Source organism: Sinohyriopsis cumingii, chromosome 15 (genome assembly GCF_028554795.1).
Source record: "Sinohyriopsis cumingii isolate HCF-2022 chromosome 15, ASM2855479v2, whole genome shotgun sequence".
NCBI lineage: Eukaryota > Metazoa > Mollusca > Bivalvia > Unionida > Unionidae > Sinohyriopsis > Sinohyriopsis cumingii.
This window is the reverse complement of record NC_142975.1, coordinates 102,196,653-102,340,831: the sequence shown is the minus strand read 5'-3', so window position 1 is coordinate 102,340,831 and position 144,179 is coordinate 102,196,653. Positions and strand designations below refer to the sequence as shown.

Sequence of the window (144,179 nt, the reverse complement as noted above, 5' to 3'; positions counted from 1 at the left end):
AGCATCAGTTGTTACCGCTAGCCAACTCAACAACGATTTTCCCCCCTGTTCCATAAATGATAACAATCGTGCTTCCGTGGTAACTGATGGAGTCAGCACCGGCATCCACAATGCCATTTTAGTTAAAACGACTTTACCGGCAGCAACGCCAGCAGCACGCCATATTGCATTGTTATCATCGCCCCTTCGCGTTAGCGCGATTGTATGCTTAGCCCCATAGATAACTTTTCTGACATTTCTGCAGAATCCAAATATGTGATGGAGTGGAATCGCGCATGAAAACTTTCGGCGTGGTCTTTGCAACATCTCTACTCGTGCTGCGAATCCCATATTGTAATTATCGTTAAGACTTTTTATAACAGTGAAATCAGCGCCTGGTTTTGCTCTGCGATCTGGATTGGCTGCTTCAGCCTGGTCAGCTGCGGTATTTTCCTTCGTCAGCACGTTAACGTACTGAAGATGATCAGCGTTATCGGTGGAGTCCTTTGCGAAAATCATAGATGGGCCCGCCGATCTTGTATAATCATCCGAGTATCTCGCTAACCCAATTATCGTTGTTGCAACATCAACCTCGCGTTCTATTGATTCAATTTCTCGCCCGTCAATAAGATATCTGGCACTCTCAAATAACGCCATGATACCGTTGTTGACGAAACCAACTCGAACACGATTGTCATCTGCGTATGGTGCATTATCGGCAGCATTTGTCACGAGTTCTCCCTCAATTTCGATAAACGCTTCACACGGCAAAAAATATTTACTGGTATCTTGGACTTGAAGTTCAATTCGCGATCGTAGGTCGGCTTGTGGTGGTTGATAGGAATAAAATTGATAATCGCGGACAGAATCGTCCCTGCGCACTGGGGCATCTATATCAAACGCGGGATCAGCGGTTCGCGCAAACATTTTATTATTTATCATGTTGATGTTTTCAATTGCGATTTTTTCGTCGTAAATTCTTTGAATTCTGTTTAAGACCACTCCCCCGCTATTGTGTTCAATGGCGCGTTGGTGGATGACTGAGCCGCCAACGACTCTAGTTTTTCTTCCACGGCGTTATTTATTACTTTACTGACATTTGCAGGCATCACCGTCGTTGATGGCATCTGTTTTCTTTTTGAAAATCCCCTGGATTTCACCAACGACATTAGTTTGTCCCGCGCGGCTGAAAGCGCCTTTCCGGCAACATCTCCAATAGCGCTGATTCCCTTATCACGAATAACATCAATAGCCTTCATTCCTAATTGTTTGGCTAACGGCGTTACTTTTGGAGCCATTCTTGTAAATAACCCCGCAATGGTGCTACCGAGACCATCTCCATAGTACGCACGGTAAACAGGCAATCGCGAGTTTACCACGTAGACGAGTACTGGTTTATCGTGGTTGTAGTGTATGATCATCTTTATTATAAAAACACCGGTTTTTCAATTAGTGATTGACCCCCCCCCCTTTCCCACCGCGGTGTGGAAAACCGGAATAAATTTTGTCAAAATTTCCTTGGGTTTTTGCCCTCGATAAAAATCCTGTTTTTTTCTGGTTTTTTCTTGATTTTTGGTCATTTTTGGTCGTTTTTTGTTGCCTATAGTCGTTTTTTTCGATTTTTTCAGCAAAAACATCGATTTTCTCTAAATGATTTCCTGGGGTTTTCACCCGTAAAAACCGACCAAAAACGACCAAAAACGACAAAAAACGACCAAAAACGACCAAAAATTAACAAAAACGACAATTTTATAATTTTTTTAATCATCCACTAACTCGTCCATGAGCGTTCGATACGCACTAATGTCCATGATACCGCCCGTAAATAACCGCTTGCAAATATCAGCGGCCTCATTGATTATTTCCGGAGAGTTATTTCCGGCTCGTTTTCCTCCGATTAGTACCTCTAGCCGTGATATATCACTGAGAACACTTTTAGGACAGGTAACGCCGTAGGATTCTTTACCAACAGAGTATCCTTTTCCTTTTTTTAGTTTTATCCTTTTTTCAACTTCCTTGTGGAATGCGTCGTAATCGGGATTACCACGATGTGGTAATGCATTCTCGTGTTTACTCGCTAAATACACTATTCTTGTCCAATCCTTTAACGTCTTTATATTTTTCTCGTAACCGCTATTGATATGCTCCTTATCTCGTATGCTCTTAGCAAAATTAGAGGCAGTAAAATCAACTAATTCTTCCCTGCTGCTGAAGCCTCTAATTTGATCTATTGTGCTCTTCTTGAGTACATTACGGGGTATATTCCCCCTTTTCTCTTTTTCTTCCAGTATTTCTTCTTCTGGTTCTCTTGCGGTAGCACCTAGTTCTTCTTCGTCGGCCATTGTAACATAAGGTTCTTGTGGGTCCATTATAGCGAGTGGTGGTTGCCTCAAAGACCTTTTTGTTTGTTCGGTCTGAGCCGCTATCTTTTCAAGTACGCCAAGCAGTGACGCCTTTTTCTTTCTTTCTTCGTCGGGAATATCCCCGTATATCGCTGTTTTCACGTCTTTGGTTGCACTCGTTATCGGAGCGAAGAGTTGTTCGCTTCCAACGGTAAAATCAGTTTGTAGTTGCTGCCGCGTTTGAAGTTGTTCTCGAACCCTGTCTCGTAACGGTATGAACTTTTTAAGCGCCGCTAGCCGCTCTCTGGCTAGCCGAGTAGTAAGTGATTCGCCTACCATTATTGCAAATTGCTCCACAATTTCTAATTTCCCGCCGAGTGTACCATCGGGGGCTCCACGGAGTTTTCGTCTATAATCCTTCTAATGTTTTTGATCTTACTAGCAATCTCCCGGCGTCGTTCATAAACACGTCCGAGTTTTTTTCGTATTATTTCAACGGCAGTGAATAGTCCAATGAATGCATTTGCGTCATTGTGGTACAAGTTTTCATTAATCGTATGTTGTAATCGTTTTATAAAAAAGTACTCGCGGGCCAGGGTAAAACGCCCCCGTTTCGATTGTTCGTTAATAATCTCATAATCGGATAATATTTTTTCGCTGTCAAGACCATCAGATAATTCAATTCCTTGATTTTTTAATTTTGAAATCTCGGCTAATATATTATTGATGTCTTCGATATTCATTATTCTTATAAAACATCTTGTTTTTAAATATAAAAAAAAATTATTTTACAAAATGAACCCGCGCGGTGTGTTATTTATTACTATTGATAGTATTTAAACATAAAAGAGGTATTACAGACAATTCGTCAGCGCCATAGGCGCCGGTGGCCTTATTTACATATGAAAATCGAATTTTGCGTCCGGTCTTTTTTGAGATCGCTGAATTCTGTATTCCTTCTGCAACAAATCGTATTGAGGCGATACAAATGTCAAAATATTTTCCTGCCTCATTCATCGACTGAAATATTTTTTCCTCGTGAGTTGTTGTATCAAATGACTTTATGGGTTTTGCTTTCTTTGGGTATTTACCAGTTTCGCCTTTTTTGGTATTCTGACTTTGCGAGATAGCTTGCAAGTTTATAAGAGAATTATCAGTCTTATTATTATTAATATGATCAATCACAAGTCCATTCTCGATTAATCCGTTGAATACCTCAAATACCGCCCTATGAACATAGTACTTCTTCTTTCCGGCACCAAACATCAAATACCCCTGATTATTTACGGTACCAACCGGCTTCTTCAGTCTGCGGTTTCTGACAATGCCGTCGCGAGATGCCTCGTAATTAGCGAGCACAGGGTGAGGTCTGAACTCTTGGTCCATTTATATAATAATACTACTTGTCTAATTTATTATTTGGTTTAATTATAAATCTTTCAACGTAGTCTTGGGGGGTTTTGATGACGGAGTCAGCGGTGGGGTCAATGACAGCGTTTTTAATTCGCTTGTCATAATAGCGTTTTAGTTCCCTGTATCGCTTTCCGCCACAATTAATACACAACTGCGATTTTCCTCTTACGCCGACGTGGCAAACCAAGCACGGGAGGGGGCCAAGAGAACCATTACGAACGCTTTGTAAATGATACCCGCAGAATTCACCTCTACATGATTTATTGCACGGGGTTGTCGACCCAATCATCAACCATTTGCATTTATTCATTATACTATATTCTTTCATTTAAATACTTGTTTTAATTATATGGATGAGTTCGAGAGATTAGCAGCAATTAAGCCCTGGAAAAATATTAAGTTCAATCTCGATAGAGTCCTCAAGGACGCACCAAAAGCGTTAATAAACGATAGAACCCTGTTGAGTAAAATACGCGATTGTATCAATGAATTCAAGCGTGATGGTGCATCTCATAGTTGGTCAACATTTCGAATTGATGGCGTTGTTGATGCTACCATGAACGACAACCGCGCAGCAACGATAATATCACAACTTGGCTCCAGCGAGTATTTCTTCAGAGTAAAATTCATTGTCCGGGTGGAATCAGGTGATTGGATCATACGTGATAAATTTGAACCAGTTCTCAGCGACAAGAAAACAGTCATTGTTAGCCGCGACTCCAAGCCGGGGTTGTTAACCGGAATTGACAAACCATACTATGAACGAGCGTATCCTGAAACAGCAGTTGTTTATGGAATATACCCGTTAAATAAGAAACCTGATATCCGAAAACTGAAACCAATGAAACAGTCAACGGGGATAAATTGTGTAGCAGAACGAATAATAGAGCATTTTACAAATGCATGTCGAGGAAACAAATTGACTGATTTACGACGTAGCAAAATCAACCAGTGGGAACTAACCGTAAAAGAGCGTGGAGCAACCGTCAGCGACATAGCGAGATTAGAAACGTCGTTGAGATTTCCAATAACCGTTACAACGATAACCGGTGAAGTATTATACGAATCAAAGTACAAATCAAATGGGGCCCCAATCAAAATTATTGATCATAACGAACACGCATGGACGCCCGCGATCACAATATTTCCACGGGATAGAACAGTAAAGTATATACCCGAAGAATTTATACAGGATAGTTTTCTCGCGGAGAGGAAACTATTTGATGCTATTGCTTGTTTGTGTAAAAACGACCCTGTATCAGTGTGGTTACTTCGCAGCGCTGATACCTTTGATCAGTTTGTAAGACCAAACGGTGAATTATATCGCACTGAAGCGTTTCACAACAAGATGAAAAAAACCGCCATGGAATTTGAGGAGCATGATGAACAACTGCTAACAAATTGTTTTACGATTCCATCGGTTGCGGCTCATGTTGCAGCAAGGAAAAATGCGTGGAGTCCAACACGCAAGGAATTTCTACCGGATGTACAATCCAGTTGTTTGGAATGCTATCACGGTGGACTATGGAACACTGAATACAACCGCGACGCTATGATTTCCGTTGATATGGGTGCCTGTTATCCAGCGAGTTTTCTCGGGTATGGATCCGCCGCTGAGTATTTCAAACGATTTGGACACCCCAGACATGAAATGACTCGTGTTGCTATTAATGGACCACTGCCTGATTTTGATTTAACCGGATTCGCTCGCATAGTATCATTTGAGTTCGCGGCAGGACTTCATCGCTGTTGCTATATTTGGATCGGTAGACACATGGCTGAAAAGAAGTGGCTGCCAATAGCGCTGCTACGGTATATGATTGATTGTAAAATGCTAGTTTCGTTGATTGTCAGTGACGCGATTATATCATACCGAGCGCAGACTGAAGTCTGGTTACCAGAACCGGAGCGTCTAGATAGCATAATTGACGAATCCAGAAAACACATCGATGCCGACGAGGAATATATCGTCGAATGGTCCAGTAGGATATTCAACCAACGAAACCGCGAGGCAAAAGATCTCGGTAGAAGAATAATTGGTAAGTTTACACAAGGTGGAAAAAACTGCGACTACAAACGATATTGCTCACGGCTGATTATAGATGACGCAGAATATGATTTCGTAATCAAGGACGCAGTGGCAAAAAATAGATACGTGAACTGCGAAACAGCTTTCTTGTCCAATGGAACAAGGTTGGGTACAGTTGTTACCTACAGCGATGGAGACAGCCCAGCATACCCGCATTTGAGGGCGTCTATGCTGGGTTACGCCGCTATCAATTTATTCTCGATGATAAATAGATTTCCCGACACCGCGGTTAGAGTAGCCGTTGATTCATTTTATATTGACGTAAAGTACAAGGAAAACGTAGCCGGGTTTACTAGTCCGGACGAGAGTTGGGGTACATGGAGAATTAAAAATGAAATACGACGCGATTATTCCCCGTCAGCAGATGTCACCGTTGAAAACAATTACCTACGCGGTGATAAATTGTCAGAATGGTCTAATGCACCAACGTGTTCTGATCCAATTTGTAGACACAAAACAGTTTATTTAAGCGGCTGTGGCGGGTCAGGAAAGACGACCCGGGCAATTGAATTATTTCGAACGCGGGCAAGTATAATCGTGCTTACACCGACCCATAGACTAGCGCGAGAGATAAAACACCAAAATGTTGACGCCATTACTTATCACAGCTTTTTTCGATACAGCGGCGGTGAGTGGACTCCTGATCGAATGGGGGAAAAATTTATTCCTGAGGTTATCATCTGGGATGAAATATGTACTGTTTCGTTAGATGTTTTACAAATGTTTCTTGATTGGTTGCTGCTCGCGAATACAGCGGTGATCATGTGTGGCGACCATGGTCAACCACCACCATTTGTCGACGAGGGCCCACATGATTGGTTAAAGGGTTTTGTGGACTATTATGAAGAAACCGATACTGATTACCGAGCACTTGATGAACAACTGCGCGAGGTTAAAAAATTAATCAGATTACAGCCGGATAGAATTCAGTGTGAAATAATCCGCGAGGTGATTCCGGAAACGCCGTTAAATGAATTCTGGGAAACATGGAGACCAAACGATTTGATTGTAGCGAGTAGAAAGATAGTCAGAGACACACTTCAGCGGAAGTTGTTTACGTTGCATAAGGAAAAGTTTCCAACGCGTCCAGTGCCGTTATGTTATAGACCCGCGGATACACGGCGGCAGAACATTGAAGTTGAAATTCCAGGCCCGACAGAAAAACAAATTCTCGTGCTGAATGATATTGTGCTCGTTGATATCAGCGTCGTCGAGGACGCGCTACGTGCTGATAAATCCCCGTGGACGCTAGGATACGCAACAACAATACATTCCTCGCAGGGACTAACCATCACGGACACAATTGTTTGGATGGTTGATAATCGCATCGAATGGTCGAATCTAGTCTATCTTGCAGTGTCCCGAGTACGGAGGATAAATCAGCTTCGAAGAATTGTTATTGACGGAGTCAGTGACGGAGTCACCAACGACAACGACATCATCGATGCAAGCGTCATTGATAGAAAACTCTCGGGTTACCGCCAACAGGATTAAAAAAACAGCGGCGTTTTGATATTGATGCCGAATTAATAATCTCGCTACGACAACAACAGAATAATCACTGCGCGAGTTGCAATTGTATAATGAGTTGGCGTTATTCGGATAAAGACGCCCGCCAATTTACCGTGGACAGGATCGATAACAGTCTTGGTCATGTCAAAAACAATGTGAGATTGACCTGTCTTGAGTGCAATAGACGCAACGGCGCTAGTTAAGACCACGCGGGGGTAATTGAGTATCGTCAGGTATCACTTGTAGTTGCTCGCGTGTAAACCCTCGCTGTGGGGCAGTTGAATCCAGTCTATAGATCGGTGGTCTACCAGTTGATCGTGTTATCGTTGATATGTTATGTGTGGTAACACTCCAGATAGGATCAGTAGCTCTTTTTTTACCGCCTTCAAGCTCTCCTGGTTCATATAGATATCTCACGGTAACATCGCCGAGAATCGGCTTGGAAACGCTATCTATTTTTGATCGTCCGGGTATATACTCGTATTTAATCGCGTCGCTGGGCTTCATGTTGATTGCTTGGGTAATCTCGTTATTTAACGCTGCAATTACGCCTGGCAACCTTTTGACCCATTCACGAGATCGTTTTTCTTGGATGAATTCCTTCGCGTATTGATATCCAAATAACCGTTCAGCAAGAGTCCGATTGAATCGTTCAACAATTGCCTGATCACGATGTAGCGCAGTATGACCTCGTCGTACCGCGACGCTATGATGTTTCAGCGTTGATAAAACAGCTCCGCGAAATTCACTACCAGGATCAACTTGTAATAGATTTGGCCAGCGCAGAGGACCTCTTCGATAAATCCGCTCAAACGCATCGGCTACTTCAGTTGCTGACTTTGTTTTTAACGGCTCCGCTTGTTTGTATCGACTCGCAACATCAACTACGGTTAGCGCGTATTTGTAACCGTTGTCATGCGGCAGAAATAGTATATCAGCCTGATGAACTTCATTAGGTACGCTGACATCAAAGCGCGAGAAGTTGATTTGTTTAGGCGGTGGTAGATAAATTTGTCATATAGCCTGTTTGGATAACCAATTAGCCGCAGTGGCCTTTGTTACTTTTGCAGCGCTTGCAAGCTTACCAATTGCGGCCTTCCCTTTCCAGTATCCTCTCGGAGAATAATAGATGGATTCCATGTTGTTATTATAAACGCTAGCGTTTTCAATTACCAGCGCGAGAAGCTCCGCTTCCAATCATTAATTTACCTTTCATAGCCGATTTTACCAACCATGAGGCCAATTTTTCTTTGACGGATTTATCAGGAATAGCATTTAACGCGTGAATTAATTTTACGTCCGCGATATGACGCTGTTGCAAATCGCTACTTTTGTAAGCAACATCATGAGCATGACACGCCTTATCGATAGCGTTTATTGGATACTCACCGGGTTTGGGCTGATTTTGATCATCGAGTCTGATATCTAATCGTGTTCCGGGGCCACAGTAGCTATATCCTGGGAGGTGCTTTTCTCCTGGATACTTTGCCCACGGGGTTCCGGGGAGTTTTGATAACTTGGCTGCAATATCACCTCCTCGCTTTTTTTTAAAACATCTCCGGGTCTAATAGAAATAAATCTAAATTTCTTTATACCGCATTGTACACACCTACCAGTAAGCGCCGATCTATTATTTCTTGTTGCAACGGTTGTCATATCATTTGTGCCAGTACGCACTCTACACTTCACACAATATAGATCCATAATTTATGTATAGAGACATGAATATAGTTGACTTTTCAGCGACTAAAACAAGAGAACCAGTTAAGCATGTTGCAGCGTTACCAAACTCGATCCGGATGATTATCATCGGACCATCTGGATCCGGCAAGACGCAATTGTTACTCAATTTAATAATGAGATGGATGAAGTGGAATAAGTTGTATTTAATCGCCCCTAGCGTAGATGATCAACGATGCTACGAGGTGTTAAAAGATTTCAACGAGAATGCATCAGCGATCGCTAAAAAAAATGTCATCGAGTTTATTACAGATATCAATGATGCACCAGGTATCGATGATATTGATGGCGACGTTAACAATCTAGTCGTGTACGATGATGTTATGTTAGACAATCAAAAGAACCCAGCTAGGATATTTTCCAGAGGCAGGCATAAAAACACCGACGTGATATATGTCACTCAACGATATACTCAGATTCCAAAAGTAATCAGAGACAACTGTAATATTCTTGCTGTATTCAACGGCGTTGATACACACACGCTACGAAATATTTGGCAGACATGGTGCGGCGGTGACATGGACTTTAACGTTTTTCGAAACTTTTTTAGTCATGCTCAGTCGACCCCACATGGATTTGTAACGATAAATTTACATGACCCTCGGACACGATATCGTATCGGACTTGACCAAATATTCGGTTAAATTGCAAGTAGCCACTTAGCAGCAGGGGGGGCGATGACATCGACGCGGTCGTCGATGTGTTTACCGGACGCTGACGACGCTGGGGATCGGCGCGCAGAAGGTATTAATTAAACCAAATGACGTTTGGACGATCTCCCCGACGACGACGTCGTTTTTTTTTTTGTTTACCGGGCGCTGACGACACCGGATCCGCTGAGTGCAGAAAGTAACAATTAAGCCAAATGACGTTTGGACAAAATGTCGGATTCGCCCCCCCCCCCCCCTGCTGCTTGACCAACCGGAATGAAGGGAAGGTCAGGTTCCGTTAGGATCTTCAATCTTTCATTGCTGACGTTATGATGGCTGATTAGCTCGACATTCTTGGCGACTTCAATGAAAGTGTAGGCTGTGATCACGTTGCCTCATATGGAGTGGCAGGAAAGTAAGGAGTGGGTCACTGTAACATAAACGGTCTCCTTTTGCTCCAGACTTGCGCAGAGCATGAACTGCTGTTCACCAATTCAATCTTCCGCCTCCTTACCCGACGTCGTGGATGCTTACTCGTTCTAAGCACTGGCATATCATTGTCAGGAATAAGGATATGTAGTATGTGCGTTTGACCAAGTCATTACGCAGCGCCGATGCTGGACAGACCACCTCCTCATCACCACCAAGCTCAAAATCTTCATTCACCCCAAAAGACACCTGCTGGGAACGAAGGCTCCTAAACGAGTAAGCATCAACGACTAAACAAAATGATTAAAGCTGACACGTACCAGTACCAAACAGTCTCTCGCGGATGGTCTGGAAGAACATCTAAAATCCACCCCTCTGGTCAATAAGAATGTGAAGACTGAATAGTCGACATTCACAGAGCTGGTCTACATCACAGCTTCGGAAATCCTAGGACCCTCAGGCAGAAAGCACCAATACTGGTTTGATGCGAACTGCAACATGATCAAGCAGTTGCTGCATAATAAACACAGCCTCCACCAAACCTACCTCAACAACATCAGATCCATATCCAGGAACGATGCGTACAACAATATACTCAGAACTGTATATCAGAACCTCCGTCAGATGCGAGACACATGGATGAGAAACAAATCTTTTGAGATCCAGTGCTACGCAGACATTCATGATGTGAATAACTTCAGCAACGCCCTGAAATGAGTGTATGGACCTACATCCTCTCGATCCCCCCCCCCCGCCTTCTCTGCGAAGACTGTATCACCTTAATTTCTGACGAAGAGAAGATTCTTCAACGTTGGGCTGAACACAAAGGAAACCGCCGTAACTGCGACAACCATCGAGGTACGTCCTTGCTCTCAATCGCAGGAAAGATACTCACCAGAATCCTACTGTACCGCCTCACTACACACGTTGAGCAGTGCCTCCTGCCAGAAAGCCAGTGTGGATTCCGAAAAAAACTGGGACCATCGACATGGATTTTGCTGTAAGGCAGCTTCAAGAGAAATGTCAATATAAAAACACCGACCTCTTTTCCATCTACGTCGACTTTGATACTGTCAGCAGAGAAGGCTTGTGGAAGGTAACGTCCATTTACGGATACCCGAGAACATTTATATCCATGGTGCATCATTTCCATGCAAGCACGAGGCAAGAACAATGGAGAGACATCTGAGCTATTCCCAGTAAACAATGGCATCAAGTAGAGTTGTGTTCTGGCACCGATACTGTTCAGTCTATTGTTCTTCGCCATGTTGACTAAAGCTTTCAGTGCCAGAGATGTTGAGGTCGGCATCAGGCACAGTACAGATGGAAAACTTTTCTACCAATGAGGCTTCAAGCGAAAACCAATGTATGTTATGACAGACACCTTCATGGAATTTTTGTTTGCTGATGACTGCACCCTCAACGCTGGCTCCGAAGCCGACCTGCAACGCAGCATTGACAAGTTATCCAGCTCTGCCACAAGCTTGGGTCTAACAATCAGTACTAAGACGACTGGAGTCCTGCATCAGCCGGCCCATGGAAAGCCCTATGTTGAGCCCAAAATCACCATCAACGGCCAAAACTCAATGTAGTAAACCGCTTCACCTACCTTGGCAGCACACTATCTCAGAGCGTCACTATTGACGACGAAGTGAACCTCAGCATTGCCAGAGCCAGCACAGCTTTCGGCAGACTGTATGCTAACGTTTGGAATAGAAGACACATCAGCATACATACCAAGCTAACGATCTACAGGGCAGATGTACTCTTCACACTACTTTACGCATGCTAAACATAGACGGTGTCCTAACGCAACGCCAGAAAGCGTAATCACTTTCACACATCAAGTCTCGGGAAAATCCTCAACATCAAGTGGCTGAACTAGGTTTCAGACAGTGAACTACTCGTCCAAGCAGGTGTACCCAGCATCCACACCATTCTGATGCAGTCCAAGTTATCCTGGGTGGGAATGTTGTACGCATGCCAGACCACGGCTGCTTAAGAGACTCTTCTAGGGCGAGCTACAGAAATGAAGCGATCCCACGGAGGTCAGAAGAAACGCTTCAAAAACAATATGAAAGCTGTATTGAATGCGTCCAATACAAGCCCTTATTCCTGGCAGCAAAGAGCAAACGATCGAATCACTTTGCGTTCCTCCGTGAGCAAAGGCTCCAAGTTGTGCTAATCTAGCAGGACAGCGGGCAGCTGAAGAGCGGAAGAGGCAGGCCAGAATAGCCACTCATCCTTTGTCCCTTATGCAAACAAACATTCCGTGCAAGGATTGACCTCATCAGCCACCTGCCAACGGTTTTGCTAGATAATAATGGTTTGACAAAACCCGGTCCCATTTCGAGTGTTGTCACAGTCTCAAAGTCAATGTCATGACATTCCTTTTCTGCTATTCTCACCATGCACGCACTTAAAGTTCGGGTGTCAAGTATTCTTTCTCACAAGGGTTAGTTTGCTGATAAGCAATGAGGCCACAAACTCTGATGTCTTGAGCATTTCAATCAGTTATTTGTGGCAATATTGCAACTTAAATGTATAATGTAGACGAAGATATAGTATCTGTCGTTAAATATTTTGTATGCAAAATAATCATAAAAAATCAATTATTTTGTTTAAAACATTGAATAATGCATTGAGTTTTACGACGGTTTATGATCATGTGTTATGTTTATTTAATCTGTATTGTGTTTTGGATTTTGTCCATAATTATATATTATACATATATATTTAATTTGTACTGTGTGATCGACCTTTATATATAATTGAGGGTACGAATTGGGCCTACATGTCTAATGTAATTTAGGGTACACATGTTTACTAGGTTTGAGTTCTATATACATCCTTGATTCCGCCCGTAACATTTTTCTATAAACTAATTTTGTTAACTTTTTGGTGGAAATTTCCGTTACGATGACATCATCATGGTCTTCAAATTGTGTCTTATGTTTTCATATTAAGGTTCATTACATCAGAAATACCCATTCCATATCTTGACGTCAGTCTTGATGGAATCATTTTTTGTTTTGTTCAGCTGAGAGGATTTAATTTATTGACTTAAATTATTCATTGAAATGACTTAGTCACTACGTTCGTATTATTATGAATTTGTTCAAGTCCATTTTATATCATATCATTGTGATACATCCATACTGATTGCACATCAACACTGTTTCAGGCTAATAGTACATCAGCACTTTCAAAATTGGGATTCATTCGGAACACAGCTAGAATTTATTCCAAACGCTCCTTACCTTTGCACTTGTCATAGAACATTTTGGACTACATGGTATTTGCTTCACAATGGTGAAGGTTCTTTGTAAATTTTCATTTTGTTGTCTAGGTTGGGGTGGAGTACATGCTTGATCTTCATTCTGGACAAACTCTTTCCCATCAAATCAAACGTCTAACGTCTACAAAATTACCAGAATCGTTTATAACGTCTAGAAAAATACTAGATTGATTTACGATTAAAATAATTTCAGTTACAAAGAGATTAATGTCATATGTGCAAAATGGGGCCAACTGCAAGAACATTTTTATAAATGCAATAAAAGCTTTTATAATTGAATAGTAATGCAATTACCTTTCAGAGGCAGTTGAAAGAAAATTACAAAATTCATTGTAATGATTTTAATATTTTCTTCAAGAATGAAACTTTCTTCAGCAAGCAACTTAAAATTACTAATGACCTTGTTACTAGTATCCTTATTACGTACCGGAAAAACAATAGTAAACAATTGAATGCATTTCTATCAAGTATTGTTATCATGCTAAAATACAGAGATTAAATGACCTTTAACCCTAATAATCTGTTTCAATATGTTGATGGAAAAACAAAGATTAATATTTCCTCCATAAAACAGACATATTGCAACAAACAAGAGGTCTAACAACATCTGCATACCATGTGGAAAACGCAATATCGATCACTTGCATGAGTCTGTTTAGAAGTAGATGTTTCCTCTATTGACAAGGATCTAAAAACAGTAATCGCTGTCAACTATCAGGTTCTTAGGTGCGCCAATGCCACAATTAATTTTTCTCTGATCAACTAATGAGAACAAATTAACGAAAATATTTCAAATTTCTGTGACTTGCTTGCTTCATATTCATTTATCAAATACGCTTTTCCAAACCGGATGTAGGCACCTTTTGCTACCCAGTACGTGTTATGTGTATCTATACTCAATGTTTATCTTTTGGTCCAGGGGCCCCGAGTGGCCAAGTGGTCTAAAGCGCTCTCCGTTACGGATCATTGCCATCTCACCTCTGTATGCGTGGGTTCGAGTCTCGAATTCGGCCAATGTGGGTATGTACGAAAGCCTGGCCAGTAGCTTATCGTGGGTCGGTGGTTCCTTCCGGGACTTTTCCTAGGTTATTCCTCCACCATTAATACTGGCCGCCATGTATAGCCTATCGTGTGCTGACAAATGGCGTTAAACCCCACAACAACAACAACCTTTTTGTCCATGACTGTAGAATAATTTTTTAGATAGGGCCATATATAAATTATTTCATAATGTTAAAATTAGCCTTAAAATTAACCTGTTTACTGATTGGGGTCATTTTCATAACATGAGTATTTGCGATATGTGTCACGTGTGGCTGTATTGTGAGATATCTCTCATGGGGATGAATTATGAAATATGTCACGAAGGAATGAATTGCGACATAGACTCGTAATAGAGTCTGAACTACAAGGTGTTCATATGACGGTTTTGACGAAGCAACATTTTATGATTATTGTGAATTCTTTCAGAGAATCTATGGACAATATTAATGTGATACGTTAAAATTGCTGGCACATCAACACAATAAAGACTTTTGGTACTACAACACATTAAAGACTGATGGCATTTCATCATATTCAGAGACTTTGGTACATCAGCACATTCAGGACATGGAATTGATTCGGAACACTATTATTTTGGGCTTGTGATAGCACTTGTTTAGGATTATTTTAGGTATGGTTTACAATACTATAAGTGTCTCTTAAATTGTCACTATATAACTTAGACAATTAAGTTATTCGTAATGTTTTACAAAACGTGTTTGTTTTTCTTATTTCTGTTACTTAGTTTTAGACCATAAAGTTGTAGAATACGAAACATGACTCAAACACTTAATACACAGAAGTACACATACATCAAATGGTGAACACCTACGCGTGAAAATATCTGACAATTCATTCCATTAAAAAGTTATGGATGGTGCAGTGTGTGAAACTAATCCACGATATAGGTAAGTCTCCTGAATACTGGACATTAAACCATTTGATCCAAGTCATTGTCAATTTACTGGATTTGAGTATTTTCTTCCCAATACCAACTCTCTATTATCGAGTAAACAATCAACCCAATAACAAAAATGTAAAATGAAGATGCAAAACCAAAGAATACATGTTCTGCTTTTGTTACGATATGTCTATGCATACCTTTCTAAAATACTGCGTATAAAGGTCGTGAAATACACATATAAACACCTATTTAATTAAGCGGTGTACCACAAGGATATATGTTTGGGCCCTATTATGTTCGCTTTTTTGTGATGACCTACTGCTTGATTTAGAATTTCTTTTAAACAAAATGTGTCAATGATCTTTTTGTTTATGATACTGCTGGCCCCGACTTCGATGTGATCAAAGAAACTTTGGATAAATTCCTAATCGTAACATATAATTGGTGCAAAATAACAGATATTGTGACTAATCGCTAATCTCTAGTTACATGGATAACAATTAACTATATACATAGTCCTGCGATAAGCAGAGATTTACACTTACTGAGTGGCGACTAACCTGTTAATAATTATACAATATCAAAAACACTTGCACGGTAAAAGGAAAATAAGAAAACTAAAACAACTTGCAGTGAAATTGTCGCATAGTGCATCTATGTTTAAATCTTTCTCTTTGATTTAATCTCCAAGTGTATTTAGAATTTCAAAACTGTTAGTTCAATAGCCACATTCTGTCACGTTTAGATGATGGATCGGACGAATATGGAAAACAAACCCTCTTATACGTGATGGTTGGATCATAATCAATGCTACGTTTAATATTTCCCTGAAACTGTGTTTCAAGACGTAACCTGGCTGAATATCGGACAAAGAATTAAATACAAAACTGTGTTTGCTATATGCATCAATAATCTGACTCCTGAGTTTTCTTCTAAATTTCATCTCTGACACAAATTACCTTAATCTAACCGTTTAAAATTATTATAGTGTTCAGAATACTGCATGTTGTAATATTGCTTTTAAAATTAATTATTTTGTTAAATGAGTATGGTTGTGAGAGAAACAGTTAAATGTCATCTACTGTAATAGCATGTCGGTTAATTTGTCTGTAAATAACATGATAACTACACACACATATATATATATATATATATATATATATATATATATATATATATATATATATATATATATATATATATATATATGTGTGTGTGTAGAGAGAGAGAGAGGAATATATATATATATATATATATATATATATATATATATATATATATATATATATATATATATATATATATATATACCAAACAGTACGTTTAGTGCTATCCCTGGATTCTATAGGAGAATGCTTGATAATAGAAGCATTGATAATACACAAATCATTTCCCACCTAGTCGCATTATCCTGTCACAAGGCGACCAGTCCTAGCACTAACCTCTTAATGCTGAGCGCCAAGCGATGCAACTGCTAGTACCATATGTATAAGTCTTTAGCATGATTCGGCCGTGGTTTCGAACCCGCGAAACCTCGCATACGAGGCGGACGCTCTAACCACGTAGGTCACCGGAGCAGTCTCTACTTTAACAAGAGGAACTGACATAATAAATTTATTCAAAAGCAATACAATGTATCATTATTAGTATTTACATGCAAACACAAGGCATATATACACACGAAAACGTTATATATTCTTTTATTTCACTTCTGCACAATACATACATTTTTTAGCTATATTTGTATTATATTTTGCATAAATGTGCAAATACAATGTGTCAATAGCCAAACTCTCAAATTAAGTGCACGCACATTCATAATACATAACCTTTACTTAATTCTTTTTAAAAATTTAGATGAAAATTTATATAGCATAAGCAGGCACTACAAATAGAATGTTTTCGTCAATAATAATCCACACATGCTCTTTATTAAGATTGCTTAATGTAAATTAATATTTTATACACTGTCTATATGAAAGTATAGTGGGTGGAAACATCCCACATGTGGACCGAACCGTCCGGGCTGACATAGTGGACCGAAACATCCAAACCGAATCATCCAGACCGAAACATCCAGACCGAATCATCCAGACCGAAACATCCAGACCGAATCATCCAGACCGAAACATCCAGACCGAAACATCCAGACCGAATCATCCTAGGCCAAACTGGAATGGGGCCGTCTTGACCTGTAATCCATATTGGGACCTAATTGCAAGGTGATTCAAACTAAATTGCTGACTAGTTCAGACATATGTCAATCTGATTTAGACTATGAGAATTATTAGACCATGAGAAAAATTAGCATGGGAATTATTAGACCATGTTAATTATTAGACCATGTCAACTATTAGACCATGACAACTATTTGACCATGATAAGTATTAGACCATGATCAGTACTAGACCATGGGAATTATTAGACTATGAGAATTATTAGACCTTGAGAATTATTATCAGAGAAACAATTGAGCTTAGATACCTGAGTTACTTTAATAGTTATTATCTTTTTATCAAACATAGTGAGGTAATATAAAGGTTGATGTTAAGCTCTTAAATTTAGTTCTTCGTACTAATAATAATAAGGACTTTGTATAGCTAATCTTTAGACGCTCTAAGCCCTTTACAACATTAGACAACACCTATAACATAAAAATCCATATATAATGATATGATTACAAAAACAAACACCATACAATTAGACAACATCAACAACATGCTCAAAATATTTAAGGTAGGAAACATTATTAGGTCTTTAAGTTTGTTCTTGAAGTCGAAATACGTGAGTTTTAAGAGCACTCTTGAATGGGGTCACAGTGTCTTTGTGTTTTAGTTCAGTGGGCAATTCATTCCCTGTTGCTGGGTCCCGTTATGCAAAAGAACGCTGTCCATATGACTTTGTTTTCATAGGGGGAATAATGAGTATACGATTGTCAGAAGAGGAGCGTAAGTATCTTGCTGGTGTGTACACATTGGTGAGGTCGGATAGGTATGTTGGACTGGAGTCCGTCAGTGATACGTAACACAGAGAACAGATTTTGTGTTTGATTCTTAATCGAATGAATAGCCAGTGTAGGGTACAGAGCAGCGGGGAGGTGTGCTCTGATCGTGGTACTCTAAGTATGATCCAAACAGCTGTGCTTTGAACATTTTGAAGTTTCTGGAGTAGATATTGAAATGAACCAGACAGAACTGAGTTACAATAGTTCAGTCTTGAAAGTACTAATAATGAACACACAAGTGCTTAGTGACATCAACTGAAAGATATTTGCGACTGGAGTTGATGCGTCTCAGCTCAAGATATGCAGCCTTGCATATGTTCATGACGTGTTGGTGCAATGTGAGAGTACCGTCCAGAGTAACACCTAGGTTTCGTACTGATTGGGTGAATTTAATGTTGGTGTTGCTGATATATATTGTTTGAGGTAAAGGATGTGAATGAGAAAGTCTTTGCGTTGTGATCAGAATGGTGTCAGTTATATCATCATTCCTCTGCAGCTTGTTTCATGTCATCCATGATTTCATATCAGAAATGCACCTCTGTACACCTATAGCTGAAATTAAAACAAAAAGGTATATAGGTTGTGTTTATCAATATTAATAGATATTACAATATACAGGATAAATTTAAATTCTTCATAATTCAAACAGAAGCATTAATAGACTCAGACTAGTATATACAGACATATTATTTAACTACATAGGCCCTGTTTTCACCATTTTCAGTTTTGGTAAGTATCATATTTCTCAAGGAAATAATGTTTGTCTGTTTTCATTTTCAAAACAAGACTAATGACCTGCTTTGAAAATATTTTTCTATTAAATTGGCAATGCAACTTAAACAGTGTTTCATCGCTTCATTTGTTTTTTTGTTTTTTTTTGTTTTTTTTATGTGTATAAAGAGCAGTGCCATTATCTATGTAAAATCGGGTTTTGGTTCCTTAAAGGTAGTTTTGATCTGCTCAACCTATAGGGCAGGAAAATAGATCCTTGGATTTTCTTGAACACCAGGATATTTGGGTTTTGTTTAATTATTTAATTTTTTATTTTTTTTAATCTGATGGATTTCGTTTGTTACATCAAGATTCTTAGTTGTTTGTTTTTTGTTTGGTAAATATAATGCTAAAAGTATATCCCAGGTCTGCCTGCCCCCTTTCGATCTCAAATAACAATGGTTTCAGACATTTCAGCATGCTGACATCAGCACTGTTAGTCTTTTAGACCAACATCTCAAACGTGGTTCCAAATATTTACAAAGTTTGAATGTGGCAAATATTGTATTTAAAAAATTCTCTGCAAATAAATTAATAAACTTATATTTGATATTTAAAATAAATGTTTGCATGGGAGCAAATACAGTGGTCAACATATCTTGTAAAACATGACCTGCAAACATATATCAATAATTGTGTACAAATATTTTGATCTTTAGTAAGCCAATACACATAATTTATGCTAGACTGTAACTGTACATTGTTTCTAATGATATTTATATTTATCATCTTGTTTCAGTTATAAATGAGACATTATTCCTTAAATTTCTAAGATATTTGTGTCTGGGTTAATGGGGTATTTTTTAAACGTAATATGCTGAAATGTATTTGCATATTTGTGCAAGGGATGACTCTACATAACCCAGCATTGGATGCTTGAAAATTGTTATCATGGGTTACTTTCCATCATTTTTGTTTATCCAGAAAACAAAATATATACTACAAGGAAATTTGAAGGTAGTCTTAAAACAAAACATAGCTTCATCGACACTTCTTTTGCAAACGATTTCGACGCTTCTAGTCGCATCAAACACTTAATGTTGGCAGTAGTGAAGGGGGCCACTCTACGGACAATGGGAATTAGCATTAAAAACACCCCTGGGCCACTTTACGGACAATGGAAATTTAACAAGGCGAAAAATCGTGGGCCACTTTACGGACAAGGGGAATTTAACATGGCAATAAATCGTGGGCCACTCTACGGACAAGGGGAATTTAACATGGGATTTTTTTTAAAAAAAAAATTTTTTAAAAAAGGGGTAGGCAATGGAAAGGCTATCTCTTTTCGAGAAATATGGCTGGCCCTGAAAAGGGCCTTTGGGTTTTCTTCTAATTTCTTCTTTTCCTCCACCAACTTCTTATTTTATCTCCAACACTCTTTCTCTTCTTTTTTTTCTCCTTCTCTTCTTTCTTCTCTTCCTCCTCTTCTTCTTTCTTTCTCTTCTCATTTTCCTCTTCTTTTTCAATTTTTTCGTTCCATGTTCTTATTCTTATCTTTTCCTCTTCATCCTCCTTCTCCTCCTTGATCTCTTTCATGACACCACTAATCTTGTCCTTTGCTTTCCTTAAATTGTTAATTTCCATCTTTACACGATGGGGACTATAGGAATAATGGTCTTCAACGAGTCTTATTAGCATCTGTTCCATTATTCCTAAGTTGTCTCAAACGTCTTGCAAGGTTTGTAATTTGTCCATTTGGTTTGACGCCATCTTCTTTTTATTCTTTGCAGAATGGTTTGAACGACGAATACTGTGGGTTCTTATACGAAAAGCGCGTACGTGAAGGAAAACATCCCCCTAAAACATAAAATGGATCTTACCTAGATGATGACCAAACATCGCGCGGACGTGAAGGAAAACATCCCCTACTTTCTCATTTCATATAATATAACCCTAACTATACTCTCCACATTTGCTAAGAAACCCATAATCTACTATTCACACAAACATACCTGAGCTCTTACAAACACACAAACACATACACTTCCACTATTAATAAAGAGTTAGTGTTTATTTTCACACTACTCTACCTACACACATTGGCAAATTAATAGTTATTTCTTTTCTAGAGTATTGGGTAGCCCTGAAAAGGGCTGTTTTTTTGAACTCCTGATGCACCTATCTAATGGTTGCACCTTCCTGGCCTGGCGCCGCACACGCATCTTCTTCCCCAGTCTTCTTTCACCTTTCTTCTGGGGAGTGCAGAGGGAGGATGATTCGCTTCAGCATCCCAATCCTCTGTCTCGGGAATATTAAACGACATCATCTCTTCTCTTTTCTTTTCCTCCTCTTCCCTCTGTCTTCTCTCCTCTTCTTCCTTCTTTATTCTTGCTTCTTCTACGATAGCCTCCGCTGATAGTTCGTTTACTATGCGCCTGGCATATTCCAGGTGCATCTGGAGTTCTAACAGTTTCACTATTCTGCTAGTCATTCTTCTGGCTGTGTTGATCAATCAACAAGGGTAGCTGGACTGACGAACGAGTTTCAATTTATACTGAAAGCGCGGACGTGAAGGAAAACATCCCCCTAAAAACATAAAATTCATCTTACCTAGATCATGACCAAGAAACAACAACAACGCGCGGACCTAAAAGAAACACTCGCTCACTTTTTATGCTACCCATCACTATTGTAAAATTTTTATGAATCACTTCAATTGACTATCCACATACGCAAAGCAATCCAATCTAACCTAAAATATATACCTCTAACAGCCAAAAAAAAAAACAAACATCATTTTAATCTACTATCCACATCAACATACTTTATCACTTACAAACACAATCACACAAACACATACCCTCACATTTTTTTAAGAAAGAGTTAGTGTTTATTTTCACACTACTCTACCTACACACTGGCAAATCGATCGTTATTTCTTTTCTAGAGTATTGGGTAGCCCTGAAAAGGGCTGTTTTTCTTTTTGTTTTTTGCTATGGCATTCTTTTTTAGTTTCTAAGAATGCGATGTCCTCTGAGGATAGACTTTCTGGCGATAGGTCTGCTTCTTCGGAAAGAGAAGAAGAACTCTTTGGTGTCGATACGGCAATCGACAAAGCCTCTGTCAGCTTCAGGTTGCTGCTGCTGTTGTTGCTGCTGTTGCTGCTGTCTCTGAAGTCTGTACTTCTCTGTCCATTCTTCTTTCTCCCTGTTCATTTCTTCTCTGAAGAGCTCTTCTATCAGGTCTTCAGTGATTTTTAACATTCTCACATTCTCTATTTCTTCTGGCTTCGGTATCAGACTGTGTCTGACCCTATGCAAATTCACGTAGGCTTCGTTGAGCTTAGCTAGTTTGGAGCACATCTTCTTAGGAGGATGAGTCGACAATGGATGGCTAGACTGGGAACAACTCGGTTCTTAAAGTTAAAGCGCGGACGTGAAGGAAAACATCCCCACACGGTTTTCGAGCCGCAACGTTCATGAGAGGGATAGTAAGAAATGAAAGAGCATCAATCCAACATTCTTATAGTTAAACAAACCACAAAGTCATTTTTTTTCAAAACACAACATTTTTTATTCAAAAATCACTTAACACTAAACAACAACTCTAACATTTTTAACAATAATCCAACACTATAACATCAAACATTTTTTTCTTCAATTACTAACTACTTTAAACAGGGCTGACAACGTTGTGAATGAAATTGTGATTTCCACTGTTGGAAATCATTAGGCCATTGATGGACACTACGTTTCCTAGCTTGAGACAAAAGATAAGCATAAAGGTCACAAAACCATCGATCTACTTTCACATCGTTTCTAGCAGAAGAACGAGGATCAAAATGAGTCACTAAATGTTCTAAGGAATAGCCCAGGCTGCGATGATGCAGAAAATACACACAGTACTGTCCACACACCAAGGAATCTGTGCCTTGTAATTTCACATTATTGAATCGGGTGGTTTGAGCATTTCTTCTCATAAAGTCGATGATATCGTCTTCCAAAGGGGGCAATCCGTACGAATCGAAATATTCCACACAGCCTTCTTGAGGAAAGTAGACGGCTACCCAGTGGGTTCCTGGGAGATGACTGTCGTCCGTGTTGATCACGTAAGCTTGATGGTCTTTAGGTTTGCGATGAGGGAGTTCATCTTTAGCACAGACGACAGGATTCCAAGAAGACGTATACGAACTGTGGTTCAAAAGGTAATAAAGTTCCCAGGTATCCATTGATTTGTGTTTGTTTTCTTCTTCACAGGTAATAATAAGTCGTCAATTCGATCCTGACTTTTTGCTTGAAAATGTCTGACGAATAAACGGTTATTCGTTCTGTTTCCTCACTCTGATTCAGGAGAGCTTCGATACGATGGATCTCTTGAGTGGTTAATGCTGGACAAGAATGTTCACGCAAGTCTTTATACCACTGGTGCAACACGTCTTTGTTCGAGATGAGACTCCAAGCTTCGTCCAGATACTCGTCCAATTTTTCTTCTTGACTCAACATCAGGCATTTATCGTGTTGAATTTGACTGGGATGATCGTTTTGACATCCATAGCAATTTTTCTTGATCAATTCTGTCATTTTGTCGACCAAGTGTTTGGCAAAACAGGAGACTAAATGGGCTTCTTGTTCTGGCCATCTCGACTTCATCATGATATCTTCTTCGTCTTTGTCTTGAGATTCTTCTTTTTCCACGGTCTCCTCACATTCCATCTCCAAAGTTTCTCCACTAGGTAAAGAGGGATAACAGTCTTCCATGGCTTTCTAATAATCTAGAATGACTTCTCTCAAACTGTTGATTTCTATGGTATTGTCGAATTCTGCATACAGGATGACGTTCACTGTCACTGGTAGTTCTTTTGCAAACTGAAGTTCCACACGAATCTGGCCAGATTTTATAGGGTGGAAATGTCCTTCGTCGCTGCCTTGGTCTGGAGTGAAATCAAAACCCCACAAAGCATAGCCTCCTGCATATTCATCGTAATCAATGCCGTGACTGGTGTTGGTTCCTAACTGGCCGGTGGCTTCGTACAGGGACAAGTACGATCTCAAGTAATTTATGTTTGGGGGCTCAAAGCTAGGTTCGAAAGGTCGGGTACACAAGGTCTTGCCATCACGACTGACTTCGATTTTCTTTACGTTGAAGTGTTGAAAATAGAAAGGATTTTCAGCGAAGGCTCCGTTGAAGGCTGCATTCGAGACCATACCAAGGATCAAACGTTTGGGTAACTGTCCTTGAAACAGATGATCTTCGATCATGGAATGCTGTCCAGCAGAAATGGTGAACGTTTTCACTTCCACACGTCGTATGGGATACTTGGCGGTCGTTCTGCTCAACGTCTGACTGATTTCGTTTGCCACTTTAGGTAACACTTCTACGCGCCGTACGTAGAGTCTGGCTTGTAGGATTGTGCTTTTAGGATTGCCACCCTTAAGAGCAGTTTCATCAGCCAACAAATGGAAAGCGGCACTGCTGCGATTCAGTCTCAGGCGCACATTGACCCCGTTCAGCAAATATTTCTCTTGCAACCACATGTCCAAATGCAAACGATCCATCAGTTCTAAACTCTTTTTGCCTGTGATTCTGTCTCGTCTTGCCGCAAAGCCGTCATTGTCACCTGCGTCAGCTATCTTAAACTTGCCCGCTTCGTCATCTACCCACAGCACACAGGCATTGAGATGACTTGTCTTGGCATCAGGTTCGTACGTCAAGAGATTTTCCAGGTAGGCACGGTAAGGGTAAGTATCCATGCTGCTGCTGACCAGTTTGTTGTTCAAGTACAAGTCCACTGAGCTGAACAAGGAATGCATGAAATTGTTGACGGGAGCTATAATCTCAGTGTCTTCTACTCCACCATCATCCTTATCTAGAACTTGGACTTTCAAGTACAAGTAACTGCTATTCAGATCGATGTAATCTTCGGGCTGTCCTTTGATTTCAAACTCGATGGGAACTGAGGCTGTCAATGAGGAGACGGGATGAAATTCCACCCATTGGGATTCTTGCATCGTCATCATGGTGGGGGGCATGGCAAACAGATCCAGTTCCGTCTTGGAACAGGCGCAAGACTCTCGGTGCATCATTTTTTGTTGTTGCTGTGTCTCAATAATCGAAAACGTCTAAGTCTCGAACGGTTCTTCTTTTTTTGGCCTTTCTCGCTTGAAGTCTGGTGAAAGGGTGTTTTCTTCTTCGTCGTCTCTTTCTGCCTTGTCCTTGCTGAATGCTTGACTCGGTAGCGTGCAGGGCATTTATAGGTGTGTCTCGTCGGCCTAAAATGTCTTTGCCCGTTTGCAGCAAGACATTTTTGCCAGCCCTCATGAAGGCTTCTTTAGGGTTTTGTTTGTCGATGATGACATTTTGGAGAAATTCTTTGCCTTGTGTCAGTGCCGCATCTTTCAAGGCGTGCAATCCTCGTGTCACCATCGGTTTCAAGACTGGAGCCACCGAACGAAAGGCCGATTTTAACATGTCTCCTAAACCGTGTCCTCGCTGTCGAGCAACCCCTCGGTACACTGGATACATGACTTACTTACTTACGAGTCGTGAGAGAACCGTTTTCGAAAATGGAGTTTCACCGTGACTTTTCCTTTGGTGAATGGAATATCTTGTCCCAAATCTCCTTTTATAGTAATGTTGACCGTGTCCAAATACGACTTGCTGACGGGCAAATAGTGAGGATGGACAAATTCGCGGTGGACGTGGTAAGTGTTTCCACCTTCCTCGTCAGCGATTGTGGCAGAATCCACTTTGAAAGGAATGACACGCAGTAACGGCACGGAGGTGTGTCCCACCACGTTGTATTCCACCACATCGGAATACACAAAGATCAAATTCAGTACTTGGTTCAGTTCTACCGGGGCCTGAAAATACTGGCCAAAAGACTCGTTGCTGTAAATGATGGTTTTTTGTTTTAGTGTATGTTCTACTTTCTTCCTCATCTTTACGTTACCACCCAACATGTCAAACAATTCATCATTAAAATAGAAACCCAAGATTTTTTCCCCCTCAGGAAATTTCATCAGGAAGCGACGAGCTATTTTGTGGTATTCCAGGGTGACAGCTTTGGACTTGAAAGTCTTAAAAGCTTCCCCAAACACACCATTAAACTTGGAGGCTATGGCGCTGACCAAATGTTGACCACTAAAATAATAGTCCGAGGGAATGAACAACTCATAGTCCATCCAATTTGGATTGACTTTGTTTTTTGTTTTATGGGGATATTTGTTATTCTCATTCATCCACTTTTGCAATGGTTCGTCATAAACTTCCACCGTAAATTTACTTTGATTGTTAATGACATTGAAGACTTGGGTTGGGTGAATTATTTCTACCAAAGCCACTTCCCAATGGGCTTCGTGATCTAAGGGGATGGCTTGAGGTAATTTGGCCGTGTAACAGCACAGCGTGTTGTTGGGAAACACCTCCATGGAACTGTCACTGGGTAAGGTTAAGTAAAATTGGTTTTGGTGACTCATAATTCCAGAGTTCTGTGGCTGTCCGAGGGGTTAGTGGATGTCAGAGGCGTGTCTCCGCCCAAAATGGGGTTTTGGTTGTGGTTGGAGTGGTGACTGGCACTGACACTGGCACTGGACACAACGTTCCCGTTCGAGGTGAATTTCAGGGAGGGATTGGAAAGTAGGTAACCGATGCAACTGCTCAATAAAATGGTCCACAATTGTTTGTCTCCTTGTTGCAAACTCAAATTGGCGATGGCTGCCCCGATGACACAATACACCACGAAGATTTGGCAGAAAAAGACGATTTGCGTTTTAGGCACACGTTCTCCACACCACACCCACAAGGGTTGTTTTGTAAATCTTGCACAGAAGAACTAGGGGAAGAAGGAGTGGTCGAGGTAGCTGCGTCTGTTGTGTGAAAGGGCATGATGGTCACTTCTTTTTATAGTCGATGACTTGCGAAGCGTCGATCCAAGAATCAAAACTGGGCGGATATCCTTTCCAACGTACTTTGACTTCTTTGACACGTCGTTTGCCCACTTTACGGGTTCTGCGTTCGAGAATGCTTTCGATGTCGTACACGTCGTCTTCTTTTTTGGTGACACGTTGTAACTCGGGCAAATAAAACGTTCCTTTGAGCACTTCTCCGTTCATGTCTTCCAATTTATAGACGGCAGGATGACGGCCATGTACTCGTCCAGTGACGCGAAACAGTTCGGTCGTCCAGTTAGGTAAGTAACCTTTGTCGAAAGTGCGTTTGGTTTTGCCAATGCGCACCCAATCTCCTACGGTCAACTCTCCACTTTTCTTGGGGACAGCCCTCGTCGGGGACGTACCGAACAGGCGCTCAAACACCAGCACTTCGTTGTCGGGAGTCACGTCTTGCGGGGCACGTCCGATGCTTCGATGGTAAGATTGGTTGTACGCTTGCACCAGGTGCGGTAAGATGTCGATGTACTTCAGAGTGTGGTGATGCGTAAAATATTTCCACATGCGTTCTTTCAAAGTGCGTTGAAAACGTTCCACGATGCTGGCTTTGGTTTCGGGATTCTCGGTGGTAAAAAAATGAATGTCACGTTTCTTTAATTCTTTTTGGAAAGCTTGGTTCAGAAATTCGGTGCCTTTGTCCGTTTGCCATCGAAGAGGGTGACGACCGCTTTGTTTCAACACCCGTTGCAGGGCTCGCACTAACTCGCTGCTCGATTTGGAAGTCAAAGGCACGACCCAGGCAAATTTGGAAAAGACGTCGATGACACAAAACAAATATTTGTAACCACGATTGTAGCTGGCCAAATGAGAGACATCGGCTAAATCGGCTTGCCATTGATGATCGATGCCTTCCACTCGGGTGCGACTTCTGGCAAACTTGCGTCGAATGGGTTTGTGTAAAGTGTAGGTAGCTTGTTCTTGTAACCATCGTTGCACTTGAGGTAAACGGAGACTTTTCAGTCGCGTTTTGGCAGCAAGATACAATTTTTGAACTCCTGCGTAACCTGCAGGATGCGAGGGATCGTAGTAAATGCTGGCTAAGACTTTTTCCATTTTTGTGTTGGTGTGTTAATAAGTCACCCACTCTTCGGTGATGCTACTTTGGGTGGGTCGAAAGGGTGGTTTGGAAACAGATTTACGTGTCCGATGGGCTACGGGAGTAGAAGTCGAAGGTAGTGGTGGAGGTGGCAATGGAATGGCTTTGGTTTTCTTTTCTTTTTTCGCTTCTGGTTTCCCTTCTTTCTTTTTCACTTCTGTCGAAGGAGGCGTGGACATCATCTTTTTAACCCAAGCTTTCATTTCTTCTCGTTGGGGTGTGGGGGACGGGGTCAATAAGGATGCTGCAATCTTACTCGAAATGGGAGCTGCTGACGGTGTTTGAAACACTTCGCGCGTCTCTTCTTCCTCAGGTCTTTGTGGGGTAGCATCTCTGGTGACGGTTGGGGATGACAGTAGTGGTGGTGGTGGTGGTGGTAATGATGATGATGGTGCTGGACTTTTCATCAAGGTCTTAAAATCTTTCAGAGTGGGTAAAGCTGTTTCGTCTAAAGCTTTCTGGTGAAAGAGTTGCAGTCTTTGCAAGAGTTGACCGTACTTTTGCGATTTTTCTGTTTCGGACAAATCTTGGCGATCCATCAAGGATTGCAATTCGTGTTGTAACTGGGACATCTCGCTCAAATTGGGATTGGGAGGTAAATGCGGGGTGCGTTGTTCTTGCCACCGATGGTATTCCATCCATCGTTTGTAAGGCACTAAAGCTAGTTTTCGTCCTTCCATGGGGTTGTCAGGGGTGAATTCTGAGATCTTGGGACTTCCGAAGGCCTTTTTATCTTGCTCCCATCAGTCCTCCCAACATGGTTCCCAAGACTCCTTTCAGTATGGGGCCTAACAAGAGAGGTAAAATGCCTCCACGTTGGACCAACATCTTCTTTTTTTGACGAATGGGAATTTTCTTTGAACCATTTTCCGAAGAACGTGACGATGTTTGCCTAAGCATTGTTTCTGGTGTTTGGACAAAGGGATCGTGCCTTTCAAAACGTTCAAACATCATTCGCACACGGTATCGATGACCTCTTTGGAGGCCGTTTGAATGAGTTTTTTTCGTAGGGGTGGAGAAGCTTTGGACAGGACAGATAACAGGTCCCCATGTTTGGCTAAACGTGGTGGCAGTCCTTTCCTTTTCTTTCCTTGGGGTTTTCTGGAGGGTGACATCTTTGAGTCTTTAGGAGCACCTAAAAACACTGATACCCTACTCGGTCACAGGCCTTTTTTATACTGGAACGCGTCGCCACTGATTGTCTTTACGGCGTATTAGTTTGAGGACAGGCATGACACGTCGTGCAGGGGTACGTAACGGACTAAATCGAGCCAGTTCTTGTTTGGACATATCCAGTAAACTTTGTAACATGCCCGATCTTTCTTGGACTTTGATTTTGGGAGAAGGTACTTTGTGAGCAGCAGCCACTGCCGCTAAATTGGAAGGTCCTGCCACTGGGGAAGTTCTTTTGGGGGTCATCAACGGAGAAGTTCTTGGTGTGATCAACGTCTCCAAGTACTCTTCAGTTCCTGGTGACATCAACGGAGAAGTGGACAAACGTGAGGCTGCTGGAGACGCAGTCACCGCTGTGGCAGGTCGTGGTTTGCGAGTGTAAGGTTGCGTCCTGGCCGAAGTGCCTCTCTTGCGACTAGTTTTCTTCTTCTGTGGACTTTTCTTTTTCTGAGGACTTTTTCTCTGTTTCTTTTTCTGGGGGCTTCTTTTCTTTTTCCGGGGTGATGGTGGTGGTGTCTGGTAAGAGGAGGGTCCTGCCACTGGAGAAGTTATTCTTCTTGGGGACTTGGTCTTTTTCTTTTTCTTCTTGGGGCTTCGTTGGACTTTTGTCTTGGGGATAACTTTGGGGGCATTAGGATCCCATCTTAAGAGTGAGCGAATGATGACCCCTCCTAGAGTACCGCTCCCTCCAGGTTTCAAAATGATTTGTTTTTTGGTTTGAGTGTCGATGCGGGGATCGGCCAGTTGGACCAAAGCGACTTTGTTTCGATCGAAAAAGCGTTGGGTTTGATGAGGAATCTGAATGATTCCTTGGAGTAATTGACGTGCCGTCACCGTGAACCATCGTAAGACTTCTTTGAGACTAGCTTCTAAGACACGGGCTCGTGTTTGTGGATCTTTTTCTCGACTGATGCCATACAAGGCACGAATCAATTTGACGGGAAGATGCGACTGAAGGGACGTCATGTTCACACTGTGTGAGACAGACGAAAAAGGGTCTGAGGTTTTTATAGATTTTTTTCATGGGGAGTGAAATGAAGTCGAGGACGGAGACGTGTACAGGACAGGCCCTCCGTCTTGGCACCAGTGGTGAAACAAGTGGGTACGAAATCGCAAATCCTCGGGAGTCGTAGGTTTCAAATCGACGAGTAAATAGGCGTGTGGCGTTTGAGTGGCATCGTCGTACGCCTGAGTCAGCCAAGGCGTTCCTAACTGTTTGGCTAAGACTTGCACTTGCGATTTATCTCGAGGGCTTTTAAACAAGACCACGTAATGCGCATTGAGACTGATGGTGCGATGGGCTTTACTTTGTTGAAACAAATTTTGGGTGATGTAAATGACACTGGCATTACGGTGATGCCCTTTGCGCGTGAACCACAATTTAATTTCTTCTTCGTCTTCTCCTAACATGTCGTCGAAAATGACCAAATGGGTTTGACGGGAGTCAGAGACGATGCCGTCGTCTTCTTTAGGAATGCCTTCCACAAACACGATGGAATCGCCTTGACTTTCTCGCAAGAGGCTGTACGCCGATTGCCACTCTTTGTAACACCACACGATCCGTTGAGGGGGCCGATCGATCAAATGATGTTTATGTTCGATCAAACGTTTGACGAATTCGGTTTTGCCTGAACCGCTAGGTCCAGCAATGAGCATGTTAAATGGATGGCGAAGATACAAAGCCTCCCAACTGGCACGATCTAAGTGTTCGTCGATGACTTTGACAGTAGAGGAAGAGGGAGCAGAGACAGCAGAGGTAGCCATGGTATGAGAAATGTCACTTGTGACACGAAAAACAAACAAGACAAGAGTTTATATACTTTTTTCAGAACACGTTTATTGAATGTTTCAAATATGAACACGAAAGACAAAAATACATACAACCCAAATAGTGATGTACAGGAATATAAAACACAGCAAAGCGATCAAAGTGGAATATAAACAAGTGTCTGTACAACATGTTTTGGTTAACCAAGATGTCCTAGGGACAGTGTGTAATGTTCTTACAGTCTCTACATCAGGTATTGTCACACAAGTGTCCTCCCGGAATGACCTTTCAGGCATGTCCATGACAGTCCTGTCCTGAAGCGAGTGGTTGTTCTCGGTGACGGGTTCTTCTGGCACCGTCACTAACACAGGTTGAAAAGTAACTTTTTTCCTTGAACAACTCTTGTGCATACTGGGCCACTTCTTGGGTCCAAGCCTCAAAACCCCCCTTTTTCCAGTCACGAACATCTGTCCAATGGGGATGTAAGTCACAAGCTACACACACATCGTCATACACGTCTTGGGTAGCTAAAAGTTGACGAATCTTTTTTTCCTGTTGAGGTCGAGAAGTATCCAGATGAAATCGCAAGGCTTTGAGCAAAAGGAGTTTTTCGTGACCATTTAAGGCCATGGAGGTGGTAAGTACTGATCGTAAAGAGTCCACAAAGAATCGGCTGGTAAACGAAATCCCAGAAAACAAGTCACTAAGACACACACCACTTGTCGTCCCAAATTGAATGGATAAAGTTCTTGTAATAATCGATGGTAATGATCCACGGTTTGAATATGGTCATTGAGTTCCTTCCACGGAATCTGTTGGATGACATACGACATAAGTCGTGGCATAACTGCCTGTTTTTATAGTCTCTTTGTTTCGAAAAGAATACACGTACTTTCTAGCCAGTGATCTTCGTTCTCCAGTTGGGAATGTAAATCTTGCATACTGTAACCGAAACGTCAGAGTTCGATTAGAAGTTTCCTCTTCCGCTAAGTAGATTCCACGTAAAATATGTTGGTAATCCTTTACCTCGTCTTCCTCAATGGGTTGCTCTAGGTGAATCTCGAAGTAACCAAAATGATCAACACGTGAATCATCGGGGGCCTGGAAGTATTGAACAAGGTCTGACCACTGAAACAATTTCTGACGAATCAGTTCTCTTATACCCTTCAGGTACCAGTGGTTAAAGATCTGGTGACGTAACGGATGCAATTGTTCTTTACGTTTCACTTGTATTTTCACCAGCTCTCGGTAAATGCGTTCTCTCAACTCCACAGGCAAAGCACGAATGTTCTCTTGTAAAGTATCCATGAATAGGTCATACTAAATCCTCTTTGGTCTGACACAAGAAATGTACTCTTTGCACAAACATGGTTTCACTTCAGTGTCGAATTTAAATCGTTGAGTCACTAATCTACACATTACAATTCGTTCAGAAGTTTCCTCTTTCACCAAGTTGACATTGTGTTCAAGATGTTGGTAATTCGTTAACTCTTCCTCTGGAATTCGATGCAGTACGTTTACAATGATGTAACTACAATCGTCCATACCAAACCAATCCTTTTTAAAACTAGAGGATCGTTGATCAATGTCTGTCCAATGGAACACTTTCAATTGAATCAGTCCTTGTATAGCCTTCAGGTACCAGTGGTTCAAACACCGGTGACGTATCGGATGCAATTGTTCTTTACGTTTCACTTGTATTTTGACCAGTTCTCGATAAATGCGTTCTCTCAACTCCACAGGCAAAGCACGAATGTTCTCTTGTAAAGTATCCATGAACAGATTATTATGGTAAGAAGTTACTTCAATGTCTCGGTCCCACTAAAGGTAAGTAATGACAATTCGGTGACCATCGAGCATGTTCTACGTAGGCCGAATCTTGCGGTTCCCAGTGGTGAAGTGACACACCGCAACTGAAGCACTTGACTTTATCTCCTTCGCCCAAGTAGAAAAATCCGGCTCTGGCTAATTCTTCGGGGGTCGGTCCTCCCAGATACTTTGGCCATTTTCCTTTGAACGATTGAAGACGATTTTCAAAGTCGCAGTATTCCGACAAACGCACAGGAAACGAATATTCGTTTTTCACAGGTTCATTTCGATGAGGGTTGAGTGAAATGGGCAGGAGTTTGCTCAGGGCTGGATGACATCCGTAGGGAGGTAAACGTGAAGGTCGACATTCCCCTTTAAAACGAAACCCAGTAAAATGTCCAAGAGGACGAGCAGCATCGCTTTCGCATCCCACAGGTTTGACACGCACAGCATCACTTTCCATGATAGGGGTAGGGGCACTAAAGTCCCCATGATGCTTTACGGCATCGCTCAGGTCACAAGGTACAGCATCGTATCCATCGCAAGGCTCACAATCGCATTCCACTTCCGAAGCCTCACACTTGAATTGTGCCCTTCTAAACAACTTGTTCTGTGTTTCTCTGAAAGTATTCATCTTGTTCGCTCGGTCTTGGTAGTCACAATGAACTATCGATCTTGACCATAGCCCCTTTTTATACTAGTCGCAATGCAGTCTCCAGCTTGTACATCTTTCCTTTTTTACGTTTTTTATGTCCTGTTCTGGAAGGTACCGTCTCTAAGGTACCGTCAACATTGTACCGTAGTGTGATGGGTGGAAAGGCCATAGAAAGGTAAGGGCAGTGCGGAGACCATCGAGTATGTTCCAGAATAGCTGATTCTTTATAGATACATAGATCCATTCGTAACTTCAGTCCGCAAGCGAAACACTGTACCTCGTATCCCAATCCTGACTCAGGTCCCAAGTAGACAAATCCTGTTCTAGCTAAAACATGCGAAGAAGGTAATCCTTCCCTATCCGTAGGCCATTTCTGAAACGTGTCCAATCGACGGGCACAATCACAATAGTCAGGTAAGAAGACTGGAAAATGGTAGGGTTTGAACTTGGAGTTCTCATCGGGTTTCTCACTCGATTCTTGCTGTGGCGAAGTCATCTTTCTGGTGGGGTAACTATCCTCTTACAACCAATGTTTTATACCAACGTGTCCATACGGTAAGGTGAAATGATTGGGAAGTCGAACTCGCTTCTGGTACACGATTTGATAAACTTTTTCCAAAGGTCGACTGACGATGTGGTGAGTGGGTAAACGTACAATCTTGTTCGGTTGGTGAGTGGTCACTTTAAAGTTTCCATCCTCTCCCGATTGCAAGGCTTCTTTCAATACCCCAAAGTTGACCACTCGACTGGTACGATAATTCAGAGTCAGTCCTTTCACTTTGCACGTCGTGTGTACTTCTCCTTGTTTGTCACGGTATTCGTAGCCGTAATTTTTGGGACCGCCACTGACGAAACTTAGAATCTTGTCGTCGGGATGCTCGTCTGTCCAGGCTCCTAAACGGTCACCTTCGATGCTAGGGTGATGTTGAATCGGGTGATGGATGTAAATGCAACTGTCCGTGTCAAAGTACAGGACGCGTTCTTCTAACAGTTCTAAAGCTTCGTACAATTTTAAGCGAGCATGGGCTGTCACGTAAGCCGCAATGATGACATTTCCAAAAGGGTCGTCTTGTACAAAGTCCAGATCTTCTTCGTAATTGACCGAGATCAAATTCTCTCGAACGACGTCCACGTGTTTCATGTATTTGGTTTTGTCGTGAATCATCTGGAAGTAGCGGGAAGGTTCTGTCAAATATTCCGTCTTGGGTAAACACGGTCGTTGTGCCATTTTACCCCACAAGCAATTTAACATCACTTTGGCAAACGATCGCCTGCCTTCGTTTTTCTCGATGTGGTCTAAAGTGATGCCTTCTTGTTCGTAGTATTTCTCTTTGAATTGTATTTGGTCTTCGGGAGTGTGACACCAGGAAGGATAGCCGCTGGCTTCTTGCTTCAGTTTCAAAAAGGCATCCACGTAGTCGGCGAAAATGCCTTTCTGCCTGGGGTCACCCTTGCGGTATTGTTGTGTCTTGGGAAAGTGGCAAATTTCGTACACTTCTAACAGTTGGTATCCCATGTCCAGAGCTTTGAACAATTCCACGCTGACCCAGGTTCCCGTCAAGGCCCGTTCTTCCTGGCTGTGCTGACAAGGTTGATCTTGGTTGCACGTTTCGGCACAAGTACGGCACAAGGGAAACATCAGTTTGCCTTGACAATGGTGAGGTAAGACGGGATGGTATAGGTTCGTGGGAGGCAAAACTTTGCACTTGATCAAGCCTTCGTATTGTCGAATGTTTTTCAGGTCGATGTGTTCCGTCAGCAATTGCGGGTGCCCTACAGGAAAGCGACAATATTTACACACGTAGGGATACAGCGAACACACATCCAAGTATTTGATTTCTTCTCCTTTCTTTTCGTCGGCTTGGTACAGCAAACAGGTGGCATTGGTCCTTCCTCCGTACAAACTATCCCTCGGGTTCAGCCGGTCCATGAACTGGTAACTTTCCACGAGGCGTTTAAACTCGGGATCGGTTTTCATACGGTGATCGTACTCGTGTTCCCACATTTCCACCACTTGGTATCCTTCCTGTTCCAACTTTAGGCGTCGCTGACAAGTGTCCTGGTACAAGTCTTCCATGGTTCGTTGTAAAAACTGATTTTTAGTGCTACGATCAGGGTAACAGACGGGACATCCGTGAAATAAGCAACCGTTAAACTCGTACACGATCTTGGGGTTTTCTAAGTCCCAGCCATCGACCGAATACGTTCCGATGGTCTTTTCGCCTCCTCCGTTGCGGGCATGCTGAATCCACTTGTCTTCCTTGTCGCACAAGTAATGTAACCAGCGTAGGGCTTTGACCGAGTATTGACGTTTGACAAAGTGGGTCGTTTGAGGACTGATGACAGCCACGGTCTTTTCAGGCATGAATCGTTGTCGATACACTAAGGAACACGCTTTGGCAATGGTGCAAGCTTCTTTCAAAGGATCGACCCCTCCGTGTTCCATGAACAGTTCTCGAAATTTTCCACAGCAACGCCGTAAAATGTCCACGTCGGAACGACAATACTTTAGCATTTCTTCCTGAAAGTCGAAAGGGTCCGAGGCGTGAATCTGGTACCAAGCGTAGAAAGCTTCTCGTTGTTCGGTACGCATGTTGTCGGGGTCGTAATAGTGAGCCTCTGGTAAATGGGCTAGAACGACATGTTGATTGGCTTCCGTATTGAAAAAGTGTGGAAAGTACCCTTTAGCCATTTCTGTCATTCCAAACGTTTTAGGCATTCGACTCAAAGGCATGGCCAAATAGCTCATCGAATCTTTAAACTGTACTTGTCCCACTTGCATGAAAATGATTTTGGCTCCGTTCAAAGTCACTTTAGGACGCTCGGTGCCTTGTTCCGTATAGTATCTGAGAAGAAACTGTCCATCGTATCCGGAGAAATTGTGAGCCATCACTGTGGCATGGCGATGACAATCTCGGTAACGTTCGATGTCCTCTTGGCTCCATGTCTTGTCGACGGGGTCTAAGACCCATTGGGCAAAATCGGCTAACGTGTTTGGTCCCCGAAAGATTTTTTCACGCCCTCCGGGAATCTTGCTGCAGTGAGGGCAATGACTGAAGATAGGTTCTTGAATGCACTTCTCGCACGCTCGATGAGCCACGCAGAAATTAGGAATGTGAATGCCGGTTTCTTGCATGCATTCGAAATCGAAAAAGATGAAATTGCCTTTCTTCTTGTGACCGTCCTCTTTCTCTGGTGGGGGTTGGTATTTTTGCACGTAACATTGGTGTTCCAAGTCCACGATGTGGTGACAAATGTGACATTTTTTCTTTCCTGAACATACGTGTGCCTTGGTATTATTGGTACGTATGACTTGTTCACACGTAGAGCACAATCTCAGCAGTTGACAAGCGCATTTCTTCTGTGAACCTTGCGTTTTCAGATGTTGTTGGTAACAGGTAGGGCTGACAAACGTGCGCAGACAAGTGGAACAAGGCACTGGTTCTTCGCTCAGACAGGGTGAAGAGGCCAAACATCCTGAGCATTTCCATCCACAATGTTTGTGTTGCTCTCGATTATTATAACCATGGTCACATTTCTCACAGTAATATCTGTATACCAGGAATCCAGTGATACTGGTAATGGTATCGAAATGGTCATCGTGATGATAAAGGTGAATGTATTTTCCGTCCTTAAAGTCTTGGCCTCGAAACAATAGAGGCCCGCGCATTTCTTGAGGGTGCACTTTCAAGGTGTAGCGTGGAGCTAGGACATCTTGCAATTTTTGCATCTCGGGAATGCCACAGGGTGTGTCTTTGGGCAATCCGGCTTGTTGTAACAGGAGTTCTGCTTCGTTTCGTTGTTTGGATCGGTCGGAACGTTGAATAGTGTCCCAGGTTCTTTTCCATTCTACCGTGTCGTTCTTGTTGGCATAGGTTCGTCCCACCACGATGGCACGGGCTAAACACATCTGGTCATGAGGGTTGTTAATTCGAACGAGACTCTTTTTGGTGTTGCGAAGGTCGTCCACCAATAACATCTTTTTGCGTCCTGTCCCTTGAGGAGGAGAGACGTGGGTCATGTCCAGTGTGGCTTTACCATCGGTGATGTCAAACTGATCATTAGATTGTTGTACGTGTTGAATCTTGTCCATGACTTTGGAAGCAGTCAATTCTGCAAGGGTGCTAAACTCGATCCAAACAGGGGATTTCAAACCGTCGTGTTGTATGGAAAGTCTCAAGCGATCGTCTTCTTTGGGTTGACATTGTCGCTTGAGTGCAGTGAGCAAAGAATCCCACACCTCGGTGATGAACACTTCTGCTTTCTCTAACGGCACTTCAGCCTTGAAATCTTTAAACTTCACCGTGTATTTGTAAGCCGTGGTTCTAAATTTTCTAGAGGAGCGCTTTTCCGTCTCTCGAATGGAATAGTACTTTTCAGGGTTGACTAAGGGTGGTGAACTTGGTTTAGAGGGTTCGGATTCTGGTTCACTCATGTCCTCTTCAAAATCACTGGCATGAATTTGTGCCAAGATTTCAGCCCTGGTACGAGGCGATAAATCACGTTTCTGCCTTTTACTTTCTTCTTCTTTCTTCTCGAATGAATGGGATCGTTTCATCTTGAAAGCAAAAAGTCAAATGACTTAAGTTCAAACACCATAAACTACTTTATAGTCATAGCAGACCAGCGTATATAAAAGGGTGTGTGTCTTGTCTTTTTACTATTCATTTCACTCTCAAGCCGAGCACAACGATGGAAGAGACTAACCAGATGGAACGTTTCGTCAGAGCTTTGCGAGGGGTCATTAGAAAATTCTCTTCAGACCAGCCTACGGACTACTCTCCTTCCTTTAGAGATAAAAGTCAAGATACTTGCTATATCTGTCAGAAGAAAGGGCATTGGTCTTCAGAGTGTCCAGACCGTCAAAAAAGAAAAAAAAACAGGGGATAAAAAAGACAAAAGTCAAGATACCTGTTATTATTGTAAAGAAAAAGGACATTGGTCTCCAGATTGCCCAAAAAAGAAACAAGAGGAGTCAGAAGAAAAGAGGAATTCTTCAGAAGAAGAGAGGGATTCTTCGGAGGAAGAGAGGGATTCTTCTGAGGAAGAAAGAAGACAGGTGAAGAAAAAGAAACAGGAGAAAAAAAGAAGAAGGGAAGAAAGCGAGGAGGAAGAAGAAGAGGAAAAGAGTGTGACGGTGAAGAAATTCAAAAAACAGAGAGACTAAACAAGGAGAAAAGAAGAAATCAATGAACTTTTGATTAAAGTGTTGTGATGTGAATTGTGAATTGGATTGTAAAAAATGGAGAAAAGAATAAATGAATGATATAAAGTAAGAGTCTTTGAGTTTTGATTTTAAAATAAGAAGCTACACTCACGCACTCATACACAGACACGTACTATAAGGGTAAAATGGGTGAGTTATTTTTTTTTTTTTTGAGTTATTGGCAAATTGAAATTGTATTTCTTTTCGAGAAATGTGGGTGGCCCTGAAAAGGGCCTTTTTTCTTTATGGTGTAGGAGTGAGTTTAAGCAATCAATTTTAACTGCCTTAAGCCTTTGCCACGGCCAAGGCCTACTTCTGGACTGCGTAATGATGATGATAATGATTGGGTTGAAATCACTAAGGGTGGTACGGTAGGCTTAGTCACAGGGTTGACGTGTTTAGCACGGGAAGGTCGTATTCTCTTCGGTCGTGATAAAGAAGTCTGATACATTTGTTTCAGACTTCTTAACTCCGCTAAAATGTCCAACAGTACCGTGACCGTTTGATTTTCACCCTCTTGTTTCTTTGCTGCTACTTCTTCTTGCTGTTGTTTTTTTCTTACCTCTTCTTCTTGTTGCTGTTGCTGTAGGAGAAAAGCCTGTTCCGCTTCCTTTTGTCGTTGTATAAATTTCTCCAATTCTTCTTTCTGTCTCTGTCTAAAATTCTCCACTTGCGGTAATGAAGAAGGTAACGAAGGTTCCGGAACAAATTCTTGCGAGGTAAGAAAATCCACAAAATCCCAATTCACCTCTTCTGAAAGTAAGTCCGGGTTCCCTTGGGCGGTCTCCCCTGCTGGTGCACCCCACTGGATCGTTTTCTGAGTTTCCGTCATGTTGAATCACTGTCGCATAGATTGACTGCACACAAGCGCTAGCGAATCTATATTGACTACGTGACGTCACAGACTGCTCTCTTCGGATTGGATGTGGGCTGACTGAATTCTGTAACGCGTGTTCGGATTGGTGAATGAACTCAATCCGTTTCAATCCTTTCTGTCCCTATAAATAAGCGCAGTTCACTGCATTGATTCACCTATTCTCGGAGCCTCAACATGTGGACCGACGTTGAATCTTCAACCCTTGTGTCAACAATGATGTTCAGGACGGACATGCTCATGTATGTCCGATCCAAGTGGACCGTTGTCCACAGGACCAACAGCAGCCTGTGGATAAGAAGAGTCTATATAGAGAGACAAGGTTGCCTCAAGAGGACTCTGATGTATGGCCCTGCTGTAAGACGAAGTTTGAGGAAAAGAAGATGTCGCAAATGCCCTTTATGCTAAGGGCATATTAACATAAACCAAAGGCCCTTTTCAGGGCCAGCCATATTTCTCGAAAAGAGATAGCCTTTCCATTGCCTTCCCCTTTTTTTAAAAAAAATTTTTTTAAAAAAAAATCCCATGTTAAATTCCCCTTGTCCGTAGAGTGGCCCACGATTTATTGCCATGTTAAATTCCCCTTGTCCGTAAAGTGGCCCACGATTTTTCGCCATGTTAAATTTCCATTGTCCGTAAAGTGGCCCAGGGGTGTTTTTAATGCTAATTCCCATTGTCCGTAGAGTGGCCCCCTTCACTACTGTTGGCGCATAAACCATAATTAAAGTTTTGTTTGTTACTTCTACCGGTCACATAAGCTGATGGTATGGGAAATCTGTTTTTCTTTGATTTAATGACATTTCTCAGCTCAAGATATGTTATACATAGGGGCCAGTATAGCGGAGGAAGCACCCAGAAAAACATCGGTAAGAACCATCAACCTTAGGAGCTCGCAACTGACGCACTTTCCAACATACACAAACTTGCCAAGCCCGAGACTCTAACCCAGATTAGATGGCAGTGATCGTTAAAATGGGCACTTTCGACCACTTGGTCAACCGAGGCCACCAAGACTCAGTCTACTAGGGCCGCAATTAATCATAGATAGCTATATATGGATTCAATGTATTATAGCCCAAGAGGATATTGGAAGGGTAGAGCAGCGTTTAGTATACTTGCTGCTGCTGGAGGTATCGCACGTTCTGTTGCTGCAGATTAGTTAGCACGACTTTCAATATGGCAAATGTATCTACCACCACCTGAACGAATTCAGTACTCGCATTTTGGAATTTAACAACACTTACAATTTCCAGCGTGGTAAGATTCACAGGTAGACCTGCAATCTACAAGCTAGATTCATCTGCTGCTCAACGTGGATTTCTACGTGAACAATTACAAGTAATTCCTTCACACTTGTAAAGGCTCACTTTTGTGAAGGGTGATTTGTTTGCGATAAGGCACTGGCTCGTCGACGTTTATTACACTCAAGACAGGTCAGCATCATATTTTCACGTGTGTTGCCGAGACTACTATTAATTATATTAACGGTATATTGTCGTGTGTCATTAGGAGAATACTGCCACAAAATTACTTTATTACAGTAAATACAGTGATGATTTTGCTGTTGTTTCAGCGTTATGATAAATTCAATATCAAGATCAAAGTCGCGTTCATTTTTTGTCACATTGCTCATAACCAGCTAATTTTCCATACTACATCGTTTTACAATGAAGTACTGATTTCCTGAGTTTGATTATTATTTATTGCGCAGTCTATGATAACCATCCGTAGCTGAGACATTCTTTTGACTCGAGCTACTGCTAGATAAACTAAATTTGACCATTCGATTCGATCATCAACAATCCAAATATTAGTATCCGAAATAGTTAGTCCCTGTGATGAATGAATAGTTATAGCATACCCTAGGGTCCGTGGATATTTATTCATCGTTAACGCGCTCTCAACAACATCCACAGGAACAACAACAATATCATTAAGAACGAACTTTTGTTTCTTCCTCGACTCTATCAAGGGTCCTGGAATTTCAATATCAATATTTTGTGTACGTGCATCTGCTGAGCGATAACACAATGATACGGGTAGAGCTGAGAACCTTTCTTTATGTAACAGAAATAATTGTTGCTGAAGTGAATCACGAACTATTTCCCTGGATACGACAATCAGATCTTCAGGTCTCCACAAATTCCAAAAATCACTCATCGCAGTCTCTGTAATCATTTCACGCATTATGAAGCACTGGTTGCTATCCGGCTGCAGTCTGATTAACTTTTTTAACTCTTCAGCGTGTCCTCAATAGTTCTATGATCATCGAGTATTTCCTAGCAATAATCTATGAATTCATTTAACTAGCGATGAAGCCATTCACCGACAAAAGGTGGTGGTTGACAATGATCACCACACATGATAATAGCAGTATTCCGAGTCAATAACCAATCAAGAAACATATTTAACACGCACACGGATAGTGTGCATATATATGAACTTTGGAATATATTATATTTAGGTGTACAGGCATTTTCCTTCCACCTAAAGAAACCGTGATACGTATGAGATTTGACACCTCTTTCTTTCATCTCTCTTGTAAGCCGGTGAGTCTGAGTTAGTCTACCACATCTTAACCTCTGAACAGATTTATCACGCGCGTTGTTTTATCAGAACCGTCAGGTCCGTTGTGGTAAAAGGTTTTATATCTGGCCAGGCTCATATACCCATAATGCTGATGATATTGTGCAATGTGCCTACTTTTGTAATATATCTCTCCAGATCCATCTAGGGGTTTATAATCAAGAGATTCAGAAAAACTAAGTATCTTTTCTTTTTTACTCTCCACTCGCCCCATGGTGCATCAACGCCGATCTATAATTCATTTAGCAATCCTGCATTTTTTACTGATCTAAAATGAATATGTTGCGACTCTAACAGCTTCCTTAGGAAATATTTTCAACATAAATAGTATGTTTATCGAAACATATACAAACATCGACGATCTTAAATGAGTAAACTGTGGTGAGTCAACATAAATGTAGCTCACAATTGTGCCAGGTTTGGTTCCGTCTGATAGGTCAACATTGTTTCGATCTACAATAATATTTTTCTCTGTTGTATTAGCATTTTTCAAAGAGAGATCAACATCGTCGTGATTAACTTTGTGCAATACTCTTTATGATCATATGATGCTCCTTGTGTAAATGTCCCAGTTATTTTTCTGCCCAGCTCTTTTGCAAGTGCAACTTCATTGACGCTGTCAAGGGCCACGCTCTCGCTTCCATTAGGAGGTTTTGGTAGCCAAACTTGTTTTTGTTTTTGTACGCGTTAAGATAATTATGCTTTCACTCACCCTTAACGATATCAATATCGTTGCATCAAGCATGAATCGCAATAACACTATTGGAGCCCAACCACGTTTTCCACCATCATCATCCCCGGATTTATTGAAATGACGACCAAACCAAACAGCAACGCAAAATCAAATGACTCAATACGTGCGAATTCAATTAAGTCGAAATCTGGCAAAGGGTTCATTTATCGCAACCCAAGTCATTTCGTGTGTTGGATATACAAATCGTTTAAATTACTTAACACACGCCCCCATTCCGAGAAAGCGTCCGGGTTAACATGTAGCTATATCAACTGAGATAACATCTCTACAATATTATGCATTACTCCACAATCCGCCATGTCTGTATTTTATATAAACGCTATGTATATCTTCATGAAAATCTAACCGTGCTGGCTTCTATGAATTGTCCTCATGAGCAAAGTGAGCAGCAACTGATGCAACGGTGAAGCAATTACAGAATAATCGTTCAATAACGTCAGTATCGTTCGTGTATTTCAACGCAACCTCTGGCATCTCTGAATGAAGAGATTCAGTGCGATAATGATCGTCATTAGGCCGCACAAACTGATCATAATAGCTTTACTCGGAACTTCGAAACAGCCACAAGGACACAGGGTCGCGCTTGCTGATATATACGATAAAATCGAACATATTACCGTCATAAAATTTAACAGTTCGAGTTCGTGGAAATAATGTTACGTCCGACGTCCACGCGTGCTCGTTATGATCAATGATCTCTATGGAAACTCCCTTTTACTTATATTTTGATTCATATAAATCTCGCCGGTTAGTGTCTTCACCCTTATTGAAAATTTTAATTTCTTTTCCAATTCAGCAACGTCTCTGATCGTAGCTCCATTTTCTCTAACACGCACATCCCCCTCATTTTTGTTTTCACATCTCAGATCTGTTAGGCCATTCACCCGTAACGCGTTTGTAAAATGTTCTGTGACTCTTTCGGCAACACGATTCAGACGATCGCTAGCGATCGAAACTCTCATCTGTCTAAGATCATCAACGCCTGGATTATCATTCAGCGATTATATCGCATAAACAACTGCCGTCACAGGGTAAACTTGCTCATAGTATGATTTTTCGATATCCATAAGCATTCCTGGTTTGGAATAAGTACCTAACGTGATGACATTCCCAGCGTAGTGTGATTCTCTAACAGGGACACCTTTGTCACAGATACTCCAGGTAAGGAGTCTCCGATAAAAGATGATGGAGGCTATCTCGCAATATTTTCGTGCTAGCTGAATATGCGCGAATATTTATTCTAGTAATAAAATAATAATTTAGGCAAGTTATATATACTATATAAATGGAGCAATGAAAAAGCATTGATGAATTTGTAACGCATCCTATCATTAAAACTTATGAGGCATTATGTGCTGGTATCATCAAAAACCGTCGACTAAAAACACCGGTCGTTTCTGTTAGTAAAATATTATACCTAGAATTCACAGTTGTGAAAAAAGTTATGACTCAGATATATTTGCTTATGAATGTTTAAATGGCCTATCGAAAACAATCTTGTGATTGATCACATTAATGACCTAAACCTTGACACTTCTTTGAATAATCTTCAGTCTATAATACAGAGACAGAATTATGCATGAGAAAATACTGGAAAAGATGATAATCATCCAAGACCAGTTAAATCTGTAAATACAGAGACAGGCGAAGAAATACTATTTCCATCGACATATGCAGTTGCCAAACATTTCGATATTTGCCGGGCTTCGGTACAACGTATCGCAGGTAATATAACCAACTCAGCATTTTCAAAGAAATACGAACAAAACAAAATAGTTCAGTATATCACTACATGTGAAGGGAAATAACTCAGGCAGACTTGCCTACATTTTAAACAGTAACCTTGCTTGTATCTGTCATGGAGGTTTATGGGTTTCCCCTTTTGCCCTGGACAAGAAATACTATTATGTGAGGGCCTCCACTTGTGGAGGCTGTTGTTTTGGTTCCTGTGTTTCAAAATTCGTTGTCACCTGGTGTGTTACACCAGGACTTTGTCCTTGTCAAGGGACAAGGGGCAAGCTTTGACAAAGACAAAAAAGAAAAAAAAAAATAGCCCACTCCCCTGGAAGCTATTTTTTGATTTCCAGGTGTTGGTCACTTCATAATAATTTTTGAAACAGTAAAATGGCTCCGTGGCCGAGTGGTTAGTACTCCGGATTTTCACTCTCAAAGTTTGGAAACTGCGTTCCAATCCCTTGACTTACAAATGTGTTGACGGTTGCAATAAATCTCATTTAATAATTTGTTCACCAGCGCAACAGTAAAATGTAATGATAACTAATAATTTGTGTACACATCCCCACCATGTTAAATGACGTGGTGGGAATTGCTTTTGCTTTCCCAGGTGTTGATTTGGGGTGGGGGAAACTTATGCAAAATTTTTATTGTTATTAATATAAATCTGTTGAAGGTATAAATTGCTTGGCACGAGCTTTCCACCATGATGTGGAAAAACGGGAGCCCCTCCCCCACCTCATGATAGTGGTGTAAATAGCTTGAATTTGTATATAATAATGCTGTAAATATCGTAATACTATAAATATGCCTCTAGATGTAAGATTGAAGTATGTGTATTGTGCCGTCCATGCATTCCGACAAAAATTAAGGAATATTATAATTAAGTATGAGTATTGTGCCGTTCATGCATTAAGACAAAACTTAAGGAATGTTAGAATTAAGTATATGTATTGTGCCGTTCAAACATTCCGACAAAATCTAGGAATGGTTAAGTTAAGATAGAATTAAGTGTGTGAATTGTGCAATCCATGCATTCAGACAAATATTAGGAATGATTAGGTTAAGATAGAATTAGATATGTGCATTAAGCAATTTTGTTTATATTTTACACAAATATTTATTATATAATGAATTCTGAAAATATTAATACGATTAAATCAGCGATTAAAATATTACATGACCATGTATAACTTTCTGATCAACATGATCCTGAAAAAATTGGAAATGATTTTGAAATATTACAAGAACGAAAATCTGAAGGAAGATACGCACCAGCAGCCGATTGCAGGTTTAACATATTACTCCAAATTGCAATAACAAAATCGCTAGATTATGTACGTGATGATACAAAAGCTGAGCAATTCTTTCCGCTTGGACAGACATTTGGGAAAATTATATCAGGATTTTCTCAAGAATATGAAACAAAATATCGTGGATGTGCATGCTAGACAGCTAATACAATTATGTATGATCGTAAACAATCAATTTGTGAACGTGAAAGTTGTAACACTGAATAATAGCGCGCGTTCGACTCAATCTCAGTGACGTTGTCAGCAGTGAATTTGTTGTCAGCGTCTGCCGCTGGGTATAGCAAAAACTTTTTGCTGCGCAAAACACACTAAAAGGTCTCACGATCTCACAAACAAACTTATCGTCAAAGATTCCTCTCTTAAATCAAGGTGTTCGCGCCGGTCAGTAAGTTTGAAATTTATCCATGACAACAGCGGACATCTCAGATAAACCGGATTAACAGGTACTAACACAATCAAATATCCAAATATCCAAGTAGAGCTTGAGGAGTAAATGAGCATAGAATATATCCTTGCTGTGCCTGCCTGGATCTTTCAAGATCTGCATGGTATCTACAACCGATAGCATGACACACCAAATTGACTGCGATCTTTTTTTTGTGATATTGACAAAACCTGGTGAAACATAACAACCACCATCGTTTGGATCATTGTTATGTTGGAGAATACTCAGATGAGGTGATATCACTTTCTATGCATTAACGATCCGGAGATAGTACTCATTGATGATGTCACTGGCTTTTTTCGTCAGCTCGTCGGTGTTAAATCCGGGAATTTTAAATATTGGCATATCTGCCTCATTGAACGAATAGTTGCTGATGAACAAATGTTTATGTCTGTATCCGGTGCCATTCGTATCATATTCACTACTTTCTTCCATCACCGTCTGCAAAATATTTGATAAGAAGTCTCGAGATCCGATGCAACGTGTTTCAGGTGCTCTACTTACTTGATGATTTCATCCCTCAAATAAACAAGGGGATACTTATATAGCGGGTGAATGACTGGCGTAGTTTGTCGCTCAGTCGTTTGTGTTCATGATTAATTTCATTGAATAATACTTTGATGTAATCTTCAGTGTTAAGTAGACTCCAGTTGTACGTGTTGTTATGTTCCCATATCATTTCACGGGGGAAAATTTAGCCATCCGGAGTGACTCCAATTTCAGTAACAGTGAATTTATCATTATTGCTGGAGACAGCTTATATTATTCACGACATAAAAGAGCTACGATAATCTGGAGTTCTTCCCCAGTACGCTTGTCTGCTACATAATCAGTTCGTTGAGGTTGCAGTGGTGCTGGTGGCTGTACTTCTGGCCAATCTAACAGAGTTCAGATCGACTACTGATATATAATGACCCTGTAGCCAGACTTTAGTATTTCAAAGGCGGGTGATAACGTTGGCTAGTGAGCCGTGATAGCAATCTTCGATTCTTTTATTGTAACAGATTTGATTCTGCGCTGAAACTCGTTGTTGATCTGATCGATTTTGATATCAGCCCATAGGCATGCTCACAATATACCAGTCTGGTGTTCTGTCACACTTATTTTTATACGCAAATACCAGTGAATTATTTGGTTGCATCCGAACGAATGACTATCATCTAATATGTGGCCAGCTCTGGCTGGAATTGCCGTTGGATAGCTAACTTCAAACCCAGGCTTGGTTGATGTTCCTGATATTTGATATTGTTTTTTGGTGATGCGGTGTTGTATTAGCAACGATATTTTATAGCAATAGCAGTGTTTGTTCTTGCGACATTATTATTATTTAAATCAGGAAACTAAATAATTGTTTTTTGTCGAAGATCCTGACTTTGTCGGGGGGATTCTACCTTGACAGAGTCAATGGGGTGGTTTCCAGTCGCATCATGGTAAACCTTAATCATTTCTGCGAATTCCTGATCTGATATCAATCTATGGTTTAGACATGATGATATCTGCGATGACAATTTGGCGTCTGCTTTTGTTGCCGCTGATAGGATCATTGTATATTCGTGTAATTTATCATCCGCGAGTGTAGATGGCTACATGTCAATAATTTTTCAGTTGGGTATGCAGCAAACACGCTTGCTCGAATCAAAAACGTTGAACTTGAATTTGGATTACCGAAGATTGGTTCATTATGTAGACTAATGACACTTTAAGTAGGTGGCATGTTGGCGACAAATTCAATACACCAATAGTACAACACGCCGAAGCATTTTTATTTAGGTTCCACCACAAATATTTCGTCGCTTTCATCCTATATCACTAACACAGATCCAGAAGTTCCGTAACGCCCGAGTACTGAGAACCGGTACACACCGGTAACTTTATGTTTAATGGATTTATTGAGTGGTGTCCATAATGCTGATCCAGACGCTACGATATATATCCTACACCATCGGTAATCTTTTTGAAGTCAGATGTATTCAACCAAAAAAATGGTTTCATTTGTGTTTCTACGAAAATTTGTAAACGTGGTTACACGATTAGTATATTCCGATCGTAACATGGTGAATTCGTTATTGATTGTCATTAAAGAGGTCATCATCAGGATCTTGCTGTTGTCCAGGCATTTCTTCGTTGCAGCCTTATCGCCTGATTCTGGTTATCTCAAACTAGCAATGCAATTGCCGCTCATGTTAGGATCGTCAGTCATTGCATCACCGGCTTTGGCAACACATTCAAAAGTCTCAATTATGTTCATGGCGTCATTGCTTTGACTCAACATCGAGTACAGCAATTACTTCCCGACCGCATATTGGTGGATCTGTTAATGTCTGTGCTGATAGTGTTGAATACCAGATTGGTTTCAGCAATGCCAGATTGGTATTCACCGGCTAAGCCACTATATCGTAAAAAGTCACTCGGTGGTGCCAGTCCATACGAAATTAAATAAACAACTCGACGTGGATCAACCGAATCTACAACCCAGTGAGTGCCTGGACCAGAACTTCCATCGAGATAAATGATGCCGATTTCAACACGGTTTGGGTTTCCAGTAATTGATCAAGCATAAAAACACCACTGAAGTTTTTATGTTTAATGTTTTAGCACCATCAAGTAAATCAAATTGGGACACGGGTAGTCACAGACCTGGCAGACTTAGACCCCGCTCTTTTGTTTTTAGTCTTTAGTAAATGGCCTGTTGCTTTCTTTTATGCTATCCCATCAGCAGTTTCAACAGCACCAAGTGCAGCTGATTTTGCAACAGCTGGGGGCTGCAGTGGCTATCAACGCTGATCTAGACGGAAGAAGTGGAAATATACCACCGCATTGACCATGTCTTTAATGGCACCCGCAGAAAGATCAAGTCTAACACCAGTCAATAATCGATTGGCTTCAATGAGCTGACGTTCTGTCATTGATAGTTTATTTGGACCTCACAACACTGCTGATTTCAGCGATAATTTTATTCCAGAATTATATTTTAATGCTCATTGTAGCTTTTAAATCTGATCAGGGGTTAGCGTAACATTAACGTGATGATATGACATTATATATTAGGCATTTTAATTACTGATCGTGCAATCGATTACGTTTTCCACTGGGGCATCAATGACTCTCATTCGTCCACCAACACCTTCAAGTAGCATTGTTTTGTCTGAGAGTATAACCTTGATTATTTAATGATCAGTAACACCGGCTGGCAGTGCACTTACTCGAGCTCAAAAATGTATGTCAACGACTGACTGTCTAAACAATGTGTGTTTCAGCGAGTAGTAGTATACCAGATGCAACGTCGAGAAATACCGCTGATATTTGCAAACTAGAATCCACATTCTGATCACGCTCCATGCATGTTATCAAGCGATGGTAAGCAAATGCAATGAGATTATTTTCAATCATGATAGCGTTGATTTGCCGCCACTGTTCATAAAAGAGAGCAGCCGTTGTTCTTCATTCAGTGATGGTGACATTGTTGCCATCAACAACGAAAGCTTTGTCAGTATCACATTTCCATGAAGTGTCATGGTTGCAGCTGGATCAACTCCTTCAGCGTGACAGACAGCATCGTCTTCCGTGGCGTTTCAAATGAGAGCAACTGTGTGTTTGGCCTCAAAGATAACCTTTCTAACATTTATGCAGAAACCAAAGATATGTGATAGTGGTACTGCACAGCTAAATCGCCACTCAGAATAAATTTGATTTTTACGTGCTGAGAATCCAGATTAAGATTCGCATTTATAAAGAATAAGCCATCAACATCGGCGTCAGCAGTCATAGCATTAACTTTTTTTAGGCATCGAACGGCATAAGATCGGCTCTGAATGAGATCAACAGTATTTTTTGCAAACATCATCGATGCATCAGCTGACCTTGTATAATCATCGCTGTATCGGAATAGCCCCACTATTGTCGTAGCAACATCAGCATCATCTAGGCATGCTTCGATTTCTTTGCCATCAGTAATATATCGTGTATTGCTGAATAATGTAATGATTCTATTAACAAATCCACCTTGTGCATCACCATAAGGATTACCATCGGTTTTTTACAAATCTACTCTGAATTTCAATGAATGCCTCAGCGGATAGGAAATAACCTGATTTATCTTGGACTTGTAGTTTGATTCGTTCTGTTGGTTTGGTTTTCATGATTCGTAAGAATAATACTGATAATCACGCACATATTCATCCTTAAGTTATGGTGCATCCATGTAAAATGCCTGATCAGATATTCATCTGAATAGTATTTATATATATTACTGTCTGAAATGATGCACCATTGACATTTTACATAGCCGACTGGATAACCCACTACCTACAGTTATTTGCAGTTATATTCTGAGATTCTTCACCAGCTAATTATTTCAACCATTCAATTGCAGCTTGGTTTATTATTTTACTAACATTTACAGGAATAACTTCGGTGCTGGGCAATTTTACAGAGATTTTCTTTGTATTAATCGTGCTAGTCTATCCTTGATTGCTTTACTAGCAACATCACCAGCAGCACCAATACCTTATCAAGAACAATGTCAATAGCTTTAATGTAGCTGCTTGCAATTGGTATTGCTTTTGGGGCCATCCTTCTAAATAGAACTTGAACAACATCACCAAGCCCATCCACGTAGATCGCTTTATATGTTGGCAATCACAAATGTATCACCCTGACCATTACAAGTCCACGTTGAGCGTTATGAATGATCATCTTATTTTCTTGTCACTGATCTGATTGCATCAATCACTGCGGTAATCATCACCAATTTCATCAATAAAGGACCGATAAAAATTAATGTCCATGATAACGCATTTGAATACTATGGTTATGATACTCTTTTAACTTCTTGGATTGTTTCATAAAATTAGCAAAATCATCCCTATATTTATCAGTGATTCTAGATACTGCACGCGATTTTCGAAAAGCAAAAGAAACCCAATTTTCTTTTTTCTGAAACACTGGTTGTGTTCGGATGTAATAATTTATCATGATTTGAATATCTTGTTGTGGCAACCACTATAGTTTTGATATTCGTTTGTTACAACAAGTGTTTAAAATTAGCTGCCATGATACACATATTTGTACGTCGTCTTGGTACCTGATAAAGTTTCTAGTTGGGTAATTTTGACTTAAAATTGTATTTGCAATATTATTTTGCAATTTGCACATGATACAGAAATAGAAGGGACTATAACGTGAGTTTTGTATAAGTGTAGAAAGTGATTTTGTATAAGTATAAATGGTTTGTCTGTACACTATTTCTAAACAACGCAAAAGGTATTCATCAATAACAAGATCAATAAAAAAGTCAATTGAAATAATTTCTTCTTAGCTTTCAATCGGTTACTAAAATATTCAATTCCATATCCTAAGAATAGATAAACAAGACTTCTTCTAAGATAGCAATGTTCTTAAATGAATTCATCTTTGTCATTCATAAAAGGTAACGAGTTTCCAATTAGTTCTTGTGGTAGACATACTGGGTGTCATCGTGGCTCCTTTTTTATTTAGAACCAACAAGCCATCAAGCGGCAGAGAGGGTGAACAGACCACTTTTTAGAACAGTTCATCCATGAAACTTGACCCTCCTACGAAAATAACACACAAGCGTCAATAACAATAAAGTGATGATGCTTAGGCCTCTACAGGGTTGGCATTTTTTTTAATAAATTTTTGATATCTTGACACTTGCGTGTCAAATTTGTATGCCTCCTCATTTCCCAACCTGGGATATTATTCACTGTTGGTTGCCACTCTCTCTGCTGCTGTAGCATAGTGGTTAGGTGGTGTAATTAAATCATTATTATATAAATAACAATGAGCAATTCTACGCTAGCCATTAAATCTCGTAAAGTTAAACTAGCTCAACAGCAACTTGAGGCAATTAAGAAACATCTCCTCATCCGTGATTCTGTCTAGCAACAACTAAAAGCACACGATGAAGCTCGAGTGGAATTTGCAGAGGATGGAGCAGAATTGTTTAAACCGGTTACAAGGGCTACCGAAGGTCTTCTTCTCACATGTGAGCAAATGCTAAAGCAACTAGGAAAATAGCAGGTAGAACTAAACAAACAAAAACAGATTTTATCAGAACTTCCAGCTGAAATAGCTGCTGCTCAATCACAATTACAAGAAGGAATGCAACAAATAAGAGAGGGTATTAACACAATTCATGAGGAGGTCAGTGATGTGAAGGATACTGTTGCAAGACCAAAACCGAAACCAGCCCGATTTACCGAATAAAGTCGTTAACTAATTAGAGAGAGAACTTGCTTCATTTACAAGGAACAAATAATCTTATCCTGGAAGTTTTTTTCAGGCAGTAGAGCAGCAGTAGCTTTGATGATGTTTGTATTACCAGGATATGGAATTATATATTTGAGGATCGGATCGAGATTTAAGAATAAACTATAAGAATTAACACTTTCTACTCTAAGCAATATTGTGGAAAACCTTTGGGATTGTTTAGAGAAAGTCCACATATAAATCACTTGTACCAGATGACTTATAGGCTAGTACAATGTTCACTTCTATAGTGTTCTACCGTTCTACTATATTTATATAAATTGCATAACATTTCACGCATTCTGCTCTATAACTGTTTTATTAAACTATTTTAATGTGTCTTAGGTCAAGTGAAATTAGTATATAAGGATAAGGCAAACAAATATAGTCATTCCTGTTTTAAGTTTAGTCTATCAAATCATTAACTGTCATGGACAGATATAATATGAAAAAAATGATTTATTAACATGATCCATTGAAATTACAAAGTGCTCATTGAAATTTTAGAATAAAACATTATCTTGGGATTAATGTCAGATCATTCAGTCATTCTGGATTATATAATTTTGATACATCAATACTGTTGTTATATTAACCCATCCAAGACTATATGTCCATCAACACATTCAATATTGGAATGCATTGAAATATTCTATACATTTTGGCTTGTGATAGTACAATTAGGATTATTTGGAATTTAATTCACAACACTCCAGGTTTCTCTTAAATTTTCACACTTAGAGAAATAATTTCTTAGTCTTAATAAATAGACACAGGAGAGAGAGGACCAATAAAAATGACAAAATCAAGAAAATAATGGAGCTGAGGGAACCTTTTGGAGTCTATCTTTTGCATTTCAGTCAGTGAGTAGTGTGATTGTAGGATGCACCACTAGTGAAACAAGTCTGTATCCTAGAGTAAACAGTGTACTTAAAAAAGTACTGATGTCCCTGGACACTTCATGTGTGCATGTGTCTCTCTCTATGTCTGCATTTGGCCTGATACACAAGCATGTGTGTTTTTGACTCGTTCACATGCATGCATGTATATACATTCTTCTTATACATGAATTCCATATTGATGAACATGGAAAAATAAATTGGTCATTATTCAAACAAGAAATTTATCAGATTTTCCTGTTTGATGATTCATTCTAACAGTAATATGAAAGTGTTGTACATCTTTTCAAGGTTTTATTCTATGTTCACCTGATTACTTGTAGACAAAGGTTATCATGTTGACTTGAAACTAAATGCAATATGACTTTGTTTATTTTAATTACAAGTGTTTGGGAATACAAATTTGAAATTTCATAAAGACGTAATGCTATGGTGTTTATCTGGGTTTCTATAATGGACCATCCTTAATGCCAATGTTATTTAATATAAAATTTAAAAACGGGGAAAATAAATACAATAATATGGTATGATTTTCTCCGAAAATGAAATATATAACCAATGTTTGGTTATAATAACCACTTAATACACAGGAATTTAAGGAGTACCTACCATGTATATAAAAAAAAAATCAATAAAAAATTTAAGAGATGTTTAGGTCTAATTGGTTAAGCCACAGTAATGATATTGATAAGATCGTGAAAGATTATAAAATGTCTGTATAAAACTGATAGAAATATATCAAATTTTTGATGAACTGTCATCCTAAGGAAAATGTTTTAGGAATTATTAATGTAACATAAACTAAGCTCCCCCCCCCCCGCACTGATTTATGCATAAACACAACAGTTTTATCACAGATGTTTAGAACATTTTGAATTCTTCTCTATACCCAGTTTCAATATTCCACAATTATTAATGTACAAAGTGTATGTAATACATTTTTGTGAAAAACCGATCAACAAATAGATAAATTACCTTCTCTGGGGGATTATAACAAGAATATGATAGAACATTAGCGCTAAACAGATACATGTGTGAAACATTTTATACGAAAATGAAAACAGGTGTCTGGGGTAATCAACAGAACTTTATGGAAATATACACCATTTTTACACTGCTTCAAAACATGGATCAGGTTTTATGTCTTATCATTGACTTTTAGGCAGATTACATACAAATTGACTATTTCTGAATATCATTTTTTTCATAACATGTGTGATAGGAGCCTATTTATCATTGATATCTTGGCAGATTACATAGAAATGTACTGTTTTTTTACATATAGCTTTTTGTAATAATGTGTGATAGAAGCCTTGTACACAAAACATCACAAATCCATGAATACAGGCACCACAACAGAGAAAAAAGAGAAGAAAACCATACTGTTAATTTCCTTTATTAAAATCAGTCCTGGATAAAAATCAAATACATACTTAAGGAAGTATGTGAGGCATCTTTGTCTGTATCAGATTCATAGGGATCTAATCATGGAACAAAACTGACTCTTATCGTACCTATTCCCTTTATGAAAAATCAAGCATATGAAAATTAAACAACAATTAGGTGGCTAAACAAAATTCTTGTCGAAACAAGTTCATCAAGCAATGTAATTACGGGGTAGAACATCTTTTAGATCATGTTTTAATATCTGATATCTACTATTTTGTGATGTGTGATAGGAGCCTATTTATCATTGATATCTTGGCAGATTACATACAAATTTCCTATTTCTGATATCTAGTATTTTGTGATGTGTGATAGGAGCCTATTTATCATTGATTTCTTGGCAGATTACGTACAAATTTACTATTTGTTTTACATATAGCTTTTTGGAATAATGTGTGATAGGAGCTTTTTAGCCATAACATCTCAAATCCATGAATACTGGCACCACAACAGAAAAGAAAACCATTCTGTTAATTTCCTTTAATAAAGGCATTTCTGGATAAAAATCAAATACATATTTAAGGAAGCATGTGAGGCATCTTTTGTCTATATAAGACTCATATGGATCTAATCATGGAACAAAATTGATTCTTATCGTACCTATTCCCTTTAGAAAAATTAAGCATATGAAAATTAAACAACAGTTAGGTGGCTAAACAAAATTCTGTTGATACAAGTTCATCAAGCAATGTAATTATAGGGTAGAACATCTTTTATATTATGATTTAAATTATTTTTTAAAAAATCACTCGTTTATTCATGCATCAAAGTGAAACAATAATTAAGCAATTAGAAATATCTTCATTCAGTGTGATAAACAGTTTAGTAATACATTAGAAATTTTGAACACAACACAAACTGAGTAAAATTTTCAATATTGCAACATCATCGTCAATGAATATCCATTAGTTTCATCATTGTCTTCATACTTGAAACACCATCTACAAGTTTTTATACAAAACAGATGTTCCAACAGCAATGATTAGGACATAAACTTGAAACAATGTCTTCTGTCAGTTTCTCCTAAATTTTATTAGGACTCAGTGGTTGTGTCAGTCAGACTGTTTCATCCGTGTATTTTCATATTTTGCTTCGGAATCTGTAAATAAGAGAAAATGTATACAACTCCAGTACTAAATAATAAAATGTCAGCGAATAAAAATTTATGATAAAATAATCTTGTTTATAGCAAAACGAAAAACATGTTACATATGAAATAACTAAGTTTTGTTAGTAATTATCATCAAACAATAAATCATGATAGACCTTATAAAAATGAAATAAAGAGACACATAAATATATTTAGTCAATTTTTTCAAGTGATGTGAACCTAATATTAAATTTGTGTCTGTGTAAATAAAAGAAATAAATTCTATATAACATTCAAATAAAAACCTGATGTCCCAATAACAAGCTCAATAAGAATTTAAAATTGATGATTGCTGTATTGACATTTATAAACCACTAAGGTATGAATGTGACATTGATGATTGCTGTATTGACATTTATAAACCACTAAGGTATTAATTTGACATTGATGATTGCTGTATTGACATTTATAAACCACTAAGGTATGAATGTGACAATTATGATTACTTCATGTAGCATTAGAAACCACTAAGGTATGTGATATGACAATTATGATTACTTCATGTAGCATTAGAAACCACTAAGGTATGAATGTGACAATTATGACTACTTCATGAAGCATTAGAAACCACTAAGGTATGAATGTGACAATTATAACTACTTCATGTAGCATTAGAAACCACTAAGGTATGAATGTGACAATTATGATTACTTCATGTAGCATTAGAAACCACTAAGGTATGAATGTGACAATTATGGTTACTTCGTGTAGCATTAGAAACCACTAAGGTATGAATGTGACAATTATGATTACTCCATGTAGCATTAGAAACCACTAAGGTATGATACTTCATGTAGCATTAGAAACCACTAAGGTATGAATGTGACAATTATGATTACTTCATGTAGCATTAGAGACCACTAAGGTATGAATGTGACAATTATGATTACTTCATGTAGCATTAGAAACCACTAAGGTATGAATTTGACAATTATGGTTACTTCGTGTAGCATTAGAAACCACTAAGGTATGAATGTGACAATTATGACTACTTCGTGTAGCATTAGAAACCACTAAGGTATGAATGTGACAATTATGATTACTCCATGTAGCATTAGAAACCACTAAGGTATGATACTTCATGTAGCATTAGAAACCACTAAGGTATGAATGTGACAATTATGATTACTTCGTGTAGCATTAGAAACCACTAAGGTATGAATGTGACAATTATGATTACTCCATGTAGCATTAGAAACCACTAAGGTATGCATCTGACAATTATGACTACTTCATGTAGCATTAGAAACCACTAAGGTATGAATGTGACAATTATGACTACTTCGTGTAGCATTAGAAACCACTAAGGTATGAATGTGACAATTATGATTACTTCATGTAGCATTAGAAACCACTAAGGTATGATACTTCATGTAGCATTAGAAACCACTAAGGTATGAATGTGACAATTATGATTACTTCGTGTAGCATTAGAAACCACTAAGGTATGAATGTGACAATTATGATTACTCCATGTAGCATTAGAAACCACTAAGGTATGAATGTGACAATTATGATTACTTCGTGTAGCATTAGAAACCACTAAGGTATGAATGTGACAATTATCACTACTCCATGTAGCATTAGAAACCACTAAGGTATGAATGTGACAATTATGACTACTTCATGAAGCATTAGAAACCACTAAGGTATGAATGTGACAATTATGACTACTTCATGTAGCATTAGAAACCACTAAGGTATGAATGTGACAATTACGACTACTTCATGAAGCATTAGAAACCACAAAGGTATGAATGTGACAATTATGACTACTTCATGTAGCATTAGAAACCACTAAGGTATGAATGTGACAATTACGACTACTTCATGAAGCATTAGAAACCACAAAGGTATGAATGTGACAATTATGACTACTTCATGTAGCATTAGAAACCACTAAGGTATGAATGTGACAATTATGACTAGTTCATGTAGCATTAGAAAAAACTTAGGTATGAATTTGACAATTATGACTACTTCATGTAGCATTAGAAACCACTAAGGTATGAATCTGACAATTATGATTACTGCATGTAGCATTAGAAACCACTAAGGTATGAAACTGACAATTATGATTACTTTGTAAAGCATTAGAAACCACTAAGGTATGAATGTGACAATTATGATTACTTCATGTAGCATTAGAAACCACTTAGGTATGAAACTGACAATTATGATTATTTCATGTAGCATTAGCAACCACTAAGGTATGAATGTGACAATTATGATTACTTCATGTAGCATTAGAAACCACTAAGGTATGAATCTGACAATTATGATTACTTCATGTAGCATTAGAAACCACTAAGGTATGAATCTGACAATTATGATTAATTAATGTAGCATTAGAAACCACTAAGGTATGAATCTGACAATTATGATTACTTCATGTAGCATTAGAAACCACTAAGGTATGAATCTGACAATTATGATTACTTAATGTAGCATTAGAAACCACTAAGTCATGAATGTGACAATTATGACTACTTCATGTAGCATCAGAAACCACTAAGGTATGAATGTGACAATTATGATTAATTCATGTAGCATTAGAAACCACTAAGGCATGAATGTGACAATTATGACTACTTCATGTTGCATTAGAAACCACTAAGGTATGAATGTGACAATTATGACTACTTCATGAAGCATTAGAAACCACTAAGGTATGAATGTGACAATTATGACTACTTCATGTAGCATTAGAAACCACTAAGGTATGAATGTGACAATTATGATTACTTCATGTAGCATTAGAAACCACTAAGGTATGAATGTGACAATTATGACTACTTCATGTAGCATTAGAAACCACTAAGGTATGAATGTGACAATTATGATTACTTCATGTAGCATTAGAAACCACTAAGATATGAATTTGACTTCGTGTAGCATTAGAAACCACTAAGGTATGAATGTGACAATTATGACTACTTCATGAAGCATTAGAAACCACTAAGGTATGAATGTGACAATTATGATTACTTCATGTAGCATTAGAAACCACTAAGGTATGAATGTGACAATTATGACTACTTCATGAAGCATTAGAAACCACTAAGGTATGAATGTGACAATTATAACTACTTCATGTAGCATTAGAAACCACTAAGGTATGAATGTGACAATTATGATTACTTCATGTAGCATTAGAAACCACTAAGGTATGAATGTGACAATTATGACTACTTCATGAAGCATTAGAAACCACTAAGGTATGAATGTGACAATTATGATTACTTCATGTAGCATTAGAAACCACTAAGGTATGAATGTGACAATTATGACTACTTCATGTAGCATTAGAAACCACTAAGGTATGAATGTGACAATTATGATTACTTCATGTAGCATTAGAAACCACTAAGGTATGAATTTGACTTCGTGTAGCATTAGAAACCACTAAGGTATGAATGTGACAATTATGACTACTTCATGAAGCATTAGAAACCACTAAGGTATGAATATGACAATTATGATTACTTCATGTAGCATTAGAAACCACTAAGGTATGAATGTGACAATTATAACTACTTCATGTAGCATTAGAAACCACTAAGGTATGAATGTGACAATTATGATTACTTCATGTAGCATTAGAAACCACTAAGGTATGAATGTGACAATTATGACTACTTCATGAAGCATTAGAAACCACTAAGGTATGAATGTGACAATTATGATTACTTCATGTAGCATTAGAAACCACTAAGGTATGAATGTGACAATTATGACTACTTCATGTAGCATTAGAAACCACTAAGGTATGAATGTGACAATTATGATTACTTCATGTAGCATTAGAAACCACTAAGGTATGAATTTGACTTCGTGTAGCATTAGAAACCACTAAGGTATGAATGTGACAATTATGACTACTTCATGAAGCATTAGAAACCACTAAGGTATGAATGTGACAATTATGATTACTTCATGTAGCATTAGAAACCACTAAGGTATGAATGTGACAATTATGACTACTTCATGAAGCATTAGAAACCACTAAGGTATGAATGTGACAATTATAACTACTTCATGTAGCATTAGAAACCACTAAGGTATGAATGTGACAATTATGACTACTTCATGTAGCATTAGAAACCACTAAGGTATGAATGTGATAATTATGATTACTTCATGAAGCATTAGAAACCACTAAGGTATGAATGTGACAATTATGATTACTTCATGTAGCATTATAAACCACTAGGGTATGAATTTGACAATTATGACTACTTCATGTAGCATTAGAAACCACTAAGGTATGAATGTGACAATTATGACTACTTCGTGTAGCATTAGAAACCACTAAGGTATGAATGTGACAATTATGATTACTCCATGTAGCATTAGAAACCACTAAGGTATGAATGTGACAATTATGATTACTTCGTGTAGCATTAGAAACCACTAAGGTATGAATGTGACAATTATCACTACTCCATGTAGCATTAGAAACCACTAAGGTATGCATCTAAAAATTATGACTACTTCATGTAGCATTAGAAACCACTAAGGTATGAATGTGACAATTATGATTACTTCATGAAGCATTAGAAACAACTAAGGTATGAATGTGACAATTATGATTACTTGATGTAGCATTAGAAACCACTAAGGTATGAATGTGACAATTATGACTACTTCATGTAGCATTAGAAACCACTAAGGTATGAATGTGACAATTATGACTACTTCATGAAGCATTAGAAACCACTAAGGTATGAATGTGACAATTATGATTACTTCATGTAGCATTATAAACCACTAAGGTATGAATTTGACAATTATGACTACTTCATGTAGCATTAGAAACCACTAAGGTATGAATGTGACAATTATGACTACTTCATGTAGCATTAGAAACCACTAAGGTATGAATGTGACAATTATGACTACTTCATGAAGATTTAGAAACCACTAAGGTATGAATGTGACAATTATGATTACTTCATGTAGCATTATAAACCACTAAGGTATGAATTTGACAATTATGATTACTTCATGAAGCATTATAAACCACTAAGGTATGAATTTGACAATTATGATTACTTCATGTAGCATTATAAACCACTAAGGTATGAATTTGACAATTATGATTTACTTCATGTAGCATTATAAACCACTAAGGTATGAATTTGACAATTATGACTACTTCATGTAGCATTAGAAACCACTAAGGTATGAATGTGACAATTATGACTACTTCATGTAGCATTAGAAACCACCAAGGTATGAATGTGACAATTATGACTACTTCATGTAGCATTAGAAAAAACTTAGGTATGAATTTGACAATTATGACTACTTCATGTAGCATTAGAAACCACTAAGGTATGAATCTGACAATTATGATTACTGCATGTAGCATTAGAAACCACTAAGGTATGAATCTGACAATTATGATTACTTTGTGAAGCATTAGAAACCACTAAGGTATGAATGTGACAATTATGATTACTTCATGTAGCATTAGAAACCACTTAGGTATGAAACTGACAATTATGATTATTTCATGTAGCATTAGAAACCACTAAGGTATGAATGTGACAATTATGATTACTTCATGTTGCATTAGAAACCACTAAGGTATGAATCTGACAATTATGATTACTTCATGTAGCATTAGAAACCACTAAGGTATGAATCTGACAATTATGATTACTTCATGTAGCATTAGAAACCACTAAGGTATGAATCTGACAATTATGATTACTTAATGTAGCATTAGAAACCACTAAGGCATGAATGTGACAATTATGACTACTTCATGTAGCATCAGAAACCACTAAGATATGAATGTGACAATTATGATTACTTCATATAGCATTAGAAACCACTAAGGCATGAATGTGACAATTATGACTACTTCATGTTGCATTAGAAACCACTAAGGTATGAATGTGACAATTATGACTACTGCATGAAGCATTAGAAACCACTAAGGTATGAATGTGACAATTATGACTACTTCATGTAGCATTAGAAACCACTAAGGTATGAATGTGACAATTATGACTACTTCATGTAGCATTAGAAACCACTAAGGTATGAATGTGACAATTATGATTACTTCATGTAGAATTAGAAACCACTAAGATATGAATTTGACTTCGTGTAGCATTAGAAACCACTAAGGTATGAATATGACAATTATGACTACTTCATGAAGCATTAGAAACCACTAAGGTATGAATGTGACAATTATGATTACTTCATGTAGCATTAGAAACCACTAAGGTATGAATGTGACAATTATGACTACTTCATGAAGCATTAGAAACCACTAAGGTATGAATGTGACAATTATAACTACTTCATGTAGCATTAGAAACCACTAAGGTATGAATGTGACAATTATGATTACTTCATGTAGCATTAGAAACCACTAAGATATGAATGTGACAATTATGACTACTTCATGAAGCATTAGAAACCACTAAGGTATGAATGTGACAATTATGATTACTTCATGTAGCATTAGAAACCACTAAGGTATGAATGTGACAATTATGACTACTTCATGTAGCATTAGAAACCACTAAGGTATGAATGTGACAATTATGATTACTTCATGTAGCATTAGAAACCACTAAGGTATGAATTTGACTTCGTGTAGCATTAGAAACCACTAAGGTATGAATGTGACAATTATGACTACTTCATGAAGCATTAGAAACCACTAAGGTATGAATGTGACAATTATGATTACTTCATGTAGCATTAGAAACCACTAAGGTATGAATGTGACAATTATGACTACTTCATGAAGCATTAGAAACCACTAAGGTATGAATGTGACAATTATAACTACTTCATGTAGCATTAGAAACCACTAAGGTATGAATGTGACAATTATGACTACTTCATGTAGCATTAGAAACCACTAAGGTATGAATGTGATAATTATGACTACTTCATGAAGCATTAGAAACCACTAAGGTATGAATGTGACAATTATGATTACTTCATGTAGCATTATAAACCACTAGGGTATGAATTTGACAATTATGACTACTTCATGTAGCATTAGAAACCACTAAATTATGAATGTGACAATTATGACTACTTCGTGTAGCATTAGAAACCACTAAGGTATGAATGTGACAATTATGATTACTCCATGTAGCATTAGAAACCACTAAGGTATGAATGTGACAATTATGATTACTTCGTGTAGCATTAGAAACCACTAAGGTATGAATGTGACAATTATCACTACTCCATGTAGCATTAGAAACCACTAAGGTATGAATGTGACAATTATGATTACTTCATGAAGCATTGGAAACCACTAAGGTATGAATGTGACAATTATGATTACTTGATGTAGCATTAGAAACCACTAAGGTATGAATGTGACAATTATGACTACTTCATGTAGCATTAGAAACCACTAAGGTATGAATGTGACAATTATGACTACTTCATGAAGCATTAGAAACCACTAAGGTATGAATGTGACAATTATGATTACTTCATGTAGCATTATAAACCACTAAGGTATGAATTTGACAATTATGACTACTTCATGTAGCATTAGAAACCACTATGGTATGAATGTGACAATTATGACTACTTCATGTAGCATTAGAAACCACTAAGGTATGAATGTGACAATTATGACTACTTCATGAAGATTTAGAAACCACTAAGGTATGAATGTGACAATTATGATTACTTCATGTAGCATTATAAACCACTAAGGTATGAATTTGACAATTATGATTACTTCATGAAGCATTATAAACCACTAAGGTATGAATTTGACAATTATGATTACTTCATGTAGCATTATAAACCACTAAGGTATGAATTTGACAATTATGATTTACTTCATGTAGCATTATAAACCACTAAGGTATGAATTTGACAATTATGATTACTTCATGAAGCATTATAAACCACTAAGGTTGTTTTCACAGAGTATGGAAAATGAACTGAAGAAGTACTCAACTGAGGAAATATCCCACATAAGATGCACACAACAATTCATCTTACTAATATAGGCATTGCTGCTTGATGTGCACTTGGGATAAAATTGTGTAATGACACTTCCAATTAAAATAATCATGTACACATCAAAATAGTCATCACATATTCACAGTGGAATAGACTGCCATAAAATAACTGTACTGTGCCATACAAGTCAGTATTTCAACCCAAATGAAATAAAATCAACTTTCATGAAATATTTAACTTGCACAGAACATAAAAAACAATAAAACACTGACAATTGGATAGATTGACATAAAACTAAAAAACGCTGACAAATGGACAGATTGACAAAAAGGCAATCAATATGCTCCCTGAAGATAATTAGAGACTGTTATGCCAACTGTGGTTCAAATATTATAATGTATGTTAGGTCTACAGAAGGCAACATGATAAGGCTCCACAATCATTTGAATATGATCTAGTTCTTTTTATGTATGGGACAGTACAGTTCAAGAAAATTAAATAAATTACTCATGATGGTACCTTTGGATGTTTTAGGGATCTTAAGTGAGCAATACATCTGGGTGTCACTGTTTGCATATGGGTGCAATTTTTCATAGGAATCACCTTCTGGAGACCTTAAAAATAAAAATAAAATATTAGATATTATCAGATATATCAAACACAACATTACTGGCGATGAATGTTTAAAAGAAGTGCTCAAATATCTATTTGTATCAAATGTTAACTACTTTTATATCAATTGTATAACAATAGGTACAGAAAGTCATTTCTTCTCTATTGTCAGTGATTATACTCCATTTGCATAAGTATATTCTAGGTTTTAAAAAACATTAAAAAGATAAATTACACTGCTTAATTAATTTCTTTATTGGAAATTTGATTTATTTTACATGGCAACAATGCACTTGTAGATAAACATTATATACATGTAAAAATCAATTATCATGAGTCATTCAATATTGACATCATGTGCCTGTACCTCATATTGGTAAAAATCAATTATCACGATTTATTCAATATTGACATCATGTGCCTGTACCTTATATTGAGATTTCTATTCTCTTCCAATGTGATATCTGGGGAAAAATGAAAAGTGCAAAATACAGCATTCTGAAATAATTCAAATACAAAAGTTAGTATTATGACTTGACCTAAAAAACAAAATTGATATAAAATTGAAAATGAGATGTAAAAGACCCTAATTTAATCGTATGAACCTGCAGTATGAACCTGCATTTACATAGATAACCCTGTCAGTCCCGCATTAACACATACATGTTGTATTTTTACTGTTTTAAATGCTGCATTAACACATACATGTTGTATATTTCCTGTTTTAAATGCTGTTTTTTTTTCTTTAAATATCAAAAATAGTCTTTGAGTTTTTATTAACTCACAAACTTATAACACATTTATAACATATCTGAAACCAGAAGGTTAGTAATAGAGAACAAAGCAAATAATTGCCTTTTCCTTGCAGCAAATCTTACAATTATTTGGTGGCAGTTGAAAGAAATAAACATGCTGTACCTTTATATGCTAAATATTGACAATAACAAATTAGTACACAACATCATTCAGTCATATGTTACTATAAGAATAATTTGTTATTTTCCTTGAACTAGCATATTAATACACAACATCATTCAGTTGTATGTTACTATAAGAATAATTTGTTATTTTCCTTGAACTAGCATATCATTTTAGAGCTCTGACATGTCCAGACTTAAATTCTAAGTTGTTCTTGGCTATTCTCCTGTTAAATTGTTCTGAATATTTCAAAGGGTGCAGTATGAACATTCAGTCTATATCACTGCTGTTCAACAACCCAACAGTTTGGAATAATAACCACACATCAGACTGAACAGAAGAAGCTCAAGAAGTATGTATTGCCATATATGGGATTGTTTTGCTGGCCTTATTAAGTACACCTATGTACCCAGAGTTCGTACATACTACTATCTGTGCCAGCCCCATGTAATTAAATACACTAATTTAGCTAGAGTGAGTACATACTTACTGCTATCAGTGATGGCACTAGTAAATACTCCAATTTACCTAGAGTGAATACATACTTATTGCTATTTCTGCTGGCCAGTGTGAAGATACCAATTTACCAGAGTGAGTATGTACTTATTGCTATTTCTGCTGGCCAGAGTGAACATACCAATTTATGAGAGTGAGTATGTACTTATTGCTATTTCTGCTGGCCAGAGTGAACATACCAATTTATCAGAGTGAGTACATGCTTATTGCTACTAAAAACAGGCAATTCATATCTCATTATGATAAATACATACATTGTCAGAATACAAAATCAGTTGTTTAATTTTTGTTAGCTATTAAATTTTTTAAGATTTCACTTGCAGAAAACATGGAATAGCATAACAAGTGTGTGTGTGTTTGTTTGTGTGTGTGTGTGTGTGTCAGCTTCCTTGTAAGATATGCCCCATCCTTGACTTAATTTATAATGTGTAAAACATGTCAGCCTCCACTATACGCTACATCTGGTGAGAGGAACAGTCTCTCATCCAAGCAAGAAGCAGAAATAATTGAAGTCCTAATTACTAACCATGTAATTCAAACATCATTGTGTAATTGTGGAGAGGCACCTGAAAACCATCTAATTGTTGAGATTATCTTTTATGCAGATCAATATAAAACCCTGCTTCAAAGTCTTAATCACCTACTTTTGCCTGCAATGACTGCCCATCTACATCCAAGTTATCCCCAGTGAACTTATGATACAAATTATAAAGTGTTTTCAGTTCTTGTTTTCTTTTCAAGGAACCAGACGAATTTCATTTTTATAAATATTTCTGTAAATGTTTACTTACAATACCAATGCAAATATTATTATATGTATCACATGTAGATGTATTTCCAACATTCAAATATTTCTTTCTCTCTCTCTCTGTCCTGCCTCACGTACAATATACATGGTGCTTTCATGATGAGGAAGGGCTGAACCAATATTAGTGAACTTGCAGCCTAATCCCAATCATTCATGACAGTCATAATATAATATGCTTAAGTCTGCAAAGTTAAAATGAAAATGAATTTAATTATGTTTCCTCCAGAAATGGATTATTTGCTAGTCTCTAATTCTTGGTTTTCTACCACCTTTGTGACATTTATTAAATGTATAAAATGTATCACTCTAAAACATCATTTATAGTAATCACCATTTTCTTCGTAATGTTACCTTTTGGACAAGTTAGGTAAGAACTTCCATTTCATGCCCATAATTAATGCATTAATTACACCAAGCTGTAATTGCAATGATGTTACCTTTTGGACAAGTTAGTGACACCAAGCTGTAATTGCAATGATGTTACCTTTTGGACAAGTTAGGTAAGAACTTCCATTTCATGCCCGTAATTAATGCATTAATGACACCAAGCTGTAATTGCAATGATGTTACCTTTTGGACAAGTTAGTGACACCAAGCTGTAATTGCAATGATGTTACCTTTTGGATAAGTTAGTGACACCAAGCTGTAATTGCAATGATGTTACCTTTTGGACAAGTTAGTGACACCAAGCTGTAATTGCAATGATGTTAACTTTTGCATGTTAGTTAAGACCTTCCTTTTCATAATTACAATTAATTTATTAGTGATACCAGGTTGTTTTTGCAATGTATAATGAATTTTGGTCATTAAATATTGACAACAGTTTTAAAATTCTGATTGAAACAGCTGAGACTGAGTGTGGAGGTGCAGGGATTGGTCATTGTTGTGAAAAGAGAAGCACCAGAATTGTAAGCCAGAGGACGCTCCATAATTTCTAGCATTTATGAGAATGAAAACAATGAAGTTTGAGCCATCTTATTAAGAAATCATATAAAACATCCAAGATGAGTCAACAACACAGCCCTATTGAATTTATGGCAAGAATTAAATAGAATTTAATTTACCATTAAGTTGAAGGTATTGGTTGGCTTCAGCTTTTGTGAAATTGAGTCCCTCATATTCTTTTCCTCTGGCCACATCTTCTTTGACAGACACTTCTTTTATTTGATTTCTTCTTGTGCTTGACACAGAACATAAGATTATGTTTTGATAACTGTGTTTGTTAGAGAAAGAATCAAACACACCTTTCAAATTTTGACTAATGCATATCATCAAACTAACATTTTTAGGATACTAACCTGTCTCTGAAGTATTCATCTTTATTACACAATCAATTTATGAGTTGTGTACTTGCTTCTGAATTATGTACATAAGCTTCATAGTAGGTAGCAATTCAATAGTAGGTAGTAATTCAATAGTAGGTAGTAATTCAATAGTAGGTAGCAATTCAATAGCAGGTAGTAATTCAACAGTAGGTAGCAATTCAATAGTAGGTAGCAATTCAATAGTAGGTAGTAATTCAATACAAAAAGGTAAATAAAAATAACTCTTTATGAACCGTATTAGCACTTTCTTACTGTATTGTTATTTTATTTGCATCTGAATCTTTCAAGTGACCCGTGTCCTGTGTGGCCTGAGTTTCTAGTAACAGCATATGTAAACATAACATGCTGCGTACCTATTAGACATGTAAGTCTTGTATTTAATCTGTATACTGCATCAGAAAGAAAATTTATTTGTTGAATTTTACAAAACACCTTGGTTGCTGCTCGTTATATATAAAACTGAGTAAAAAAGAATACATGTGATGAGGAGACATTCAACTTTACACATCCAATTTTAGAACTTTTCAGTTAAATTATATAAAATTTATATTTCAACAGAAATGATGTTTCATGGCGTATTCACAAGAATTGTACCTACAAAATTGAAACCTGAATTGATATGATTACAATTAAAATCAAAAATAAAAAGTTTATCCTCAATTGACTGATTATAATTAAAATAAAATAAAAAAGTGTTTTATAATTGTAATATCTCTTAAACAATGACATTTAGCCTGTTTGTACTTTACATACCTTCTATGACATTTCTGTAAAGTGTAATAATATATCATAAAATGTGATTAACACCAGTCATACCTTTCTTCATCATCCCCCGTTACACCATTTTCTGTAATAATAATATATAATGAAACAACAGTAGGTGCCATATCCATTTTTAACTATGATAAAGATGCAAAGAGACCTTAAGTGACAAGTGACTATCACTGGATTTAGAAATCCTATAATATCATCATAGAAACATACGTATTAAATTTCTTTTTGGTATATCATATAATATCAGCCTAGAAACATAGGTATTCAATTTCCTTTTGGTGTATCATATGCATATTAGCGTCAACGTGTATTTTTTTATGAGCTGAATCTTCCCCTTTGAAAAGATATATTAATTATAAATAGATACTGTTTTCAAAAGAGACCTCACTCAAAATGTTATAAGATAAACTATTTTATACTGAAGGACAATAAATTCCTAGTTCCAAACATGTTCTAATACATGCAAACTGAAACTTAGAGACGAAAGATGGACATAATGAAATACAGTCATATTTACATATGAATAAGCATGCAATTAGTTAATTAAAATTAGCTAAGGTGTCTTGTCTCAGGATCTGGAACCACACATTACATTTTGTAAACATTATGAAAGGCATGTTATATTGTAACAGGCCATATAAATACATATCTGACAATGATAGTCCATATTACACTGCCTAAATATAATGACAGTCCATATTACACTGCCTAAATACAATGACAGTCCATATTACACTGCCTAAATACAATGACAGTCCATATTACACTGCCTAAATACAATGACAGTCCATATTACACTGCCTAAATACAATGACAGTCCATATTACACTGCCTAAATACAATGACAGTCCATATTACACTGCCTAAATATAATGACAGTCCATATTACACTGTCTAAATACAATGACAGTCCATATTACACTGCCTAAATACAATGACAGTCCATATTACACTGCCTAAATACAATGACAGTCCATATTACACTGCCTAAATATAATGACAGTCCATATTACACTGTCTAAATACAATGATGCAAATGAGTTGTCATTGGATACAATAATGTAGGTCAAGTATCACATCAACAAATAATGATACAATGTTAACAATGATGACTATAAAAGTCACTGATATGACTTGTCTCTATTTATTTCTGCCATTCCTAACACAGACAATTAGGATTATATATTAATTTACCAATAGGAGCTGATGATGATAAGCATTCTCACCGTGTTCTTTTTCCTTTGTATGTTGATATCTTCTCCAAAGGAATATGCCTATTACCACACCCAGAATGATGACAATTCCAGCACTTAGGCCTCCAGCTATCCCAGCAACTGGTATTCCATGACTTTCAGAAGTACTTGCTACTGCAAAAATGAACAATAGTCATTAAAATTGTATCTAATTGTAGCAAAGATTTCATCTAATTGGTCACATACCTGTTCCAACTGTAAATAAAAGCACAATAAATTCATATTATAAGATGGGCTCAGAATGTGTTACTAAATTCAGCTAAAGTGTTCTCTATATGTAACAATTGTTAACTGATTTGATTACTTTTGTCAAATATGAAATAAAACATCATAGTTGGTAAATTATGTGTACACTGCATCTTATTTGCATTTATTATCATTGCATTTCTGCAAGGAGTGGGATTATTATTAATATTTACTCCCTATTTGTCTGTATGTCTGTCAATCCATGCTTAACTAAGTTTGTCACTGCATCTCCTCTATACCAATTAGAGGACTTTAATGGTTTTACCTACTGCCAGCCAGTTGGGATGTGTGTAGTCAACTGATATTTGGATTGCTGGCATCAGCCATGTTGGCATAACAATGATCAAACCAGAGGTCAGAAATGTCAAAACAAAGAAAGCCAGGTCTGAATGGCTGACAAACATCGAGTTGTTTGACTGCCTGAGGACACATGTATATAACAATCTTTGAGTAAACATTTATGATGCATGCAAACTTTTTTCATACATATTGTTGTCAAGGAGCACATAACAAATAACAACAAAATCTCAAAATAAGAAAGTCATCAAATGTAATTTTATAAAGTTCATTTCATTGCCTTTTTGGTACTTGTTCAGAGGTTAAACTAATCTTGCTTGCCTCTGATTTAGTGACACATTGTAATCATGCTCAAATTCACTTTTGTAAACATGTGATGCTTAATTTTGTTGTAGTTTAGTGTAAAGCCTCATTTATGTATATATCTTGTACATACTCATTCTAATTTGCTTCCTCTAAAGTTCACTTAAAGCTGATGTACAAGACATTAAGTACAGCTTACTTAGAATAAAATTCTAATTCAGCAAAAGGGAGGTTTTCGTGCCACCAAGGGTGGCGCAGTCTGTGCCACTGGAATTGGCTAGCCCTCATGGTGCCCCATTCTAGCAGATTCAAAAGTAGCATACAGTATTGACTCACTGGGCAACCTGTGTCTCAGGAAACAAAAAATGGAAAGAGTTTAAAACTTGTGAATGAGTGAAAAAGACAGTGACACAAAAATGTGAAACCTAGCTGCATGCTTTATTATCATAATGTTCTTGCATGTAATCTTTCAGTGAGAATTATACTTTATATGTATGTGATCTATATAATTTTTTTTTTGGCAGGGTCTATGGACTTAATTTCTCAAAATACGCAAAAGTTGTGTCTTATCATATCAGCAGTTTAGAACTCTCTATCCTGCTTGATTACATGTGTGTCATTCTACAATTCTTTGATATAATCATGTATGAAAATGTACATAACAAGAGCTGGGAATAAGCATTTTCCACAAGGCCTATAATTATAATCTCAAGCATATACCTTGCACCTCTAATTATAAAATCATTTATACAGTTGAGTATTAAATTTCTCTTGCCTAGCTTATTAGCTGTCATGTACCTCAAGTTGTTTCATTCAAATTTGTTGTGTCCATTTTGGATGACAGGATGTGGACCCTAGTGCAATTAAGCTAGGTTACATGTGACACTACTCAGGTCAAGAATTTGATTCCTGGTTAGGATGAATTATAACTCTCTTTCATTCTGTCTCCACCACTGTTCCAGTGGCCTAGTGGTTAGATCATCTGCCTTGGATGCAGGAGGTCGTGGGTTTGATCTCCAGCCAAGTCATACCAAAGACTTACAAATATGGTGCTAACAGCTGCCTCGCTTGGCACTCAGCATTAAGAGGTTATTGTTAGGACTGGTCAGCCTGGTGTCATTATAATGTGACTGGGTGGGACATCGTGCTACATGTCTGCGGCATAATGCCCCAGTGCTAGACATCACTATAAACATCCACACTGCAGACATCGTAGAGAAATGACTAAAAAGTTGTTAAAGCTACATTAAAAATCCAAATCACACAACATTCTGTCTCCCTTTCTATCCAACTATGTGTCAAAATTAGTGTCAATCTGAAATCAGTCCATGAACTAATACCATACATATATCCAGTGCTTGCCAGTCTTACATTTTTGCAAGGTATCTTTGTTTTGTGAGTTTTTCTTTGTTTGTTAGGAGTATTTAAGAAAAATATCTGCTAACATTTGCAAAGAATGTTGACTTGAAAACTGCTGAAATTATACAATGTACTATAAAAAGCAATCATCAACATATATATATATATATATATATATATATATATATATATATATATATATATATATACAAAATTAAAAATAAGTAATTCTAGTCTCATTCTCAGAAAAACATCCAGAAATGTATCAGTTGCATAAAAGAAGCTTAGTTGTAGGACATAGTTTTTCCTCCTATCATTTTGATATCTCTATTTTATCTAACAGAATCTCATTTAAGTTACTGCTACTCACATCTAAATTATTGTTGAGGCAATTAATGTTTATAAACATTATATAGCAGTTCACATGAAAGATCACAGTGGTAGTTGACATGAGAGATCACAGTGGGACTTGACATGACAGATCACAGTGGGACTTGACATGACATATCAATGTGGGAGTGGACATGACATGTCAAATTCAGAATTGACATGCATGTCATAGTGGAAGAACCCAAACATATATAAACAAAATTAAAAATAAGTAGTTCTAGTCTCTTTCTCAAAAAAAACATCAAGACATATATCAGTTGCAGTGGAAAAACCCAACTATCATTTTGACATGACTCTTACATTCTTTTTTTGAGTTGTAAATGAAAACTAGAGCGATAGTCATCTTTCTATGTTGCCAATTTGTTTTGATATTCTAAAGATGGGAAGACATACCATCTTCAAAACGTTGAAAGAAATGCTTTTCAATCAAATGTTGAACCAATGAAAAAATAAGAGTGCTGCCAAAGTATTGTTTGGGCGAAAGTGCAAAATGAATAACTTCCCCTTTCTTACACATTGTAATACCTGTACACTTGTAAAGAAAAAGTTACTGTCAACTACCATATATATAATTAGTCTTTTTGCAAAATCAGCTACAATAAAACAGAAGTGTAAAACATACATTAAAGATATTTAAAGAATATAAGCAGTAAACCTACTTGAGTAAGGTTAGTTTGAATTAAGAACAATTCTGGAACACAAATTAAATATAAAAATAGTAAGAATTGCCCCCCCCCCCCCCCCCGAAATGTGTTGATTGAATAAATGCCATATTACCCATTTACTCTTTAATCATTGCTGGCATGCTGGCAATACTACTGCATGAAAAATATAAACACCTAAAGACACCTACAAGAGATCATTTCAGGCACACATTCCTTACTCCTGAATAAAGTACACCCAACCCAATGTTGATAAATCCTGAATAAAGTACACCCAACCCAATGTTGATAAATCCTGAATAAAGTACACCCAACCCAATGTTGATAAATCCTGAATAAAGTACACCCAACCCAATGTTGATAAATCCTGAATAAAGTACACCCAACCCAATGTTGATAAATCCTGAATAAAGTACACCCAACCCAATGTTGATAAATCCTGAATAAAGTACACCCAACCCAATGTTGATAAATACTACTTCATGTCCATTTTCCTTATGAGCTGAGTTTCAGAGATGTGGTCCAGTAACCGTATGAGGACCCTGTTTACAACTATAATAATTGCAATGCCATTAGCTGGTAAAGGAAAGTAATATTTCCATTAGTCAGAATGTTACCACGTGATCCAAATGAACTGCGTTTAAAGTAACATAACGAATAATTGAAATTTCAATTATAAGAGTTTAACATTGTTTTTTCTGAGTTTATCATGGTATAAACTGTCAGTTGCCAACTCACACAGCTTACATAATATCCTTCGGACATTATTTGCTGTCTGAGTTGGCAACTGACAGTTTATACCATGATATACTCGGAAAAAATATTAAACTCCTGAAAGATATGTATTAGAACCATACATATATACATTACCAGGGTAAAACAAACACACAATATTTAAACAGGCAAACTAAGTGTACATTCAAAACAGCAGTGAATGATGAGATAATAGAAAGATACACATGTACATATATCTTCTAATTAGAGATAAAAGCTTGTCATATGATCAGAAGCAACATCATGAGGATAGTTAAATTTAAACAGTAAGTAATCTTGGCATGGACAACACAAGTACAAAGCCACAAGTTAGATTTAAACAGTAAGTAATCTTGGCATGGACAACACAAGTACAAAGCCACAAGTTAAATTTATACAGTAAGTAATCTTGGCATGGACAACACAAGTACAAAGCCACAAGTTAGATTTAAACAGTAAGTAATCTTGGCATGGACAACACAAGTACAAAGCCACAAGTTAGATTTAAAGAGTAAGTAATCTTGGCATGGACAACACAAGTACAAAGCCACAAGTTAAATTTATACAGTAAGTAATCTTGGCATGGACAACACAAGTACATGGACAACACAAGTACAAAGCCACAAGTTAAATTTATACAGTAAGTAATCTTGGCATGGACAACACAAGTACAAAGCCACAAGTTAAATTTATACATAAAGTAATCTTGGCATGGACAACACAAGTACAAAGTCACAAGTTAAATTTATACAGTAAGTAATCTTGGCATGGACAACACAAGTACAAAGTCACAAGTTAAATTTATACAGTAAGTAATCTTGGCATGGACAACACAAGTACAAAGCCACAAGTTAAATTTATACATAAAGTAATCTTGGCATGGACAACACAAGTACAAAGTCACAAGTTAAATTTATACAGTAAGTAATCTTGGCATGGACAACACAAGTACAAAGTCACAAGTTAAATTTATACAGTAAGTAATCTTGGCATGGACAACACAAGTACAAAGCCACAAGTTAAATTTATACAGTAAGTAATCTTGGCATGGACAACACAAGTACAAAGCCACAAGTTAGATTTATACAGTAAGTAATCTTGGTATGGACAACACAAGTACAAAGCCACAAGTTAGATTTATACAGTAAGTAATCTTGGCATGGACAACACAAGTACAAAGCCACAAGTTAGATTTATACAGTAAGTAATCTTGGCATGGACAACACAAGTACAAAGCCACAAGTTAAATTTATACAGTAAGTAATCTTGGCATGGACAACACAAGTACAAAGCCACAAGTTAAATTTATACATAAAGTAATCTTGGCATGGACAACACAAGTACAAAGTCACAAGTTAAATTTATACAGTAAGTAATCTTGGCATGGACAACACAAGTACAAAGTCACAAGTTAAATTTATACAGTAAGTAATCTTGGCATGGACAACACAAGTACAAAGCCACAAGTTAAATTTATACAGTAAGTAATCTTGGCACGGACAACACAAGTACAAAGCCACAAGTTAAATTTATACAGTAAGTAATCTTGGCATGGACAACACAAGTACAAAGCCACAAGTTAAATTTATACAGTAAGTAATCTTGGCATGGACAACACAAGTACAAAGCCACAAGTTAAATTTATACATAAAGTAATCTTGGCATGGACAACACAAGTACAAAGTCACAAGTTAAATTTATACAGTAAGTAATCTTGGCATGGACAACACAAGTACAAAGTCACAAGTTAAATTTATACAGTAAGTAATCTTGGCATGGACAACACAAGTACAAAGCCACAAGTTAAATTTATACAGTAAGTAATCTTGGCATGGACAACACAAGTACAAAGCCACAAGTTAGATTTATACAGTAAGTAATCTTGGTATGGACAACACAAGTACAAAGCCACAAGTTAGATTTATACAGTAAGTAATCTTGGCATGGACAACACAAGTACAAAGCCACAAGTTAGATTTATACAGTAAGTAATCTTGGCATGGACAACACAAGTACAAAGCCACAAGTTAAATTTATACAGTAAGTAATCTTGGCATGGACAACACAAGTACAAAGCCACAAGTTAAATTTATACATAAAGTAATCTTGGCATGGACAACACAAGTACAAAGTCACAAGTTAAATTTATACAGTAAGTAATCTTGGCATGGACAACACAAGTACAAAGTCACAAGTTAAATTTATACAGTAAGTAATCTTGGCATGGACAACACAAGTACAAAGCCACAAGTTAAATTTATACAGTAAGTAATCTTGGCACGGACAACACAAGTACAAAGCCACAAGTTAAATTTATACAGTAAGTAATCTTGGCATGGACAACACAAGTACAAAGCCACAAGTTAAATTTATACATAAAGTAATCTTGGCATGGACAACACAAGTACAAAGTCACAAGTTAAATTTACACAGTAAGTAATCTTGGCATGGACAACACAAGTACAAAGTCACAAGTTAAATTTATACAGTAAGTAATCTTGGCATGGACAACACAAGTACAAAGCCACAAGTTAAATTTATACAGTAAGTAATCTTGGCACGGACAACACAAGTACAAAGCCACAAGTTAGATTTATACAGTAAGTAATCTTGGCATGGACAACACAAGTACAAAGCCACAAGTTAAATTTATACAGTAAGTAATCTTGGCATGGACAACACAAGTACAAAGCCACAAGTTAAATTTATACATAAAGTAATCTTGGCATGGACAACACAAGTACAAAGTCACAAGTTAAATGTATACAGTAAGTAATCTTGGCATGGACAACACAAGTACAAAGTCACAAGTTAAATTTATACAGTAAGTAATCTTGGCATGGACAACACAAGTACAAAGCCACAAGTTAAATTTATACAGTAAGTAATCTTGGCATGGACAACACAAGTACAAAGCCACAAGTTAGATTTATACAGTAAGTAATCTTGGCATGGACAACACAAGTACAAAGCCACAAGTTAAATTTATACAGTAAGTAATCTTGGCATGGACAACACAAGCACAAAATCACAAGTTAGATTTAAACAGTAACTAATCTTGGCATGGACAAACAAGTACAAAGCCACAAGTTAGATTTAAACAGTAAGTAATCTTGGCATGGACAACACAAGTACAAAGCCACAAGTTAAATTTATACAGTAAGTAATCTTGGCATGGACAACACAAGTACAAAGCCACAAGTTAAATGTATGTAGTAAACATGACTGGCATGCTTCAATGCACAATGGAAATAAAAGGCCATATAATTCTTGATGTATGTACCAGTACATATGAAGTTGACCAGACTGAAACTGCCATATAATTCTTGATGTATGTACCAGTACATATGAAGTTGACCAGACTGAAACTGCCATATAATTCTTGATGTATGTACCAGTACATATGAAGTTGACCAGATTGACACAGCCATATAATTCTTGATGTATGTACCAGTACATATGAAGTTGACCAGACTGAAACTGCCATATAATTCTTGATGTATGTACCAGTACATATGAAGCTGACCAGACTGACACAGCCATATAATTCTTGATGTATGTACCAGTACATATGAAGCCGACCAGACTGACACAGCCATATAATTCTTGATGTATGTACCAGTACATATGAAGTTGACCAGACTGAAACTGCCATATAATTCTTGATGTATGTACCAGTACATATGAAGTTGACCAGACTGAAACTGCCATATAATTCTTGATGTATGTACCAGTACATATGAAGCCGACCAGACTGACACAGCCATATAATTCTTGATGTATGTACCAGTACATATGAAGTTGACCAGACTGAAACTGCCATATAATTCTTGATGTATGTACCAGTACATATGAAGTTGACCAGACTGACACTGCCATATAATTCTTGATGTATGTACCAGTACATATGAAGCTGACCAGACTGACACAGCCATTTAATTCTTGATGTATGTACCAGTACATATGAAGTTGACCAGATTGACACAGCCATATAATTCTTGATGTATGTACCAGTACATATGAAGCTGACCAGACTGACACAGCCATATAATTCTTGATGTATGTACCAGTACATATGAAGCCGACCAGACTGACACAGCCATATAATTCTTGATGTATGTACCAGTACATATGAAGTTGACCAGACTGAAACTGCCATATAATTCTTGATGTATGTACCAGTACATATGAAGTTGACCAGACTGAAACTGACATATAATTCTTGATGTATGTACCAGTACATATGAAGCCGACCAGACTGACACAGCCATATAATTCTTGATGTATGTACCAGTACATATGAAGTTGACCAGACTGAAACTGCCATATAATTCTTGATGTATGTACCAGTACATATGAAGTTGACCAGACTGAAACTGCCATATAATTCTTGATGTATGTACCAGTACATATGAAGCTGACCAGACTGACACAGCCATTTAATTCTTGATGTATGTACCAGTACATATGAAGTTGACCAGATTGAAACAGCCATATAATTCTTGATGTATGTACCAGTACATATGAAGTTGACCAGACTGACACAGCCATATAATTCATGATGTATGTACCAGTACATATGAAGTTGCCAGATTGAAACAGCCATATAATTTTTGATGTATGTACCAGTACATATGAAGTTGACCAGACTGAAACTGCCATATAATTCTTGATGTATGTACCAGTACATATGAAGTTGACCAGATTGAAACAGCCATATAATTCTTGATGTATGTGCCAGTACATATGAAGTTGACCAGATTGACACAGCCATATAATTCATGATGTATGTACCAGTACATATGAAGTTGACCAGATTGACATTGCCATATAATTCTTCATGTATATACCAGTACATATGAAGTTGACCAGACTGACACTGCCATATAATTCATGATGTATGTACCAGTACATATGAAGTTGACCAGATTGACACAGCCATATAATTCATGATGTATGTACCAGTACATATGAAGTTGACCAGGCTGACACTGCCATATAATTCTTCATGTATATACCAGTACATATGAAGTTGACCAGATTGACACAGCCATATAATTCATGATGTATGTACCAGTGTCACAGAATTGCAACTGAGTGGGGTTTTGGACTAAACGAATAAGACAAACACAATGTGAGAAAATGGAAATTTATGAATGAATTAATAAAGATAAATATATGATCTAAAAATACAATGAATCTCTCATGCTAACAACATACGATTTACTCAAATCACTCTACACAACATTCATACATCAAAAATAAACCAAAAATATTAAATCAAAATGAAGTACAGATCCAAGAAACCGCATAGACTGCATATACACTTAAAACAGTATTTTACACAATAAGAGATTCACATAATCTCGAATATGAATTCTATTAAGATTCAAAATAATCTTAAGAACACAACTAAGATTTAAAATAATCTTAAGAACACAACTAAGATTCAAAATAATCTTATGAACATAATGAAGATTCAAAATAATCTTATGGATATAAAAAATGCAATGGAACAACAATTGATCCAAACGTATGCTTCTAGACCCTATGTACAGTTGCACGATTCCTTGGGTTGGTCCACACTCTTATAGACCGCTCGCACCCTTTATGAATCCACCATGAGTACAGTCAAACGTTACACGTGCAGACAGCATACAGCACTTTTTCTACTTTGCTACGTCTACGTCCGTGGCACAGACAAGGGAAACCTCATGTCCTGATTCTCCCAAATTGTCGTCGATGACTGCCATACAAACGACATTCAAGACCCCTTTTTCTACATTGTCGCTCTGTCTCTTGATTTACAATTTAAGCATGTTAGCATGGAATGTCTTTAAATTACCGTCTATGTCAATTTTATAGTCCATGTCATTCTTGACCTCTTTAACTTCGTGGGGACCTTTCCACTGCACTAGTAACTTATTTGTGCTAGTAGGAAGAAGCAATAAAACCTGATCTCCTATAAGAAATTTCCTATTTCGCGCTCTGCGGTTATAATACTTGGCATATCCGCGTCCCGATTTCATTAATTCATCGCGTGCTATCTGGCATGTACTTTCCAGTTTCTCTCGCAGACCTAACACGTACTGGTATGTAGTTTTTATTTCCTCGCTCGCAATGTCACCTGTCCATAGTTCGCGTAGTATCCGTATCAGGCCTCGAACTGTTCTTCCGTACAGCAATTTGAAGGGTGAAAACCCTAAACTTTCTTGCAGTACTTCATGGTACGTGAACAGAACCGCGTTCAAATAGCGGTCCCAGTCTTGCAGATGTTCCGCGCACATCTTTCGTAGCATACTTTTTAGGGTACCATTACATTTCTCTACCAGTCCAATGCACATTGGATGGGATAGTGTTTAGCTGTTTGATTCATAACAGTCTACTTATTTCACCCATGAGGTCGGAGGTGAATTGGGCACCACAATCCGTAAGGATTTCTTCTGACACCCCTACCCTACTGAAGATGTCAACCAATGCTTCAGCCACCCGTTCTGTTTCAATAGTTGGTAACGCTACAGCTTCGGGATATCTGGTTACGTAATCCACAAGAGTAAGAATATACCGGTTCTTCCTTTCGGTAACTGGTTGTATTGGGCCTACAATATCCACCGCCACTCTTTTAAACGGTGTATCTATTAATGGCATCTGTCCCAAGGGCACCCTTGTAACCCTTCCCTTGCATACGGTTTTCTGGCATATGTCACAAGACCTACAGAACCGTGTGACATCGCCATTAACACCAGGCCAGTAGAATTCAGTGATTACTCCACTGGTGGTTTTAGCCTTACCTAGGTGTCCTGCCATGCTAGACTCATGGGCCACCCTAGGTACTTGAGATCTGTATCTCTGGGGTACGACCACTTGCCAATACCTCTTACCCTCCGGAGCGATAAACTCTCTATGAATTCGCCCATTCCTATGAACGAATCTCAAGCTGCCCCCACCCTTGCAGTGTCTAATTGAGCCGGACATGATTTTCTCAATAACAGTTTTGATGGATTCGTCATGTTCTTGTTCTTGTTTAAATTCGTCACGCGAAATTCCGCAGATCGACTCAGGGCCTATTAATTTCTGAAACGTGTTTTTCTCTCGCCTGGTTTGCGCTCGCGTTTCGCTGCCTGGGCCAAAGGTATTATGAAATCTGCCATGGATGGAAGACGGGAACCTTCAACATTACTGATTGTCAGATCGTAAATAGGGTTTTCCATACAAAGGGCATCTACAGTTCCGGTTACGAAAGGTGTTTCTACCATGATTCTTGCTACAGGAATGCTACCGATCGGTTGATTAAGTAGCATATATGGGGACTTCCACCCAAGCATTTGGTTATCCTGCTCGAGACTACGTTTGATCATGACAGCCGTGCAACCAGTGTCACGTAATGCTACGACTTCTCGACCGTTCAAGAAACCTCTTGCCGTTGGTACTCGTGCTTTGGGAAAAAGACACGTGCCAAGTGTATGAATACCTGGTTCTACCTGCATCATCTTATCAGATATTCTTTTACTCTGTATAGCCATGGCTACCTTGTGCATAAATCCCTTTCTTTTAGGACATTTAGCTTGAATATGACCCCATTCCTTACACAAGAAACATTGTATACCCTGATGACCTGTATCCCTAACTGACCTACTTGCCTCAGCTGATTTCACAAGCTGCCTAGGCATCGGTCTCGTAGACTGGTTTCCAGACTTAAAATCTTTTGAAACCACATTCTGGGTTCCCCCATGAGCCTCGGCATAGAAATCGGCTTGTTTAGCCATATCCTGTATGTTTGAATAGACTTTCTCTTTCAGAAACTGACTTAGTTCCTGCCCAACTGTGTTCATCAATTGATCTCTAAGCAAGAAATCAGTCAACTCTTCAAATGTCTTCACCGCTTTGCCGCATTCAATCAACCGCTGAAAATAGTTCCCTATTCTAACGATGAACTGATCAAAGGTTTCTCCCTTCTCGGGCTTGCTATACCTGAACTTTTTTGAAAACCCTGTTCAGTCAGCTTGTACCTTTTTAGAAGTGCTTCCTTCAGGACATCGTCTCTAGGAAATCACGAGTACACATCCAGCGCTTTACCTTTTAATAAAGCAATGAGATGCAGAGCCCAGTCATTTCGACTCCACTTCTGGTTCTAGGCATACCACTCAAACCAATGAAGATAACTATCCATGTTATCTTTTTCATCATCAAAGGGGGTAGTTTGGGACCCTTTAATTTACTAGAGGCAGAATCGTGTTCTCCTTTTCTAGCTGTTGCTAACTCTACCTTATGTTCATGATCTCGTTGCCTTAATCTTTCTTCTACCTCCAAAGCTTCTAACCGTGCTTGTTTTTCTAACTCTATCTTCTCCCCCTCAGCTCCCCTTTCCCATTCTATCCTTTCCCTTTCGGCCTGTTTTTCTAACTATATTTTTTCCTTCTCTAATTCTGCCCACCTTTCCTCTGTTTCCCTTTTTTCCCTTTCGAATTGTTTGGTCATTTCCATCTCCTTTACCCTTTCATCCCTCTCCCGGGCTTGTTCTTCCTTTTCTAATTCCCTCACCTTTACCATTTCATCCCTCTCCCAGGCTTGTTCTTCCTTAATAGATTCCCTTAAACTTTCTCCCTCATACCCAAGTTTTTTGCCTAAGGCGACCAAGTCCTTAAGTGATGACATGATTAATAGTAACAAAAATTTAATTTAACAAAAGAAACTATTCCTAATGAAGGCAACCAAAACAAAAATGAATAAATATTTATACTAGACCCACAGACCCAGAACTACTAAACAAAATAAACACCTACTTGATGCTTATCTAGTCAAGAAGGTCACACTCGAATATAAACAATATGTGTAGACTTTCACAAACAAGATGATGATGATTCACTTAATCCAAAGATCCCACTTCTGACACCATTGTTGCAGAATTGCAACCGAGTGGGTTTTTGGACTAAATGAATAAGACAAACACAATATGAGAAAGATGGAAATTTATGAATGAATTAATAAAGATAAATATACGATCTAAAAATACAATGATCTCTCATGCTAACAACATACGATTTACTCAAATCACTCTAAACAACATTCATACATCGAAAATAAACCAAAAATGTTAAATCAAAATGAAGTACAGATCCAAGAACCCTCATGGACTGCACATATGCTTCAAACAGTATTTTACACAATAAGAGATTCACATAATCTCGAATATGAATTATATCAAGATTCAAAATAATCTTAAGAACACAACTAAGATTCAAAATAATCTTATGAACACAACTAAGATTCAAAATAATCTTATGAACACAACTAAGATTCAAAATAATCTTATGAACATAATGAAGATTCAAAATAATCCTATAGATATAAAAATTGCAATGGAACAACAATTGATCCAAACGTATGCATCATGGCCCCCTGTACAGTCACACGATTCCTTGGGTTGGTCCACACTCTTATTGACCGCTCGCATCCTTTATGAATCCATCACGAGTACAGTCATACATTACACATACAGACAGCAAACAGCAATTTTTCTAATTTGGACAGCTTCAGACCACTCTAGTCATATTCACAGTCACATTGACAATCACACTTCATAGACACAATCACAGCGACAGTCACAATCAGCTTCAAACACAGTCAGCTACAAACACAAGCTACAACCACAGTCAGCCACCATCACAGTCAGAATCAGCTACAAACACAGTCAGCTACAATAAAACCAAATTGGTCATAATAATGATTTCTGTATAATCTTGATATATGATAATACTTTAACCTCTGACAGTTACTGGTAATTCAATACTTTAAATCTGCATTGTAATAAATACATTATTACGTGATAAGACATTACAAACCGAATAAGCTTCGCATATCAAATGAAAATGTAAATTTAACACTTACGCCTATGGCTGGAGAACAATGGAGAGTGTATACTCCTTGACGTGATCCAAAAACAACCAGTGTGGTTTTAGAAATTGGTCTTACTTAAATCCATAGGAGAGTGAGTACAAGTCAGGGTAGAAAACCCATGCATATCATGTTAGTCATGTTAGCTCATCACAAGTAATCTCTGTGGCTAGATAAATGTTAATACAGTCGCTTACATGGAAAAACACATTCACCCTAGATAACGTTGTACACATGTATGAGAAATAGTCAAATAGTTTTAAGACAAAACCAAGTTATTTCTTTACCTAATTCTGTGACAACCAGTACATATGAAGTTGACTAGATTGACACTGCCATATAATTCTTGATGTATGTACCAGAACATGTGAAGTTGACCAGATTGACATTGTGCAGGAGTTGGTCACATGACTTGCACAAAAGCCACTTGAAACTAACACTGCAAATAGTCCTAACTTACACTATTGTAGTAGGCTCAGTATTAGTCAACTAACTTGATACTGATTGCACAGCATCAAGAAGAATGATATCAGTAATCTGTCAGTCTGATTTCAGCAAGTCAGTCTAAAATATAATCTGTAAAATTCATCACCATTTGATTCAGTTTTATTTACCAGAAAAACAGAGATGAAATCTGATAAGATTAAAAGTTCATACATTGTTTTCAAGACTTCTGATCCTTTTTGAACAGATCAAGACAGATTTATGATGTGGCTCTAGGAATATTTCAAATGATGGATGCATAATGTCACAATAGGAATATTTCAAATGATGTATGCATGATGTCACAATAGGAATATTTCAAATGACTATGCATGATGTCACAATAGGAATATTTCAAATGATGTATGCATGATGTCACAATAGGAATATTTCAAATGATGCATGCATGATGTCACAATAGGATTATTTCAAATGATGCATGCATGATGTCACAATAGGATTATTTCAAATGATGCATGCATGATGTCACAATAGGAATATTTCAAATGATGCATGCATGATGTCACAATAGGAATATTTCAAATGATGCATGCATGATGTCACAATAGGAATATTTCAAATGATGCATGCACGATGTCACAATAGGAATATTTCAAATGATGGATGCATTATGTCACAATAGGAATATTTCAAATGATGCATGCATGATGTCACAATAGGAATATTTCAAATGATGTCACAATAGAAATATTTCAAATGATGTATGCATTACGTCACAATAGGAATATTTCAAATGATGCATGCATTATGTCAAAACAGGAATATTTCAAATGATGCATGCATGATGTCATAATAGGAATATTTCAAATGATGTATGCATGATGTCACAATAGGAAAATTTCAAATGATGCATGCATTATGTCACAGTAGGAACATTTAAAATTATGCATGCATTATGTCACAACAGGAATATTTCAAATGATGCATGCATGATGTCACAATAGGAATATTTCAAATGATGTATGCATGATGTCACAATAGAAATATTTCAAATGATGTATGCATGGTGTCACAATAGGAATATTTCAAATGATGTATGTTTGATGTCACAATAGGAATATTTCAAATGATCTATGCATGATGTCTCAATAGGAATATTTCAAATGATGGATACATTATGTCACAGTAGGAATATTTAAAATGATTCATGCATTATGTCACAACAGGAATATTTCAAATGATGTATGCATGATGTCACAATAGGAATATTTCAAATGATGCATGCATTATGTCACAGTAGGAATATTTAAAATGATGCATGCATTATGTCACAACAGGAATATTTCAAATGATGTATGCATGATGTCACAATAGGAATATTTCAGATGATGTATGCATGATGTCACAATAGGAATCTTTCAAATGATGTATGCATGATGTCACAATAGGAATATTTCAAATGATGTATGCATGATGTCACAATAGAAACATTTCAAATGATGTATGCATGATGTCACAATAGGAATATTTCAAATAATGTATGCATGATGTCACAATAGGAATATTTCAAATGATGCATGCATGATGTCTCAATAGGAATATTTCAAATGATGGATACATTATGTCACAGTAGGAATATTTCAAAAGATGCATGCATTATGTCACAACAAGAATATTTCAAATGATGCATGCATGATGTCACAATAGGAATATTTCAAATGATGCATGCATTATGTCACAACAGGAATATTTCAAATGATGTATGCATGATGTCGCAATAGGAATATTTCAAATGATGTATGCATGATGTCACAATAGGAATATATCAAATCATGTATGCATGATGTCACACTAGGAATATTTCAAATGATTTATGCATGATGTCACAATAGGAATATTTCAAATGATGTATGCATGATGTCACAATAGGAATATTTCAAATGATGCATGCATGATGTCACAATAGGACTATTTCAATTGATTATGCATGATGTTACAATAGGAATATTTCAAATGATGCATGCATTATGTCACAATAGGAATATTTCAAATGATGCATGCATTATGTCACAATAGGAATATTTCGAATGATGTATGCATTATGTCACAATAGGAATATTTAAAATCATGTATGCATCATGTCACAATAGGAATATTTCAAATGATGTATGCACTATGTCACAATAGGAATATTTCAAATGATGTATGCATTATGTAACAATAGGAATATTTCGAATGATGTATGCATGGTGTCACAATAGGAATATTTCAAATGATTTATTCATAATGTCACAATAGGAATTTTCAAATGATGCATGCATGATGTCACAATAGGAATAATTAAAATGATGTATGCATTATGTCACAATAGGAATTTTCAAAAGATGTATGCATGATGTCACCTAAAATGATATTGTATGACAGTTGTGTATATCATATATCTTATACCAGGAAGAGATGACAGACAAAATATTAGTGTTTATGCCAAGAAGAGACGATAAGAGATGAGCGAAAATGTTTAAACGCAAGTGCTAGGTGTGACAAGTCTTTTGGCATGATCTACGTGCATTTTAAATAAATATTTGATACTTGCAGATGAGCTTCAGTAGCTGCCAGGAATATCCACAAGTTTCAAAACTGAACACTGACAAATATGGAAATTATTTGAAGAAGATAGAACGTGTGGTATTTGTTGCAAAAAAGTACATGAAAAAAATAAGTCTGTCTACAGGAGGACTGATTGCAATTAATATCACAAAAAAATCTGTCTACAGCAAGACTGACTGCAATTGATATCACAAAAATAAGTCTGTCTACAGCAAGACTGACTGCAATTGATATCACAAAAATAAGTCTGTCTACAGCAAGACTGACAGCAATTGATATCACAAAAATAAGTATGTCTACAGCAAGACTGACTGCAATTGATATCACAAAAATAAGTCTGTCTACAGCAAGACTGACTGCAATTGATATCACAAAAATAAGTCTGTCTACAGCAAGACTGACTGCAACTGAAATCACAAAATTAAGTCTGTCTACAGCAGGACTTACCGTAATTCATATCACAAAAATAAATCTGTCTACAACAAGACAGACTGCAACAGATATCACAAAAATAAGTCTGCCTACAGCAAGACTGACTGCAAGTGATATTACAAAAATAAGTCTGTCTACAGCAAGACAGACTGCAACAAATATCACAAAAATAAGTCTGTCTACAGCAAGACTGAGATTACCATGTACCATGCATGCATGCTAAGCACTCTCATGTATGCCAGTGAAACCTGGACTCTGTACACCTCACAATAGAAAAGACTGAGCGCCTTTCACATGCGATGCCTCTGATGCATACTTGGGATCACCTGGAGCGATCGAGTAACAAACAATGAGGTGCTCGAGCATGCCAAGATTCCCAGCATGATCACACTCCTCCGCCAACACCGCATCAGATGGCTGGGCCATGTACGTCGGATGGATGATGGACGGATCCCAAAAGATATTCTTTATTCGGAACTCACCTCTGACAAAAGGTCGATCGGATGGCCACATCTCCACTTCAAGGATGTCTGTAAGAAAGACATGAAAGCCCTTGATATTGATGTCAACACCTGGGAAGAGCTCGCTCTAGACAGATCAAGCTGGCAACATGCTCTGATCACTGGTCTGAAAGCCGGAGAGGACAAGCAATGCTTGCTAGCTGATGAAAGACAATCGCAGAGGAAGAAGAAGCAGCTTCAACCAACACCTGACACAACCTTTAAGTGCGGCAAGTGCAGCAGGGACTGCCACTCCCGCATTGGACTACTTAGCCACAGCAGACACAGCACAACCACCAACTGGGATATCTCTCATGGGCGCAGTTCCATCATCTCTCGAGACTAACGGATGCCAACACATACATACACACATACAGCAAGGACTGAGTGCAAATGATATCACAAAGACTACTCAACATAAAACATTAAATCATTGTGGAAATAAAAAGCTAATGTTCCTGACATTTCAAGAATGTGTTGAATGTCACAGAGATCAGTGAGTTTTACGTGTCAAGGGCAAAACTAAATTCAAACAACACTGACAAAAATGAAAAGAACATTTGCAAAGGAAAGAAAAAAATGTGAATTTAAATTTAACTTAGAATATGTATGAGGAAAATTGGTCTATTCAATCAAAAGGAATATTACTGTTCATCGCTTCTATTTCTTACACAAAATTTCTGTAGTCGCCAACCATAAAGAATATATATATATATATATATATATATATATATATATATATATATATATATATATATATATATATATATATATATATATAAGAGATAACATTTTTAAACAGGAGACTAGATGTTTCATAACATTTTAACTGAGAAGAGTTATATCTTTAATTCATCATATTTTTATTCTCAAAACTGCTTAATACTTTTCCTTTCCATGTCATTAACATTGGACATATATATACAGTAAACAATTTAATAAATTAAATATATTTGTATGATTACTGACATTACTCATATGTAGTGGTAATACCAATTTCAAACAGCAAATATTTATATCAATACATCCGATCATGAACAATTAAGATACAAAGTTATGAAATTGTCAACATGTATATAGATGTACTGGCCAGCGAATCATACAAAACACTTTTACGTGACAACATCGTTGTTCAATATTACCTAATGACTAGTGAATTCATATTTATTTATTTTGATGGAAACATATTGTCAATATTCAACACAATCTGTTGAAACATCCGACCAAACATGTACTTATTTACTGTGGTTTACTATCGGCGGTACATTGATTTAATAATCATTTACATGTAGTTATTTACTGTGGGCAGTACATTCATTTAATAATCATTGACATGTAGTTATTTACTGTGGGCAGTACATTTATTTAATAATCATTTACATGTAGTTATTTACTGTGGACAGTACATTTATTTAAGTAATCATTGACATGTAGTTATTTACTGTGAGCAGTACATTTATTTAAGTAATCACTGACATGTAGTTATTTACTGTGGGCAGTACATTTATTTAAGTAATCACTGACATGTAGTTATTTACTGTGGGCTGTACATTTATTTAATAATCATTGACATGATTCTCTTCATTGTATTATTTGCAACTTGTGTCTAATCTGACATTATTTTCTTTTTTTCTGACAACAATTGTCAACCATTTTCAAAACAGCCTTATTCAAAATAAACATGAGATTCTTACTTCAAAACTGTACATAATTAGTAAACATACATGTATAAAATGATATCTATGGGATATTGCTAAATTATTTAGCCTAAACAGTACAAAACAAAATTATTTGTTTTCATCCTTTAATTGCACTGAACCAGCAGCTCGTGATTCTAAAGTAATATAGTTTTTGTTAATGAGGAGAGATCATTATCTGACACCTTTGTAATTTACCAATTATAAGCAACATGTGATCATTAAGCTTTCTTTAAACGATGGTCATTTTTATCTAGGTTGAGTTTGTCAGGTGATAAAAATGTTATACAAAGGAGATAATTTTCTCTGGCAGAACACACAAATCAAATGTTAAACCAACTAAACATTTTAACAAAGGAATGTTATAACAAAACTTTTGAAACAAACATTCATTAGGAATTTGGACAGGTAAATTAGAGCCCACTATTCAAAGGACTATTCCATTTAAACATACATGGTACTCAGGGGAAGGCACTTTTAAAAAATATATATCATGGTACCTTGACTACTTAAATTATTCTAAAGATTACAATGTAATGTCTACAAAATCACCAGGTAGTTTGATGCACACTGCCATTTCATTTTAAGGACAAGATGAGGTCACTACCATTATAAGACATTTGGTTGCTGGGTCTTACCAGAAAATAACCTGAAACTAAAAACAACTGCAGTATTTTACAGTCAGTCAAAAATCACTCCTGATAGACATTTCCATGATAAATGACCTTAGTAAAGTTTGAAAATTAGTCACTATTGCCCCATGCTAAAACTGATAAAAATTCAAAACTGGCATGTTGCTTTGTGAGACTGATAAAACTGATACAAATTCAAAATTGGCATGCTGCTTTGTGAGACAAAGTTTAAAGCAGCACTTAATCATGGATTCTTGGCACACAATACACAATGGATACTTGGCACACAATACACAATAGATACTTGGAACACAATACACAATGGATGCTTGGCACACAATACACAATACATACTTGGCACACAATACACAATGGATGCTTGGCACACAATACACAATGGATGCTTGGCACACAATACACAATGGATGCTTGGCACACAATACACAATGGATGCTTGGCTCACAATACACAATGGATGCTTGGCACACAATGCATAATGGATACTTGGCACACAATACACAATGGATTCTTGGCACACAATGCACAATGGATGCTTGGCACACAATGCACAATGGATACTTGGCACACAATACACAATGGATGCTTGGCACACAATACACAGTGGATGCTTGGCACACAATACACAATGGATGCTTGGCACACAATACACAATGGATGCTTGCACACAATACACAATGGATGCTTGGCACAAAATACACAAGGGATGCTTGGCACACAATACACAATGGATACTTGGCACACAATACACAATGGATGCTTGGCACACAATACACAATGGATGCTTGGCACACAATACATAATGGATACTTGGCAAACAATACACAATGGATACTTGGCACACAATGTACAATGGATACTTGGCACACAATACACAATGGATACTTGGCACACAATACACAATGGATACTTGGCACACAATACACAATGGATGCAGATGAACAAGAACCATGTTAACTGAGATCAATCAGGTAAAAAGTAAAAATCTTTTACACTGTATTAAATCTAATTAACTTTAACCTTAATGAAGGGTGTGGACATATGCATAGACCAATTTATGGACAGACACACAAACAGTGACTGCTATGTGCAGCATGATGCAATGAAGGTTAGAGAATTCACATTTTTCCTGGTGATTGTACAATATTCCATACATAAATAAGTAGATTACCTTCAGGAATGAATACTGTAATCACTACTGAATAAGGACTTCTTCCTATATCATTCCAGGAGTACATCCTGTACTCATAATTTCCTGGGGGAGGCTGGGTAATGTTAACAAAATAACTTCCATTAGTTGTCTCTGATTCCTTTAGGTCTGTAACACTTGAGTTCTTCCAAGACGAGTCTAAACTGACCATGGACTTGTATTCTATTACAAATGTCTGGACACGACCACCATTAGATCCAGACTTAAAGTGAAATTCAAGCTGGTTTGCTAGAAATCTCCTTAAGTTAAAGATGTCAACCATTTGGGGAGGACCTGGAAAAAGAGGAAAATTTAATTTAATTCAAAATTCACTTCAAACTGAATATCTAAACTGTATAGGAATCAACTCTATCTGCAACGAACATGTTCCTGTCTGTCAACATTGGCATATAACAGTTTTGGATTCTGTCTCAATCCCAGTTTATATTATTTCATATGTAACTTAATCCAAACAACAGGGACTATGTAATTAAAATGTGTCTTAAGTTGTGACTTAGTTAATAACATCAATAAATGATGACAGAGACTGGTCACAATTTAACTCTTTTTAGGTTACACCAATATCAAGCTGCATATATAATTGGGTTGAAATACAATATTAATTAATATATGTTTTCTTGTACAAGTCAAATTCAACTGCAAGCCATCATAGACCATCATATGCAATTACAATATATGCCATAATGTGCTGTACTACAATCCAATTTGTGTCAGGTCAGAATGGATGGAAGGAAGATCGGAAGGATGAATGGATACATAGACAGGAAAGCATGAATGGATATACTGTGAGGGGAGCTATGATTCACAAGAGTCTAGTAGTGCATGACTTAGGAATCTAACAAGGGGACAGTCAAGCAAAGATAAAAATGTGTCTGTAACTTACAGTAGAATTTATTATGAAATAATTCCATCAGACAAGTAATGCTTCCAGAAGTAAGAACTGAATTTAGTATGGAATAATTCCATCAGACAAGTAATGCTTCCACACAACAGAAAGAACTGAATTTAGCATGGAACAATCCCATCAGACAAGGAATGCTTCTAGAAAGTAAGAACTAAATTTAGTATGGAACAATCCCATCAAACAAATAATGCTTCCATAGAGAAAGAACTGAATTTAGTATGGAATAGTTCCATCAGACCTGTAATGCTTCCATACAGAAAGAGCTGAATTTAGTAAGGAATAATTCCATCAGACATGTAATGCTTCCATACAGAAAGAACTGAATTTAGTATGGAATAATTCCATCAGACAAGCAATAATTCCATAGAGAAAGAACTGAATTTAGTATGGAATAATTCCATCAGACATGTAATGCTTCCACAAAGTAAGAATTTAATTTATTTATCAGAGAATACTCTAGTGAGCATCAATCTTCCGATCACAGATCACCAGAAGAGGCAAAGCAATATACTGGTAAATTTATGAAAAAACGTTTTCAATGGAGAAAGACAAGATCCAACTGGCTTTTGGTCATGAAAGCAGATCTGAATGTCATGTTCTGCACCCTACACTTTCTTATATTTTCACAGTCAAATTTAAATATTTCAGATATATAGGAATTCTGTTCACAATTTCAGATGAACTAGCAATATTCAATTATAAATTTGGATTCAAGATGGTAACCAGCTGAGACAATTAGACTGAAAATCACCTCCTTAGTATGTGTGGATCAAACTCAGTGTTGAAGATGACTGAAAGCTATAAAATGTCCAAGTGTGATAAATATCAGAATAAAACGTATGATCTCCAGGTGTTAAAACTCTCAAACAATCTGATGCATGATTACCTCATTAGTTATTACTTAAGTCGTTGGAAATGTTGATGATATAACCAAATATTCCAAGTTTGATCAAAACTGGATGAAAATAAGTCCTTCATAAACAATTGCTGATGGATGGACAATGGATAACATGAACATACTATGGACAGTGCATAACATTAACAGACAATGGACAATGGATAGCATGAATACAATGGACATTTGATACATAAAAAAACAATGGACAATCAGTGCAGAGATCAAAACTAAAAGCTCACTTTGCCTTACAAATGAAAATGGACAATGGGTGCAGATTAAACCTTAGCTCACTTGGCCTTAAAATAAAATAATTTAAATAATAAACTATTAATAGAGCAATATGACTTGTGGTTATAAATTAATATGTCTTGGACATGTGCATTTGCTCTATTTTATGTCAGTGATGTGTTTCTGACATTATGATGTGTTCTAAAATGTATTTAAAAGTATAATAATAATAATAATAATAATGTGAACTCAGTACAATGCATAATCTTTAGATGCCCTAAGTGTTGTACACTATTAGATGACACAATAGCATACACAATGACAAGATTACAAAACATACAATTGAAATTACCAAACAAAAACAAGCTGACAATAATTAAAGAAGTGAACATTATAAAGTCTTTAATTCTGGTCTTGTAGTCGAAAAAGTCGAGTTTTAAGAGCACTTTTGAATAAGACCATAGTGCCCTTGTGTTTAAGATGTAAGGGCGATTCATTCCACTTAGGCTGATCCTGGTAAGAAAAAGAATGTTGTCCATATGATTGTGTTTTAACAGTGGGAATAATGAGAATATGATTGCATTTTAACAGTGGGAACAATGAGAATGTGTTTTAACAGTGGGAACAATGAGAATGTGTTTTAACAGTGGGAACAATGAGAATGTGTTTTAACAGTGAGAACAATGAGAATATGATTGTGTTTCAACAGTAGGAACAATGAGAATATGACTGTGTTTTAAGAGTGGGAACAATGAGAATATGATTGTGTTTTAATAGTGGGAACAATGAGAATATGATTGTGTTTCAATAGTGGGAACTATGAGAATATGACTGTGTTTTAATAGTGGGAACAATAAAAATATGATTGTGTTTTAATAGTGGGAACAATAAATATATGATTGTGTTTTAACAGTGGGAACAATGAGAATATGATTGTGCTTTAATAGTGGGAACAATGAGAATATGATTGTGTTTTAACAGTGGGAACAATGAAAATATGATTGTGTTTTAACAGTGAGAACAATGAAAATATGATTGTGTTTCAACAGTGGGAACTATGAGAATATGACTGTGTTTTAATAGTGGGAACAATGAGAATATGGTTGTGCTTTAATAGCGGGAACAATAAAAATATGATTGTGTTTTAACAGTGGGAACAATGAGAATATGATTGTGCTTTAATAGTGGGAACAATGAGAATATGATTGTGTTTTAACAGTGGGAACAATGAAAATATGATTGTGTTTTAACAGTGAGAACAATGAAAATATGATTGTGTTTCAACAGTGGGAACTATGAGAATATGACTGTGTTTTAATAGTGGGAACAATGAGAATATGATTGTGCTTTAATAGTGGGAACAATGAAAATATGAATGTGTTTTAATAGTGGGAACAATGAAAATAGGATTGTGTTTCAACAGTGGGAACAATGAAAATATGATTGTGTTTCAACATTGGGAACTATGAGAATATGACTGTGTTTTAATAGTGGGAACAATGAGGATATGATTGTGTTTTAACAGTGAGAACAATGAAAATATGATTGTGTTTCAACAGTGGGAACTATGAGAATATGACTGTGTTTTAATAGTGGGAACAATGAGAATATGGTTGTGCTTTAATAGTGGGAACAATGAAAATATGATTGTGTTTTAATAGTGGGAACAATGAAAATATGATTGTGTTTTAACAGTGGGAACAATGAAAATATGATTGTGTTTCAACATTGGGAACTATGAGAATATGACTGTGTTTTAATAGTGGGAACAATGAGGATATGATTGTGTTTTAACAGTGAAAACAAATGAGAATTTGATTGTGTTTTAATAGTGGGAACAATGAGAATATGATTGTGTTTTAACAGTGAGAACAAATGAGAATTTGATTGTGTTTCAACAGTGAGAACAATGAGAATATGTGTTTTAACAGTGGGAGCAATGAGAATATAATATGATTATGTTTTAACAGTGAGAACAAATGAGAATATGATTGTGTTTCAACAGTGGGAACAATGAAAATATGTGTTTTAACAGTGGGAACAATGAGAATATGATTGTTTTTTAACAGTGAGAACAATGAGAATATGATTGTGTTTTAACAGTAGGAACAATGAGAATATGATTGTGTTTTAACAGTGGGAACAATGAAAATATGTGTTTTAACAGTGAGAATAATGAGAATATGATTGTTTTTTAACAGTGAGAACAATGAGAATATGATTGTGTTTTAACAGTAGGAACAATGAAAATATGATTGTGTTTGAACAGTGAGAACAATGAGAATATGATTGTGTTTTAACAGTGAGAACATTGAGAATATGATTGTGTTTTAACAGCGAGAACAATGAGAATATGATTGTATTTTAACAGTGGGAACAATGAGAATATGATTGTGTTTTAACAGTAGGAACAATGAGAATATGATTGTGTTTTAACAGTGAGAACAATGAGAATATGATTGTGTTTTAACAGTGGGAACAATGAGAATATGATTGTGTTTTAACAGTGAGAACAATGAGAATATGATTGTGTTTTAACAGTGGGAAAAATGAGAATATGATTGTGTTTTAATAGTGGGAACAATGAGAATATGACTGTGTTTTAATAGTGGGAATAATGAAAATATGTGTTTTAACAGTGGGACCAATGAGAATATGATTGTGTTTTAACAGTGGGAACAATGAAAATATGTGTTTTAACAGTGGGAACAATGAGAATATGATTGTGTTTTAACAGTGAGAACATTGAGAATATGATTGTGTTTTAACAGTAGGAACAATGAGAATGTGTTTTAACAGTGAGAACAATGAGAATATGTGTTTTAACAGTGGGAACAACGAGAATATGATTGTGTTTTAATAGTGGGAACAATGAAAATATGATTGTGTTTTAACAGTGGGAACAATCAGAATATGATTGTGTTTTAACAGTGGGAACAAAGAGAATATGTTTGTGTTTTAACAGTGAGAACATTGAGAATATGATTGTGTTTCAACAGTGAGAACAATGAGAATATGATTGTATTTTAACAGTGGGAACAATGAGAATATGATTGTGTTTTAACAGTGGGAACAATGAGAATATGATTGTGTTTTAACATGGGAACAATGAAAATATGATTGTGTTTTAACAGTGGGAACAATCAGAATATGATTGTGTTTTAACAGTGGGAACAATGAAAATATGTGTTTTAACAGTGGGAACAATGAGAATATGATTGTGTTTTAACAGTGAGAACAATCAGAATATGATTGTGTTTTAACAGTAGGAACAATGAGAATGTGTTTTAACAGTGAGAACAATGAGAATATGTGTTTTAACAGTGGGAACAACGAGAATATGATTGTGTTTTAACAGTGGGAATAATGAAAATATGATTGTGTTTTAACAGTGGGAACAATGAAAATATGATTGTGTTTTAATAGTGGGAACAATGAGAATATGATTGTATTTTAACAGTGGGAACAATGAGAATATGATTGTGTTTTAACATGGGAACAATGAAAATATGATTGTGTTTTAACAGTGGGAACAATCAGAATATGATTGTGTTTTAACAGTGGGAACAATGAGAATATGATTGTGTTTTAACAGTGAGAAGATTGAGAATATGATTGTGTTTCAACAGTGAGAACAATGAGAATATGATTGTATTTTAACAGTGGAAACAATGAGAATATGATTGTGTTTTAACAGTGGGAATAATGAGAATATGATTGTGTTTTAACATGGGAACAATGAAAATATGATTGTGTTTTAACAGTGGGAACAATCAGAATATGATTGTGTTTTAACAGTAGGAACACTGAGAATATAATTGTGTTTTAACAGTGAGAACAATGAGAATATGATTGTTTTTTAACAGTAGGAACAATGAGAATATGATTGTTTTTTTAACAGTGGGAACAATGAAAATATGATTATGCTTTAATAGTGGGAACAATGAAAATATAATTGTGTTTTAATAGTGGGAACAATGAAAATATGATTGTGTTTTAACAGTGGGAACAATGAAAATATGATTGTGTTTCAACAGTGGGAACTATGAGAATATGATTGTGTTTTAATAGTGGGAACAATGAGAATATGATTGTGTTTTAACAGTGGGAACAATGAAAATATGATTGTGTTTTAACAGTGGGAACAATGAAAATATGATTGTGTTTTAACAGTGGGAACAATGAGAATATGATTGTGTTTTAACAGTAGCAACAATGAGAATATGATTGTGTTTTAATAGTGGGAACAATGAGAATATGATTGTGTTTTAACAGTGGGCACAATGAAAATATGATTGTGTTTTAACAGTGAGAACAATGAGAATATGATTGTGTTTTAACAGTAGCAACAATGAGAATATGACTGTTTTAACAGTGGGCACAATGAAAATATGATTATGTTTTAACAGTGGGAACAATGAGAATATGATTGTGTTTTAACAGTGGGAACAATGAGAACACGATTGTGTTTTAACAGTGGGAACAATGAGAATATGACTGTGTTTTAATAGTGGGAACAATGAGAATATGATTGTGTTTTAACAGTGGGAACAATGAGAATATGATTGACTTTTAACAGTAGGAACAATGAGAATATGATTGTGTTTTAACAGTAGGAACAATGAGAACATGTTTTAACAGTGAGAACAATGAGAATGTGTTTTAACAGTGAGAACAATGAGAATATGATTGTGTTTTAACAGTAGGAACACTGAGAAAATGTGTTTTAACAGTGAGAACAATGAGAATATGACTGTATTTTAACAGTGGGAACAATGAGACTATGATTGTGTTTTAACAGTGAGAACAATGAGAATACAACTGTGCTGGAAGAGAAGTGTTAAGTCTCTATGAAGTGTACACATGGATGAGGTCAGTTAGGTATACTGGACTGGAGCCATTCAACTGTGTCTGTTTAGAAAAGTTATTTTAACTTCTTTAAAAAGAAAAGCATTATACAGACGAGACTTACCTGCTGCATCTAGATGCAATCTGAATTCCTTTGTTCCCAAAAAATTCACCAACACCAGAGTGTAGTTATCAAAATCATCTTGTGTTAGATTTTGAATGAAAAGATTTGCCACTGCAGTCTCAAGTTTAACTGATATTCCATAAAACTTAAAATCAATGACACCAGTTGAAAGATTCATGGTGATCCTATTATTGGTTTGTAGTCCAGTCTCATTTTTCTGAAAGCTGAAACTCTCAACTGCTGGGTTGCTATAAAAGGGTATGGATATGTTGATGGAATGGCCAGCTAACTCAGCAAAATGAAATTCCTCATCTTTCAATACAACTGGTGTTCCTAAATGAAAAAGAGAAAATAAGATTACTGTGAACAGTTTATACAGTTCAGGGAAAGACCATTTAATTTTCTGGTTGGGGAATGACCTTTTTAAAAAAAGGTGTTTTCTGGCCCAAAAATAGCTTGAAAAAACTGCTCTAATTTCCAGAGAAAGAACCTGTTATATATTCCTTTATATTCACTGAAAAAGTTTAATTTTCTTGAGGCCAAAGAGAAAAGAATATCCCAGCACAAAAGAAAACATCTGCCATCCCCTCTCAAGATTAAATACTAAGCCTTGCATTAGTATTTATTGCCATTCTGTTATGCACATGCATTTGACTTCTGTTATGTACATTTTACATAATTTAATTACTGTTTGTTGGCTTTCCTTAATGAGTATATGATATGTATATCCATATCTTGAACTTCACCCTATTTAAAATCAAGTTCATGGTGTACCTGACCAGTGATATTTATTTTGTACACAACAGAATACATATTTGTTGGCTTTCCTTAATGAGTATATGATATGTATATCCATATTTTGTATTTCACCCTATTTAAAATCAAGTTCATGGTGTACCTGACCAGTGATATTAATTTTGTACACAACAGAATACATATTTGTTGGCTTTCCTTAATGAGTATATGATATGTATATCCATATTTTGTACTTCACCCTATTTAAAATCAAGTTCATGGTGTACCTGACCAGTGATATTTATTTTGTACACAACAGAATACATATTTGTTGGCTTTCCTTAATGAGTATATGATATGTATATCCATATTTTGTACTTCACCCTATTTAAAATCAAGTTCATGGTGTACCTGACCAGTGATATTTATTTTGTACACAACATAATACATAGCTTAAACTTTCTCTAGGATTGTGCATTACATATTCATATCATTATTACTAGACAACAGAATACATAGCTAAAACTTTCTCTAGGATTGTGGATTAAATATTCATATCATTATTACTAGTAAAGATGACTTGGAATTAAAGATACAGTCTGATTCTGACCTTAGAAACTTCTAGAATGGAAGCTGCCATTAAGTTGACAGAGTATTCAGTATATGGTACTCAGAACTGTGGTCAAATAGAGAAGTATTAATCTTGTTTATCTAAGAGTCATTCATTATTGCTTTATCATCTGAAGCAGATGCTGCCTTATTGTTGTGTTCAGTTTTTAATTTGGTGGATTTATTTATTTAAATTAATCACTGGAAATACAAAGTGTTTAATAATATTCTTGGACCAAAACATTGATCTGGATAAAGTTGGGTACCACAACAAATTTTGTACTGTGGTATTTTTTAATGTACCAAGTTATGTACTAGGGTTCTGCAATTATATTAGAGATGAACAATTCAATGTTCTTGGATATGTGCCTGACACTTTTTTAAAATTCTGTCTGACAAAAACTGGAAAATATATCCATGATATTATTAAGGAAAAATATATCAATTATCTTGAGATAAAAGAAAAGAAAAAATATTTCAGCTCCCAAAAAAAATTGACACCCCAAAACATGAAAAGGCCAATACCTTACAGTACATGAATTTCATATATGTATTTTAATTGTTGATAAAATTCAATTCTAAAACCTTCCCTAAGTTGGATGATGAGATTACACTATTGCTCACTGTGAAAGACACAGTGATGTCATTAAGACAGCCTATTAATGAAAATTGGAAGTGTTGTTGATGAAGCCAACAATTTTCTAACTACACTACTATATAATGGGAAAACTTTGAGTGGGATACCAACACTAGGGCAAGATATTTATCAGAGAGGGTCATAAACATTAAGCACACATACTCAACAAATGAGTAAATATTCAAATTGAAAACAAGTGTACTTTTGAAAATTGAAGAATGATTCACAAGCCTTACAAAGGGATACATATACTTAGCACATTCACGTACACCAGTAAATAACTAAATATGACACATGCTTTGTTTGGGGTGGGTGGGTGTTTCTTAATCAAATTATTTTTTGAAAGTTGGATTTTGCATGAATATGTTTCACAATTCATTTGACCATTGTGTTGGTATATGTGACAGGTGTCAAAGATGTGATTAAAGGACTAGAATTATATTTTTCACCATTGCATTTGTGACAGATACAACTGTTTTGTTAAAAAAGGCATGTTTTGAACCATTTTGTCATGAAAACTGAAAACACACTGTAAAGTCATTAAAGCCATTAAAAGATTCCTTGGGAAATTCTATACATTCCTTACTGATGGAAACTTCTAATCTATTCTTAGTGTGAAAAAGTGAAGTGGAATGTACCACCTGAATAATACCATGGTAAACTGTTTATCGGTCATACCGTGCTTCTGAATTTGGAATTATTATGAAATCATTCAAGGACATTTTGGATCATATTACTGTGAAAATTAACGTGAATTTAGACAAAAATATTTTGGATGATATTATTGTGACACTCAAAAGTCGTCAACACATCACCACATTCCAGGTCATTGGTAAATTATCACATTCAAGGCTACAGTAATACCAACACATTCAATATCGGAATTTATTTGGAATACCACTAGAATTTAATTGAAACTTCATACATCTGGACTTGAGATAAAACTTTTAGGACTATTTTGGATTTCATTCACAATACTGTAAGTTCTTTTTAAATTTTCACTTTGTTTTCAAAGAAAATAAATTATTTGTTGAGTTTTACAAAACTTGGATTTTGGTTTGTTTTTTTTTATTACTTATTTTAAGACCATAGAGTCATACACTTATCAGACTGGTGCTACACTATTGTCATAGTTTTGCTAGTTTATCTATGTATTTTCTAATCTTCTGTTTTGGTAGGAGCATGTTCCCAGAAAATTTCATAAGGAATTCATCTCATGGTTTGTTTTCCTTGCATCATAATGTAAAATTAATTGTCCAAATCTTAAATTTTTGTGTTTAATGTTTGCTTTGTCTTTGGGTGTTTTGCACCTCCCACCATAATGAATGATGAACTTGCCAAACTGAAAAGGTGAGATTACAACTTGTACTTATGATATTGGCAGTATATAAATATGACACAAACAGGCCTGATTGTTTATAACATTGCACAGACTCAACATTAAAACTAAGAAATAAAATTAAATGGCTACCGGATTTTAATTATCAAAATGCAAACTTCATCATAATTATTTAAAAATGATATTACCTTGACAAATAGACTGTTGGAGTATTGAGCAGCATATAAGTGTGCTTCCTCTATGAAGACACAATGCTGTAATTTGAAAATACAGCAGTCTTCTACACTACCATAGAGACTGTAATGAGATGAACACTACCATACAGACTGTAATGAGATGAACATTACCATACAGACTGTAATGAAATGAACAATAAAATACAGACTGTAATGAGATTAGCACAATCATATAAACTGTAAGGAGATGAACACTACCATGCATATTGTAATGAGATGAACACTACCATACAAGCTGTAATGAGATTAACACTACCACAGACTGTACTGAGATTAACACTACATACTGCAATGAGATGAACACTACCACAGACTGTACTGAGATTAACACTACATACTGTAATGAGATGAACACTACCATACATATTGCAATGAGATAACACTACCACACAGGTTGTAATGACATGAGCACAACCATACAGACTGTATGGAGGGATGTATTTTCCAAGACAGATAATTGAAGGCTAAACCAGTGTAAAATGCAATTATATATATAGTTGTGAGTAGAATATCCTACAAATAAACTGAAAACTTACAATATGTCAATCTCTGTGTAATAAAATCCATTAAAATCCATAATGCTGGACATTTTAAATCCATGAATTCAGTTATAGGTAACATACCAGATGAGTGTAGGAATTCTAGCTAAGAATAATCAGATTTGCAATATACATTAATATATCAATTCAACATGTCTTACAAATATAAGGATGAAATTTCGTGATTCACAATAATCCTATAAGTGGCACTAAAAAATGTCATATTGTGCAAAGTCCGAGAATTAGTCCTTGTTTTCTAATACTCAGTCATTATGTACTTGTAAATCATTGTCTTCCTATAGGTGTTAAGCCTGACACCTATAGGAAGCAATGAAAGAGGGACACACTGCAGGATACGGAGCAAGTTTAAAGGTCAGTACACTACCCCACTTTGGAAAGAACCCGCAACTTCTCCAAGGATGTTGCCTTGAACAAGGTGGCATGTTTATGAAGAACTCCAGTATGCTTCACATGAGCAACTCCTAATCTTTCTACATTTTTACTCTACTTTGTTCAAATAGTTTGGCTGTAATTAAAAGACGTAACAAAAACTCTGCATATGTCACTAATATTATTGTAGTTTTTTTAATTTCAAAGGGTCATTTCTTCCATTGGATAGAATATATACTCACTTATAAGTTGATTTGACTAGAAATTGACACCCCAATATCAGGGATATAAAAAGCAAAATTTTTATTCGACCCTCCTATAACTAGGACTGTTATTTGCAAGAAAAGAAAATTCAAGGCTAAGACATTGTAAAATGCAGATTTATTTGTGAGTGGAATATGCTACAAATAAATTTAAAACTTATTATAGGTTAATTGTTGTGTAAGTTAAGAATGATCATATTTGCCTTATCCAGTAATATATGAATTCCACACGTTTTACAAATAAAATGATGAAATTTCGTGATTAACAATAATCCTATAAGTGGCACTAACTAATGTCATCTTGTACAAAGTCCAATAATTAGTCCTTATTGTCCAATACTCAGTCATTATGTACTTGTAAATCATTGTCTAGTCATAAATATCATCTGACACCTCTTTCCCTGCTTAAACGTCATATGTGGGTGCTTATGTACAGACACAGCTTGGGCCCTGCAAGTAATGCTTTGATGATACAGTCTATGAAACCTACTGACCATACATCAATTGTATGGCAAGATTACATGGAATTGTCAAATAACCACCCTCTGTTACCTGGCACTGAACAAAAATCAAAGTCACGGCTCCATCAAAGCCAAAGTATTAAGTCAAACTGGCATAGGAAGGCATTAAACTCAACAATATACTCAACAAGTATTATATTTGCCATGTAATAAAAAGGATCATCAATATGAAAACAAAGTGAGGGATGCATTTACAAGATAAAGGCTTATCAGGTCATTTGTACTGGCAGAAAATCTTGGAAAATATCACTTGGGAATTGAATCTTACTTATAGAAAAGGAACATACACATTGAATCCAAATTTCTACTGCATCAAACACCGTGCTTATACAGCAAAACACAAATGTTTATAGAAATACAATTTGTTTGAACTTACACAAAAATGGAAGCAATATACTTGTTAGTAAACACCCATGGTAAATAATACTGATGGCCACTTTACTTTTGTAGTGGGTAACATTTAATAAACTGGTAATATTTTCAAATTCATAAAATCCAAATAACTGTAGATACAAGTATTGTGCATCTGTCTTCATGAAATGAATACAAAAAGTGTATATTATATATATATATATATATATATATATATATATATATATATATATATATATATATATATATATATATATATATATATATATATATATATATATGGATAATTTTATGAATGAGAATTGTGGCATAAAACAAAACAAAAAAATGTGAAATGACTATATTGTTATGTACTGCAACATCAAGTTTCCCATATTACCAATAAATTTTAATTTATTTTTGCATGTCACACTTATAAGATGACCCACTCTGCATGAATCAAAATTTCAGTTAAAAATATGTTGACTTATACAGGGATAAATATGATGTAGACATTCTGAATTGTTCTTTATTATACATGTAACAGCTAGTTATATTATAAAGACAATCAACATCAATACGTTCTTAACTATCACCATTTGCTGTTATAAAAAGAGTGTGATTATTTTTATATTTAGCTTGTGTACATGTATGGTGCACTGCTACTTATTCCTTTAATTACCATATTATTGATATTGTTCGACTTGATGATGGTGTATGTTACTACTATTGCAAAAGATTTTTCATTGTTTTATCATTCAATGCTTTGTGCCATTATATGTTATGATAACAGCTTTCACTTTATTGTGTTTAATGTTATTAAAAACATTAAATAGCATCAATTATGAGTCTAGAGTAAATTTTATAAAATAATAATTACATCAAGATTCGTTTTTAAGGCATTCTACAAGTGCTTATGTTATAACGAATATATGGTCTTAAAATAAGTACCAGATACGAGAAAGAACCAACAAACTTGGCAAATTCAACAATAATTTATTTCCCAAGAACAGAATGTATGGTATTGCGAATGAAATCCCAAATGATCTTAGAATTACAGACACATGTCCTAATGTTTCATGTTCTGGATGAACTTTACTGTAAATCCAAATTAAATCCAACAATGAAGGTGGTGTTGTACCTATTATGGCCCATATAATGTTGATATGTCAACATTCTTTTATTGGATCACAATAAAACAATCCAAAAATTAAATCCTTATTAGAAACTTCAGCATAAATTCAAGTCTTTTATTTCCAAGAATGTTTTTGATTTAAAGAGCACTTTGCATTTCCAGAGAAGAATCACTTGAATTAAATAATTTGAATAATGAAATTCCAGCCCAAATGAATTAATTGACACAACATAATAATTCTGTCAAGATCTTATAGCACGAATGAATATTTTTTTTCCAGGAAAAGGACTATATAGTCTTCTCTCTGACCTCAGGTCACAATTAGCATTTCCTAAAAGAAACACTATTTACCTAATGGAAAATAACCTTTTAGAAGCATCTTAATGTTTCCACACAAAACAAGCTTAGTTATATATAAAAAATCTGTTACTAAATTATGATATAAGATGTGTAGCAAACAACAGGTAAACATGACAATTCATACGGAATTTCCAATGTTCAAGACTCAGACTGAAATAAGCATGTTTACTACTAAACCAAAATCAATATTTCAGGTCAGGTAGAAAATGAAATTGATTCTGTACAAGGTCAACTCCAGCATACAATGTCTCATTAACAATAGCATATAATGAAATAAAAAATAAATAAATAATAAACAATCAAGCAAACAATGTTAATAAGGTATATATAACAAAGAAATCTGATTGATAAAAGTGGATTTATGATGCACCCTCCTAAAATAACTGTCTTAATAAACATTACTAACGCCTCAGAAACATCCCCATGAACTGATTAAGTCAAATAGGCATTTGGCATATACAGTCAACTCTGAAGATAAACAGGCAATCTATTTGATAAATGCATTATCGAAGACTTCTGTTCCTGCTAAAATGCTGCATTGCACAATATGGTGGTCTTAAAATAAACATTTTCTGAGATATTTGTATTGGTTTCTACAGCAGTCCAAGAGACGAAAAGCAATGAGTGTCACGTATGATAAACACAGTACATAACAATCATTTAAAGGTCGACTGTTTATGACAAATGATGTTCACAGACATAATAATGCCGATTGATGCTTTAACTCACTGATGCAAATTCAAGGTAGTAGTTACCATAAGAAGATTTACATCCTTACCATGGACAAAGATGTCAGTGTGTCCTGTCTGGTTGATTTGTCCATCAAGACCAGTTATAGAGTTGTCAACAGTACAAGTGTATGTGCCCATGTCTTCAATGGTGATGTTAGACAATGTTAGTGTGGAAGTATTAGCTGTATTGGTTCCAGTCAGTCTCCTGATCTCTGTCTCCTCAACCTTGTGGATCCATTGATGGAATGTGTATTGAGCTGGTTCTCCTAAGGGTATACATGACAGCAAAACTGTTGAACCAATCACAGTAGATCCAGATAAATTAACTAAGACATCAGGGGCATCTGGAAGACAATCAAAATATTGGGACTAATACAATGATAGAGACTGTTTGGGATCACAATTATCATTGAGCTTATTTATTTCCTCTCTACCTCTTTCTCCTCTCCTCTACCACATTATCACTACGTCAGTAAACAGAGCAAAACTATATGTTTATTTGGTTTGAGGGATTTTTCAATCCACTCTTTGCCTGTTTTGGCATTCAACATACCATTTTCACAGAACAAAACTATACGTTTATTTGGTTTGAGGGATTTTTCAATCCACTCTTTGCCTGTTTTGGCATTCAACATACCATTTTCGCAAAACAAAACTATATGTTTATTTGGTTTGAGGGATTTTTCAATCCACTCTTTGCCTGTTTTGGCATTCAACATACCATTTTCACAGAACAAAACTATATGTTTATTTGGTTTGAGGGATTTTTCAATCCACTCTTTGCCTGTTTCGGCATTCAACATACCATTTTCACCATCTTGCTTCTTCATTTCATGTGACATGATTTTTTAAAATTGTTTTGCATAACTATGTTCTTCCATCATGCATGGATAACATTGCATTACATTCTAATCATTTGTGACATGAAGAAAACCTCTCAATCCCATAAGAAAGCTTTGAAAAACAGTTTTTGTCTCCATCTTAACCAATTATATCATATGTACATACTGACAGTAAGTAATGGAAACTGACCATGCAGAACTTAAGTATTACAGTCCATTATGCAAAACATTGTGAATGATATCCACGTGTCTCTCACTGTATTTTCACATCAGCAGCTTGGAATGAAGCTACAATTACTGAATTCAAAATTAGTGCAAGAATGATTTAAATACGAGTGCTATTTACATATTGAAAACATCATTTCGCTGCTGGAAAAAAACAAGTCTGTGTACATACAATCCATCAAATTCATCTTGAGTACTATAATAATAATAATAATAATAATAATAAATAATAATAACTTTATTTAAAGAAAGTAACACAATTAGATGCCTGGAACTATTCCCCCTTGTGGCCCTCTATTATATGAATATTTAAAGTCAAAATTTACACTTTATTCTGGACAGCATCGTAAATGACATCGACATCTGTTTTTCATTGAATTGTCATATAAGCATCCTGAAATGAAGCTAAAATTACCGAATTCAGCCTGTGTAAGAATTATTTAAACATGATTGATATTTACATACAGCACATCATTTCGATACATGCTGAAAAATAACAAGCATGTGTACATGTGATCCACAAAATTCATTCGGAGTTCTTTAATAATAATAATAATAATAATAACTTCATTCAAAGAGGGTGGCACAATTATATACATGGAACTATTCCTCCTTTTGGCACTCTATTAAATGCATATCTAAAGATGAAGTATATGTACATATTTGCACACACAAACGCACATTGGTAACAAGCTATATTTATACATGGACATAAAAAACAGAAAACTTAAATGAACAAGTAATACTGTACAGTACAAAAATTATCGAGATAACAAAGTGGAAGGTTAGTGAATTTACATTTGAAGTTGCAGTGTATTTGTCAAATCGAACAGGTTTCACTTTTAATCCATTAAATTAGATTATATTCAAATGCATTTATATTTGTACTTTCTTTAATTTCTTGTTGGAATCTGCTCCAAATTATTGATTCTAAATATTGAAAACTTTTCTTGAGGATTTATTTATGTAGTTTTGGGATGGAAAGGAGGAACTTGAACTTAAATTGAGGGCGTTGCCTTGTTTTCTGGCATGAAATAGTTCATTGAGATATAATGGAGCAACTGTTGCAACTTTATGCATACTTCTAGCCTTTCTAAAAACTAATGTTTCACTTGCTGTCAATATTTTAATACCATTCATTTCATTTGGGATGTTTCAAAGATAGGCCTGCAGGCCCTTTTTTCCAAGCAGAATAATTTGTAAATATTATTGTTAGAAGCGTAGATCTACATCCTTGCACACAAACCGATGCTGGGCAGGAGCCATTACAATCTGCCACATATCTGGAACAATCTTTTAACATCGCATAATGTTCCATCGAACGATGTTAACAGTCAGTAAAGATTAAATCAGTCTGCCGATGAAGTTCTTAGTGTGAGGATGAAAGCTTCAGGTTAGCTTTCTCTACAGTTTGTGTATGTAATTGAAAAGTTAAAAAACATTATCAAATATGAGTATTACTACACAGTAAAACAATCACCAAAGCTTCTTTTTGCATTTGATGGTATCCATATCACTAAGCTTAGTAAATATTTTCTTGAATATTCTTCGGGTGCATGTATAAACCACAAAGTTAAGGACTTTTATAATGGTCAGAACTTTACAATTATAATACATACACATCATCATGTTATCAAACAACCACTTCCTAAGAGAAAGAGCCCAACAAACACCAAAAGGTAATATTTTACATTTCCTCCTCAACATAATTCTGCTGAGATTCAGAGAAAATATCACCCAATCACTCCTTAACAGATTTATGCTATACAGACAGAGCTAAACATGTCACAATTTTAGAAAAAGTCAAGCGGGTACCCGTTGATTTTAACGATTGTTTACCCAGGTACCAAACCAAAGGAAATTATATTACATGTGAGCCAGAACTGCTTTTGTTGTAAGTTCATACTTGTCAACCTCTGAGAGGTATAAGCCAAATTATTATTAATATGAGTGTCAAAAGAGCACAATCTGAGCATAAACTGAGTAATCTATACATTATATGGCACAATTACAAAATATCAATCACATACATTTAGTTTTTATCCATAACATAGTCTAACTATTCTACATCACATGTTGAACTTTCACTGAAAGGTCGTAAAGTCCATAAATTCTGAATGCTGTTTTACATCGCTGTCAAAGTTTGAAAAGCACTGTTGGTTTGTCCTTTTGCTGATGCAATTTGTTCTTTAGTTTAACAAAATCCCTCTCCTGTAATTTTTTTAGTCATATAACATCCACAAGTCACATTGATAAAGCCCATTTCACATAATATTTGTCGCCATGTTTCTTATTTCTTTACATATAGACTGGTCTACTGCTTATGTGTGTATCAAACTATAATGAATCTGTGGCACAATGCATCAAATTCAGGAAACTCTTCTGTTTTCTTGGAAACATGTCATGTACAGTTACTATAAATAGAAAATAAGGAAATGTTTGACATACATAGGAAAATGGTTGCACACATTGAAAATACATGATCAGTAGATGGAGGTCTATGATGGATCGATGTCACATGACACAAGTCTCAAACTGTAGTCATTATTCTTTGTCTCACATGCTTCTGACATTGGCAGATATAATCTTTGATCTGAACTTGGAAACATGTTTTTTGTTTGTTTTTTTTGTTTACATGGACTAAGCAGGTACCCTATAGCTAATTATATTATCCATTTAATTGTGAATGGGTGGGTACCTGAGTAAAAGGGTACCCGTTAACACCTTTAGACAGATCAAGGAAAATTAATAGCATACAATCCCTCCTTAACATAATTCTGCTATGAGGCAGACCCACAGAACCTATTATCACAATGTTTCGCTAACATTATCAGATAGACCAAGAGAAAGGGTTATCACAGAATCACTTCCTTAGATTTTTACACAATACAGTACTATAAGAAATGATAGTAAAATGTTTATTCCTCCTTATTAACAAGTTGTGTCTTCATTTATGTTAACAAATATACAAATTAAGCAACTCTGGCATGCAGTCAAGTCTATTATAACACATACCAAAATAAAGGGTTATCACAGTTTCACTTCCTTACAACACACTATTTCAATTGATGAAAATTCTAAACCTATACAAATCTATAATTAGGATAAAGTGCTTAATTTCAGATCAGTGCAGATTCGTGGTCTAAGGTTGACATTGCCCGGGGTGGGAGTAGGAGACAAGTGCCCCAATCCTCCACAAATGCCCCATACGGCTTGCGTCTCTGATTGCCTCTGGCAACTAAAATCCGGTTCCTGGCCTTCACGAGTGGCTTAGATTTGAAGTCCGGCAGACCATGGTTTCCACTAACAGAAGAAGGGGTGAAGGTGGACCACTGGCGCCTTAAAACCAGTTGCTTCGGATAGATGGAACTTGTAAACCTTGGATGGTAGCTCATCTAGGAGAAGGAAACCTCCGATTCCAAACCTCTGCTGCCTTGTGGCTATACCCACTCATTAGAAACGCTAAGGGAGTAAATCCTTAAGGCGGTCTGACATTGTCTTCAACGTTATTCCGGCAACTCCTGCAATGCTGTTGGTGCCAAGCTGTATCGGCATTCATCGTTCACTTGGGCCCACCAGCTGCGTGGAGAGGGGGGATCTGCTGCAACGACAACAGCTGATTTTCTATACCACCCTGCCCAGGCTTTGTAGCTCCACCGGAGAGGACACTTGAGCGTCGTCGTACGGCATCGGCACAATACGAGAAGTAGCAGTTTACCGGTTCTAAGTCAAAGCTCGATTGGCGCAGAACTTGGCACCAGGGGTCACTTCTGACGGTGGTAGAGATCACCAGGTCTCACTGGACAGCTTCCTCCTGCCTCAAGCTGGGCAGCCCCCAGTCAGTAAGGTGCTGCCCACCAAGGCCTGCCTGCTTCACTGTGTGCATGGAGCTTAGAGAATCATCTCGACAAGTGGGACTCAAAACTCCGCACCAGGAAAGACTAAAAGAAGAAATTGGAAGACTCCAGCTCTTCGTTTTGCAACTAAAACATCGGGACCATGTGTCCTGGATTGACTGCTGACATATAGCAGATCGACGATGCACAGAAGACTACCATCATTGACAGAGAACTCTCACAACTGAACATCGACATTGCCTGCCTTCAGAAGACCCGACTGGCTGACAGCGGCACCATCAGGGAAGCCAATTACACGTTCTTTTGGTAGGGGAAGCCCTCGGATGAACCTAGACAGCACGGTGTAGGCTTTGCTGTAAAGAACATGCTAATCGCCTTCATTGAACCTCCGTCATCAGGTACTGAGAGAATCCTTGCCCTCCAGCTGTCAACATCCTTAGGCCCGGTCAACATCTTCAGAGTGTACACCCAAACCCTCTGCTCCACCCACGAGGAGAAAGACAAGTTTTATCCAGCTCTGGATCAGGCAATATCCAGTATCCCCAACAATGAAGGCCTTTACTTACTAGGAGACTTCAATGTTAGAGTGGGCGCTGACCATGAGGCCTGGTCCACCTGTCTTGACTTTTACGGAAGGGGCAAGATCAACGAGAATGGTCAGCGACTGCTGGAGATGTACTGCTCCCACAGCATATGTGCGACAAACACTTTCTTCAAATGCAAGGAGATCCACCAGGTGTCATGGAGACACCCACATTCACGCCACTGGCACCAGCTAGACCTCGTCATCACCAGGCATGCAGAACTGGCCAGTGTCCTCCTCACCCACAGCTACCACAGTGCTGACTGCGACACGGACCATTCTCTCGTGGCCAGCAAGGTGTGAATATTACCCAAGAAGCTGCACCACCCCAAGAAGAAAGGTCACTCATGCATCAACACATGCTGTGCAAGCAACCCAGAGAAAACACAGCAGTTCTTCAGCAAACTGCAGGAAGCCCTCACCAAAGTGACACCTGATGACACCATTGACTCCATGTGGTCCCATCTCCGTGACTCTGTGTACAATTCAGCCATCACAACTTACGGGAAGAGGGAGCAAAAGAATGTCGACTGGTATCAGGCAAACTGGGAGGAGATGGAGCTCGTGACTGAGGCAAAGAGGAAAGCCCTCCTGGCATACAAGGCTGCACCTAACCCAATAACACTAAAAGCCCTCAGGATTGCAAGAAACAACACCCAGAAAAGCACCTGCTGCTGTGCCAACACCTACTGACTGAACCTTTGCAACAGTATACAGACAGATTCTGATACCTGGGATGCAAGAGGAATGTATGAGGGTATCAAGAAGGCGACAGGCCGTCTCCCAGCTACAAGACCGCCCCCTCAAGTCCAAGATAGGCGAAGTCATCACAGACCAGGGGAAACAACTGCAGCAATGGGTTGAGCACTATCTCGAGCTATATGCAACCCAAAACGTCACTGACACTGCCCTGGACACCATTCCAGACCTGCCTGTCATGGAGGAGCTAGACACACAGCCCACCCTGGAAGAGCTCGGAAAAGCCATCGATTGTCTTGCCTGTGGGAAGGTTCCTGGAAGCGACGGCATTCTGCCTGAAGTCCTCAAGAGCTTAAAACCAGCACTGCTCCAGCCCCTACACATACTCCTCTGCCTCTGCTGGGAACAGGGATACATCCTACAAGACATGTGTGACACCAACATTATCACTTTGTACAAAAATTAAGGAGACCATAGCGACTGCAACAACTACCGGGGCATCGCCCTCCTCAGCATCATCGGAAAGGCTTTTGCCCATGTTGCCTTGGTGCACTTGCACATCCTAACCTCTCGCATCTACCCAGAGTCTCAGTGTGGATTTCGAGCCGGCAGGTCAACTGTAGACATGACCTTCTCACTACGTCAGCTGCAGGAGAAGTGTCATGAGCAGCAGATGCCCCTCTACTTTGCCTTCATGGACCTCATGAAGGCGTTTGACCTGGTTAGTCAGAATGGACTCTTCAGACTCCTGCAGAAGATCGGCTGCCCCCCACGACTGCTTGCTGTCCTCATGTCATTCCATGAGAACATACACAGCAGTGTGCTTCAATGGCACAACATCGGAAGCCTTCCCAGTCATCAGCGGAATTAAACAACGCTGTGTCTATGCGCCGACGCTCTTTGCCATCTTCTTCTCCACATCACCCATTGCCCGTCTCCGTGCTAAGACTAAAGTCACAGAGGTACTCATCCGTGAATTGCTCTTTGCCGACGATGCAGCCTTAACATCACAAACGCAAGATGGATTTCAGTAGCTGATATGCCGCCTCTCCCATGCTTGTAAGGAATTTGGACTGACCATCAGTTTGAAAACGAATGTCATGGTGCAGGATGCAGACTCCCCTCCCTCTGTCACCATTGATGGGTACAACTTGGAAGTTGTCGAGAACGTCACATTCCTCCGGTCCAACATATCCAGCTTACTCTTCTGCGGTGAACGGTAGGATTGCCAAGGCAACAGCACTGATGGCCAGACTTAACCAGAGAGTCTGGAACAACCCCAACCTCACTGAGAAGACCAAACTGCAGGTCTACCAAGCCTGCGCGCTCAGCTCACTCCTCTACTGCAGCAAAACATGGACCACATATGCAAGACACGAGTGGAAACTCAACAGCTTCCACCTGAGATGTCTGCGGCGCATTCTGCACATTGAGTGGCAGGACAAAGTACCCAACACAGAGGTTCTAGAACACGCTAACATGAACAGCATGATCTCCATTCTCAGCAAGCGGCGCTTTCACTGGCTCAGCCATGTCAAGAGAATGGACCCAGGCCGCATTCCCAAGGACATGTTATATGGGGAGTTAGGAGAAGGTGCACGACCAACTGCATGACCACATCTGCACTACAAAGATGTTTGCAAGAAGGATATGAAGACGGCAAACATCAATGTCAATGACTGGGTGAGCTGTGCAAACAACCATTCCAGCTGGCGTCTAGCTGTCAGGCAAGGAATTCAAAACGCAGATGAAGATAGAAAAATAAAACAAGCTGAAAAGAGAGCTAGAAAGAAGGATAAACAAAAGCTTACTCTGGAGCCACACCTTTGTCTCACGTAGACGGACGGATGCCAAGAGTGCAGATTCATTCGTCCATATCAGTGTGCCCCATGCGTTTAATGGCTGTTGTCTTCACCATCTCCTCCACAAATCCAATGGTATAATCTGAAATAATAAAGAAAATGTATAATTTTGAATTTCCATGTATACCACCAAATTATTTTACCTACTCTGTTCAAGAGATCAATCATAACTCATAACACAGACTGTATTTTACTCTATTTCATTTAAATATTACCATTATCTGATAGCATTTTAAAATACTCCCAAATAATAAATTTTCGATTATTACCTCTATATGTTTGTAGATCTGCAAAGAAATGATGTTAAAATCAGTTAATATCTTCATTTAAAAGTATCATTAATTATTAAAATTAATTATCTAAATTCTTGTTTTAAAAATATAGTCATTTCAAGGTAGCATATGTTAACAGCTTTTATTCGTAGGCATGAAATGTGAATGGGGTATTGTTGGCATGTGCATTACAAAACAATTAAAAATTTATATTTAAATCTTGGCACACCTGTTGTTTCATATTTAAATCAATTGTCCTTATATTTAATCCATTTTCCCACTGCTACAAAATATTCTCCTTATTTTTTATGATCTTGTTTATTTGAGTCTCCCAACAAAACCTTTCGGCAAGTGAATGCTCCCCACTGTCATCAAGTCAAGTAACTTACTTTTTGGAATAAAAGTATTATTTCTTTGTTTGCATATTGACGTGTTAAAGCTTTGCAAAGAGTTATTCCTATGTTGCTAATTATACAGAACTGCAATTCAAATTTGGAGAAGAAATTTTTGTAAACGATTTGTGATTTGTGATTTGGATTTTTAACGTAGCTTTAACGATTTTTCAGTCATATCGCTACGATGTCTGCAATGTGGCAGTTTATAGTGATGTCTAGCACTGGGGCATCATGCCGCAGACATGTAGTATGATGTCCCACCCAGTCACATTATCCTGACACCAGGCCGACCAGTCCTAACACTAACCTCTTAATGCTGAGCGCCAAGCAAGGCAGCTGTTAGTACCGTTTTTGTAAGTCTTTGTTATGACTAAACGAAATTTCTTGGAAGTGATACATATACTGTCATGTGACATTTTTATCTTAAGTTATGATCTTGATAATTACGTCTGGTCATAATCATCAATAAATAAAATAAAAAAATATGCTGTGTGAAACCGAAAGCTTTGTCAAAACATTGTTGACTTCATTTCTATCTGATCATGTTAGGATCTTGATAACTGCATCTGATCATAATCGTCAATTTCAAGAAAAAAGTGCCATCCTGCAAGAATATATAACTATCAAATTCAATATACTGTATGTGATGGGTATTATATAACTATACTAACTCATTAAGACAACAAAGATCTTTGATTTGTTTGCATTGAAAATTGTAATATTTTAAATTTACATGCACCTTCAGATTCACATGTTAAAAAAGACATACATTTAGAAACAATGACAGATACGACACAATTTGTATAACAGATGTGTATTATATTTTCTATTTTCCATATTAATATTTTTGGCCAGACAGGATGATGATGTGCAGCAGCAAACACATTTTTCACAAAAGCATCTACAATAATTTTTATCTATAAAATGGAAACTGAAAAAGTTCTGCAGACTGAGAGGCCAAACAACAGTATCTTCTTACTTTTGTCACAGTAGCCTGCTGAATGTATTGATCAGATGGTTTGCGTAGTAACGCACCTGTCTAATATTAAGGAATAGCCATCGTTTGCACTCCAGACTGATAGCAAATGTTTCTACTGTGATATTTGGTTGGATCATGCACATAAGTAAAATTGTGAATACTTACCCAGCCTAAGTAGATAGATTTGAATGAAAGTATGCGTGTTTTGAGTGCAGTGATGAAATGAAAATCTTGAACGGGCAAGGTACATTCTCTGGGGGATGAGGTGATAGAAAAAAGCTAAAGAGATATGGCGGTCTTGCTTTTGAGACCCAATCTGCTAGAGACATTATCCCATGTAGCATTTTGCTATGCAACCGACATACCCTTGAAATGAAACAGATTAATTATAGCACCTCCCCCAAAGAAGCACACAAGAGCCATGTCTTAAACTTGTGGCATCTAGTCTTTTGGTCTGTTTTAAATCGCAATATAGGTATTGCTGTTGGACTCAGGACTATATCATATTCAGGCATCTTGACATAAAATTCTTAAACTCTATGATTAACTCCCCGTTTGAACCTTTATTCATACACCGTAAAAGTAAGGGAAATCTATCATTATGTGCTGTGTTTATGGAATTTAAAGAAATGTTTTATGGCCACATGCGTTTTCATATTCTGACCTGGAACACTGTTTAAGATATCAAGTTCTGGATATATCGCATAAAGTATGCTTAAAATTAGTAATGTATTAAATCTGTAGCATTTTCTTCCACTATTCCATGAACTTTATGTGAGACGATATACATGTTATTACTGGATTTGTGTTTGGTCTCCAACAACAACTATGATAAAAATGCACCTTTCCTTTCCTCATTGAATATTCCTTTAAACATGAATTACTAAAAAGTTATTATTATTATTATTATTATTATTATGTTATTTCAGATGTTATTAGCTTTGAAATAGTGTGAACTACAACTTAGTTGTTTACATTTAATTTACCTATCATTCTTTAAAACCAAAAGCTGTTGTACCAGCTATTTTTTTAAATAAAATTTGACAAATTTTGAAACTTCTTAGTCAAGCTGAATTTCACTTTTGTTATCATCAAGAAGAATTCATTTATTTCAGGACAACTGTTTCATCACCACTTTACAGTTCAAACTAAGGAAAAACATGTCAACCTTTAGAAAACATTCCCGTACAAAAGTCATACAAAAAGTCAAATATATATGTAATACATATCACTCACCTTGACTTGTTCCACAGAAGTGCATGGAACTATTTCTTGCACAACTCTTGTGTCATGCACTTTCTCCCTCAAAATTAAATATGTTCCTTTCTTCACAATTTATCAGGAAGAAATCTCCTTGATTTAGCAATAGTATCAGGCCCAACACCATTCAGGTGTATACCCCATATGAATAAGATGAATTCTCTTGTCGATCATTTATGGTAATACCAAACTAATTTAGCTCAACCCCCTGATTGCTGACAGATTGTGTAGACTGAGCTTATCAGTGTAAACTCCTCACTACACCATTAATACTATCGGTATTGCGGCAGTTTATCTAGCCCCTGAAATCAATAATTAGTGGTTAAATCAACACATTCAATGTTATAAGTTCCTATCCTAGAGATACAATTATATACCACTGAATTCCACTCAGACATTAACACTTGCTTACCAAAAAAAACTTGGAAATAATAAGTATGTTGTCATAAAGACTGGATCACTTATGTCATCATCTGCCAATTCACAACTCCATTTGATCCAACCAAACACAACTAATTGGCTATTGCTGGACTGCCTGTAATATTATACACTTCCTGAAATCCTACGTCTGAATGTTTTAGAAATGACAAATAATCACTAACCTTTGGCAATCAGTCCAGTTATACCACTAAACTAAATGTTTGGATAATAAGGGCAATTTGCCATTAGTGATTGACTACAAGCCATCTAATACTTCTCTGGCCAGTAGGGGTTTATTTACTTCTGCTGCTAAATGTAAAGCCCCCAACTGTGAATTCAGTGTCAGCAAAGAATAGCATCACATTTAGCATGGGGCAGTTGCACAAATTATGTTTTAATACAAATGTACTCATCAATGGTAGCCTGAACAACATAAACTATGTAAAACTATCAAGATAGTTTTAAAAATGATATATATTTGTGCCATTTTTTATAATGCAATGCTAACTACAACACCAAATTTGGCACTATATAATACTATAATGAAATCATGCATTGTTTATATCTCATTCTTTACTATTTGTGCATATCTTTATGGTATACATTTAAACTTTAATCACAACATGTTGCATTTCATCGTCTTTGAATACAATGAATGCAAATAAAGTTAAAAGTTAAAAGGCAAAATGACATCAATTTATTTATCTAGGTTATATTAAAACTGACAGACGCCTTTTCAGACCCCTCCAAAAATGTGCTTAATTATTGCAGCTAAAGGTATATAAAATAAGCAATATATCTGCCAGATGTTCATGCAGCTGTTTGCATTGGATATATATCTTGTTTTTTGTGCATGTGGAGCTGAGGAGTGGCATGTAGGATGTCAAGGGGGGAATACATTAAATAACTGGGTTATAAATTAATTTGTTTTGCTGCATTTTCAAAGTGAGAAATAAATAGAGTGATGTGCATAATTTGGCAATTAAATTTATTATACAAGAGATACTCATGTGTAATAAATGTACATGTCTTGGCCAGTAACAAGATAGGTAAAAGCCAGTAACAAGATAGGTAAAAGCCAGTAACAAGATAGGTAAAAGCCAGTAACAAGATAGGTAAAAGCTTTTTCTACCTGTAAGAACATAGAAGAAACAACATGTCCTTTTGTATTGTAAAGGGGGAGGGTGAAGTACTTATAATAGCTCAAGTGTGTGTGTGTTTGTGAGTGTATGTGTGCACCAGGAATATAACAGCTTGGTGCAAGGACATGTCCAGTGATTAAAGAAATACTGCAAGGGATTACCCATTGTCAAATTTCAATGGTTAAAAATGGTGTACAATTCCTATTCAGTTTGTGACAGAAGCGTTTTGTGCTATCTAAAATAAAACAGCCTGAATAATAATTTTGCAAAAAAAATTAAAACCTTGTATGCAGCCATTCCACTCTTAAAAAAAGACTAAAACTATTTTGTCTCATCATCATTACTGCCCTAATAAAAGTTATTATTCAAGGTGAGGATAAAGGGTTGTCCATTTAGTACAATGAAAACAGTCATTTTTTAACCTCCCCCTACTGCAGGGTGTACTTTTTCTAACCCCTCCCCAGTGCATGCATATGCATTTGCGTAGTACCCCCTTCAAACACTGTCAATTTGTTTGCATTTCAAATCAAACAGAGTTTCTTTAGTAACACAGCTTAAGATTTGCATGAGCAAGTCCCAGTTTTCAAGCAACAGATTTGATCATTCAATGTGTTTAATAATCTCAATAGTTCCATAAAGTCTGAATTTACATTTAGATTTGTCCATTATTTCTAAAAATATTATTAAAACTGTACATTACAAATGCAAGTTGCAGATGACACAGTTTTGACTGCATTACATAATCCATCCTGGAAACCAGAAAGGGGCACAGGGGCCAATCTAATTTCTTACAATTTACTTTTCAGTTACGTATGTACTATAAAAAAAAACTATAATGAAAGACACTTCTCTCCATTTTCACAAGACTTGTATGGCAATGATCATCTCCACTTAATATGCAAGTGCAGTACACTGAATAGTTATCTGCCTTCTTATTGGCCAATTGCACTTATTTATAACATCCTTTCTTATGCTTTTCGTCTTTGAAATTGGCAAGGATCTACAAATTGGTGTGCAAATATAATCAGTTGTTTGTTTCTGACTATGGCAAATAGGTTTCGTTGTAACTTTAATACAAGTTTTTGTCATTAGGTGTGTATGTACTACTTGACCTTATCCCCACCCACACGCACAGATATTCAAAATTCAAGCCCCTCACTGTGTTCATACAAAATGGACAGTCCCCAACAAAACAAAGTTTAATACAAAGCCAGCATCAGAATCATACTGAAACTAGCACTTGTGAACTCAACAATTAGCATTAGTGCATTCATTATGATAATTGTTAACGTAAATTTTTAAAAAAAAGCATGGAATGTAAAGCAGCATTTATGCTATGTATATTTTGGAGATGACAAACATACCCAAAAATTGGTGTACTGTCAAAATGTGTAGCAAAATGCCATGTACATAGACAAAATCTAAACATAAAGTCAACAATGCTTAATTCAACCTGCTACTATGGTATCATTGAGAAGGCTGGATACTGTGCATAAAGTTGTAACAATCATCTACTTGTATCCAAGCAACAACTGACCACATTGTTAATAATCACTTGCATGGTTATGACCAACAGCAATGAAAACAAGAACTGTTGCCTATTAAGAATCTAAAGCATTAATGAAAAAAACCCAACACATTTTGACTTAGATTACTAAAAGTTATATTTTAATTAGGTATGGATATTATCATTTCTATACAGAAATAAATGGAAGATTGTGTGAACAATGATCTATTACTCACCATTTATTACAATAGTTCTGAGGTTTCTTTTAAACAGTCATGATAGTAACTAAACAAAATGCAACTGAACCCATGAAACTAGTTCGTCTGAAGTGTAACATAAGACACTTCATACCAACATATAACAGTAATGCCAATGCTATTATGCTCTGCAATTATTCGGTTCTATCCTCCAAGTACTATCAATCAGATTTTTCCTCTGATATCCATTAAATAGTCAAATTTTGTGAAGCTATATTCCAAAACATTGGAATTATCAATTGGAACTGGACTTGATTCATTACATGTTGGAGTTAAAATCTCCAACAGAGACTCCATTACACATATGTATTTGTTTCTATCCGTTCAATTAATTAACACAAGGTAAATAACACAAAATCTGCCCTTCTCCAATTCTGTGTGTGTCGCTTATCTTGCATTAATTGGATGAAGATAAGTGCGTGTGTTATAATGGCTTTTGACTGATAGAAACGAGTGTCTATGACAACAAAGTTCATAATGATTGAATAAATGGTATTTCACTAGCCTTTTAACAATTTTTGATTAGCGTGTTGAACAAAAAACAGAACTGTTTGAAGTAAACAAAACGGACATACTCTTGATGGGCAACAAGTACAGCATGCATAACATAAAATACCAATTAGATGACTGAATATCTAAAGTGGGCCTTTTTGATTACGTTCTGCTCACACAGTTAGTTTGATCTACAAAACCAGTTATTTCAACCACATATATAAGAGATTTTATTGGGTAAACAAACAGGGACAGAAGCAATTTTCAAACCAAACTACCCTGGCATACATGTTTTTAAAAGTACCGTCCCTGGGTCCCATGTATGTTTTAATGGAACAGTCCTAACTAACTGAGTTACCTTCTGTTACTTTTTAGGCTCTTTAAAACAGTAACAAGAAAAGAGTGAACACAACAAGCTTTGTAAAATTTAACAAATAATTCCCTAGAAAAACAAGGTAAAACTGAGAAATAAACTTACGGTTCTACAAATCAAATCCAAAAATAATCCAAAAATTAAAAAAATATAAGTCTTAGTAATAAAAAGGCCTAAATGAATCTGAGTTGGAGTTCTGATAAAAAAAATCCAAGATGGAGGACGATGATGTGTGCAATAGTCATCATTGTCCTGATGTGTCAACAGTTCCTTGTTGAACGACAGAAAATGATATTCCAGTTTTGAATTCCAAATAAAATTTCAATAAATGTCTTTGGCCAAGACTTTTGTATGCGCACTTAAATATTTCCAAGGAAAAGCATAATAATTCCATAAAATAGAATTTCAGCTCTAAATGGTCACAACAAAACACCTTTAAGTGTTAATGGTTTATAGCCCAACTGACTAAATTCTGTATAGAAAAGAGTTATACACTAATTTAAGATGCAAAACAGATTCCCGTATGAGGGTCACATGATCATAAAAAAAGTTGTTTACTTCAAATCATGGATTTCTGAATCAAGGTCAGGCATTAGATACAAAGTTTCTATTATTAGTGTTTACGAAAAAAACAGTCAGGTCAAACTATTTTCTGGAAAATGTCAAATCCAGTAAATAAAATTACATTGCAATAGCATGTAATGGACAAAAATTAAATAAAACTAACAAATACAAAATTAAGTTAAAAATATATTAAATCAAATATAAATAACACCTTCTCTAAATAAAGTCTTTATTATTATTATTATTATTATAGGATGCCATGTTCCTGAGATTACAGGGTTTTTCTTGTACCAATATTGAGTCAGGTCAGAAAGGAAACAATTTTGTGTTGCTTCATTCTTTGCCCAGTAGCATAACTAATACATTATGTGGAGTACTCACATTCAATGACGACAAAAGCTGATTTTTCTTGACTCAGTTCAACATTGCCAAAATTGGTGCTGGTAGAATTAGCTCTACAAGTGTACGTTCCTGTGCTGTTCCTACGGACATCAGGGAATAGCAGTACATTGTTAGGAGAAACTCTTCCAAGCCATTCCACCTTAGGGTTGGGATTTCCTGTTCCTATGCATGTTATGGTTAGTGGCCATGTCTCCTTCACCCTGATTTGCTTATCACCCGGGATCAGGGTGATAGTAGGTGTATCTGTAAAAGTACCATGTTCATACTGGGTAATGTTTTTTTTTTTAATGCTTCATAATATAAAGAACTTTATTTAAATTCAATATCAAGAACTTTATTTAAATTCAATATCATAAACTTCATTTAAATTCAATGTCAAGAACTTTATTTAAATTCAATGTCAAGAACTTTATTTAAATTCAATATCATAAACTTCATTTAAATTCAATGTCAAGAACTTCATTTAAATTCAATATCATGAACTTCATTTGACTTCAAAATATGTTTAACTAATGTAATAAACCTGAAGGGCTTTTGAAAAAAAATTATGTCAGGCGTATACCTCTGTATATTTAAACAAAGACTTTAGCATATTTTTACTGACAGCAGAGAAAAGTGGGGAATCCTTTTCTAAAACACTATTGATAAATGTTGAAGAGACTATATATACTTAGGTCAATTTACAGTATCTTTGGTTAAAATCTGCTCATTACGATACAATGTTTTATGCAACAACAACAAAACTAGAATAAACCTTTATTCAGTAATATACTAGTCTTTTAAGAAGATTGGTGCAGTACTGACCTAAAAGACTGTTGGAATAAATTATGTAGAGGATTGTTGATTGAAATGAGTGAATAACGGATATATTTCATCAAGTGGGTGAAAATACTACATTTTCACTCGTAGCAAGCAGAGTTTCGCTTTATTTATGCTCAAACATATTGGCTAGCAAGATGTACTTTGTGTAGTCTGTATAATATATTTAAGTAACAATACACAATCCAGTGCAATGTCCACAATTTACATTCATGTTCTGCAGTTGTGTTTTGTGATTACTGACACAAAATATAAATATTACATAAATCTTATGAATTCAAAGAGAGAGAGAGTTACATTTATTATCTTACATTCTATCTTAAGTGTCACATTAGGAAAGAAGACGACTCATACATCACATATCAAGCCCTTGAGATTCATAAATATGAGCAGATACTTAGGTAGGTAAAGATATGTGCCAACTGGAGTATTTTTGAAATCCAAAGATGGTGGGACTAAATGATATTGACAAAATAGTTGAGGTCAAAATTGTTAAGATTGTACTTGAATACTTCATGGTAACGTTAACAATGATATAATTATTTTAATCAAATTATAAAAAAGAATCATTATCATGTATTGGAAGCAATTATGAATGCAAAAATAATGAAATGATAGATAGATATAAAGATAGATAGACATAACAAATACATTCTTACATTCAACATTAAGTGTCACATCATTAGGCGAGACAATACTTATATTCTTCAGGATTGTGTAGTTGTTTTGCAGTTGACAAGTTACAGACTTTCCATTATCTTGATCACTAAGATTACTGAACACCAAGTTTTCATCATTGTCCTTGATGCCTTTGGAGATGGACCATATCACTGAAGCTGGTGGGTTTCCACGGTCTGCTGTCACACACCGCAGTGTACCAGTTCGATTCTCAAGCCAAGGAAATTTCACATTGACTGGTTCCACTGATGGAGAAGCAGGCATGTCTAAAGAACAAAATATGAAAGAAACTTTCAAAACGATTGAGATAAAAGTATTCAATAGAACTTGAAGTTGAGATTTATTTGTCACTTAATGTTAATATAGTTCAAATCAACTTGTAACAACAAGATGTTTGGTATATTGCAAGTCAATCTCTCCTTCAAGATTCATAGACATAGGCATGTATTGAGGCAGGTAATGATATGTGCAAACTGAATCATATTACAAATCCAAAGATGGTGAGACGAAATGGTTTTGACAAGAGAGAGGATTACGACCTGTTAAGACTGTGGATGGATTTGTTCATGTAATGTTAACAATACAGTCATTATTTTAATCAAATTATGAAAATAAAATCATTATAATCTATTGAAAGTAATTATGTGCATAACAATAAAGGGCCCACCACTGAGCAGGATTTCAAAACATATCCATTAGGGGTGCACAACCTTTTTCAGCCAAGGGCCAGATTGCATTTTCTAAGGCCACTCGAGGGCCGCAAACACATTTCTTTAATATAATTACTGTTCACAGGTCAGATTTCTGTGTTGTTTTAATTTGCCCTGAGGGCCGGACAGAACACGTTGGCAGGCCAGGGGTTATGCAACCCTGATAAATATGATCATCAATATAAAATTTACATGCCACCAATATAGTTATGCTAAAAGCATAATGCACTATTATCATATTGTTACGGAAAAGAACAGGCAGTTAACTTGGAAACCTTTCAATGATTTACTATATCTTTGTGGCCTATAAACTCTCCATAGAATACAAGCACAGTTAAACTTAGTTCCAAACTTCTAGGTCTCTTTGATGAAGTGGGGATTCCTTACTGTAAGAATGCAGGGTTCATACACTTTTCTGTGGCAAAATTCAAGGACTTTTCAAGGACTTTATCCACTTTTTCAAGGACCCCAATGCCCAAAGCACTTAATGTATATTTATCGTTTAAACCATTAATGAGAATGTTACAATTTCCTGACAAGGGGCATCCTAATATAGGCTAAAATACCCAGATAAATATTCTGTATTCTCAATGCCACAAACACGTTTATCCTTTGGTGGGTGTGAATGCAACCTCCTCAACAGTCAGTAGCGATCGAAATTTACAGAGATTGCTGAAGCCCACCTCTCTCCGTCACATTCCACGAAAACACATTGACCGACCTCACTTATAGCGATTTGCATAACTTATTCATATCTGAAGTTGTCTGCAGCAGACAAAATCGATTTCTGGAATAACTTTGATGCATATGATGCATTCATGAGGCATCTTAAAATCGTCCACCGCAAAATTATGATGCATGTCACTGTGTCTAATTGTTTAATATCTGTTGTCACGTGATTGCCCATCAAAATTTTACAGGCACATTTACATGTAGAAGTAAGTGCACTGTGTAATTTACATGCAAAGTTGGATCATGATGCAGAAAAAAATCAATAAAGACTTCCAGCAGACTTCCAAATTTTAGAGTATACGGCAAAAATTAGAAGCTTAGATGTATAATAAGAACAAATTGTGACCATTTTTATGTATATCTTTCATTATCTTTTGTTTCAAGAGTTTGAACAGCTGATTCATCATGAAATGAAGTACAAAGACATACCACTCCACATAAAATAAATCGACGAAGAAAAATGATCGTTTAAATAGATTCAACAGTTACATCAAATTTTACAACCTGACAAATGGCTGTTTAATGTTCCTATCATGAGACCAGAGTTTCTTATTTCAATCACTGGAGTCATGCCCTTATTTGCAAACACACATGCATATTACAGTGATCCCCCTCTTATACAACCACCCCTTCTGCACTGGGAAAGTGGCCTTATTGAAGGGTGGCCTTTCCAGAGGGGGACTAATTTTTTATGAGAAGTATAATATCTTCATTTAATATCATCGTTTAAAAGAAACATTACTAAAAGGGTCTTCTTGTTACAATAATATATTTATTTCAACTGAATATACATTAATAGTTCTTATTCTTGGCATAAGAGTGATATGCGAGCGGGTATTGTTTTCATGCACACTGCAAAACCATTCAAAAACGTCATTTAAATCTTGGTAAATACATTAATTCTCTTTCCATCTGCTCTATTTTCCCACTGCTGCTGAATAACTCATCAGTTACGACATTTGAGTCTTTTCAACATAAAATTGTTTTATTCGAGTCTTTTCTACATAAAATTGTTCAGCAAGTCCCCCTTTCCCACCTCACCCGATGTCATCGAATAGAATAATCGACTTTCTTCTAAAATAATATGTCTCCGTTTAAGTGATGACATGTTAATGTTTTGTAATGATTTATTCAGATGTTGCTAAATGTATGTGATTTAATTATGCAGACAAAATTTGTGTCAAGTGGATGAAATGCCTTCTTCATAAAGGAAGCAATAAATGTGTTGTGATGTGATTTTTTGGTCTTTGTCTGGTACCCTGTTTTGTTCAAGATTAATTTCTCTGTGTGTGTGTTAATGCACAAAATCTATTTTTTAGCCTATGCTGACCCTGTTATGATCTTAACAACTGTGTCCGGTTGTACCGTAATCATCAAAGGGAAGAACTCAACAGATGTGTGAAGCCCAAAACTCTAACATAACATTGTTGAGCCCACTTCCTGTAAACATTGGCTTTTATAGATAAAGATATAATATTAATCTTAGTGTTATATGTTCTTTAGTCAACACTTCTTTCAGTAACAGAAACTTGACATTGGGAAACATCTATCGATGATAGAGATAACCTGATTACTTACCTTTTGTCATGATATGAATTAATTATTGGTTCTGGATACATTTTTTAAAAACAGCTTGGCCACTCGTGAGGGGAACATTTTCCATTTTTGTGCATTAGAAGGGTGGCCGTTCTTGAGGGGTACTTTTGAATACAAACTCATAGGTGCCAAGGGATTCTGACTGTAAGAAGTGGGTGGCCGCTGGTCAGGGGAACTGTTCAAGAGATGGACTACTGTACAATGGGCAATGTAAGCAGATTACCAATTGTCAAGTTTCCATGTACAACTAACACAATGTTCAGTTGAAAAAAACACTCAATTAAGACTGGTTTTCTCTTCTTTCTGGAGAGCAACCAAGATCTTTAAACATTTTTATTTTTTTATCTTTTTACCTTTGATGTTGACTGTATATATTCAAGCATTACATATTATGATGGTGAATCTAACAATTTTCACATGCTCACATGCAAGACTGAAAGACTGTAAAGGTACAAGAAGTTAAATTAAAGGTAATCTGAACTTTATATACATAGCAAAACTTTCGAATTGCTTGCATAGCGGACACTAGTTAAAGCAAATGTGTGTGTGTTTTCGACTTTTAACATAGCTTTAACAATTTTTCAGTCATATCGCTACAATGTCTGTGGTGTGGCATTTTATAGTGATATCTAGTGCTGGGGCATCATGCTGCAGACATACTGCATGATGTCCCATGCAGTCGCATTATCCTGACACCAGGCCAACCAGTCCTAACACTAACCTCTTCATGCTGAGCATCTAGGAAGGCAGCTGTGAGTACAATTTGTATTAGTCTTTGGTATGACTCAGCTGGGGTTAGTTAAAGTAAGCAGAAACTGATAAATATATTAATGAAAACACTTACACCAAACATTGATGATTGCCATACTGGAGTTCACTGGGCTAGGTTCACCTTCCACCTGGGCATCACAGTAAATTTGTTTGTTCTGATAGGTTTTTATCAAGTTTCAGATGAAGTTCACTGGTGACTGTTTGTAGGCTTCCATTAGTAGTAGTATTCTCAGAGGACCCATTCATCTTAATAACTCCATCAAGCCACCATCTTATTTTGGGTGTTGGTCTAGCTAGACTGGAAGTACATGCCATGGTTTCCTCATCCCCTTCCAAGAAAGTAATATTGGATTTCACTGGGTAGAGAGTGACATCAGTAACATAAACTAGAAATAAAGAAAAAAATTATATAACAGCCATAGAACCTACAAAAGTTGACTACACTTGTAACTTACAAAATGAAATCAGCCTTTAAAGCAAAGAATTTAACACCTTGATGGGCACGAACCAGTCATAGGAATTGCTGGTCTGCTGGGTATTGAATCTGATACTTGAAAATCTCTGAAACAAATCAGGCAAAATGATATATTTTTTATACAGTACAGCTCACATGTATTTTCAGAACCCCATACATGAGGGTGGAGAGAGAGTGGAAAGGATTATATATAAAATTTCTCTCCACGTGTCTGACAGAGTTGCCACGGCAGCTCGCGTACATTTGTTCAGCACACCATGCTTTCTTGAGTTATCAAGGATGACCACTGTGGAGTGGATGTAGTCTCTATCAAATAGGCATGGTTTACTGTGCATGACCCCTGCAAGTATACTCTTCAGAGGTTCATAGAGAGAGAGGCGCCAATTTCTATACAGCGTTATCAAATGATTATACACAGTTTCCTAGTTCAAATGAAGATATCGTAATAGATGTAATTCAAAATCATTAATTTAGAAAAGGCTGTTCACACCTTTTGCAACAAACTTATGCCATTACTTTATTAAATAAAAACTTAATAAACATTGAGTTGACAAAGACCATGATGAGCTTCTCTTCAGCTGTGTAAATATTTCTTACTGTTTAAACATGAAAAATATCCTCTGAGGTATGTACATTTCAATTCCTAATGACAGCCTCTTTTTATAAAAATAAAACAAACAACAAAACAGAAAACAATGAATTTACACTTAAATCATCACCAAATTGTAATCTTTAAAACAGAAATGACCCAGTCACAAGACTGGACATACATGTACACATCTCTGAGCTTTAGTTCAATTTGGACATTTATAATCTAAAATACTGCACTGGTCATTTAATTTTGGGGGTTGTATTATTCTTTCTGATTGTTTTTTTTTATATCTGTCCATTCATCAAGCTAAGTTTCTTTCATATATATTAACCCAATAGAAACTTAAAAGGTCTTTCCCTGATAAAAATGTTGGGCTTGAGTGGATATTCTACAGAAATAAAGGCAGTGACAGCTGTAAACACTGTTATAAAATGTTACCATCACAAGATGGTGAAAATTTCAGCACGTGTAGGCAGGTACGTTTTTAACACAAAGCCATCTGACACATTGTACTTTACAACCCAAATTATAGTCCCTTAACAGCAGAAGTTTGGTAATTGTTCCTAATTAATCTGACCTTGGCATTTTGTTGAAATAATTAATAATGTGGAAAATTGTCAAATCTTCAATGGTCAACAAATTTAAGGCATTATGGTTGTATCCACATGTGTCCTACTATGTTTGTTCATGTAAAAAAACTTGTAAAAACAACATATTTATCATGATAGAAACAAAAATCCATCAGATGGAAAAGATGCGTCAATAACCAAATCATAATATAAATCTAAGACACTTAATTATTTCAATGCAGTTCCCAGTTTGTGACTACTCGAGCATTTGGCCAATGTGACAAAAAATAAAACAGGCAAACCAATAGTATTTAGCATATTTCTGTATTTGGTATAATGCTTTGCAGCTAACATGGATTCAGTTTAAGAATATGGGATTGATTCCTGATCTCATTCTCTCTATCTCTCTCTTTCTCTCTCTCTCTCTCGATTAAATGATGGATGTTAAATTTACATTTCTCTAACATGATGCAATGACCTTACGCAAATAAAATACCTAACACTAGCAGTAATACCATATTTGGTTTCTACATTTATCTCAAATTGGTCTAATCCTACTACAAATGATATCCTTAAAATGAAACGAAAACTTAAGAAGGTGCTAATCGATCTATTTTGAGTACATTTAGCACAATTAATTAAAACAATTCTCACGTCATATGAAATTCAGCAATATTGCACTCCATACAGAGAAAATAACAAAAACAAGAGATAAATGTAAAAAATTTATACCAAAATAACATTCCTTTTGACTGAAGTGAAACAATTTTGAACAAGTTCCCATAGTTATCCCATGCAAGAGTCTCAGTAATATACTGTACTATTTCTTGTGACACCCAATCGCAGGATTATACAGGGGTAATTTAAACTTGCAAAAGCATAGTTATCACGGTTTTGCATGAATATACAAAACAAAAAATTATTCCTAAATGCTAACTGACCTTTACAGTTTGGCATTATCACTCTCATACTAAATATCTGTATGCAGGGCCAGATCTGGTCAAGTGTGTATTAGTGGAGGGGGTGAGTGTTTCCAAACATTTTAAAAGTCCCTGACTTTCCTCGAAAGGACACTAAATCAAAAGTCTGCTACATGTGTATATTTACTCAAACAGTATGTAATACCCAATAAATGTGCACACAAATAAAACCATGGTCAAATTTTAAGTGACTGTTTATTTTGTGTGTATGTTGCTGGCTTTCTATTAGCATGGGGTCAGAAACCCTGAAAACATCCCACATCCAGCCCTGATTTGTGTGAAGAAAAGAAGATTAATTCATGGACTCAATAAAAGATCTTTGGGCAAGGTACATGACACTTATGTCAGTCTCATATATGTATGTGTATATGAGGTATACAAGTAGATAGAAAACTATAAAGATTTACAATCTCTATATAACTTAAAATTACATTATTTTATATTAATTACGAATGATCATAACTCATCCCTGACATATGCAGGTTCCGAAGTACTTTTTGAAGATAGATGCTCATTTGCAAACTAACAACTAGGCACAATAGATGCCATCAACATGGTTTATTTCCTCTGCCAATGAAGCATTAATTTCTTTTGAGAAATGATTACCTAAAAACACAACAGCAGCTTTTCAGCAGCTTTATTTTATTTGCCATTATACTGACAACAAACAACCTATTTAGGGCTAAGTGAATGGTGCATTTTGTTTATTATGGCATCAGCATTTTATTGAACCATTCTGTGCAACCCAAAGACTACTCAGCTGTTTATTCCCCTACAAAGAAAAATCAGTAATGAAAGAGGAACCTTTGAACTAATTATAACAGCTATTATGACCTTTTGTGTGCATTTATCTGTTCATTGTCTGCATTCCTTGTGTCATATCACTTAAGTAATGATTATCTGCTATTATGCCATCATGAAAAAGTTTCTAATAAAGTAGCTTTCAAGTGAATCCACAGATATAGCATTGCAGAACATTATAAATTATACAAGTGAAGATGTTTTCTTTAATTAGGATCACTTGATTTGTGAAATGGTAGCTGATTGTAAATCATGCATGATGTCTCGGTCTTCCCATGGGTGTAAATTCAGCGGTTTTTTTTTTGTTGTTTTGTGCTTTTAACAGAAGCTGTTTTATCTGAATTTATTTGTAAATAACTCAAAGGATTATTTTTCATGTTCAAACAGTAGGATACATTTTGACTGTTGAAAAATGGTCAACAAACTGCGAGTCACTCGTCAAATCAGCCCATAAGTTTTCTAAATGTTTAAAATGGACAAGATTTTTCTCTACACATTAATTTATATTGTCCATATATATAATCGGTTTTTTCCATGGTTGTTCATCATTCATTGGCTGCTCAAATGTCAATCACTAATGGTGGTCAGTTTCTCTAAGGTGGTGAGGCCGATGCATAAAGGTTGAGGCTCGGTGGTGATTGTAGTTATTTTATTGCTCCTTCAGAGAGCGTTATCATGGAGTGAAAGAGGAATTAAGTCCCCCACCACGATGAGTGGGATTTCAAAAATACATGAGAACTGTACTCATTTACTTTACATGTTTGCAAGACACAATTTTGATTGGCACTATTGTCTTTTACAACCAACAAAATATCATATGAATTAATTCTAAAATCAACATATCACTACATTTATGTATTCAGGAAGAATAGCCATAACAATAATTTTAAGATGGCCGATTTACTGATCATACTGATTGTCAGAATCGCACCTTTTTCACTTACAACCAACTGAAGATCACAAAAATCTTTCAGTGAAATACCCATGTCTCTACTTGCATCCATATCGGGCAAGTAGCCATAACACTATTTTCAAGATGGCCATTGTGTCAGCTATACTGTTTACTGTAATGGAGTCACCACAAGAAATCTTTTTATAGAAACGTCCTGTCAATACTGCCATCTGGCAAAAACCTCAAGTAGCTATGGCCATTTATGATAATCTTTGACAAGATCTTAATTGATCAGTACTATTTTCATTTCAGACTAAGTAAACATCAAATGAATCATTATTATGAAAACAACATGTTGATACCGCCATCCATTTAGAAAAAGCACGATTTCAGCATTGGTTGCCATATTAAATGTATGCGCTCATGTCTGATAGGCACTATTTTCATTTAAGACAATTACCAGATATAAGTATTCTATCAGAAACTAAACGTGAACATGCTCCTCACCACTCATAAGCTACAAAAATATTGGGGGGGGGGCATTAACGAATTCACATACAAAAATGCATACAAAGTTAGGATTTGACTGACTTTCAAATTTCTCTTTACTAAGAGTTGAATTTTTGGTGAATACAGAAGGGATTGTGGAAATGAATTTTGAAAAAATCTTTTACGGGAACGATATCGAAGAAAATTAACAATATATGGAAAACTAATTTCTCTACATTCAATGGTTTATCAATGGGTTATCTAAAGTGACATTTGTTCTTAATGTTACCAAATCCAGCAGCGAGTCTTCTAAAATGAATTGAAAAAATCTTGTATATTTATGTGGAATAATGGTCCTTATAAAATAAATAGAACACCACTTAATAATAAATTAGAAGGTGTGTTGCACATGAAACGTCTAACATATTTTATCAAATCTGTAAAATGTATATTGTGTAAAGTGTTTGCCGATTAATCATTCTGAATGGCAAAATATATTAGATTACTTTCTCAATAAATGAATTGTCATATTAAACTTTTTCAATTAAATGATTTGCAAATATCACTATTATCCAAAAATAAAAAATTTAGTCTTGAAAGTACGTACATTTTGCATGGGCAGAATTTATGACAATCGGAAAAGGTAGAAACTTCCTTGAAATTTTGCAGGGGTGTCAGGAAAAATTAACAATTTAATAATTAATCATGGCTGTTGAAGGGGGTAAAATTTATATGCTAATGTATATACTCACGCATAAGCCCATTCGCGCATAAGTCGACCTCCAAACTAATCAGGTAAAAACACCAAAAATTGCATGACCCGCATATAAAGCCGACCCACAACTTTGAGAGATCTCAAGATGCACGAGGTAAGTTCTAAATGCATTTATTTAGGCAAACTTATATTTAAAAAAAATACTTGTATACTTTTCTCGAGGTTGGCATGCATGGTTAATAAAAATATATGGTATAAACCTGTTTGAAAAGTAATTTATTTCATTTTCTGTTTTCTTATTGTTTCTGCCTAATTTAGATTTGTGTACAATTTGATGGAACGACGACAAGAATTTAGCAATCGCGAATTGCTGTAACACTACCTCTTCCATTAAACTCGATTGTTTGATTATGCATTATTGCATTGAACATTTTATATCAGTGCACTGGTAATTACATTTTTAATTTGCTTTGATATTATAAATACCTAACTAATTCAAATATAATCTCAGTATGACAACACAACGAACAAAAATACGGTTTGATTTAACGCTCGCAATTAGGCTACTGAACATATTTACATAATGGCGCCACCGCATGTACATTGTAGGTCTGATTACTCACTGAATTAAGTAGATCCCTTGGAGTCAAATCATGGGTGCCATTGTGCTAAACTTTACTGATATCTCCAAAATACAATAATAAAGTTTCAGAAATAATGCTTCAAAAATTATGCTAATACCGTAAAAGCTTAGTTGAAGTTTGCTTTGATATAAGCGACCTTACACCATACCTGTCAGGAGGGAAGAAAATCCCGATTTTTGGGGTGCTCATGCCTATCTCCCTATTTCATATCTTCCGATTTTTGCAGAGAACTCATGATTATTACATTATGTCTTCGATTTTCATTTCTTCTAAATAAGAAATGTCCTACATGTTATGTTGCATCACCTGTGAATTATTGTTGTGATGAAATAATTACTTTACAAAAAGAATTAACTTCTTCACTAAATAGAATGTTAAGTTTAAACATTATTCACATAAATAAATGAATTTTTTTACCTCTATATTACAAAAATACAAAAATAGACCAGAATAAAAAAATGAACCAGAACAATAAAACCATCAATGTATAATTTCCAAAGAATGATTAATACAACTGCTGTAACTCCCTATGCTATAGACCATTCCCAGGAAACAAATTTACACGAACACCTGGCATTTTTATACCGTATATACCAATGTTAATTACCATCCTTATATTAAAAGAAGGAATGAAAATAAATACCACACAGCAAATGTGTCCTCAAAAAACTAATTTATACTACATGTTTTATTGTAAACAATACCAAATGCTTTACGAGTTGACAATAAGGGAATAAGGTCGGATATACGAGGGGAAAATACCATAAGACCATATTTAGGTACATTTAGTTAAACAAAATTGGGAATCCTTTATTTGCCAATGAACTGCGTGATTTAACGTAAATGAAACAGCTATTAAGGACTAGCTAAATGTTATTTGGAAGAATGCAATTTGGTCGAAACAATGAATAAAGCAAAATCTGTATCTAATATGTTTGGGAATAAATAAGGATTTAAGTGATGCTATGCAGGCTTTGCACTGTGTAAGTACTGTACATTATAGTTCAGCCTGATCTCCCAGGTGAACTCAGCCGGTCGCAAAATACAAAGTCTGTATTTACCTTTATTTAATTTCATGTTGGAGAAATCAGAAAATAATAACAAAATCAACCATAGTACTTTATAACAGTTTAATAATTGTCGGGTCACTGAAAGTTCTTTTTTTGACATGCCTATGTCTTAGGACATGGAAAAAATATTGTTTCATGTCCAAAGATTTACAAGCATTAGAGTAGTCAACAAATAGACCTAAAAACTCAAATATAGACATTGGCCCACGGATAAGCTGTCCCCCCTTTTTCCATGCCTTTATATTTTCCTCATTATTCGGCTTATATGCGAGAATATACGGTATTTCTTTGATGACCAAGGCTTATATTGATCATATGAAAGGTTTTGCAAGTTATATGATTTTTCACCCCTGGTTACACAATATTATGATAGTCTATTTGCAATCAGGCTATATTTACAAAGATTACATTTTTAAATGAGAAACAAAAATCACTCTTTTTCCTGAAGACCGTTATAGGTCTACTCAAGAATTAGAAAGCATGCAGCGATATATACAATAGTTTAATAAGGTAATTTTCTCAGTGTCACGAAGCTCAAGAAACATTTCTTTTTATTAAATTCAACATTCCAAAAGACATAGATTGGTGGAATAAGGTATATTTGATTCTGTAAAAAATTATTTGGGATACAAAATTATGGTGGCTCCAGATTAGAATTCACCACAACATATATATGCAGAAGGTAGCTATTACGTTATCTTTTCAAAGACAATACTTATGCAAGACAGAGTGGGGGGGGAGGAGGGCATTCGGCAATATATAGGTATTGAATAATTAAAATTAGCTTTACCCCTCCAAAAATTACATTTTAATAGCAGCAATTACTTATCCTGCTGCTATTGCATTGCTGAATTTGTCAGTTAGGTGGGTAGGCTGATGCTCTAGTCAAACTGATCAAAACCAAAGAAACTGACCTGCACTCACAATAGAGGGAGAGGTCCATGTATAGAAATGTGAGGTCTCTCTGAGCCCCATATTGTCATAACACTGGGCCACAGAGAGAAACACATAAACGAGATGTATTGCAGTGCTCTATTCCCCTAACAGGAGGGTACAACCCGCTGTCATGATGTTCTACCTCCCTAAGAGAAGGGGGCAACCTACCATTGCTGGTTGCCATGCACAACCTACCTAATGTGAGGGTGCAACCCACTAGAAATGAGAGACAGCCAGTGTCAATAGACAAGGCATGATCTCACTTCTTTGTCTTGCAGAAGGAAGCTTCACTGAGTGGTTCACATGTGGTGCGGTTAATGACCATAAGAAAAATAGTTCCATCTGGGCATAAGGAATTGGAAGAAAGGTCTCTGGAACCCAAAACACTAGACAAAACCTACAAGTTGACGGAAGCTGGAAAGTCCTTGAGAGTGGATACTGAACATCTTTTGTGTCATAAAAAAGAACAAAACAAAATCAGCAATGAAATTATGGGGGCCACAGAGGATCAAGATGTTACCTACTGCACTAAACACATAAGATTCTCCACCAGGCATCATAGACCTTAGAAGTAGAAGCTCTCTTGGCTGAATGATCAAACTGGGAACTTGGCCTGAAAACCTGTTCTGGGAGAGAGAATGCCAGAGATGAGCCAGGCAAGTAAGTGGAGGAGGGATGCCTGGTGTAGCAGCAGAGATTCCTCCTGAGGGGTAGAAACATGGGTCAATTCATCAACAGGTCGAGGAGATCGATGGAGCATGATCACTGAGGCCACAAAGTGGCAATTAGAATGATCTCAGCTGAGAAGTTCAGATTCATTGCAGAACTTTTGATTTGTGATAGCAGTTGGAAGAGTGAGAAGGCATATGAGAATAGGCAGCGCACTGAAAGCTAAATGTATTGAACGTCCATTCTATCTGATCCAAGACTGACATGTAAAAGGGAAGTTTATTGAGCTTTATTTCAAAGAGGTCCACTAGAGGTTTTCCCAGCAGGAAAACAAGGACTCTGTTACTGAGTGGTAAAGGGACCATTATGAGGAAAGCTCGGTCTGTTCTGGATTGACTGTAAGCTGATGTGTTTATCTTACCCGGAATGTGGAGAACTCGGATTGTGACATTCTCTGAGGCTGCCCTGATGATGAGGTTCCAGACCTTCATGCAAAGAGGAGGGCATATGTACCTCTTTGACATCATAGATATGATAAGATGGACTTGTTGTCTGAATAGACCATGACACATCGGCTGCTTATTATAATGATGCACCCTTGCAATGCTAGTAATACTGCTTTCATTCTTGGGTTGTTAATGTGGAGGGACAATTCTGCCCGTGTAAAAGAAATGTGCAGAATTACACCCTCAAACTCTAATTGAGCCTCCCAACCAAGCTCTGAGGCACCAGCAAAGAGATTGGAGTGGAGATCAGGTACATGTATGCAAACCCCCATCATGAATCTGTCTAGATTCCCAACAAGCAAATGGTCACGAAAAACTGGTCAAAGGTTAGTTGAGGTTGATAGAGAATATCTGTGAGGCTTCCAACATCCAAGAAGGAAGAAATGTTCAGGACGCATGTGGCATTCAAGCAGACAACATGGTTTGTTCATAGAACTTATAACCATGATAACAGAATGAAAACCAAGTTCAATGTTCATGTCATGACAACATATATTTTGTTAAACTAGATCAATGGTACCATGCAAGAACAAAATTCAGGTCTAATCAAGAAAGTGTAAAAAGATACAAGTGACTGTCTAAACTGATTATTGGTTAAACACAAGTGCAAGTTTTCTATATCACAATCAGCTCAATGGGCCTTTAACAAAACGATCCCAACAGACATACTGCAATGTAAATAAAACAGCAAACCAAGTGATTGTGATTATTTATTTCTGTCAAAAGAGAGTATTAGTATTAGCCACCATGGTACCCAGCTTAGCAGTTGTATGCACAAAATATATACAAAAACAAAATATTAGTATGTACCTGAATTTCTGAATTGCATATCAACATGGTTTTTGTCAATGATTGCTACAAGTAGTATTTCTTGTAAAGATGTTATATTAAACTGTTCATTTTAATGTTTCTGTTGGATTTGGTGGATGATAAAAAAGGAAAAAGTCCAATAATTTTGCTGTATCCTGGAAATTTGGAAACAAAACAATTAACTATACCATAAACCTTTTGAATTTCAAGAAAAAGTATGCAAAATACACAGATAATACAATTTTCACATAAAGGTATTTTACCATTTTTAAACCATATATTTGTTTTGTTCCACTATACAGGAAAACAAAGAATCTACATTGAGGTATTGGAGGAAATAAAATTTTTGGAAATCTTCAGCATCACATATTGAAATTTGGAGAAAACAAAGATGATGTTATAAAAAACAAAACATTTCACATGTCAAATGCTATTTTATGACTATGGCAATAAAATGTGATGTGATGTGATTTTGATTTTTAACGTAGCTTTAACAATTTTTCAGTCATATCGCTACGATGTCTGCAATGTGGCAGTTTATAGTGATGTCTAGCACTGAGGCATCATGCCGCAGACATGTAGCATGATGTCCCACCCAGTCACATTATCCTGACACCAGGCCGACTAGTCCTAACACTAACCTCTTAATGCTGAACGCCAAGCGAGGCAGCTGTTAGTACCATTTTTAAAGTCTCTGGTATGACTCGGCCGGGGATCGAACCCATGACCTCCCGCATCCGGGCAATAAAATAAATAATAGGAAAGAGAAAACACAAAAGGGTTTGTAAAATTCAAAAAGTACGTTATTTCCCTAGAATACAAGGTGAAAATGTATTTTTTTTTTTAAATGGTATTACGAGGTAAATCCCAAGTACCCATAGAATTACTAACACAAGTCCCAATGAATAAGGTTCTGAATAATCTTTAGCGGTATTCTAAATAATTTCCAGTGATGAAGGTGTTGATGTGCATGTAATGCTCAGTAATCTTTAATGCATTAATGTACCAATGACTTCAAGTCTATTGATACGACAGTAGCCTTTTTTGAATCACAGTAATATATCACTGGTGTTTTCCTTGTTCGAATTCACTATAAATCCCAGTTAAAGTCTCTTTCCAAGATTATTATAGAGTACTTTTCATTTCCAGAAAATACTAAATAATTTCATGTAAATCAAAATCTGAATACAGCAATATAAATAACTTCTGCCCAGGTTGTATTGCTGGAATAAATACCTTTTTTCCAGCAGATTATATAACAAAACTAACACACAAAAGAATAAACTGGATGAGGGCCAAAAGTTCATTTCTAGAAAAATCGTAGTTTTAATTAGGTCTGTTACTAAAATTATAATAAAGAATATGGTACAAAGTCCTTGACTCAAACAAAGACAAATGTGTTTACTGCTACTGAAAATTATCCTAATATTAAACCCATACACATGGATTACCTATTTATTAGTTGTTTACAGAAGTTTAAAATATTATGATTTTGGTCAGTTAGACTATGAACTTGATTTTGGACAAGTCAGCTACAAAATACAATTTTAAATAACCCATAGCACATAATAAAAAATTCAAACAAACAATGCAAATTAAATATACATAACTGTTACATAAGATTTAACTCATTTTATCAGCCTATTAAAGTGGCATTATTGCAAGTCACAGGTGTGCCAAGTACAGGATATTTCCCAATGCTAGTCTTTTGGGAAAGTCTGTTTATGGCAAAAATAATAAGCATGCAATCTGATCAGCATTGACTTCACAAGAAACCGTACAATTAGGTAGCATTTTATTCATGCTTTTCTTAATCCCTTCTTTGCATTACATTACTAGTTTTACTATAACAACATGTTCATATTACTTAACATTGTTTTAATCATCTGTTACAATAGAACCTGTCTCAAAATATCACCCTTCTGACGAAATTAAATAGGCTGGGTTCTTAGCATATATCCATCACTTTTATTACATGTATCTTTATTAATTCTTCTATTAATCTATTATTTGCAAGCATTATCTCTCAAGTTAGCTTATAATCAATTTTGATGACAGAATGGTACCATCATATGAAAGGCAATCAAAATATTTTGTCACAAAATAACTTCATCAAGATACATTTTACATTTTTAGTTCTATTTTTATGATAAATATCTAGAACAGTAGTGGCTCAATTATTAGTGAACCTGAATACGGTTCATTGTATAATGATATATTATTCAAGGTGAATCACTTCCATACTACAGCATGAAAAGAAAATACCTAAAGTCAATGGACAACTCATTGCTGGTTAAATAGGCCAATGATGAACACTTTACTACTGGATTTGCCTGTTCCGAAATAAAGCAAGAAACATAAATTACAGGTAAAATTAATATGTAATTCCACTCTGCAAGAATCAAGACATGCAAATATGCTTCAGATAAATAGAATCATAATTACAATACCAATAAATATGTAAATAAATACATATATTATGCTTGCAACAAATTTGTATGAAATGTTTAATGCCATCAAAACAAAGTTATAATTCGGAATATTAGACCATATGGTTCTGTAAAAGTTCAACTGATAAGACTTGTGAAACAACCTACTTATGAAGTGGTGAAAATATAACACAAAGTGTTAGCTCTGCCTGCAATCAATACAAAGATGTCATCGCACCAGGAATTAATGCAGATTGTATACGTATCCAAAGCTTGGCAAAGGAAGCTGTACATCTGAAATCGTTTTGAATAGCTCACAAAGAACCATCACTCATGTGCTCATTGTGCAGTGTTATTAAACCATTCTGCGCTAGCACCCAATTCATTGCAAAGTTAATTTACAGGTTGGATGTTCTTATTTAAATGTGTAACTGTTTGAGCCTTTATTACGATATTGCACAGAGCAATGGGATAGCTCAGTGCACCGTGGAGAGCATGACCAATGGCCGGTGGATCATGAGTTTGAATCTCACTGCCATTGGGCTGTTTCCTGAATCCTTGACCATGAACTGTACTCCCCAAAGAGTTAGTGTTAGTCAGTTTTGTTTCTTTTTTTTAAAAAAAAGTTATCGAAGCCAATTTATTTTGGTGTTTCTGAACTATAAACAGGACATTAATTCCAGCTTTAAGTTTGTTGTGACAAAATGTGGCTGTTGATGAAAGGTACAGATTTATTATGTATTTATTTATGTAATGATATAATTTTAACATTATATACATATCTTTCACAAAAGTACAATAAAGATAATATATGTATTGCCCAACAGAAGAAATGTATGGTATCAGGACTGTACAATGATGATGATGAGGTATGCTATATCTTCTCTCATGAGCACACTGACCACACTATTGTCATCAAACATGGTTCCCATAGTCCTTTCATCCTTGAAGCAAAATGACCACAATAACACTAACATTGATCATGAAAGTCATTTATGATGTAACTTTTTTAATACTATCACCCAAGATATTATATGTCTGCCAGATAATGCTAACTTTGTTAGGATCCTTGCTTTCTGTGTTGCATTTTCTAAGTTTCCTTGCTAATCTATCAGAAACAGGGTACAAGTTCCCTGTTAAACACTAGGTGGCTCTAGCGATTTGTCAAATTTATCACCAGGTGCAAAGCTGGTCTTCATGCAATTTGTATCACAGTCTTAAATCATATAATGATGCTCTGTTATTTAGTGCTAATGCTGTCTATAGCTCACTAATTAAGATGTCATCACACTAATAAAGCAAATGATACCATATAAGCCACACAAACAATTTCATTAATTCAAGATAAGACCATTGTTTTCTTTCTGTATAGTTGGGGATTTAACCTATCTCTGATATTCTTGCATGATAACAATATTTTTAAGCTGGCCACCCTTGGGGGTCATATATTAGAAGCAAGATCTACACCATTTTTGTATGACTAGCTAGACATGTCAAAATGGTTAACCATTCTGGAGTAGCGATAACAAGAATTTTAAAGATGAAACGTCATACATCCCAATATATGCTGTTCAATAGCGTACATATATCCGGAATACTTATATCATGATAACAGTGAAAATTATCAAATTTTATATGACCAGCACCAGTTCAGAATGATTTTCAGTATTATGTGGACAACACGGATAATCCAACATGGTTACAGTATACTGCTTAAGTATAACACTCATGCTGCAAGTATGCTGGAAACCTACAACTTTCCTGAAGTATTGATCCCCAGCATGGTTTCAATATGACACTGTATAAGTACAATGTTCATGCTGTCATTATTCTGGTAGAATAATACTCTTTTGTACTTTTATGTCCAGTATGACAACATTATGATTACACAAGTTTATAACAGTAAACCAGTCACTATGCTGGAAACTGTACTCTTTTGCAACCTGGATGTCCAGAATGGTTACCGCAAGTAGGGTTACCACATTCATTCTTCTGGCATGGTGAAAACTTAAAAAGCTTTACAAAAAGGACTTTAATTATTTTCACTTAATAACCATCACCACCATCACCACCCCATTTAGACACTTAAACTGTATCTCTATAATAAAGACTTGAGGGAGGGGAATGCTTTAAAACTATTGGTTTGTTCTGATTCGTAGTACAAAATGGACACTGTTATTCATTGTTTTACTTGAAAAAATGTATCTTGTATTGAATGAAATGAAAACTATATCCCCATCAGAAAGAATAAAGCGTTATAAAATAAATAGCCAGTCCCTTACAGTATACACGCTTTCAGAATTGAAATAGTTAATAGTTGTGTACATGTATATTCAAGCTTGAAAATGGGTCATTACTGCTTAAGGGTTAAACATGCGGTTCACATTTGTGTAAATTCAGTAATTTCCGTTTTGTTATGTTTTAAGAAAAAGCAGCTGTCATCTGGAATTTAATTGTGCATGCTTCTTTGGATTACTTTTCATGCTTAAACAGTATGATAAATGTATACTGTTCAAGAGAGCTCAGTATGATAAATGTATACTGTTCTAGAGAGCTCAGTATGATAAATGTATACTGTTCAAGAGAGCCCAGTATGATAAATGTATACTGTTCAAGAGAGCTCAGTGGGTCTCATCATGTCAGTGAGTAAGTTGTTCACATTTCTTTGAATACAGTAAAAACAAAAACTTACTGCAAAAAAAGGCTAATAGATGTTTTTAATAAAAACTGTACAGTAGTATCAATACAGCTTGTGAGGCATTGTGACTATGTTAATATTATCTAAATTGGATTTGGAATTATTTGTATTATCTTCATCAGAACCAGGAAATGTTTATAATCAGTTAATAACAACAATCTAGATAAATTCATGCTTCTCTGTCTATGAACTTCTAAGGAACATGCTCCACACATTTTATAGAGACCATGTTTACTTCGCAGTGGCTATACACGATGACTCAGGAAGAAACGAAGTGTGCAGAGCAATTTCCCATGAGCCACTACAGCAGCTACATTAGGACATACAGTGATAGTGGAGTGTTTTTTTTGTTAATCAGTGGTATTATGACATGCGGGGTTCCAAAAAATCGCATGAGCTGTACCAATGTCCAAATTTTCTCTGACCTTTCTCGCCTCATTTTTAATATTTTGACAACAAAAAATGTCAAAAAATGGGGTGTGAAATGTCAGAGGTAACTTGGACTCTGTCAAGAGAATTCTTACTTTAAGGGCTACTGACTGAATTTAGGTTGACTTTGTAGGTCTTCTCCCCATCTATTTCACTGAATGAGTTTTGAATGGCAAGTGACTTATTTTATTTGAACTTTTGATATCTTTTATTTTTAAAACATATAGATTTTTAAGTTTTGGTAAACTATAGCACTGTGACTCAAAGAGGATCCAACAATAGAAGGCATGACCACAATTTCAAAATGATATGATTAAAAAAATATTTTTATGATTT

General features: G+C 36.5%; 1 protein-coding gene across 4 annotated transcripts; it reads right to left on the bottom strand.

The window, feature by feature from the left end:
- Positions 1-55,023: 55,023 nt before the first annotated feature.
- Positions 55,024-128,366, bottom strand: LOC149782393 (neuroglian-like). Of its 4 annotated transcripts, XM_089933780.1 has the most exons (12): positions 128,213-128,366; positions 124,312-124,596; positions 122,813-123,076; positions 106,750-107,046; positions 98,857-99,189; positions 91,816-92,127; positions 70,384-70,524; positions 69,200-69,230; positions 68,123-68,238; positions 65,244-65,280; positions 64,724-64,818; positions 55,024-56,188 (listed from the first exon to the last, which is right to left on the bottom strand). In XM_089933780.1, the coding sequence occupies exons 1-12, from the start codon at positions 128,232-128,234 to the stop codon at positions 56,142-56,144; spliced, it is 1,980 nt and encodes a 659-aa protein (XP_089789906.1). In that variant the 5' UTR covers positions 128,235-128,366; the 3' UTR covers positions 55,024-56,141. The 4 variants fall into 4 exon arrangements, 3 of the variants coding, with proteins under 3 accessions (XP_089789906.1, XP_089789908.1, XP_089789907.1); XM_089933782.1 differs by lacking the exon at positions 91,816-92,127; XR_016414364.1 differs by lacking the exon at positions 68,123-68,238 and having other exon boundaries at positions 56,149-56,188.
- Positions 128,367-144,179: the final 15,813 nt, after the last annotated feature.

Excerpts from the sequence above, each read along its gene's own strand:
- LOC149782393 (XM_089933780.1), bottom strand. The coding sequence starts at position 128,234 with ATGGCAATCATCAATGTTTGGT. Across the intron at positions 123,077-124,311 it reads TGTGACACTTAATGTTGAAT|ATACACCTACTATCACCCTG; the intron begins GTAAGAATGTAT and ends GTACTTTTACAG. Across the intron at positions 69,231-70,383 it reads TACAAAGGAAAAAGAACACG|AAAATGGTGTAACGGGGGAT; the intron begins GTGAGAATGCTT and ends TTATTATTACAG.